The following is a 144,179-nucleotide window of genomic DNA, read 5'->3' as shown; positions in this document are numbered from 1 at the left end:
CTCCTTCTGACCCTTCCTTTAGCTACATATTGTTTATAAACAAGCCACAGTATTCTTCACCGTCACTAAGGCTTCTGGTATGTCACCATTCCAAAAATCTCGAGGACCAAGGTAAGGACTCCACACACCACCTTTGCCTCCAATGACCCACCCCTGACTAAACTCTAAGTCTTTCTTTACATAACCTCAATCCATCCCTTATAATCCATAGCGCCAACCCTACCTAGGAAAATAGTTCCCCATTTTCCTCCCTACAGAATAATCCAATCCTATCATAGAAAACATCTGTTGACTACTGTGTGCCAGAACTGTTTTTTTGCTATCCTTATTGGGTTTGTAAATGTCACTTTGTAAGGTAGGTATTAATATTCTAACCTCTATTTTATTAATGAGAGATTTGAGACTCAGAGGGATCAAATAAATTGCCCAAAGTCTTACAACTAATAAGTGGAAAGACCAAGGTGTGAACCCAGGCTGCCCTTCTCTGAAGCCCGCGTTCTTGGCCCACTGTGATGCAGTGAACTGTTTCCCTAGATGGAGAGCACTCCATTCTCCCCGGGAGGCTAAGGCCTTGAGCATCCTCTTCTCAGCATAAGTTGTCTCTGGTACTAACCTGCTCTGACTACTTTCATCCCTCCTTCACCTGGAATGAAACCACATCAGGTTTTGAATCTCCAGGATAAAAATCGGACCTAAATTTCAAGCATCCTCAGAACTTGAGACATTGGCCAAATGAATCTGTGAGATCTCCAGTCTCCCCTTCCTAAGCCTCCCGCCTACCCTCCATGGGACCACTTTACAGCTCCCTCCTCCTGCTCACTTCGGGAGTCCCTGTTCTCTACCCTCCTTCCCTTCCACATCAAAAGTGGCTTCAGCGGAAAATCTGCAAATGATTAATAGTACCTCCGCATACTTGAGGATTTGGGGACCATTTGCATTTTAAGCCTTATCACTATTCAAGGGAGAAAAGTCTCAGGGAGCTGAGGTCTAACGAATAAATGGTTGTTGATTAGGACCAAGCTGTAAAGGGAAGGAGGAGAAGGAAGGAATTTAGGGCAGAAGGACCTATTCTTGTATATTGCAATATGCATATCATAATAAATGTTTGCTGAGGAAGAAAAATGGAAAGGAAAGAGGCACGTTTAAGGGATTTCCCTGCAAAACTCCTGGCCTCCTTTCCTGCCTTTCATTCAATTCTAAGAAAAGAAAAGACAGTTGGATTTTAAAAACCAAAATGTGTGTCTTCTCTCCTCTCCTGACCATATGAGTTGATTTTTCCTTTAATTAGATAATCTAAAACTAAATATAAAATTCTACCAGTTACCATTTAAACAAAAGAAAAGCTGTGACTTCCAACCAAAAGGTGCTTGTTCTAAGAGAATAAGGTGGGGGTGTTTTCTTTACCCTCCCACTGGCACCTTTGGCCCCAAAACAATTTCTCCTTGTGGAATTGCTGCATAGTGATTGGGCTCCGGCCTCTGACCTCTGGAGCCCTATCGGGCATGGGAACCAGAATCTCGAGCTTTGCTGGGAAGGTCACATGTTGGTCTAGTACATAACCTGGCAGCTCTACCCATTGTTTCTGTGCAGCTCAGTTTTCTTGCCTTACCTTTCAACCCCTTGACTTGTCTGAGTTATGGGAAGTTATAGCTGCTGTTCTAAGAGCAAACAAGCAAGAAGACAGTAGCAAAATCAGCTTCCGGGTGAATTTCAGGCAGCTCAAGGAGTCCAGAATTGGCTGTTGGCTTTGCACCTCTTAATAGAAGAGTATTCGAGGTATGCTTCTTTTCCTTGCCCTTGATCTGTATTGTAAACTCTTTCCCCTGGCTACTAATTGTTGAGAGATCAGCAGGTTATGAACACTATTACATGCCTATCATCAAGGATGCAAAAGTGAGGGAGACACATGGTCTCACTGGTGTGATAGCCATGTGCCTGTAATCCTAGCTACTTGGAAGGATGAGGCAGAAGGATTGCGTGAGCTTGGGCATTCAAGACCAAACTGGGCAACATAATGAGACCCCATCTAGAAAAAAATAGAAATAGTGCCAGCTGGGTGCAGTGGCTCATGCCTACAATCCCAACACTTTGAGAGGCTGAGTTGGGAGGATTGCTTGGAGTTCGAGACCAGTCTGGGCAACATAGTGAGACCCTGTCTTAAAAGAAGTTCGAGACCAGCCTGGGCAACATAGTGAGACCCTGTTTTAAAAGATTTCTTTTTAAATTAGCTGGATGCGGTGCATGCCTGTAGTTCCAGTTACTCAAATGGTAGAGAGAACGATTGCTTAAGCCCAGGAGGTCGAGGCTGCAGTGAGTTGTACTCAGCCCGGGCCACAAAGTGAGGCCCTGTCTCAAAAAAAGAATAGTGTAGACAAGACCAGACCAGAATGGAATGTAGAAGCCTGAGGAAGAGGAACCTGAGATGCACTGGGAAACTGTGATCATATGTACAGGCCAAGAATAAGAGCTGGAGCAAATAGTTCTTTATCATCTACTGAGACATCCCATGATCTTGAGGTGGGAACCAAAACCACTTGACCGATAAGGAACTACTTAAAAGAACAAAGAGCAAGAGGGGGGTGTTAGCATGGGCGTTCAGAAGGGACATTTTGAGCTTTTACATAGGCAAGTGTGGGATAAGAGTATGGTAAGTGTTTAAATGAAGTTTTTGTTTTTTTTTCTTTTTGAGACAGACTCCTGCTCTGTCACCCAGGCTGGAGTGCAGTGGCATGACCTAGGCTCACTGCAGTCTTCACCTGCCAGGTTCAAGCAATTCTCCTGCCTCAGCCTCCCAAGTAGCTGGGACTACAGGTGCGTGCCACCACGCCTGGCTAATTTTTTGTATTTTTAGCAGAGATGGAGTTTCACCATGTTAGGATAGAGGATGGCCTCAATCACCTGACCTTGTGATCCGCCTGCCTTGGCCTCCCAAAGTGCTGCAATTACAGGCCTGAGCCACCATGCCCAGCCTAAACAAAGTTTTTTAACCAGGATAGCATCTTGCCAGAAAAATAAAAGAAAGTTTCTCATCCACAAAATGTTTGGGCAGTGACCTGAATTAGAATTAGCTTATTCTAAGAACAGCCAGCTTGAATTTTTAAAAGGTAATCCCTGGCTATTCAGTGAAGGGTTGAGCATCTAGTTATTAGTTTACATGTTTGTCTCCCACATTAGGCAAAAGTTCAAGGGCAGGAACTCTGTGTCTTCTTTCTTTGAGATGGGGTCTCACTATGTTGCACAGGCTGGTCTTGAACTCCTGAGCTCAACCAATCCTCCTGCCTCAGCCTCCCACGCAGCTGAGATTACAGGCACATGCTATTACGCCCAGTAGGACCATGTGTCTTTTCCATTTTTTTCGGCCTTGATGATCGGCATATAATAGTGTTTATAACCCAGTGAGATCTCAACAGTTAATAGTCAGGGGAAAGAGTTACAATAGGCCCAGAGCAGTAGCTCCTGCCTGTAATCTCAGCACTTTGGGAGGCCAAGGTGGAAGGATCGCTTGAGCCCAGGAATTCACAATCAGGCTGGGCAACATGGCGAAACTCCATCTCTACTAAAAATTAAAGAAAAAATAGCTGGGCATGGTGGCACATGCTGGTAGTCCCAGCTACTCAGCAGGCTGAGGTGGGAGGATTGCTTGAGCCTGGGATGTCGGGGCTACAGTGAGCTGTGATTGCACCACAGCACTCCGACCTCAGCAACAGAGTGAGCCCCTGTGTCACAAAAAAAAATGATTTGAGTAAAAATTAAGGGCAAAGAAAATAAGCTGGATAGCCAGAGCCATTTCGGCTTCACCTACTTCTGCACAAGCTTAAGACGAGGGCAGACCAATGGCCTAAAGTTGCCCTAACGAAAACCTCTCTTTTCCTCAGCCTCCACTGCTCTCACTTTGCATTTCACCCATCTCATTATTGTCTAAGCAGTACAGCTTTTGCATCATAAAGCAAAATCCTTAAGTGAGCTGTAATTCTGACACAGGTTGTTCACTCAGTCTCAGTTGGGGAAAAAAACCAACTATATGGTATGTGAATCTTCCTCCAAGACACCCATACAGCATCACCAGCAAGCCCGTGTCACTGATTCAGGGGCCATTCAGGAAATACGGTCTTACCGGCTTTAAAATCATGAGATCTCTAAGTCTGAAGAGGAGACTTTATTTCTGGTACAGGTTTGCAGCCTGCAGGTGGCCAACCTAACGAGCTGGAAAGTGTAGCCTTTGGCAGAGACTGTTAGCAGGCACTTAAAGGGAGGAGGCGTTGGAACAGAAATTTATGCTGAAGGGTAAACTTGCCTAAGTATACATATTCAACAGGTTATAGGATGAACTATAATTATTTATGAAGGGGGCCCTACTGCATGCGTACTGAACAAACATGCATTTTACATGCGTCCCGTGTTCATTTTTGGGGTAGATACTTACCATTTAAATGCATTGCAATTAGACCCTATGTGTCAAAAGGTGAAGTAGGGACACGATGTCACTCAAGCGCAAAGGCTCTGTAAACGCTAGAACCAGTCCATGGTGAGTGGGCACTTATCAGGAGAAAGTTACTCAAGTTAACCTCTTGTCTAATCAAAGCTGTAATTTTTTTCTTGTGGAACAGGGCGAGTCTATTAGCATCTGGCAGTGGACAAGCTACGATTGTTTCAGCATCGCTTATCTCAAGGCCAGTGCTTGATTACTAGAGAAGAAGAAAACCCTCGTGGCAGTTGGGACATAGTTTATTCTTTAAATGTAGGGGTGCGTGACTTCACCCTTGCCTGGCATGGCCTTAGATCCTGTTTATAATGTGGTATCCTTTTTTTTTTTTTTTGAGACAGAGTCTTACTCTGTCGCCCAGACTGGAGTGCAGTGGCGTGATCTTGGCTCACTGTAACCTCCAACTCCTGGGTTCAAGCAATTCTCTTGCCTCAGCCTCCTGAGTAGCTGGGATTACAGGCAAGTGACACCACACCCAGCTAATTTCTGTATTTTTAGTAGAGACGGGGTTTCACCATGCTGGCCAGGATGGTCTGGATCTCTTGACCTTGTGATCTGACCGCCTCGGCCTCCCATAGTGCTGAGCATAAGCCGCTATGCCCGGCCTTTTTTTTTTTTTTTTTTTTTTTTTTTTTTTTTGAGACAGTCTTGCTCTGTCTCCCAGGCTGCAGTGCAGCGGCACAATCTCAGTTCATTGTAACTTCTGCCTCCTGGATTCAAGCAGTTCTCCTGCCTCAGCCTCCTGGGTAGCTAGGATTACAGGTACATGCCACCATGCCTGGCTAATTTTGCGTTTTTAGTAGAGACTGGGTTTCACCATGTTGGCCAGGCTGGTCTCAAACTCCTGACCTCAGGTCATCCACCCGCCTCAGCCTCCCAAAGTACTGGGCTTACAGGTGTAAGCCATTGCACCTGGCCCATTACTTGGTATCTTATTACCACAAAGGATCTGTGTTTCATCAGTCGTATGGTCTCTATTTTAACATTAGTGCTGGTCAGTTGTGTCTAAACTGCAAAAGGGAGGGCATATAAGAGGCATGCCTGACTTTCCATCCCATCCTGGCTGGGAACTCATTTTTTAAGGTTTCTCTGGGGTCCCCTTGGCCAAGAGGGAATCCATTAAGATGATTGAGGGGCTTATGACTTTTTTATTTGGTTCTCAGTCTTAAGGGCCATGATGACCAGTTCAGGAGTATAGAAGGGAGAATTGGGGCTTTCACATAATTGGCTTGAAGAAGCAACTCCCAAGCTGGTTTCAAGATGGCTGGCAGGGCTAGTGTTGTCACAAAAAAGGGATTCTCTTTGTACAGACCTAGGTGAGCTCAAATTCTCCACAGCTCCTCCCATCACACAGATGCCTCAAAAAGAGCTAATAAAAGGAGAATAACCTGCTGGCACCCAAAATACAGACAGGTCCCCATTCCCAGGAAACTCTCCCCCTGCCTCTGTCGCGCATGCAACCCTGGGGCTAATAGCCCTGAGTTGTTTTCTGATAGGCAACTCACAAGAAACATGAGAGGAAAGGCAACTAGGAACAAGGACACTAAACTGCTGGGTTCGCCTTCCCGTGCTCTGCATTCTGCAGTCTCACTCCTTGCCTCCAAGATGAGCTTCTCCAGCTGGGGCTGAGAAGTGAGGCCTGTTGACAGGAGCGTGATGAGCTTTCCTAGCCCAGGCCTGCTAGTCTAGCTGTACGGGATCCTCTCTGTTATCATGCCATTTTGGACAAATGCAATTCACCTATCTCTCTTGATTTATAGGAGGCTCAATTTGAAAGAATGAGGACTCTGATGGAGCCAAGTCCAGAGGACGGAGTTTCGCTCTTATTACCGAGGCTGGAGTGCAATGGCGCGATCTCGGCTCACCGCAACCTGCGCCTCCTGGGTTCAGGCAATTCTCCTGCCTCAGCCTCCTGAGTAGCTGGGATTACAGGCACGCGCCACTATGCGCAGCTAATTTTTTGTATTTTTAATAGAGACGGGGTTTCACCACGTTGACCAGGATGGTCTTGATCTCTTGACCTCGTGATCCACCCACCTCTGCCTCCCAAAGTGCTGGGATTACAGGCGTGAGCCACCGCGCCCAGCCTAAAAGTAGTTTTTTTGAGATGGAATCTCCCTCTATTGCCTAGGCTGGAGTGCAATGGCGCAATCTTGGCTCACTGGAACCTATACTTCCCAGGTTCAAGTGATTCTCCCACCTCAGCCTCCCGAGTAGCTGGGATTATAGGCTACCACGCACCACCATGCCTGGCTAATTTTTGTATTTTTAGTAGAGATGAGGTTTCACCATGTTGACCAGGCTGTTCTCAAACTCCTGACCTCAGGTGATCTGCTTGCCTCAGCCTCCCAAAATGCTGGGATTACAGGCATGAGCCACCATGCCTGGCACCATGCCTGGCCATAGTTTTTATATTTTTAGTAGATACAGGGTTTCGCCAAGCTGGCCAGGCTGGTCTCAAACTCCTGACCTCGGGTGATCCACCTGCCTCAGCCTCCCAAAGTGCTGGGATTACAGGCATGAACCATCACACCCAGCCAACAAAACATTGTTCTTGCCAAACTTTACAGACCTTTGGAGCTTGAAAGAAGCTCATCTAATTGCACCCCCTTTAAAGAGACTAAGGCCCATGGTGACAGGGCTGGGACTCAAACCCATTTCTTTGGGACTCCAAGTTCAGTACTTCTTAATGGTCCTGGTTCTTCCATGCCCTTCTAGGTTGGCAACTTGTTCCTGCATTGGCAACTCAATCCTGAGACCCCTAAATTGGCACCCCAAAACTAAGAAGGGAAAGAAGCTGTGACTTCGGGAACCACTGTCAGGTCACTAAACTGAAAGAGAGCTGCAGCCACAGTCAGAATCCCTCATGCTTCTTCTTTGAGAGCTTGGCTTCCGAGCTTCCTGACTCCAGTAGCCATGGCTGTGACCCCACAGAGTCCTCTGAACCTCAGTTCTCCATGGAAAGGGCGTTGACCTTTGAGCGTGTTTTGAAATAATTGGGTGGCAGGAAGAAGGATAGTGTACCGACTTTTGTCTAGAATTGAAATTGATGTCACTGCTAGCAGGCCAAATCAGTAATTGAGCAAATTCTGTCGGTTCTAACTTCAAAATATAGCTGGAATCTGACTACTTCTACCACTCCTACTGTCACCCCTCTCCAAGACATAACTCTGACTCCCCTAACATTACCCTCGAACTGGACTCAGGACTTCTGCCCTTGATCCCTGCACTCTGTTCCAGCGTGACCCTGTTAAACCTGATTCAGATCAAGTCACTCCTCTGCTTAAAACCCTCCAACAGCTTCCCCCTGATTCACAGTAAAAGCTAAAGTCATTTACTATGAACTACACCAGGCATCCCCAGACTTTTTACACAGGGGGCCAGTTCACTGTCCCTCAGACCGTTGGAGGGCCGCCACATACTGTGCTCCTCTCACTGATCACCAATGAAAGAGGTGCCCCTTCCTGAAGTGCGGCGGGGGGCCGGATAAATGGCCTCAGGGGGCCGCATGCGACCCGCAGGCCGTAGTTTGGGGACGCTTGAACTACAGGGTTCAGCATAATTGGGTCCTATGATACTCTGACTTTATCACCTGTTCTCTCCATCTGCTTCAGCGATAACTGACCTCTCTGTGATTCCTTAATGGCACCAAGCAGGTTTCCACCTCAGGGCCTTTGCACTGGTGTTCCCTTTATCTGAAATTATCTTCCCCCACCTCAGCCTCCACTCCCCAGACAACATGGCTAGCTCCATCACTTCTTTCAAGGTCTTTAATCAAAAGACAACTTCTTGGTAAGGCTCTCCCTGGCTATCCCATTTAAAATGTTAATATTCGCTTACCTGGCTGACAAGTCGCATACCTCTTCCCACTTTATGCCTTCTCCTTAGCACTTGCCAGTAATGTGTATTTTACTTGTTTATCCTTATTTACTGTCTTTCTCTCCTACTAGAATGCAAATATGCTGTATCTCCAGCAACTAGCAGGTTGACACATAGTAGGTATTCGATTAATATCTGTTAAATGAAAGGGTGGTTTGGATACCCAAGACATGGTAGCACTTACCTGTCCTCCAGCTGGGAATTAGCAGTCAGGCCTCCTGAAGGAACAACATTTGCATGTCCACACCCCTAATGGTTTACAACCCTGTCTCCCGCAGTGGACAAATGAATGGAGATGCATTCCCCATACTCACGTCACTCAAGCCTGTGCCTTCTGCACTACCCTTCCCCTCCCAAGCCCACACTACCTCAGGGATCTTCCTACCAACTCCTGTGAGCTTTATCTTGAATAAAGAGAATTGTTCAACTGGCAGCTCTTACTATGTATCAGCCACTATGCTAAGCATTTTACATAGAATATTTATTCAATTCTTATGAGAGATGTAATATTATCCCCATTTTTCACATGAGAAAATTGAGGCTCAGAGACTGCACTGAACACCTAATTGGGTGATCTCTCTTCTCTGAGAACTTTTCAGCCCCACAGAGGCGGGCCTTTGCTGGGCTGTTGGGACCCAGCAGCACCGCACCCTAGTCCTCAGGCCAGCCCTGACTGATTGGGCCGATGGAGAAACCTGATTCTAGTGGGGCCAGTCAGTTTATTTTGCCTGGAAATGTAGATTTGGATATAGAGACATTTGTTCCCCCATTAGGTTCTTCATAAAGGTGGGACTGGAACAAGGTGTCTGGTCATAGGCACCCTGAGGCCAATCAAGAAAGAAAAAGTCTGGGCGAGGAGGCTGCTGTAATCCCAGCACTTTGGGAGGCAAAGCTGGAAGGATTGTAAGAGTTAAAGAAAGAGGAAAGAAAAACGAGGTGCGGCTGGCAGCTAAAGACAGGTTTTCTTTTTCTTTTTTCTTTTTTTTTTTTTTTTTGAGACGGAGTTTCACTCTTGTTACCCAGGCTGGAGTGCAATGGCACGATCTTGGCTCACTGCAACTTCCGCCTCCTGGGTTCAAGCAATTCTCCTGCCTCAGCCTCCTGAGTAGCTGGGACTACAGGCACGCACCACCATGCCCAGCTAATTTTTTGTATTTTTAGTAGAGACGGGGTTTCACCATGTTGACCAGGATGGTCTCAATCTCTTGACCTCGTGATCCACCCACCTCGGCCTCCCAAAGTGCTGGGATTACAGGCTTGAGCCACCGCGCCCAGCCTTTTTTTTTTTTTTTTTTTTTTTTTTAACTTGTGTCTGACTCTTAATTCCTTCAGCAAGACAGGTTTTCTTTAGTTAAAACCTGGGAGGCACTCCTGGCTGATTTTGGTCAAGAGTGCTTTCTCTTACAGACTAAGAGTATATATTGGTTTTAGGGTGAGGGGGCTTATCACAAGCTTGGAATGTTTATGTGTGTGGAGAAGTTTATGGCAGGGTTGGAATCTCTCTGGGAGGAGGGAAGCTTATCTAAGGGCAGACATCTTTCCGGCACAGAGTGGGGTTATCTCGGGGCTAGCATCTTCCCGGCAGGAAGGAGCTTATTTAGGGGCTAGCATTTCTCTGGTTGGGGAGGAGTTTGGAATGTTGCTGGTTGGAGACATTATTTGTGGTTGATGATCATGCTAACCTTAGCCATTACGCTGACGCCCTTTGGATTTAGGGGTTTTTTAATTAAGGTGAACTTTAGAATGAGGGGCTTGTCCAAGACGGCGATGCTCCTGCTCTGTCAAGGATCACCTGAGGTCAGGAGTTCGAAACCAGCCTGGACAACATGGTGAAACCCTGTCTCTACTAAAAATACAAAAAATTAGCTGGGGGTTGGTGGTGGGTGCCTGTAATCCCAACTACTCGGGAGAGCTGGGGCAGGAAAATTGAACCCAGGAGGCAGAGGTTGCAGTGAGTAGAGATCGTGCCATTGTACTCTGGCCTGGGGGACAAGAGTGAAGCTTCATCTCAAAGATAAAATGAAGAAGAGAAAGAATCAGATTTGCTGAGAAAAGCAGAAACAAGAAAACTCTGCAATCCAATAGCAGATGAATGAGGGGAAAAGTGCCCACGCCTCTGTTCATAGCAGCTCATCTACCCTGATCTTTCTCCCTAAGGCCTGGCTGAATGTCCAGTTCCCAAGTGTTTTAAGACACTCCCCCCCCCCACCCCCGCTTATTCTTCCAGTTAAATGCCTTGTTTTGATTAAGATAAATCAAATGTCTTTTAATTGTAACCAAAAGAGCTTGATTCAGAGAAGTTAAAAGACTTACCTAACTCCACATAACTTGAGAAGGATGAAGCTGGGACTTGAACACCTCACATTCCTGTAACTGCCAAACCGCTCAGACTTTGTCTTCTTCCTAGAGGTTGGCAGGGCAGAGGTGGAGCTTCCCCACCGGATCACATGGTCCCATTTTATGTTTTTATTGAGTCTTGGTTCTTTTGTGGAGTAGGTGGAGCCAGCCCCTTCTCTCCACAGAGACACAGCCAGGCAGATGAGTAAGGTGAGCAAGGAATAGGCCAGGAAGGAGTGTAGGGACAGCTTAGCCTTTGGAGTGAGGACTTCATTCATGAGGCTTCCAGGCCCAAACGAGTTCCCTCATCAAGGAAACTGTGTACTCCTCCTGCAGGCTTGCTCCAAAGATGTAATCAAGCCAGGTGAAGACCAAGGAAAAGTGGGTTGAAGATCTCTCTGGGCAATCCATTAGAAACAGCTGACCCCTTGGCACCACTTGAAGTCTGCAGCTCCTGAAGGTCTGTTTATTGACTCCGTTTATTTCTCTACTTTGTCAAGTACTGTCTGCAAGCTCCAGCTTCCCTCATAAGTGCTCAGCTTCTATTCTGCCTCGCAGACTTCACCAATTTGATTAGCATACTCTGCGCTCCGTCTTTCGAGTCGTTAATGAAAATACTGATGACTAGTGGGAGTTATTCAGGTCCCTGGGAGGCCTCTCTTCCACCCCATCATCTTCTTGCCTGATGAGTAACGTGGAAGGGTGAATCCTCTTTTCAGATGTCCTTTGCCTACTGTGCAAGAGCTTTTGTCTGCTCTTTTCATTCATTAATTTATTCAAGCACTCATTTATTCATTTGCTGGGGCTAGAGGCTTAGCACAATCCCTGCCACATGGAAAATGCTAAACAAATGCAAGCTCTTCATGTGACGAGGTACTGTGGAGAAACAAAGATGCACAGGATAGACCCCAGCCCTGAGCAGTATGAATGGGAATACGAATTACAGCTGCCAATTTTGAAATGCTTGCCAGACACTGAGCTACCTACTGTTTAGACAATATCCAGTCCAGGCCAGGTTATTATCCACCCTAGGAAGGCAGTTGTTGGTAATGATTAAAAGGGAGGATTCTGGCCAGGCAAGATGGCTCACACCTGTAATCTCAGCACTTTGGGAGGTCAAGGAGGGCGAATCACTTGAGGTCAGGAGTTTGAGAACAGCCTGGCCAAATGGTGAAACCCCATCACTACAAAAAACGAAAATTAGCCAGGCGTGGTGGCAAACACCTGTAAGCAATCCCAGCTACTCAGGAGGCTGAGGCACCAGCATAGCTTGAACCTGGGAGGCAGAGGTTGCGGTGAGTCAAGACAGTGCCACTCCAGCCTGGGCGACAGAGTGAGACTCCGTCTCAAAAAAATTTTTTTAATTAAAAAAAAAGTGAGCATTCTAAAGTCAAAATTCTTTTTCTAACTCTTCCACTGACTGACTTATTTGCCTTAAATTCTCCTCCCTAAAGTAAGGGTACTATTACTTATTTCAGAGGGTTACTGTGAGGATTTAAATTATTAAATAATACAGAATCGGTACTTGGAGCACTGCCTAGTATATAATATGCACAGAACAAATGTTGGCAATTATTATTATTTGATGTAATACAATTACCCCTTGTGAGGTAAGTGTTATTATCGGTGTTTTACCAACAACAAAGCTGAAGCTTAGGAGGCCTGAATAATTTGCGTAAACTCCTACAACCAAATAATGGAACTTGGGTCCAAACCCAAATCTTTTTGATTTCAAATTCCATTTGCTTTATTACTGGAAGCTAGAAAGGGAGAAAACATGCATACATATATCACTATTTTTACAAGACAGAAAAGCAAATGAGATGGTAGAGCAGGGACTATTTTCATGGCACACAGTAGATTCTCAATGAACCCAACAAATGATGATGATGGTGATGATGATGAAATTATGAGTGCCATGCTGAAATTTTTAAAAATTGTTTTAAGATGTCACAGGACACAGAGAAAGCATTTCTGAAGAGAGGAATAGTTGGAGACTTTTATGGAAAAGGTGGCATTTGGAAAGACCTTAAAGGACGGAAGGCAGCAAACCACACTGCCATGTGTGTACCTATGCAACAATCTTGCATGTTCATCACATGTACCCCCAAACCTAAAATGCAATAAAAAAAAAAAAAGGTTGACCATGAGTTGGACACAGGAGAAAAAAGAAAAAGGCACCCAGGTAGAGGAAACTGCAGGAGCAAAGGCTGACAGGCACGAATGCTTAGGGTGTGTGTGAAAAGAAATAGCAAGACATTCCATTTGGAAAGTATGTATTGTATGAAAGAAAATAGCTGGAACTGAGCTGGAAAGGAAGTTGACACACCCATATTGACACCTGAGGCCTTGCCCAAAAGACTGGTCAAAGCAGAGAGATTTCTCACACTTCAGAGTCTTCTAAAATTCACATTGGAGAAAGAACCATATGAGGGATATGGAGATGAGGAATGGGATTTCTTCAACATTCAAGCAAGAGTAAGTACCAGAATGCTTATACAATAAAGCTTGACTTTGAGGTGAGGGCTAGGCAGGGCTGCCATTCAGCCAACACATATGTATCAATACAGGTTGTTGAAAATATTAAAGTGCTTTTCTTCCAGGCTGGTAAACGGCACTGCCCTGAACCACCCAAGGCCCCTTCCCCCAGACTCCAGGACCTCCTTGACATTCTCTCATAAAAGGATTGATTTCTGGCAGTATTTTAATAATCACCCCTGGAGCTAGGGGACTTGGCTTGAGGATATTTTTGCATAGCATTTCACTTAACGTTGAAAAACACAACAGTTGTGTCAACAAATGGGTTGCAGAGTATAAAAGCAAACAGACCAACCAGTACACTCTGGCCCAGATATTCCTCAAGCTAGATCTTGTGGGGAACTGTGTCTTTTCCTGCTGAGTCACTACTGCTGCAACCCTGCCCTGCCATTTGACTGTATCATTTGGAATTATGGTTCCTCCTGAGCCCATGGGGACTGCAAAGGTCTATATCAGGACATTGCACATTGCCACTGTGCTAGGCACACACACCTGACTGATGGCTTTGTGGGCTCCTGCTTTTCCTGTTTCTCCCAGCATCAGATACATCCCTGGGATCCTTCCATTAGCTTGGCAATGCTGTGAAAGTTACCAGAAAAAGAATCCTAAAGAATTGGTTCTCGGCAGCTTTGGCTCAGGCGTTTGTCATCCTAATGACCTGGTGGGGAGGTAGCTATGCTGATGCATCATCTCCAAGGGGGGATCCTGCCCTCAGAAGCTTAAGGTGAGACCAAGGAGTTGGTGGGTGGCAAGCTTAGGGCCTGCTCTTCTCTCTGCTATGAATTTTCTCTTTCTTCTTGGCCTCTCTTAGCCCTGCATTTCAATTTGATTGCTCTCAGTCCCCATGGTCACCTTCCCCTGCCCACAGCTCTTCACCAAAGAGAGCCAAGAACAGGGAGGAAGGGATCCCGAGGCAGAGTCCCTCTTGAGGCCAGTCTCCCCAGGCAAATCTGCACCCTGTGCACCTCCTCCTAGGACTGCAGATGTGAGTGATACCCCGGGATGAGCAGTGTCCCCAAAGTCTTGAGTGGGCAAACCCTGTGTGCACTCTGCCACTCCTCTCTTGGGGAGATAGCCCCACCATTGAGCCAGGGAGCACCAGAAGGGGTCCTGGATCTCTAACATCTGTTGTCCTGCTGCATAATGATGCTGTTTCTTTCATAAAAGTCAGCGTTAGCCTGGGCAACATGGAGAAACTCCATCTCTAAAAAAAAAAAAACACACACACACACACACACACAAATTAGCTGAGCATGGTGGTCACATGCCTGTTAGTGCCAGCTACTCAGGAGGCTGAGCTGCAAGGATCGCTTGAGCCAGGAGGCAGAGACTGCAGTGAGCCATGATCGTGCCACTGCACTCCAGCCTAGGAGACAGAGTGAGACCCTGTCTTTAAAAAAAAAAAAAAAGCTTTCCATCTCTCCCTCTCTCTCTTTTAGAGAAAGCAGAGAAGATACATAGAAGATTGTAAGTCATACACCTTCGGGTGTGACTGTAGGGGAAACAGAGGCTTTGCCAAAGAACCTTTCCCAGGAAGGGAACAAAAAGCCTATGAATTGCATTGAGGCCCTAACAAGGGCACAGTCTATAGAGGCAGTGACAACAAAATGGTTTTTATTAGCAATCAGCCCTCCACATGCTGCGGTCCCTCCTACCAGTCGGCCAGCAGGTTCCTAGGGAAGCGACGCGTCTTCCGTTTTGGCCATGCATGCGCCCCTCCTGCAGCAGTGGCAATTTCTGTTCTCCCACATCGTTGGCCTGAGGCTCACCCTGCAGCCCAGTGCCAGCAGCAATGACACCAGCCCTGCCTGTGCAGAACCCACTTTCCATCCCCTGTCTCAGCTGTTCTGTCCTGCTCCACAGTGACTCCCAAAGCCTCAAGCCTACTGTGCTGATTTGAGCATTTGGCTCAGCCTTTTCTGGTCATCACCAAAGTTCACCTGGCTGAGCTGATGGCAGCAGGCACTGATCTGGCCACTCCCACAGCCTGGTCACCCCACGGCGGCCCTTGATCGAGCTTGTCATGGCACGGAAGGGGACCTCTCCTACCCACCCAACTCCTTATTGAGGTACAGCACATTCATTTATATTCATACGGTAGTAATACCTAATTTTTGTACAACTCAAGTGCCAGGCACTGTCCAAAGTATTTGCATGCATTACTCATTTAATCCTCACAAGCTCGTGAGATATATACTGTTAGCCACAATTTACAGATTAAGGAAACTTGCCCATGGAGACGTTTGTTAACATACCCAAATTGCAGGTAAGGAACAGGGCCCAGATTTCAACACAAGCTACTAAGTTCCCAAGTGCATGGGTGTTCTAAAACATCATGCCATGAGGCTGCTGAAGACAGACGTGACTGGTGTCCAAATCCTTCCTAGGAAAAGGTGGTGATGCAATGGGTGGAGAAGCCTGGAGGAGGCGGATCTTGGAAAAAGGGTGAGCAAAGGGTACAGCAAGAGGGGACACTGGGAGCCAGAAGCCAAAGGGGATCTTGGGCTTCCCTCCATTCGCCAAGGCCTGGCTCTCATTGAAGACAGTGTGGGATGAGAGAGAGAACAGAGTACTAAAGAACAGAATGAGAGCAGGTGAGCAGTGGGCCCAGAGGAGAGGAATGCACACAGGGAGAAAGAAGAGATGAAATCTCACAAGCCAATGGGAGTAGCTGGGAACCCAGCATTAGCTTGGAGGTGCTCACCCTCCCTCTGGATGGTTAACTTAGTGCTGACGCTGACTATCACAGACTTTAGCTGTCAGCCCTGAAAGCAATCAGCTCATTATATAGCCTCTTTATTGACTACATTTTTCTGAAGGCATGAGATGCCACTGGCCTTTCAACAGGGCTACCCAGGACCTGGGGAAGGGAAGGGTAGGGAAGCAGAGGTAGAGGCCAAACGCGAGTGCTTCTGCCAGCAGGGCTCGGAGCATGCCTGGCAACCCCAGTTCCCAGCCCTGGAGCAGGCACCCGGCTACCAGGACACACATAGACCAGGGACAAGGAAAGGGAAGGGCCAGCCCCAAGGCCCTCGGGACACCTTGTCAGCAGGCCAGTGTCCTTTGGAAAACAGTCCAAAGGAAACAACAAAAGTGAGACAAAGGATTTCCTTCCTCTTCCCTCATGTCAGAAATTCCCCGAGATTCTTTCATGAGCCACTTGTCTGTTTCTGTAACAATCCTACACACCGGCCAAAGTTTTTAAAGCGGAAAGTTTTAAAGGAAATGGAAAAAGAAGGAAGATAGAAAAGATGTGTCAGAGTCTGTTGCTGTCGCTGTGGGAGCTTACTCTTTCTGGTCACAGGGCACAAAGCTGAGGAAACAAAGATTTTTCCATGTTGCATTTGATGGGGGTGGGACCCATGGCCTAGAACTGGGGGTCAGCGGAAAACAGAGCAGCCCACTAGAGAAAGGGGTGAGCAAGAAGGAAGGTAGAAGCAGATGCCAATGGGGCAGGGGCTATAGGGAAAAGACGGGGAGGAGGGAGGGTTGGGGGGAAAAGGAGGAAGAAGAGGAGGAGGAGGAGGAAGAGGAGGAGGAGGAGGAAGAGGAAGAGCGTAAGAGAGGAAGAGGAGGAGGAAGGTGAGGAGGAGGAGGAGGGAAGGAAGAGAGTGTGCCCGTGGAGAGCGGAGTCACCACTGCCTTGCCTGCCTTCACTTCTCCCTGCCTCTCGCGTCCGCTGCCTGCTCTCAGTCAAGTTCTTGCCATTGGCACTTAACTTCTCTTCCCTTTATGGATCCCAGTCATCCACCCCTCCAGGTCCTTCCTGCCTCTCACCTGGACCAGCCTGTGACTTCCAATAATCGTCTTCTTAGCTTCAGTTTCGCCCATCTGCAGCTCATCCTTCTCACCCCTCCAGGTTTAGCTTCCTAAAATAACTTTTCATGACATAGTTCTATTATTCTTTTCATGACATTATTCTGTATCATTTTTTCATAGCTCCCTCTTTAACTTCCATCTCCCACTTTGGTGTCATGGAAGGAGCATGAGCTTTTCGTAGACGGGTTGTCAAGTGTTCCTCAGCCTCAGCACGGTGGATATTTGGGGCCAGATAATTCCTTATTGTGGGGCCTGTCCTGTGCACGCATATTTAGATGTTCAGCAGCATTCTGCTACTCTTGAGGGCATCCCTCCCCACCCCTACTTGTGACAAACCAAAAATTTCTCAAGAGTGCCACATGTCTCCTGGGAGTGAAATTGCCTCTGGTTAAGAACCACTGACCTAGACTCAAGCCCTGACTCTGTCACCGACTAACAGAGCTCCTTGGGGTAAATGGCATAACTTCTCTGAAGTCTAGTTTCCTCAACATGAACACAGAGCTAATAATGCCTACCTTACAGAACCATTATGAGAATTAGAGAAAATAATCCTAATACATAACACAGACCTAACACAATACCGAGCACATGACAACAGCACGATAGGACGGGGCCCACGTGTACAGCACAAACCAAAGATTCTACCGTGGTTTAGCATATCCTAGATATTTTAGAATAGCTGTTTGCTTGTTATTATAAGCAACAAAATAATAGTGGATTAAACAAGGTAGGGGTTTCTCTCTTAAGTAATAGTCCACATAAAATCAGTCCATGGCTGGGAGAGTGCCCATGTGGTGTCTTGTGTACAGGCTCTTTCCAGCTTTATGTTCTGTATCTTCAACACAAGGTTTCCATCCTATGGTCTAAGATGTTCCAGCTCCCAACACCACAGGCCTGCACTTCTGGGCAGCAAGAAGGAAAGAGGGTGGAGGGGGAGAAGGGATCTCTCTCCTTGCAAGGGTACCATTGCGGGTGCTGTACACAGCACTTCCGCTCACGTTCTGTCGGCCAGGGCCTAGTCACACGGTCACACCAACTACAAAGGAGACTGGGAATATACATACGTGTATATGTAAAATAAATATATATAAAGTAAATAAATATATATGTATATATTTTTTATTTTTTAAGAAACAGAGTCTTGATCTGTCACCCAGGCTGGAGTGCAGGGGTACTATCATTCCGCCTCAAATGATCTTCCTATTTCAGCCTCCCAAGTAGCTGGGACTACAGGTGTGCACAACCACCACCACACCTGGCTAATTTTTTCTTTTCTTTCTTTCTTTTTTTTTTTTTTTTTTGTAGAGACAGGATCTCATTGTGTTGCCCAGACTGGTCTCAAACTCCTGGGTTCAAGCAATCCACCTGCCTCAGCCTCCCAGAGTGTTGGAATTACACGTGTGAGCCATTGCGCCTGGCCCAGAAGTATCTTTAGTTACGTGGCAAAGTGCCCAGCTGAACCTTCTGTTATCACAGATCAGAGAACAAACATTGGTAAATGTTAGGTACTGAATGTTTGTATCCCGACTAAAATTCATATGTTGCTGGCATTTGAAGATAGGGCCTTTGGGAATTAATTCTTGTCCCATGAGGTCATAAGGGTGAAACCCTTCTCTGATAGGATTAGTGTCCTTATAAGAAGAGACATCTGCTGGACGCAGTGGCTCATGCCTATAATCCCAGCACTTTCGGAGGCCAAGGCGGGTAAACCGCTTGAGCTCATGAGTTCCAGACCAGCCTGGGCAACATGGTAAAACCCCATCTCTACAAAAAATACAGAAATTCATCGGGCATGGTGGTGCATGCATGTAGTCCCAGCTACTTGGGAGGCTGAGGTCGGAGGATCGCTTGAGCCCAGGAAGCAGAGGTTGCAATGAGCTGAGATTATGCCACTGCACTCCAGCCTCGGTGACAGAGCCACACCTTGTCTCAAAAAATAAAAATAAAAAAAGAAGAGACATCACTCACTCTCCATCTACTATGTGAGGACACAGAGAGCAGGCGGGGGTCTACAAGGCAGGAAGAGAGCCTTCCTCAGAAACTGACCCTGCTACTCCTTGATCTGGGACTTCCAGTCTCCAGAACTGAGAAGAAAATACACTTCTGGTGTTTCAGCCCCCAGTTGGTGGTGGTGTGTTACAGTAGACAGAGAAAGGCTCTACCTCCAAACAGTCACATTCTGCTGTGCAGGAGGTTCTGACTTCAACCTATACATTTGTTGGGGGAACACAATTTAACCCCTAATAAGCATACTGTAGATGCCCAGGAAATGCTTCTTCTATATCTGAGTAAAAGACTCCGAAAGAGAAAGGCTAATCATACTGTTAACTAACTCCTGTGCACAGGGCCACTCAGAAACGTTTTGACATGTTACTCCTCCTCTTGCTTCCTCTTAGAACTCAATATTCGCTTTGGCGGTTATGACTCCATTCTCTCTAAGTTCTTTTCCTTCTTCTCAGGCCACTCCTGCATCCCCTTAGTGAGTTCCTCTACCTCTGGCCATTCTTTAAAAGTCAGCATTCTAGAGTGTTCTATTCTCCTCACTCTAAGCTCTTTCCGCAGTGACCTCATGAACTCCATTGCTTGCAATCATCATTTGCATCTGATGGTTCTGAAATCTATAGCTTCCACCTAGACCCCTTCTGAACACCTTGTCCAAAGCACTAACAGAGCCAGCCATGGTGGTGTGCGCCTGTAATCCTGGCTTCTCAGGAGGCTGAGCAGGGAGAATTGATTGAGGTCAGGAGGTCAAAGTTGCACTGCACTATGACCATGCCTGTGAATAGCCACTGCACTCCAGAACAGGCAGTATAGCAAGACCCCATCTCAGAAAAGAAAAAACACTAACAGGTCCATTTGGTTATCCTACTAGTACCATCAATTCAATATGCTCTAAACTGGATCATTTTTCAGTCCCCTCCATCTTCTCCATCATGATTCATTCTCCACACACACACACACACACACACACACACACACACAATTGTTCCTTCTCTTAAGCTCCTTATATCAATGAACCACATCACCATCTTCCCAGAACTAACGTCTTCCTAATTCCTACATTCAATCCCTAAACCCATCCAGTTTGACTTCTTAATACCTCTTTCCATCCCCTCGTCTGCCAGTTTACCTGGGGCTGCTGTCATCTCTCATTTTGATCACAAAAACAATATCCCTTCTAATCCACCTGCCTTTTTTTTTTTTTTTTTTTTTTGAGACAGAGTTTCACTCTTGTACCCAGGCTGGAGTGCAATGGCGCGATCTCGGCTCACCGCAACCTCCGCCTCCTGGGTTCAGGCAATTCTCCTGCCTCAGCCTCCTGAGTAGCTGGGATTACAGGCACGCGCCACCTTGCCCAGCTAATTTTCTGTATTTTTAGTAGAGACGGGGTTTCACCATGTTGACCAGGATGGTCTTGATCTCTTGACCTCATGATCCACCTGCCTCGGCCTCCCAAAGTGCTGGGATTACAGGCTTGAGCCACTGCGCCCGGCCACCTGCCTTTAACCAACCCTTTTCCCTTCAATCAAAGTGATTTTCTAAAACATAAATGCAATGCTATCGCTACTCTGATGGAAATCTTTTAAAAACTTACTGCTAACCTTAGAAACATTTTCAAATTCCTAAGTCTGGCAAAATAATTCTTCATGCCCTGGGTCCTTCTTCTCTACACCACTTTATCTCCTGCCCACCCACCCCCTACAACACCGTACGCTCTTTATTCTGTTCCACCGCTTACAGTTTCCCGAAGAGTTCTATACTCTTTCAACCTCCAGCTTTTACACGTTTTCCACCATGTCTGGACTCCTCCCAGCTAATTTCTGTTGCTATTGCAAATCTCAGTTTAGACATTGCCTCCTTAAAGAAGACTAATCAGCCTTTGAGAACCAATTCCTCTGCATCCTCTTCCCTGGAACCGACTGTCTCCCTCACCTTCAGGCACATTAACCCCTCCCTGACAGCTCATTTTCTAACACCTGCGCTCCTCTCATACTTTGTTCATATCTTTAATAAAGGATTTATCACACTGTAATTCAGCTCTGCACTGCTGCTCCCCTAACTGTATGGAGGCTCCTTGGGGACAGAGACCGTGTCTGGTTTCTGTGCTAGAAATCATCCATTTTTTTCTTCCATATCCCCTCCCTACCCTTCTCTGTCCTCCTGTGAGCCCCAAGAGGCTGATCTGTAATGACCACATAAATGGAATTCAGCCACTGGAGAGAAGAGAGTGAAGTCAAGGTCAAGGTCATCATTACCAGCTAGATGAGCCCTTCGACCAAACATAGCTTCTGCCCGGTGGCCCTCTCCACCTGGCTCATTGCTTCTGGATTCTGGGAATTTTCTCACCCTTCATCCCTTCAGCCTAGGCTTGATAATATCTTCCTGATGTTACTGGCTCCAGGAGACGGCACTACCCCTTGTTTTTCGGCACTCTGCACTCGGCCGTCCCCTTTAAAAATAGTCCCTTTATTAAATTCTCCTCAAAAGTTTGCCAGGACCCAATTAATTTCCTCTTTTAGTTTCTGGCAAAGATTCTAGCATATAAATGTTGAATGAATGGATGAATGAATAAATGAATTGAGGAAAATAACCCAAGCCATTGGCTAGCTTGGCTTATTCATCCTTCATTTCACAGGGAGGGAAAAATGATTTCTCAACTTAGAACCTGAAACTCAGCCTGGTACGGTGGCTCATGCCTGTAGTCCCACCATGTTGGTAGCCTGAGGTGGGAGCTTCAGTTGATCCCAGAAGTTTGAGACCAGCCTGAGCAGCGTGACAAAACCACTTCTCTACCAAAAAATACTAAAATTAGCTGGCAGTGGTGGCACATGCCTGTAGTCCCAGCTACTCAGGAGGCTGAAGTGGGGAGATCAACTGAGCCTGGGAGGTTGAGACTGCAGTGAGCAATGATTATGCCACTGCACTCTAGCCCAGGTGACAGAGTGAGACCCTGTCTCAAACAAATAACAACAAAAGAACTTGAAATTCAAGTGAGACAGTTTTAGAGTCAGCAAAGAAGGGGATCCTTGGGACCCTTTTGGCAGAAGGCAGGTCTGGGTAATGGGAAAGAGCCTGCCGGGCAGATGGCTTTTGCTATAGCAGTCCCTGAGGTTTCTGGGTGCTGGGCTCCCCAAAGAGAACTGTATTTCCTGCAGTGACTCTGTGCTACGTTGCATGGGAGTGGCTCTGGTGTGTTCCTTTTCTTTCTCTTGGTCTTTCCCCTAGAGAAGGGATTAGAAAATCACTAGATGGTTACCTCCTCCAACCTCCCACTCAAATCCAGCAACCTGAAATTCAAGCTCAAGAGGTGTGGGAGGGGAAAGCCCAGCAATCATCAAAGTAGGAGGGACTACATTCAGGAGCAGATCTGGGCCAAGGCCACAGCCGAGGGGTGGGGGGTGCAAGATCCTCTGAGATGAGTCATATACTACACACCCCTGTGGAGTTCTCCAATAGTCCCAGCGCTGTTAAAACTGGGAGGGACCTCAGTGCTCATTACACCGTCAGAACCTGGCCTGCAGAGTGGAAGCAATTGGCCCAAGATCACACAGCAAGTTGGGGGCAAGGGAGGTATCAGAACCTAGATCACCCAGGTCATAAACTTGCCATCTCATTGCCACACCACATCACACCACACTGCCTCCTGAGACCAGCAGATGCTTTCAAGATGTAAGATTTCAGTAGAAGGAACAGGATCCCAAAAGAAGAGGCCAGACAGGCACTGCAAGTCTGCTGTGCTATGTGCCTTGGAGAAGAGAATTAGCACTGGTCAAGCTATGGCCACACACAAGGCCCCACCCATGTGCTGTCGGGGTCAAGAGCACTGTTTCCACAACACATACTGAGGCCTGTCGGGGGCAGTGGGGGAGGGAGAGCATCAGGATAAAGAGCGAATGCATGCAGGGCTTAGTACCTAGGTGATGGGTTGATAGATGCAGCAAACCTTCCTGGCACATGTTTACCTGTGTAACAAACCTGCACATCTTGCACATGTACCCTAAAATTTAAAATAATAAAGAAAAGAAAAAAAAAGGCTACTGGTTCTGAGCTCAGACAAATATGGATCTGAATTTTGCATGACCCTGAATAGGTGACTCAACTTTTCGAAGTCTGTTTCCTCACCTGTAAGATGAATATTAAAAGAATACTCACCTCACAGGATTTTTGTGGGGACTTAATAAGGTGATCCGTGTGAAGCACTTAGCACATTTAAAAGCTGGCACCGAATAAGCACTCAATATATGTTGGCAATTATTTTTCCCTACAGCAATTGTTGGACTTAATTTTCATGATGCCATCCTTTTAAGAGAGACAGGACATGAGCTCAGTGAGGTAAGTTACTTGCTCAGATTTAGGTATTCATTTATATCTGTTAAGCTCCTTCCAAGGGGCCAGATTCCGTTCTGGACTCTGGGGATATGGCAATGAATCAAGGCAACAAAAATCCCTGCCCTCATGGAGCTTTCATTATAGTTGGGGCAGACAGACAATCAACAAAAAGTAAAAGTGAATTACATGAAATGCCCGAGGGAGATAAGTGTCATCGAGAGATATAAAGCAAGGGAGACGATGGAGAGACGGAGGGCAGGGTTGCAGTGTTAGGGAGAGTGGTCATGGAAAGCCTCCACATGATAATGATATAGGAGCTAAAAAGAGATTATTCAGGCAGTTAGTGAGGGTAAGAGAGTCCTTGGTAAGGATTCCCTTTTAACAAAAAGCAGCCCCCAAATCATTTCTTTTCTAACAAAGGGCCGCCTGTAACATCGATCTGCAGACATAAATAAGCAAGTTGGAAGCCTGCATAGATAAATGCCAGCAGCTGTGCTGATAGGAAAACGCTACCTGGGGGCCAGGTGTATCAACATGGAGATCCCCTCTTTCTTTCTTTATTTTTTTGAGACAGAGTCTTACTCTGTCACCCAGACTGGAGTGAGTGCAGTGGCACGATCTCAGCTCACTGCAACCTCCACCTCCCAGGTTCAAGTGATTCTCCTGCCTCAGCCTCCTGAGTAGCTGGGATTACAGGCACGCACCACCACGCACAGCTAATTTTTGTATTTTTAGTAGAGATGGGGTTTCACCATGTTGGCCAGGCTGGTCTCGAACGAACTCCTGACCTCAGGTGATCCACCCACCTCAGCCTCCCAAAGTGCTGGGATTACAGGCATGAGCCACCGCGCTCGGCCTCCTCTTTCATTTTTTTTTTTTTTTTTTTTTTTTTTTTTTTTGTCACCACATGTGTAGTAGAAAGGCAGGCAACCCAGGCTAGCCAGGTAGAGATCTCATCTGCATAATAAAAGATTAGGGTAGGATGTCCAGCTTCTTCGTGGGCTATGCAAATAGTGCACCTGCTCCTACCGATCGCGCAGGCCCTATGTAAATCAGACACTGCCTCCTCAAGCTCACCTAGAAAACTCCGTGCATTGCACCACAGAAACAGAAAACCCACTCAGGGGCCCCTTTCTCTCTGCAGCAGAGAGATCTATTCTCTTTCTTTCGCCTATTAAACCTCTGCTCTTAAACTCACTTCTTGTGCATCTGCATCCTTGATTTCCTTGGTGTGAGACAACAAATCTCGAGTATTACCCCAGACAAATGTCATCACTCCAGTGGCATTAAGCAAGGGTCTGAAGAAGGGAAGAGGGTTGGCTTGTGGCTCCCAAAGGGAAGAGCATTCCAGACAAAAGGAAGGATGAGGGCAAAGGCCTCGAGGCAAGCACCAAGTATTGGAAGGAGAGCCTGGAGGCTCCGAAAGAGGAGTGCGGGGAGGAGCCCTGAGGGCCCAAGTGAGAAAACCTTCTTATTTATGGTGCTGGGAGCTGAGATTTCAACTCAGAACTGGTTCCCAAGCCCTTGCTCAGCCCCATTGTGGGCTCCCTAGGTGATAGGCTGGTGTAATGGAGTTGACTCTGTCCTGTCTAGAGAGGGTTTTGGGGAGTCCAACATTGATACCAGGGAGGGGGTGAAGAATTCCATTTCCAAATAAGTACAATGTCTCTATCTTTGGAACCAAAAATCAAAATATAAATTTCAGTAAGTACATAAACTTATAAGAGCGTAGGACAGAACATTTGAAAGGAGGGCATCCATGATATCCAGGACCTTGAATGAGCACAGAAACTTTTCCATCCCAAAGATCCTCAGGCACTTTACCTCTATCCACCTCCAATAAGAAGCACCTCCTTCATTGGCCTGGGAAGGCGCAAGCTGGGATTCTTTAAAGCCCTCTACCTGCCAGGCAGCAGCGAAGTCCAAGTGGGCAGAATGCAGGGGTGGGAATTAGGTGGCCAGGGGCCCCAGAGATCCAGTCCTGACTCCTGTATACTCTTGGAAACTTCTGTGTGCCTTCCTTTCCCTCCTCCAGCAAGAACCCCTCCATCTGCCCAGCCACCTCCCAGGATATTCCTAGGAAAGATCAAAGAGGACCTCTTGAAAGGGCTGGCTCTCGCTCCAAATAATTGGTAGGTAAACGCACGGTGTCTTCAGGATGTAATGGGCCAGTGCAGGCAGAGCTGAACAGAGGAAATCGCTTACTTCAAGGAGGGGCAGGAACTCCTCCAGACCATTACAGTCCACTAAGTAAGCTGCCTTTGCCAAGGTGAAATGGCTCCCTGGTGACTGGAAGAGTGAGCTGTCTCCTACCATTTTACACTGCATTTTGGTTACTGAGCTGTGATGCTCTCCTACTCTCTCCGTGAAACCTTGGCAGCAGGGTTGCCATCACACTTCCGGCAGAAAGCCTGGGAAACCAAGCCACTGATTTCAAAGAGGTTGCAAATTCATGTGGAAGGAGGTAGGGGAGCGAGGGTGAGGGAGAGGCTGCTCTGGAGCTCAGTGAGGGACCTCAGGGTTATATCAGAAGGGACTCTGTGCTGGGTTCCAGGTCTGGCTATTTCTTTTTCTTTTTCTTTTCTTTTCTTTCTTTCTTTCTTTTTTTTTTTTTTTTTTTTTTTTTTTGAGACACAGTTTTGTACTTGTCACCCAGGCTGGAATGCAATGGTGCAGTGGGTGGCGTAATCTCGGCTCACTGCAACCTCTGCCTCCCAGGTTCAAGCAATTCTTCTGCCTCAGCCTCCCAAGTAGCTGGGATTACAGGTATGCGTCACTGTGCCCAGCTAATTTTGTATTTTTAGTAGAGACCGGATTTCACCATGTTGACCAGGCTGGTTTTGAACTCCTGACCTCAGGTGATCCACCTGCCTCGACCTCCCAACATGCTGGGATTGCATGGTGGCATGAGCCACCGCACCTGGCTCCTGGTTATGTCTTGATGCCACGTGTCAGCTGAGTGGCTTTGAGGAAGTCAGTTCATGACTCCAGGCCTCAGATTTCTCATATAGAAAATGAGAAGATAATTGCTCAATTCACACTCAGCTCTAAAATCCTGTGATTTTATGTGGAAAAAGAGATTGCACGGAGCATCTGCAGTGACTGGGAGGGCTCATGACTGAGCTGAGACGATCTACCTTTGTTTCAGATCCAGAAACCCCTTCACCTGAACCTCATTGCCACAAGCCAGACTGAGACCTAGACAGGGATTTTCACACAAACAACAAAAAAAGCACACTGAAGGAAGCTAATTATTTTTACCAGGAGCTTGGAAGCCCAGAGGAAAAACATACAAGTAGGGCTAGGGACCCCCACACACTCAGCTTCTGAATTTTAATATCAGAAGATCATTATCATAAGCTACATCAACAACTTGGGATCCCAACTGGTGCCAACTAAGCCTTCTTGCTTAATTACATGCTTAGAGCACTACAATTTAAAATCCTGGCAACCATGTTCTATGCAATTAAAAACAAACTCACAAACAGGCCTTACTTGCGCCTCTAATATGTTGTGAAGAGTTGGTCCCTGCTGCTCATCCACTTTCCTGGGAACACTGCTTTTCACCAAACAGCCTCAGTCCCCAGTTTTTAAATGCCTGTCAGTTACTCTCTGGCTTCTGTCAGCAGGCTCATGGCCAGGTGTTATGCAAACCAACAGCTTTGCCTATTCCGACTCTGCGCTTCCAGAAAACTATGCCTCCATTAATCCCTACTGAGGAACCCAAGATTCCTCAACTGCACTGGAGATGCCGAGTGGATTTGGCATCATCAGTGGCTTCGAAAGCCAAAAGTGAAGCATCGGGATCTAGTCATGATTCGCCTTCATTCATTAATCAGTTCTGCTTTCTCTACCTGTCCAGGTTTATGAGCAGAAACCATTGCTTAAGAGACACTCACCAAAGGGCCGGGCGCGGTGGCTCAAGCCTGTAATCCCAGCACTTTGGGAGGCCGAGGCAGGTGGATCACGAGGTCAAGAGATCGAGACCATCCTGGTCAACAAGGTGAAACCCCGTCTCTACTAAAAATACAAAAAATGAGCTGGGCATGGTGGCGCGTGCCTGTAATCCCAGCTACTCAGGAGGCTGAGGCAGGAGAATTGCCTGAACCCAGGAGGCGGAGGTTGCGGTGAGCCGAGATCGCGCCATTGCACTCCAGCCTGGGTAACAAGAGCGAAACTCCGTCTCAAAAAAAAACAAAAAAAAGAGAGACTCACCATCAACCAGAATCATGGGGGACACAGCACATGAACTCAGAGCACTCACTTCTACACACCCTCTCAAACCAAACATTAATCCCAGCTACGTGCGGTAATGAGAGCTACTAGCAAGCGGATGTGGGGATTCAGGCTTGAAGTCTAACCCTGAGCAAATGTTCCAAGGAGCAAGGAGAACGCTGTGGTGGTGTGCCTAGGGATGGAATGTCCACATCAAATCCACTGGCAAGACCTGGATGTTCTTGGAAAATTTTGAACATTAATCTTCTCATCTCCAGTATCAACACCCAACTGAGGCCACCATCATTTCTTAGATTTGGGTGGACAATCGCAACAGCCAACTATGACTGCTTTGACTTTCTCTGTAACTCCGGCTAATCCATCCTCCACTCTGCAGCCCGAATAATCACTTCAAAATTCACAGTAGATAATGACACCGCAGTGGAAAACGTTGATTGCTTTCTACTTAGCATAAAGCCCATATTCTTCACTGTGGCCTACAAGACCCTTAGTGCAATCCTCTCTTGATGGGCTCCTCATTTTTTAAGTCTCAGGTTAAATTAGTGGTTCTCAAAAGGGAGGAATTTTGCCCTTTAAGAGACATTTGGCAATGTTAGGAGATATTTTTGGTTGTCATAAATGGAAGTCAGGGCGTGCCACTGGCATCCAGCAGTCAGAGGCCAGGGACGCTGTTGAACATTCTGCAATGCACAGAATAGTCCCCCACAGCAAAGAATTGTCCAACCCAAAATGTCAGTAGTGCCAAAGTTGAGAAATCCTGGAGTGACTTTATCTGACCATTTTTATCTCAAATTGATTCCCATCCCCTACAATCTTCATACCTCTAACCACAATTTGCAATTATCTTCTTATTGTTATTTACATACTTGTAAGCGCCACATACCGGGCTAGAGACAAAGCATGTCTCGTTCAACTTTGTTGTCTCAACACATACCACTTAGTAGACACTCAATAAATATTCGTGGGAAGAAGAAGGGCAGGAAAGGGGAAGGGCACGGAGAAAGGCAGTCAGGGTTAAGCAGCACCCCCACCCTTCTGAGCCACTTTCAGGATCATGCTGACTTTCATCTTCACGTGGAAAACCTGCCATTTGACTTGGCCAGTTGCACTGATAGTTTCACTGGAGAATGAGCCGAGTAGACTAGGAAACACTTTAAAAATCAGTTGTGAGGAAGGGTGGGGGGTAGGGGCATTGGCAAAAAAATATTTACATTTCTTCAGTATTGACTTTGCTTTTGTCAGTACAAGTCCTCTTGAGGGTAGGAACCACGTCTATTTCAGTCCCCGCTGTAGCCCCAGCACCTTGCACAGTGCATAGCACAGAGATAGCAGGTTCCCCAAAAGTGTTTGTGAATGTTTGAGAACTCCTCCAACCTGCAGGGGAGGGAGGGCTGATACCCCATCGCACCCACTTCTTTGGCAGCTCATGAATCCACTTATGAAGTCTGCCTTCAGGTCAGACTCTTGCTTTTCTTCTTATTAGTGGCCCTTAAAAGAGCATTGCCAATAAAAACTTCAGCTCTGGAAAAGAATTCTATCCTTTGTCAGCTATTTCCGACAGCCCTTGAAAGAAAAATACATTTGGCTCCAAGTTTTCCCATGCCTGTTTATAATTCCTCACACAAAGCTCAGCTGTTTACACAATTTTGTCACCTAGAGACCCAGCTAACTCCATCTCAAAGGTAGCGTCTCCCATCCCCACCTCATTAGCCTCCACTCCAACTTTCTCCCCCCCACTTAGGTCTTCCAAGGACCCATGAGGATAAGCTGCAGGCTGTGAGGTCTCTACAGTGCACTCCTTCCTGGAATGACTCTGCCTAAGTTTCACTCTTAAGCTTCAGAGACTCATGTTATCTTATTAGCAACACAAAATGGAAAAGACTGAACTCTTTCAGTTTAATCTGCTGAGTTTCCGAGGCTTCAGGGAACTCCTCCAAAAAATGTACTTAGTTTTTGTTAAAGGAAGTTTAAAAAAAAAAAAAAAAAAAAAAAAAACCCCAACGTATTATTTGGCATGAATCTACTCATCTAATTTAGATTGTAGAAACCTATTGATTAGGTTCCCAGGCCTGTCACTTTTCCCCTATAGAGACGACAAATATCACTGCCATTAGGAAATTTTACATCATAAAACTCACTACTACCATCCCACGGTTATATTTTCCCTCTCTCCCTCTCTTTTCTCCTCTTTCTCTTAAACGCACACAAAATTTGTTCTTTATTCTCATCAGCACCATCTGGTGGTGTTTCAAGTATTCCAGTACCCTCTAAAAAACTATTAAAAAAAAAAAAAAAAAGATTGAAGACCCCAAAGAGCACCTGAGTTTGTGTCATATCTATCACAGTTATCCTATTCAAAAATGAAACTGGCCAGGCACGATGGCTCATGCCTGTAATCTCATTACTTTGAGAGGCCAAGGTGGGTGGATCACTTGGGGTCAGGAGTTTGAGACCAGCCTGGCCAACATGGTGAAACCCCCATCGCTACTAAAAATACAAAAATTAGCAGGGTGCAGTGGCAGGCACCTGTAATCCTAGCTACTCAGGAGACTGAGGCAGGAGAATCGCTGGAACCCAAGAGGCAGAAGTTGCAGTGAGCTGATATCACACCACCGCACTCCAGTCTGGAAGACTCCATCTCACAAAAAAAGAAAAAAAGAAAAAATGAAACCAATAAATTTTGGAAAACATTTATTAATCCATTGTAAAATATAATAAGCCCATTAAATGTTTGATATAGATAACAAATTTTAATGAAAAAAATCAGTATCATTTTACATTTTTGCACTTCTCTTTAACATCTGACTTAAGACACCTAAATTTTCATATCTGCTTCTGTATTCAATCTGTTCCAATATCTTGTTTTAGTTGAAACATATGAAGAAAGTCTGGCCTCCCACAGATATGTAGTTGGAAAAAAATACCAGTATTTTAATAGCCTTTTAAAATCATTGTGGGTATTCTTCTTTGATACTGTTCAAAAACTCTACATGTTATGGTGTCTTAAAAGTTAGTTGATGGCCGGGAATGGTGGCTCACGCCTGTAATCCCAGCACTTTGGGAGGCCGAGGCAGGCAGATCACAAGGTCAGGAGATGGAGACCATCCTGGCCAACATGGTGAAACGCCGTCTCTACTAAAAATACAAAAATTAGCTGGGTGTGGAGTCCCAGCTACTCAGGAGGGTGAGGCAGGAGAACTGCTTGAATCTGGAGGTGGAGGTTGCAGTGAGCCGAGACCACACCACTGCATTCCAGCCTGGGCAACAGAGCAAGACTCTGTCTCAGGGGTGGTGAGGGGGAGGGAAAGTTAGTTGGAATGGGGAATCTGAAACCACATCCATGAACTTTTGGTACCGTTCTGTTAAAACCTGCTGTTCTATCTTGGACTTTGAATGCATTTTTGAATGCATGATTTTGTAACCTCATTCACTGCCATTTGGGAAATATTTGTTCCTTGAGTAATTCAGATCTTCAGTGTTGACGTATTTCATTATATGCCGTCAAAAAATCACATTTACTGATACTGTTACCCATTTCCTTTAAAAAAAAATCTTTAGTTTTGAAGAAACTGCCAAGGCAAGATGTGGTGAGGGCTCATGCCTGTAATCCCAGCAGGGGAGGCTGAAGCGGGTGGATTGCTTCAGCCCAGGAGTTTGAGAACAGTTTAGCAAGGTCCCATTGAAAGAAAAGAAAAAAGAACAGATGAGCCTGGCATGGTGGCTTGTGCCTGTAGTCCCTGTAGTCCCAGCTACTTCAGAGGCTCAGGCAGAATGATTGCTTCGGCCCAGGAGATCAAGGCTACAGTGAGCCATGATCATGCCTGGGTGACAGGGTAAAACACTCCAGCCTGAGTGACAGGGTAAAACTCTGACAGGAAGGAAGGAAGGAGGGGAGGAAAAAGAGAGGAAGGGAAGGAAAGGGAAGGTGAGGGGAGGGGCTGCCAAGTTCATGAATTACACAAATTTTTCCAAAATTCTAATTTTCAGTTGAAAGCTTGAATTTCATCGTTGGCAACAAATACAGTTGTTTTCAGTGAAGTGACAGGCTAACTTTGTTCATTTGTGAGAAAATATCTGGGAAATAATCCTGAATAATCATAGTTTGCTCGACAAGTGTTCTTTCAGGTAAAAATAGTGTTTCATTTAAAAAAGAAGAAAAAAGGCAGCTAGTTCAGCTCACATCTCAATCACATATGTGCTTTCCCTCCAGGCAACCTTGGACTTCAATGCACAGCAAAAGTACTTGATGTGACTTCACATTAATGTTAAAAAGATATACTGAAGCAAGGGTCAAGATTTAATTAACACAGTAATGTTACTAAGTAATTACTGCTCTAACAAGGATGTTCTTCAGTGAAACTGGCATTTCCATTACTTCGAGTGCCTGGTGATGGAGAATATAAGGAGTGCTGTCCCATTTGGTGACTCTGCCCATGCCAAGATGCGAGGAGTTAGACCTGCTGTGCTTTGGGGTACAAACATCAACACGGCCAAAAGATAAACAACAGTTTAGTGTTATTGTGAAAGTAGTTCGACCTCACATATCCCCAGGGATCGGTGGGCCAAACATTGAAAACTGTTGCATTTACTGGGACAAACCTCCCAAGGTGGGTTGTAGGAGGAAGGAGGGAAGGGCTGTTATATTCTGATTTTAATATCATTTGTTCAGAAATAAGAGCAAGGAAAAGATCCCCTGTGCCTGAAATCTATCTCCTAAACCTCTCACCCCATGTGTTATTATCCATTCCCTTTTCTGATTCCCCAAAGAATGTGTCCTGAGAGACATTTTTTTTTCCTCACCCCAGGGCAAACTAAATAGCACAGGCAGAACCACCCACTTCATCTCCTGCCTGTGTAAAAATTAATCTTTTTTTCTCTACCAGTTATTTCCTAACACTAGTGCTTATGATAAAGAAAAGGCTTCAAGAACAAAGTTCTCTGTGAGATAAGGAATGCAAGATAAGTGAGGCTGGCAGAGGATAAAATCCCCTTCACATGCTGCCCCCAACACCCGGCTTCCCCATCACCACCGCCTCCCGGGACTATTACTCATCTTCCAGGTCCCAACTTAGACAGTACTTCTCACCTCTTCTCTGCCTATGTGTGCCTGTCTCTCTCCTTCTCACCATACAGGAAATATAGACATGGATAAAGACAGAGACAGACATAGATAGATATTGAAATAGAGATTATCATAGTGCTTTAATTGTTGGCTTAACCCGATTTTCCCGACTAGATGGCAAATTCCAAAAAAGTGGCAGTTATTTTCTGTTTCATTCACCCTCAGGGGTTTTAAAACCCAGAGACGAGGTGTTTGAGCATGAGTTAGGTATTTGCTTTTAGATGGAAAATGCCTTTCCACACAGTGCCATCCCCCACTGTGTCTTACCGTCTTAAGAGTGCCTCACTCGTTGACCTGTCTGGTCCTACACAGAACCGGAATTTGCCAGTCACAATGCGACTGGGACCAGAGTAGGCCCTCGATAACCATCTGTCAGAGGATCAGAGGGATGAGTCTTTTCTTTTCAGGTTGGGTAAAGCACAGACTAGGTGGGAATCGGTGCTACTTTATCCGGCCACTCCTCACTAGCCCTCCATCTGCAGGACGCCCCTCCATCTGCAGGTGTCTCATGGTGCTTGGTATGCTTCTCCACTGCATCCTAGCATGTCCAGTCTCACCAGGGAGACTGTCATCTTCTAGAGGACAAAATCTGCCTCTATTCTTCCTTCCCATCTTGCCTTGTCTCCTTCTATTTTTTTTTTTTTTTCTTTTTTTTGAGATGGAGTCTCACTCTGTCACCCAGGCTATAATGCACTGGTGCCATTTCAGCTCACTGCAACCTCTGCCTCCCAGGTTCAAGCAATTCTTCTGTCTCAGCCTCCCAAGTAGCTGGGACTACAGGCACGTGCCACCACACCTGGCTTATATATATATATATATATATATATATATATATTTGGTATTTTTAGTAGAGATGGAGTTTCACCATGTTGGCCAGGCTGGTCTCGAACTCCTGACCTCAGGTGATCCACCCACCTTGGCCTTCCAAAGTGCTGGGATTACACGGATGAACCACCACACCCAGCCTGACCACTTAATTTGTTGACCACCTAAAGGTTGCAATCTTCTTAGACACCTGGGTAGATAGCCAGAAAGACAGTTCATAAAGAAGATAATACACTCTCAAGCAGGAGGCCTCCATTCCTGGAAAATCAAGTGTTTCAGGAAGCAGAGAAGTGTCGAGTCTTAGGGGTGGAGAAGGACTGGAGGCAGGGAAATTGTGATGGGCGTTTGGGAAAGTAGACTGGGGCCAGATCGGGTGGGGTCCTTAAGGCCGTGCTCAAGAATGTTGGATCCTGTCCTGCAGACATTTCATGTGGCATGATCCAACCTGTGTTCCGTGAGCACATTTCCTAGGGCTGATCTTTCTCAAGCCTCCCCATTGCCCTTCCATCACAAAGAAGCATCCAGTGTCTCCCACTGAGACCCCACACCGGGCTCTCCTGGTTGGATGGCAGCAGTGTGATCAGTGACTGAGAGGAGCAGGGGGCAGGGTGACGGACCCCACCTTCACCTCCACCCCACCCCCTTATGGCAAAACATGTTCTCCAGCTTGAGCTAGTTGGACTAGATAGGGTGGGGATCGAGGGCTCAGAGGATTAGGACATCAGCCCCAGCCTTGAATGAAGCACATTCCACAGGCGAGTAAACAGGGTGTGGTGGACCTGGGCCCAGCACAGCTCCTTCCACAGAGGGGTGTGCACTTGTGGTGCGGGAACATGCCGCTTGCCTGTGCAGGGACCTGACATCCCTAACTACCTGTGCCTCTAGGAGACTCCCACAACCCCTCCTTCTTAGAACGTGCTGTGTTCATGTGCCCTCACTGGATTCCGCTAGCAGTCTGCAGGTGCTCGCCATTCCAGCACCATCTCGAGATCCACTGGAGGAAAGGGGTGAAGGAAGGAGTGAGGGGGCCAGGAAGTTGGCCCCAGTTTTACCTTCCATAAGCAGGGCTTCCGGAATCACCTTGTCATACTGCTCAGGGCAGGGGACAGCCTTGAAGCCAGTGGCCTGGGCCTCTGGAACATCTACAAAGGAACGTGGTTAGGATGGGAAAGCATCCTCAAATTGCTTCATTTCTCATTAGTTTGCTGAATGGAAAAGTAACCTATGTTCATTTTCTTAAAGTTTAATAAATTCTAAAAGAACATTTTAAAATCATCTATATCTCCCCACAAAGATAACCGACTTTCTTCCAGTCTTTTTCCTGTGCCTATCAGATGTGTATTTTCTTAAATATAGATTTTCTGTATATAATGGGGATCAAATTGCTTTTGAAATGTTTTGTATCCTACCATTTAGCTTATCATGAGCATTTTCACATTTTCTTAATTATTCATGAGTAATCTAACTTCATGAATAACCTATTCATGAATAATCTAATGGCCACATAATATTTCACATGGTCCATAAAACCAGAGCTAGGAACCCAGGGTAAGGTATCACAAGGTTCACTTTTTAAAAAATGCAGAGACAGAATTGTGCTGCCTGAGAGGAGAGGGAGCATCTCACCATTTCCTGCCTTGGTGCCTTTAATTCTTTAGGACTCAGCTCAGGTTCTGTTTCCTCCATGAAGTGAAGCCCCAGCTCAGGCTAAACCCAGTCCACAGTGCTCCTTCAGCACCCCATCGTGACACCGACTCCCTTATTTTAAAGATTTCTTCATATTTCGGTCTCTCCCACCAGACCATATTGTCTTTGAGAACCTGCCTAAAGAAGCTGCCAATCTCTAATGTCCAGCTGGTACCTGGCACAGAAAGGTACTCAAAAAATGTCTTAAAAAGAAGCAGTTTGCCGGGCGCGGTGGCTCAAGCCTGTAATTCCAGCACTTTGGGAGGCCGAGGTGGGTGGATCACGAGGTCGAGAGATCGAGACCATCCTGGTCAACATGGTGAAACCCCGTCTCTACTAAAAATACAAAAAAATTAGCTGGGCATGGTGGCACGTGCCTGTAATCCCAGCTACTCAGGAGGCTGCGGCAGGAGAATTGCCTGAACCCAGGAGGCGGAGGTTGCGGTGAGCCAAGATCGCGCCATTGTACTCCAGCCTGGGTAACAAGAGCGAAACTCCGTCTCAAAAAAAAAAAAAGAAGCCGTTTAAGTACCCCCTGTTGTCAGGCAGTTAGACGGTTTTGTAATTTGTAAAGAGAGGCTTCTTGCTCTCACTGTCTCAGATTCTATGTTGCTGGGTAAGGAAGAGGGTGGAAGAAGACCCAGATTCTTATTTGGGTCATTTGTAGTCTCTTGAGTGCTCCTGTAAATAACATTGGGATGACTTATAAATCTTTGTCTGCATCCAACTCCATCTTAACATACAAATGCAGATGCCAGAATCAGACAAATCTCAGCTCCACTGTTAGCCAATTATGCGGTCTTGCGCGTGTGGTCTTGGGCAACCCTCTAGCCCTTTCTTCAATGTAAAATGGAGATAATAACAGACCTACTCTTAAGGATGTTGTAATATTGTAAATGAGATAACATAGGTTGTAGTGCAACAGTTGGCACATTGAAAGATTTTATTACTATTGAGTAGTAATGGGATTACTAGGCCTGTGTTACAGTTCTTAATACCATATGGCCAAGCTGCTTTCCAGAAACATGTAGCAATTTGTATACATGTTAACAGTATATGCTGCCTGGCTGGGTGACATGGCTCATGTCTGCAATCCCAGCACTTTGGGAGACTAAGGTGGGGAGATCACCTGAGGTCAGGAGTTTGAGACCAGCCTGGCCAACATGGTGAAACCCCATCTCTGCTAAAAATACAAAGTAGCTGGGCATGGTGGCATGTGCCTGTAATTCCAGCTACTGGGGAGGCTGAGGCATGAGAATCACTTGAACCCAGGAGGTGGAGCTTGTAGTGAGCCAAGATCCTGCCATTCCAACACAGCCTGGGCAAGAGAGACTCTGCCTCAACTCAACAAAACAAAACAAAACAAAACAAAAAAAACAGTATATGGCACCTTTCCATACGGCACCAGTGAGGAGATTGGTCAATTTTTCATCTTTGGTCAATTTTCAGTTGGCTTATCTGGATCCTGGTCAAACTAACCCAAAGGCTCAGCAGAATCTCAGCCTTGCTCTCACAATCCAAGCATCCAACACAGAACCTCACCTCAGAGTCACCCTTCCCCAGGTGTCAGAGCAAAGAGCAAAGAGGTCAGAGAGAAATGAAACGTTATAGCATTCACGCATGAGGGTGTCTGAATATTTAAGTTCAGAAGTCATTTTTTCCACCTGTAGCTGAGTGATGAACTAGAGGATTCACACAGTGAAGAATGGCCTCAAGCAAGATTGATCCTGTCTGCTTTATCCTCATCCCCACCTAACACAAAATCATGGAAAGTGAGGGCACAAAGGCTGCTTTGTTATCAGCTTGCTCCAGAAGAGGCCCAGAGAGGTTAAGTGGCTTGCCAAGGTCACACAGCCGACAAGTGCCATCAAGAGCATCAGAGCCACAAGGAATCTGTGACTCATAGCCAGTAAATCTTATTCACATGTCTACAACTCCATGTGTTTGTCTTCTTAGCTCCATTCACAACTTCACCAGGAATGTCAGCATGGTTAGTGGTAGGGAGTAGGAGACAGCACACACTCACAAGTGGCTCTGAAAGCCAAAATCCACGAGCTGTGTGAAAGTCAACCATGAGCAGAGACAGCACTGTTCGGCACTGTCACTCACATAGGCCCCCGTGGTCCTGCTGGAGGCTCTTAGACCCTCAGAAAGGCTTCTCACTCACCTCCTCTTTTCTGTAGCATTTCTGTCTTTCTCCAGTTATTTTTCTCCTACATATGAAAACTCCCTGGAGGCCGGGCGCGGTGGCTCAAGCCTGTAATCCCAGCACTTTGGGAGGCCGAGGCGGGTGGATCACGAGGTCAAGAGATCAAGACCATCCTGGTCAACATGGTGAAACCCCCTCTCTCCTAAAAATACAAAAAATTAGCTGGGCATGGTGGCGCGTGCCTGTAATCCCAGCTACTCAGGAGGCTGAGGCAGGAGAATTGCCTGAACCCAGGAGGCGGAGGTTGCGGTGAGCTGAGATCGCGCCATTGCACTCCAGCCTGGGTAACAAGAGTGAAAGTCCATCTCAAAAAAATAAAATAAAAAAAAATAAAATAAAGAAAACTCCCTGGAAACAGTCCTGTTACTTGAGCATTCAGTTTAATTAAAAAGAAAAAAAGCGGCTGGTTGTGGTGGCACGTGCCTGTAGTCCCAGCTACTCGGGAGGCTGAGGTGGAAGGATCGCTTGAGCGCAGGAGTTCTGGGCTGTAGTGCGCTATGCTGATTGGGTGTCCGCACCAAGTTCAGTATCAATATGGTGACTTCCCAGGAGCAGGGGACCACCAGGTTGCCTAAGGAGGGGTGAACCGGCCCAGGTCAGAAACGGAGCAAGTCAAAAAACTCCCATGCTGACCACCAGTGGGATCATACCAATGAATAACCACTGCACTCCAGCCTGGGCAATATCACAAGACCCTGTCTCTGAAAAAAAGAAAAGAAAAAAGCAGCCAGGCATGGTGGTTCATGCCTGTAATCCCAATACTTTGGGAAGCCAAGGCAGGTGGATCATCTGAGGTCAGGAGTTCAAGACAAGCCTGGCCAACATGATGGAAACTTGTCTCTACTAAAAAAAAAACAAAAAATTAGTCAGGTGTGGTGACAAGTGCCTGTAATCCCAGCTACTTGGGAGGCTGAGGCAGGAGAATTACTGGAACCCGGGAGGCAGAGGTTGCAGCGAGTTAAGACCATACCACCACACTCCAGCCTGGGCAATGAGTGAAAGAAAAGAAAGAGGGAGGGAGGGAGGGAGAAAAGGAAGGAAGGAAGAAAAGAAGGGAGGGAGGGAGGGAGGGAGGGAAGGAAAAAGAAAGAAAGAGAGAGAGAGAGAGAGAGAGAAAAGGATGAGTTTATGAAGAACCACAGCAAACCAGAAGTAATCGTTGTAACAGTTTTATTCAAGTCTCTGTGTGCTCTGGCGTTGGGACCAGGCTGAGATCGGCATTACACTGTAATACAATAAGAGGTTTAGCCACGGAACCAAGCCTGCTTGGCATCCCTAGTTAACAATTTACAGTACCTTGAAAGAAAAAAAAAAAAAAAGCCAAAAGAAAGAATCTGATAAGTTTCCTTCAGGACTTTTTCGTCTTTAAATATTGTTGACAACGTACAATAACTTAAATCCCAAAGCAAAATGGGAATTCAAGGACACGGGGCAGGACACGTGGGCAAGACACTGGACCAGAGGAGGTCTAGGAATAAAAACTAGCAGCTAATTACAGAGGAACCAAACAAACACATAGGTGAACTTCCACTTCACCGAGACTTAAAAGCCCTAAGGGGGAGGAAAATCCCAAAGAAAGCTTTTCTGTGAACTAAGTAAAACCCATCTCCAACTCCTTTCCTTAATCCTCTAAAAGATCGCCTTAGACTATAAGATATCTGGGGGTCGGGGTAGGGGAGTGGTTGTGAGTCAATGTGCAGGATGAGTAGTGAGGGAAATCAGACAAAAAAGTGAACAAGTTCATCACCTCCCTTCTTTGCTACAACTGGGTATCAAGGGCATGTGGCTCAATGTGCCAGAAAGGCAAAAGCCTGACTTCAAGTGCCCAGGAAGGAGACACAAGCTACAGTAAGGCTTCCAAGCTCAAGAGACGGGGGAAAAGTGAGAAGCTGGAATGAAGAGCCGCAGTGGGGCACCTGCAGGCTGGAAACAGAGGAGAGAGGCTCATCGCCTTCAGTGGTGTTTGGAGAAGAGCTACAGAATTGGTCTGTCCAACTCCTGTGTGCTTCGAACCCCTGGAGTCACTGGAGAGGCAACAGGGAGAGGAAGGCAGCCAGCAGCAGCGAGGATGCCAGCTGAGACCTGCACTCCAGCCTGGGTGCAAGTCCAGTCACAGGCAGACGACAGGCGAGCCAAGGACACAATTCCTCCTTGGGCAAAGGGTAATCTCAAAACCTAGGTGGACCTGAGCTAGGCCAACTTTATCTCCGAGTGCCTTAGCAGTGGCTTAGAAATGTGCTCAGAGGAAAAAGAGAGATGACTTTGGAACCAAGCAGATCAGCAACTTGCTTCCTCGCTATGTGACCCTGGGCAAATTATACAACTATCAGAGCCTCAGTTTCCACATCCTTAGATGGGGGTAATACCCACCTCCCAGAATTATTGTAAGGAATCAAAAATTATATATATATATATATGAATTGCTAGAATAACACTCCCCACATGGAAAAAATTTAATGATTTCTTATCATTTATTACTAGTCTCCATACCTAGGCTGGGATACATCTATGGCTCACTCTGATGGTGATGATGAAAAGAGCCACAGCCAGCATGGCTTCTGAACTGGAGGTAGAGAGAAATGATGAGGATGAAATAAAGATGACAGAGGATGATAAGGGTGGCGGAAATGATACTAGCAGAGGATGTAATGAGCCAAATTCTGAAGACTCACTGTGCAGGCACAGAGCTAGGGAAAGTGGCTCCTGGCATGCCAGGGAGTGAAAAAGCCTCCATTCGCTTCAGTCTCTTCTGAAATCTGGAAGAGAGAATGAATGAAGTTTATTCACTTCTCCTAGAATTCAAAGATGTTCCAAAGAGGTTTAAGATGAGAATCTAAAGGAGCCTCTCTGCCATAATCACTTCCCATCTCCCCAGAGCGCACACACACCCACAAGTGTCCTCAGGGCTGCAGAGAGCTGGAAAGGCAGGCAGAGAACACCAAGGAAATGTCACACCCAGGTGTAGATCCAAAGTTAAAAACTCCCAGATGTTTCACTGCGGTAAATCTATACTCCTATTTAAACCCAAGTACTCCCAGAGAGCTGCTGCCTCACTCAGGACTTGAGGGGAAGGGTAAGAAAAAAACATGAAACCTATTTCACAGTGGTGCTTAAGTCCCTCTCACAGGTCCAGGTGAGGGGCAGGCAGAGCTGGGTCTAGAGTAGAGTGAGGCCCTCGTCTTGGTGCAAAATTTAAAGGGGCATCAAAAAAAGAAAAAGAACTTCAGTAATCAAGATAAATCATATTGCAATGCAACGTTTTTTAAAAATCAGAATTATTGAACATTTCCATGATGAATGCAGTATCAAAATTTTCAGTCAGGCTTTGTCTGGATAGGTGTCCAGGTGTGAAGGATCTCAGGAACGGGCGGCATACTACTTCAGAAACCTAGCCTTGGACTTTGTGAGTGCAGGGCAAGGAACACCATGTCCCTGGGGCCTTCGCTCCCCAGGGCTCCGCTTGTGACTACTCTGACCTCTGGGTTCAGAATGCCCAGACACCTACCCCACATGTCCCACTAGCAGAGACCTGTTTGTATACACCTGGAATTGTATTCTGAGACACCTATCTCGATAGACACCTATCATGTCCACACCTGCCAATCAGCCTAGTAAAACTAGTTGGTGAGTGCTTTCAAGGAGGGCAGGTCAGACCAGACAAGTAGGAAGATGGGTCAGGGAAAGGCAGGTCTGTTTCAAGGGTTAACAAAGATGTGTGGAAAAGCTCAGCTCCCATAACCAAGCTGGCCCCCAGGGCTCTTCTCTCTTTCCAGCTCAAGGCCCAAAGCAGGCTCCCGGAAGGGGTTGGGGAACCACAGGCAGTTAAGAATCAGGAAGGACCAGTCCTACTGGCTCCTGATTATGGAGTGAACCCAACATGCTGACGTGCAAATCCAGGGCTCCCTGAACAGCCTAGGGGGGCCACAGTACTTCCAGGGCCCAAGAAGGGAAAAGGATGAGGAAGGGTGTGGACATGGCCATCAATATCTCATCAGGACAAAATAAGAAACAGCAGTCTGAGAGGAAGTCCATGAGAGACTCACCTGGCCTGCATAGCCAACTGGAAGTCCCGGGCTGGGTCATGCTCATTAGGCACCTAAACCCTGTTACTTAGCCTTAATCAGCAGGATTTCCACTTCCTCCTCCTGCCATCCAGGTAGCAATACCAGGGAAAAGCCCAGGACTGAGGTCCTCCCCAGAAATAGCAATGAGTTTTCCTTTCATATGTGAATTTTCATTAATATGAATTCCTAGTCTAGGAATATGCTGATCTGAAAGAAGAGATGCATTTGGTAATGTGTTTCTAACAATAGCATACCTTGACAAAGACAAGTCATTCTCAGACCTAAAGCTAAAGAGAGAGGCAGGTACATTAGGTTGATCCATATGAAACAGCTGATATTCGATGGTTTTTAACATAAAACTGTACATATATTTCATACACACGCACACTTCTCTGCACAAGGGAAGCCATCTAGCAAGGCTGCAGTTTCTGTGCAGGTCTCGGGGTTCCAGGACCATATATTTTAAAGTTACAAGGGCTTCGGGAGGGAAAGTGGATATTATCGTCCCCAGGTCACAGAAGGCTTTTAAAGTCCAGAGAGGGGAAAAGATGTGCAAATTCACACACCCAGGAAGCAGGCAGCTTTGATCACCAGGTTCCTACCAGCACGGTTTCCAAGCCAAGGTGTGCCTTCACAGCCACCCAATCTTCAGTGCCCTCTGCTCTTTGCTTTGTTAAAAGTGAGCTGGATGAGTTGGGATCATTAGGGAGGTGTCTCCTTCACACAGGGGAAGGAGAAGGCAGGGAGGACTCCAATGTGGAGACCACAGAGGCAAAAAAGTTCCTGAAAAGTCAGGTCCAGATGTCCTAGGGGTATCTCATTGTGTCTCTGAGCAACAGTAGCCTGAGGGAAAGGGGGCTTAGTGACCATGACATATGTCCCAAGGGCAAGGGGACCCTTTTCCAAAGATTCTTCCAGGAATTGGGATGATTCCAGGCTCTAAACAAATCAGACTGATGACCCCAAGAAATCAGAGACAGCCAACTGTCACTCTGACATTGCTACCAACCTTCCTCTCCCATTTCCTTCTCTGTAAGACACAAATGGTGAGGATGACATTGGCAGATGTGTCTGACAAGTTAAGTGGGAGAATTAGGAAGGAATGCTTGTCAACACCAGGTGCTACATAAATGCAGCAGAAGGGTATGGGCCTGATGGGCCCCCATTAGTCATGCTCGGCCACCTCCAAATCACTCCTCTTCCAGAAACCAGAGGACAAAAGGCAAGTTCCCTCCAGGCAAAGGTCTCAACTTCAGCAACTCACCCTGTAGAGATCAAGGAAGCTCCCTCTGGGAGCTGGCAAGGAGCTGCGGTGCTTCACTGACCTCTGACGCATATACACAACACCCTTGAGAGGGAAGCATGTGATGACTGCTTTTAAAGGAAGGAAATCTGAGAGGGGCAAAAGAGACAAGCCTATGGCCACACAGCAAAAGCAGAATGGGGAATGCAGCCAGCCTGTTCAGTTCTCAGAGCCTGGTGGCCTCACTCAGCAATGAGTCCATGCCACTTTTTAATTTCTCTTCACTTGAATTTTCATCTTTAAGCAGTTCTGCTTCTCTACTAGCAAGTGTAGCAAATGTACAAGGAAAATGATGTCATTTTGCAAAGGTCAGGAGGAAAAGTTAGCACTATTCTGAGTTGTCCCAAATGTAAGATACCACTGTTGCTATTACTGTTACCAGAAGACCCTAGGGATGCCACAGGATGCCAAGTGAAGGGTATCCACCGAAGCCTCTTGGAAATAACATCCAGATAACTGAGGTATCTACTCAACCTCCTGGCAGCAGTCTGGATCCCCAACGGGGTCCCCAGGGGATAATCCGAATCAGCGGTAGAAGCTGAAGGATCCAAGGAGCAGGGGCAGAGAGCAGTATCTGTTCCTATCACCATCTTCCATGTAGTGAGCACCTGCCAAGAGCAGAAGGAATATGTCTTTGTGCAAAAGGAAGGCAGGGGAAAGCAGGGCCAGCTACTTCCACTCAAGTGGCTTCATCCACAGCTCCAGGGCCTGCTCCTGACCAGGACCACAGAGCACGGGAACCCTAGTGAACAGAAAGCCACTGAGACCTGCTGCTATAAAGATCCTTAGCCCATCTCCAGCCTTGCCACAGAGAGAGGGCGGCAGTCAGGGGCACATCAGAGACCAGGTGTGTAGGAGTTACGAGATGGTAACTGTTCCCTCTTCGTGGATGCTCACAGCAGCATCATTAGATAACCCTGCTTTTGCTTCTTTCAGGTACAATGATTTCCTTAGCAAAGGCCCAGCCTTCCTTTGTCTTTCCCCACAGTGGACAAGTAAGGATGGCATTCAACCTCTCACTCAATGGCGGGTGGTCATCATTCAATCCACACTGCATCTTTCCAGGAAAGATGGCTGCAACCTAACACAATGGCAAAAGTTAAAAGTGAGCAAAGGAAAAATCTCTGCCTCATACCATAAAGCATTGTGCACAGCCAGCATGGTTTGGAGGGCTGCAAGAGGGCTATTTAGTGGAGCCAAGTATAGACAGATGTGTTTGTGGCTTAGACTGGGGTTATGGAGGGCCCAGGGGACGGAGGGCACAGAACAGACTTTTTATGTACTTCTCCCCATCAAGACTTAAGAAGGATCACTAGGTTGGCTAGAACTTCTGGTAAAATTCGCATTTTTTCCCTTCTAGCCCAGGAGTAGGAGAATGGGAGCAAAACACAATCCTTTACATCTTGGCTTCACTGAACAAAGAGGACACAGAAGAGAAGCAGTAACAAAACCTTGGCCAACAAAACCAGAGCGCCTCCCCGTCCAAGACTTGGTGGGCCCCTTGAACCAAAGTGCTAATGGGCTCATAAAGCAAGGAACAATTTGAAAACCAAGGTCACCCCTTTCGTCATCCCCAAGGCAGGACATCTCTGCTAGTTATGGAGAAAGCACAGCAACCAATTCATCACCGTTGCCAGCTGCACATCCAGGCAGCAAATGCAAGGAACCTGCTGAGTGATCTCCAACGTTGCCAGAGAAATACTCCAAGACAAAAGACAGTGGAGCAGCATTCAGAGAGTCTCAAGGGAAGAGGGGAATGACCTTGAGACTCTACTCCCAATCAAGTCGTCATTTCCACATAAAGACAACTGTTCACACATGACACAAGAGGCCTCAGAGTAGTGGCATGGCGAGGACATCCATGAGAAAGCTTTAGAGGAAGCTCAACTTTCAAGTTAAGGAAACAACTTCCAGAAAGGTCAGGGTTGTCTTCTGCTATCCTTCCTACCCAGCTCATGTCCAGAGCCCAGCACAGGCCTTGGTCAGTTTCCAGTATGAGGGACCTAGAGGTGATCATACATCAGTGGCTCCCTGGGTACCCTATAAATAGCACTTTGCCACATGCACTTACAGAAGGTACTCCTGCTGGCTCCATTTCACTTCAAGGGCATCACAACATGGATGGACCAATTGAGAGTGAATCTCCAACTCTCAGTGCCCAGGACCCACCTTCATATGTTATTCTGGGGCACTGCGGTGATATCTACTAACCAAACACATGACCGAAAGCCCACAAACTCCAGGGATTAGAGTGAAGACCAAAGGAAGGGAATAACACATAAAGTTTAGACAACAAAAGGAACAGGACTTTAGAACTGGCACCAGTGAGTGAGTCCCCCAAGAAACTATTCCTGGGATGAGCATATGATTGCATTTGAACCTGGTCTGACCAGGTCCTAACCCCGAGCAGGTAAATGGGTACCTTCAACAGCTGCTGGTTTGCCCTTTGAGTGTTTCCAAAAAGAATAAGGACAAACTCCATTAACCTCTTCACTGCAACTTCATTTTTCCCAACACCCCCATCCCCCTGTTCTCACTGGGGCAGTTCCCCTTTCCACCTGTGGGCTAACATAAATAGGTGGGCACCTGAAGTGCAGACAGGTAGTGCCAGGTCTATCAAGCCCTACGACCCCACACTGGGCCACCTCGCTTTCAGTCTTCCTGCTAGCATGAAAGGGCTTAGGACACAGAAAAGCTCCCATCTCGAACCAAGCCAGATTCCAATAGCTGGGTGTTGGGGGAGAGCAGAGGAGCAAAATCAATCACAGAACATTCAATACTGGTGTTTGGGAAGCCGAACTCAGGGCTAACAAAGGAACCCCAGGACAGCTCTGCACACACCCAACTGGCTGAGGAGAGGGAGCAGCAGACAGATTTGGCTGAGTGACTCTGCAGGGTCACTCTAAAGGCAAGGAAGACTGTGGAGGGTGGGGGACATGCAAGCACCCCTCCCTCCCCTACACAGCCAGAACTGATGGCCACGGCCCCTCCAGTGGACATGGGTAGAAAGACCCTGCAGGGCAGGAGACCCTCTGAAGTGGCCCTGTCCCTTCCATCTTCAAAGTGCATTACCAGTGCAAGAAGTAGGGCTGGATCTCAGGGGGTCCAACACTGAGAAAGGGCTATGCCCGCCAGCTCCCCCGGTCTCCTCCGGCTGTCCCCCTTGCCCACCCTGATCCTTTTCATGCTAAGACCAGAACTCCTGCTGGATCTCGTAAGGGGCAGGCCTGTGTGTGTTCAGTTCTGCTCTGCACAGCGGCACAGTGCTGTCCTGACTCTGCCCCTCTGCATCCAGGTCCAGGAGCGTCCGCTCGGCAGGGGGCAGTGGCCCCGCCTGGAACGGGAGCAGGGCTGGAAGTCCAGGCCGCTCCTCCACAGTGCTGCTACTGCTAGCAAAGCAGGAGTCCAGGTTGCTGGGCGTCTCTGTGCTGGAGCTGTTGGCTGGGGAGGTGCTGCGGGCGTGGCTGGGGGACACAAACCACCAAGGGTCCAGCCGTTGCCGGTTGGCAGAAGGACGCGGCCGAGGCAGAAACTCCAGAGTCTTGGGTCTCTCCAAGGTAGAGTCCTGCTGAGTGTTCCAGCGCCTTGGGGTTGGGGGGAAGACCACATTGGGGTCAGGGAGACGGGGGAATTCACCTGGGTCTCGGCTGGGACTGGGGGTTTTCAACATTCCTGGTCAAAAAAAGACAAAGGGAGAGGCATCAGAAGATGCACCATATTTCCAGGCTAGATATCCACTACTCCCCGACAGCACTACCAAATCCCTATGCGCTCAGGAGAACATGAATCAGCACACATTTGTGAAGCATCTACTATGTGCCATGCAGTGGGCTGTGAGGTACTGGGGACACAATAGTGTCACGTGTCACAATAGAAGGCCATGATCCCTGTATCTGGTAAGAATAATAGGATATATGGGGGTCTTATCTGTAATGAAATAACTTAAGGCAGATGTTGGCAAATGACACACAAGCTGGACACCTGTGTTTATAAATGAAGTTTTAGATGGGGTATAGTGGTGCTTGCCTCTAATCCTAGCACTTTGGGAGGCCAAGGCAGGAGGATCATTTAAGCCCAGGAATTTGAGACCAGCCCGGGCAACATGGTGAAACCCCATCTCTACAAACATTTTTTGCAAAATTAGCTGGGCATGGTGGTGTATGCCTGTAGTCCCAGCTACTTGGGAGGCTGAAGCAAGAGGATACTTGAGCCCAGGAAGTCAAGGCCACAGTGAGCTCTGATCATGCCACTGCACTCTAGCCTGCGTGACAGAGTGAGACTTTGTTTGAAAAAAAATGAAAACAATAAAACTGTATTGAAACACAGCCGCATCCAGTGTCTGCTTTCCCACTAGAGCAGCGTAGTTGAGTAGTTACGACAGAACCTGTATGGCCTCCAAAGCCTAAAATATTTACTGTCTGGTCCTTCACCAAAAAAGCTTGCTGCCCCCTGACTTAAGGGCTCATCTCTTTGTTTACTGTTCATTCCTGGTATAAACATGTGACGGGAACAGAGCTAGGTATCAGAAGTCCAAAGGTGAGTCATGTAGGGTTTCTGTTCCCAAAGAGGTCACATAACTGAGAAGAACCAAAGAACAGGAGGGCAGGTCATGCCAATGGTTAAATACAATTGTTGACACTTAAATTTCATTGAAAGGGTATTATTATCCCCTCTTTCCCTACTGGATTAGAGGCTGTTTCCAAGACAGACTTAGGTCGCCCAGGGAGCAAGGAATGGTGACAAGAAAGACCAGGGATGAGTGTGTGTGCCCAGGTGTCAGGTCTAAGGTGGAGAGGACAGGCATATGCACAGGAATAGCAATTTACCTGGACACATCACACCTGAAGAGGCAGGTATGAGTCAGGGGTGAGTGCTGAAAGGTGTGAGGAATAGGTGGAAGCCTGCCTTCTGAGTGTGTGAACTAATGCTATAATGAGAGGCAAAATCCCAGCTATGTGGCAGAACATACCCTTCCCACCTACAGTGCAAGATTCCTTCCTGGTAAATGCATCCTCCTCCTCAGGGAAAAACTAGACTCCTGCCCTTCCTGTGCCCTGAAAACACTACCCTACCCTAAGACTCAGGGCCTGGACATTCCAAAGGAGTCCCAGGTCTTCTGGTTCTTCCTAGAACCTGCCTGTCTTCTCTCAATCCTCAGGGAAGACCCCCTGAGGCACAGGTCAGAGAGAAGACAGCCAGCCCTGGCCACCTCCCTGATCCCGAAACCGCATTTCTTGATTGGCTGAGTAAGAGGAGGAAAGATGTTCACTCAAATCCAGAGGTGGAAAGAGAAAATGAGGCCTTCAAATGGAGAGCTACAAAGAAAGGAAAGAGAAAAGAGGAAGAAGTCTCACCTGCTCCAGGACTGGGGCTCAACCCATTGCTGGAGGGGCTCCTGCTGGCGAGGAGGGCCGCTGGCTTAAGGGCCCCATCAGAAGGAGTCCGCCGGTGACTGCTGGGCTGCGAGGGGGCGGTGAGGGTGACATGGGTGGGAGTCAGAGACTGGTTAGGATCTCGTTTGAAGCGCTCCACTCGGACATTGACCAGGGGGTTGTGGGTACACGGGGTCAGGGGAGGGGCCTCGACTGGGCTGACTGGCATCTCATATACGACGATTTCATCGCTGTCGGAGCGCAGCAGGGAGCGTGTGGAGTTGCACTCGGAGATGGAGGAGAGGGAGAGCAGCGTCAGGGAGGCAGAGGGGTCTCCTAGCAACAGCATGGGCTCTTCCTTCTTGAAGAGTTTTCGGGATGGGGGGCTGGTGCTCCGACGAGGACGGCTGGACCTCTGAAAAAGACCCTCCCGTCTTTTCTTCTCCTCCCGGGCTGGTGGCTCAGGCTCCTCCACGGGAAGCAGCTGGCACTTGCCAGCTTCCAGCAAGTCAAACCCTAGGCCTGTGGCTGCCAGAACGGCCCCACAGCCGAGCAGAGCCACCTCGCAGCGGCGGTGGTGAGCACCGCCCCGCTTGAGGCTGTTGGTTGGTGTCAGCTGAGGGGTACTGGTGGCCGAGTTGACTGGGGTGGGCTCCTCGTGGATTCCATCACTGGAGGGGCCATCCCCATCCTCTCCACGAGGGAATGGGATACAGAGGTAGGACTGGTTGGGCGAATGCTGTAGACGACTCTCTCCACTCCCTGGGCCTTCACTGTCCTCATCCTCTGTGAAGATGACAGGAGTGGGAGAGAAACAGGAAATGCAAATGAAGTGGCAGGTACAAGAATCTGGTCCTTTCCCCTAACCCAGGCCTCCTGTCTCACTGTCAGGGACACAAAGGTCCAGCGGTGTGATAAGCAGGACATGGAACTGAACACTGAACCAAGAGGGCTTTATCCGCCCCCCAACATAGGGAAACCACTCTCCATTCCAGAGCCCATTTCCTTATGAGCAGAAAAGAAGATCCGCTAATTGGCCGCTTCTTTCATAAGGGACCTGTGACGGTTACTTGGGTATCCACTTGACTGGACTGAGAGATGCCTACAAGGCTGGTGGAGCACTGCTGCTGGGTGTGTCTGTGAGGCTGTTGCCAGGGGAGACTGAGAAGGGAGTTGGGGGGCAGGGAGAGGAAGACCCACCTTCAGTGTTGGTGAGCACCACCCAAGTGGCTGTCAGCAAGGCGAGAACAAAACAGGCAGAAAAACGGGGATGCTGAGCTTGCTTAGCTTCCTCTCTCTACCTTCTGGAGAGGGGCACTTTTTCTCCTCCTGCCCTTGGACATCAGAGTCTAGGTTCTTCAGCCTTTGGACTCTCAGACTTGTACCAGAGGCCTTTTGGGGGCTCTCAGGCCTCAGACTGGGGGGGTTTCCCTGCTGGTTTCCCTGGTGTTAAGGCTTTTGAACTGGGACTGAGCCACTCTACTGCCTTCCCTGGGAGCCACACTACAGTCTTTTCTCATTCTCCAGCTTGCAGAGGGCCTGTCATGGGACTGGCCTTTGTAATTGTGTGAGCCAGTTCTCCCTAATAAACTTCCTTTTGATTCCTATTGGGTCTCTCCCTCTGGAGATCCCTAATACCAGGCCCTTAACACAAAGTGCCGTATGAGCTTCTAGAACACTGAATATTCTAGAACAAAAACATTCCCAAAGTTTTCATACCTTAAAATTAAAAGGGCCTCTGGATTTCTAGAACAATGGCCTTGCAAGTTGTCTTAGGACCAGTCTCCTGCAAAGGATTAGAATCCCTAGTACAGGACAACCAATCTACTCTATTGAGCGATGTACTATGACCTTGGAAATCTACAAAGACAGCACTGTCTGAGAGACAGCGTGGAGAAGCACCTCCCCATTTAGTCATCACAGGGCAACAGGGGAAGAGCTTCCTGGGAGGAAGGCTGCAGTGTCCTTACTGCCATCCCCCACTTTGTGGACTTGCCACACCAGGGAACTAAACCCAGATATGGTAAATGGCTGACATAAGGCCTCACCCTTCTTCATTGCTCTAAGAAGACTACTACCAGTCCCTTGGGATAGAACTCCAAGGGCAGGCTCCATGACAGCAGGAGGAGGAAATGATAATTTGGGGAGACTCAATGAAATGGGAGAAGAGCAAACTAAGAAGAGATAGGGTTGGGGGCAGAGATTGAGTAGAAGGAGAGACAGCCTCCATGAAGCAGTGCTACGGGTCCTTAAATGGTCCTAGAAGCTTGGGTAAGAACGCCCTGAGGGAGCAGGGAGAGAGCCAAGACAAGAGCCATGCTTACCCATCTCCATAAGGCTGGTGAACCCTGGCAGGGCCGGGCTACTCCTCGGGCCCTTCACCAGGTTGGGGGCACTGGACGACCACTGCTTATATCCATCTACCAGGGACTTGAGGCTGAATCAGAGGACAAGAGGAAACTGTTAGAACTGGTTACCTTCCTTACTCGGCCCTCGGCTCCATGGGTCTATGGAGACATCGCTCCCTACCTGCTTCATTCTACCAAAGAGCCTTGGAGTACATACAGGCAATGACTCTTACCAAGCCCACCTGCTTCACAAACAGAAATGTACATGCTCCAGGGAAGAAAGGGCAGTGACATGACCCACCCCCCTCACATGCTGCTATGGAACTGTAGAAAGAACTAGTGGGCAGGCTGGCAAACAGACAGAAAGAATAAGGATGGTCCTGTTGGCAGGGGTCTTGCCTCAGTCCATCTTAAGGGAGAGGCACTCAAAGCAGACACTGAACACAACACATCGTGGCATAACAGTTACTGTGATGCAAAGACCTGCGAAGCCAGGCAAGCGCCGGGCAGCCAAGCTAGCAGAGGTGGACCAGGCTATTCCACGCACAGCGTTTCTCAGACTCTCCTTCCAAGCTTTATGGCATGCTTAGGCAACTTTCAAAGCCATCCCCTTTTCAAAATGAAAAAGCAACCAACAAAGCCACGCCAACCCAGTGCACTGTGGGACAGACCTATGTGGGTAGTGCACAGTGCTGAAGCAGAGCCCTCGGTTTGTCTGGGGATGGAGAGACAGAGGACAGGAGCTGGCTTTCAAATCCCTGTAATCAGCTCATATGGAAAGCCGGTAACTCTCCGAGGATACAGCCCGGGCACCCTGCCAACCCCCTTGTAGGAGGCGGGAACCAGAGGCCTAGAAGCACTGGTCTTTTCCCTAGAGAACAGTAAAAGGGAGGACTGAGGAATCCATGGGCTATGGTTGCCCTGGAAATATCGGGCTTATGACCAGAGTGGCTTTCTTTTTTTAAGGCTAGAAAGAATCATTCAACTAAGGCCCACTTTCCCCAAAGTCCCAGCCATCTTGAGAGAGACAGAAGGACCAATGTTTTCCCTGACCTCGGAATTGTTTCGAGTGCTATCTGAAATACCAGCAAATTAAAGTACGTCCCAACCACCACTGGTTTCAAACAAAATATAGAGCAAGAGACAAGCATGCTGTCAAACCCACAGCCTGGGGCGTCCAACTGAGACTCTTGTAACATCACTTCCAGCTCTGGATCCAGGAAAATCCAGACGAGTAAAGTCAAAACCAGTGCTGAAGACCAAAGGATAAATAGCCACATATTGCCTCTCGAAAACCAAGAGTGCCAGGAGTATCCTAATTGGAGTGGTCAGTGGAGTGAAGGATAAGGTAAAATTAGATCAACACAGGAATTTTCCCAAGGTGCACAATGGTACTGCTTACACAACAAAAACAAAAACAAAAAAAGTCAGTTCAGCCCTGGCAATAATGAGGCTTGATTCTATGGGGAATGCCGTGAGAACAAGGAAATGGAGGGGAGATTGTTACCAGGACAGTTGGTGGAAGGGTGAAGATGAGACTCACCCCAAGTGGAAATGTGGAGATTCTGATGGGGTACTTAAACCATTAGCTTTCTCACGTCTCTGAGGGGATCTTCAACGAATAAAGAGAATCAGTAGCAGGCAATGGAGGGCGCATCCAGCTCAGCCTCTCCCATACCACAACACCCAAGGCTGCACTCACACTGTATCACCAGCTACCTTCCCACTGCCCAGCTGCAAAGCCCACACCATGAAAGGATCTTAACAAGATGGTCCTGTTTAAGCCACGACAGGCCCAGGACAAAGATCCCTGGGCAGCTGCAGCATAGTTGCAGGGGGCCTGTGAATCCATAGATACCCAAGCGGTCTATAGACAGGTATGTATGTTTTGGACAAATATGTATTATTTTTTAAAAGAATGAGGATGCAAAACTCACTTAACATTACTGAATTCAAAATGGCTTTTGGTCATCACATATTTTCTTTAGTCAAAAGGTACTAAAACTAGAAATATTATCATATAGAAGTTCTCAAAATTTCATTAAAGAGGCCTTCACTCAAGTCTGGGTAGAATATACTTTTATTTCTTCAATGGGAACTGAGAATCATGAAAAATGTCAGTCATGTATTTGTTAATTCCTTCAGAAGTGTGTGAGGAAGAAAAATATTCTAAAGTTAATATTTTGCAATGTGAAATAAAGTTAATTTACCACCAAGGCAAAAAAAAAAAAAAATCTTTAAATAAAGCAGAACCATAGGAATTGCTAAAATCCATAGCCAGCCCGGTGAACTCTATCTGGAATCACATTAATGTCAAGAAATATCAAGGACTCAGGGTGACAGAGTTTCTCAGATCCAGCTCAACCTCACTCCAGCCTAGGGCTCAAAGGGACAAGCTAGAGAGCTCTCACTTAAAACTTAGTGGAAGAATCTGCCATCCCCCAAGGATTCCATTGCTGGAGTCTTACACAGCTGAGGTAGTTTGCCCTACATATCTAAACTTTCTCCTCAAAGGTATCTAGTGATTTCCAAAGCCTAGCTTCAGAGAGTCAATCCTTTATGAATCAAACTGTTATTTTTACCTTCAGCTCAGATCTGACATGGGAAAGTAACAGATTTTGGACATGAAATCTTCGTATTTAAAGGACTACCAAGGCCATTTGCCTTGGTTCAGGGCACTTGTAAGGCTAATATTCAACCTGAGAAGCTCTTTAGAAAGTCACTAAAAAATGTAGGAGACTACTTGGCTATCCTTACACGTATTTAATAGAAACATCAAGAAACACTGTGCTAGCTTCTCACACCAAGAATATGAAGTATAAATGGTTTCATCCATTCTTTGGGTATGATGTAAAATTGCATGAGAAGCAGTAAGTGTCATTACAGCTAATATTTACATATGCTCACTGTGGGCCAGCTCATCCTCTCTGCACTCACAAAGATGAACTTATTTAATCCTTGCCTCAACTCCATGAGACAGGTAATAATGTTATCCCATTTATAAATGAGAAAACATAAGGTCACACGGCTAGGTGTGGTGGAGCCAGGGTTTATGCCCAGGTAGTCTGGTGCCAGAGTCAAAGATATTCACTACTACACTATGAATGCATGGCCTATGAAGAACTGAGGCTCTGGGGAGAATCTGACCCCTAGGCCTCAAGCCCACAAGTGAGAACACAGGCACATTCAAAGTTCTCAACACCCTTGTGCCCTGCCCAGAGGAGGCCGTCATATATGGCAGTGTGGCAATGGGGTAAGGCCAGGAAGAAATTCTAGTGGGCCTGGAGTTATACACAACTGCATACTAGGGCTACCTGCCCCTGCTTCAGGAAAAGCCTCTAGGCAAGAGAGCCCTGTTAACTTCTGCTCTTTCTTCTGCATGAATGCTTTAAGAAAGAAGAGCCAAGTATAAGCAGAACACCCTGGCAAAACTTTTTACATCTGGTTCATGCTTGGGCTACTCGCTGCTCTGAGTAGAACACCTTAGGAGGCTGGCAAACTACAGGTGGTGGATCAAACCCTGCCAGCCACTTGCTTTCCTAAGGTTTTACTGGAACATAGCCATGCTCGTTCATTTACATGTCGCCCATGTCTATGGTGGCTTCTGTGCTGCAACAGTGGAGCTGAACAGTTGGGACAGGGCCATAGGAATCACAAGCCTAAAATAGGTGTTACCTGGTTCTTTACGGAAAAAGTCTTCCATGCCTATCCTAGGAGGTTCTGGGAACAAGGGGGCTGAAAAACTGTTGTAAAGATTAAGAAGCTTGTAATTTCTCAGGAAGTGTTCAAACACATGACAGAGAAAAAAAGATATTTCATATCATATGTTTAAATGGCGCATCCATCTTCAAGTGAGAAAGAATTTCATGTCATCGGGCACTTACCCTTCATCTCCTGAGGCAAGCTCCTTCTGACCAAGCGTCCCTGGGCCCCACGTCCGCCCCTTCTTCTTTGGAGCCCTCTTCTCCTCCTCCTCCCCTTCCTCCTTTGGGATGACTGAGCTCCTGCCCCAGGTTTTGCTGCTTTCACCTGGTGTCACTGTGAAAAATAAGGGTTGGATAGGATCTAGAAAAAGGACAGCCAGGGCTCCCCCAAACTAGCCTCTACACCACCAGACACACATACACATTTGGAGCTGCAGGGAAGTCAGACCTTATCAAAAACTCTGTGCCCAAGTGGAAACTTCCAGGAAAGTAATGGAGTTCTCAGCCATCAATCATTTTGCTCTCTCAAAGTATTAAACATGGAAACACTTCTGCAGTTTTCACAAATCCAAAGAAAAGCTAGAGCTTAGGCCAGCCAGACACCAGAGTTCCAAACAGATCTGACTTAAGGAACCTGTTTTGTTGGGTGGGATTGGATAGTGGGCAAACAAGGAGGCAGGTGGAGGGGGGAAAGAAGACAAGGGATAAGGAAGGTGTGGAAATGCAGAAATTCTTGGAAAGAAAGGGCAGAGAAGGAAGAAAATGAGGAGTTCAAGGTTATGGAAAAGGAAGTCAGGAGCAGGAGAGGGGAAGGAACAGGACTAGAGTAAGAGAGATAAGAGAGGAGGATTATTTTTCTGACATTAATACCTGGGAGCAAGGGTTGAGACCCAAATGCCCCAGGGACTGTGCTTATGTCATCAACGAGCAAAGTGATAGTCACCAAAACACAAAGAGTTGAAGGGGCTGAGGCAAAATATGGAGTATATGGAAGCTGCCATATAGCCAACTGCAGCCACATGAAAAAAGAAACCCACTGATTTGATTTCATCTTTAAAGGAAAAGTAGAAATCTCGGATTTTTAAATAAAATCTCTCTGACCTTAAATCAGGGAAACGAATTCAGTCACATATAGGTGTATATTCACACATACACACATTTATATGAATGTCTGAGTATATTTTTTTAAGCAAATACTGCAGCAAAGATAAAACTGGTCCAGATCTGGCCTATTACAAAGTCTTTGGCAAGTTTCCTTAGGGTCTATACTTTGGGAAAAAAACCCTTCATTGGGAAGCATGGACAAAAGTAAAACAATGATGCCCCAAATATGGCAAAGAGTGTGCTGGGTTCTCAGGCCAGGTAGCAACCTGTACCTACATCACAAACCAGTTTCTAAATTGCTTTGAGAACCACTGAAGATCCCATTAGTACCCACAAATCCCTTTGCTGACATGTGACTAAAAGGTAGAGGAGGCAGTAGTAAAGTTAATGGAGGGAGACGAGGGGGAGGGCTAAGGGTTTGCGTACATATGTGCATGTATATACACATTGTCGAGGAGAGGTGGCAGAAGTTATGGATGGAGCAAGCCTGGACCAGTCGGTGGCTGGACAGAGCAGGGGACAGGTGCCCCTGGTGTGTTCTGGCCCCAGCTAATTTGGGAAACAGTCTCACACTGGATGGCTCGCAGACGAGGAATGATGGTGGGACTTGCAGGAGGACTGGAGCAGCTGTTGATAAGACTCTTCCTTTTATCCATGGTTGGGGAGGCCTGCACTGTGAACTTGTGCTGGAAATCTGCTTGGGGAAAGACAAACACGTGTATGCATTAAAATTTCCCATAAGCAAATTCACATAAGAAATCTGACATTCCTCAGCATTCTTGAGGGACAGGCCCCAGTTTCCTGAAAAGCTCTTCGTTCACCTGGGAAATGCTCTCTTTTAGAATCATCTCTTTTTCCCAAGGGACATGGGGAGAGGAATGTATGAAAAGATGGAAAATTCTCTGTGCAAGTGAACTTCATTAGTGAGCTTCAGAAAGCTGTCTATATAATGAATATAGACAGAGCAATTATGTACTAAGAATAGCTTTTTAGCTCATGAGATATTGTTGATTATTCTAGGAAACTTAACTTAAAATGATTGGTTTTACATAATCTGTTATCAAATAGATTTGGTCCTCTTTACTCAGGAACCGAAGCAGGGAGACCGATTCTCCTCACTAAGTGCAGACAGAGCAGCGCATCAACAACTAGCTGCTGTGGGAACCCAGGGCAGTGAGGGAGCTGGAACAAATGGCTCCAATTCTGACACATTCCAAAGAAAGTTATGGTACAGCATAAAGAATGTAAAACTTAACAGCTCTGAATTTCTGAGTTGCAGTCTCCTATCGAAGAGGTATATTAAACAGCTGTCTGCTTGCACCTATGTCCCCCATTAGACTGTGATCTCCCTGCAAGTGGGAACTACAGCTTTTCTATCTGCATCCCAGCATGCAACAATATGCTGGCACATGCTAGATGCTCAAGGGGCGCTTAAGGACTCCATGCTGCCCGAAAAGAAAAAATAAATGTGCAGCAAGGAAACCAGCAAACATGGCTCATGAACATATTCACTCAACTGCATGGAATGAGTTCCCTTATGTGTACTTAAGCCACCATTCTAGTGCTTAACATCATCTGCTCCTGCCCCTATTAGACCATTCTTTCTTTGTTCCTTACACTTCTAATAAGCCTGCTTTCTAGGGCCTTATAGACTTAGAATACAATGAATATTTTTATCCACATCAACACACATTTTAGCATTCAGCTCCCTCCATGGATACATTACACACCACAGATTATAATTCCTAGTTTCATATTTCTTTATATCTTCCCCAAGGCTGTAGTACAATAAATGTACCTTTATTCAACTGATGTGTGTGTCTGAAAGGCCACATGTAAATCTTATCATATAAATTCTTATACTAAGCCTCTTGGTTTAATCTTATCATGTAAATTCTTATTACATTCAACCTAATCTCAGTTAGAGAACTTATTTAAAAAACCTCGACCAGGTGCGGTGGCTCACACTTGTAATCTCAGCACTTTGGGAAGCCAAGGTGGGTGGATCACTTGAGGTCAGGAGTTTGAGACCAGTCTGGCCAACAAGATGAAACCCTGTCTCTACTAAAAATACAAAAATCAGCCAGGCGTGGTGGCACACACGTGCAATCTCAGCTACTCAGGAGCCTGGGGCAGGAGAAGCGCTTGAACCCAGGAGGTGGAGGTTGTAGTGAGCCAAGATATTGCCATTGTACTCCAGCCTGGGCAACAAGAGCAAAACTCCATCTCAAAAAAAAAAAAAAAAAAAGAAATCTAGAGAAAAGTTATTTTGCAGAGCCAACACTTCTTGTGTCTCACACATGCACACCCTGGAATGCTTCCCCTCAACTTCATGCTTCCTTCTCCAGGTTTGCCTAAGGTGAGATGTGCCCCTGTCAGCCACCAGGCATCTAGCAGCCTGGACTTTGCCAGGCTGTCCTCACTTTATATTCTGTGTTCACTCACAATGCGACAACTTCCCTGGACTGGGGTAGATTTTCAGCACACCAGTCATTCCACTGGACAGAATGGCCCATTTCAAATAAGCTAGATTTTGAGCCCCAGGGTGTCATGTTTCCAAGCTCAGTTGCGGACTCCCCCAAACCCTCTGCACACCAGCTCCCTGCCCTCCTCCCACTTCCCAGCCAGTCCCTGGTCACTGACCGGAAGGGAGGCTGATGCGGTTGCCATCCTTGAGCTTCAGCCGGCTCTTCCGGAACTTGCCCTTGCGTTTCTTCACCCGGGGCTTCTCCTGGCACAGCTGGTGGATAATGATGTTGAGTTCCCGTTCCAGGATGTCAATCTCCCGCTCGGCCAGCTCCTGCTCCCGACGCCGCAGCAGTTCCTCCTGGTTCTTCTGCTGCAGTGCAGCCCGGGTCAGCTCCTCCTCCCAGGTGCGAAGTTCCTGCAGGATGGGCAGAATCATCAGAGAAAAGACTGGGGTGTTCAGTGCAGAGGGGCGCTGGGTTGAGGCCTGAGAGCTCCCAGAGGGCTCATGGCAACCTGGAGAGCTCTCCTATGATGCTCAGTAGAGAGAGAGAGAGAGAGAGAGAGAGAGAGAGAGAGAAAGAGAGAGAGAGAGATAGGGCTCGATAGCTGGTAAATGTATAGCAGATCACCTTGAATGGTAGGGAAATGAAGGCTCAGAACAGCCAGACTGAGTGGACAGCCAGAGAAGCTAAAGCCATAGGCCAAGCCCTAGAGATGGGGGCTGACAGTTTCTAGTTAATCCTTCCTCCTTCATTAAAATTGCCTGTGATTACATACACAGAGAGAGGCTTGAATAGAAAATATAATCATGTATTTATTTACAGACTTGGTTCCATTTTATTTATTTATTTAGAGACAGCGCCACATTCCATCACCCAGGCTGGAGCACAGTGGCGCGATCTCAGCCCACTACAACCTCCACATCCCTGGTTCAAATGGTTTTCATGCCTCAGCCACCCAAGTAGCTGGGATTACAGGCGTGTGCCGCCAAACCTAGCTAATTTTTTGTATTTTTAGTAGAGGTTAGGTTTTACTATGTTGACCAGGCTGGTCTCGAACTCCCAGCCACCTGCCTCAGCCTCTCAAAGTGCTCGGATTACAGGCATGAGCCACTGTGCCCAGCCTAGATTTTTCTATTATATAAAAGATGTTTTTTTAAACCAGAGCCAATTTAATCTAGCTTAAAATGTAGCCTACTATACACAAATCATCCTCCAGGCAATACCTAACAATCAAATAAAAATGTATTTCCAGGGTGGCTGCTCAAAAGGTATGTGAGACATGTCATCTAAATCTTTACATTCACTTGGGGAATGAATCCACTGAGGTATGTGGTTTCAACTTGCACCGTATCTTTTTTTTTTTTTTTTGAGACGGAGTTTCGCTCTTGTTACCCAGGCTGGAGTGCAATGGCATGATCTCGGCTCACTGCAACCTCCGCCTCCTGGGTTCAGGCAATTCTCCTGCCTCGGCCTCCTGAGTAGCTGGGATTACAGGCACGCGCCACCATGCCCAGCTAATTTTTTGTATTTTTTAGTAGAGACGGGGTTTCACCATGTTGACCAGGATGGTCTCGATCTCTTGACCTCGTGATCCACCCACCTCAGCCTCCCAAAGTGCTGGGATTACAGGCTTGAGCCACCGCGCCCGGCCAAACTTGCACTGTATCTTCAAGGGCAATGATTTGCTCTGGAAGAATCATGAAAGCATAGCAAGGGAAAAAGAGAACATTTCCTGAGGTCTTTTTCAGGCACTTGCTCTAGAACCAAATTCGGCTGCTGCTCTATCACACTCCCCTGAAATGAACCATTAATGAGCACAGGAGATGTCATCCCAGAGCAGCCCGGCCCCCTGCAAAACCTGAGGGGCAGTCAGTCACACTGCTAGGGGGAGAGTTGAAGCCAGAAAGCTAGAGGGTGGAACTGGGACAAAGTCCCATTTGGAATTGCCTCTTGTGACCCAAGAACAGTACCTTTGTCCTGCTCTGAGAATGGCAGTAGGAGCCACATCAGATGGCAGAACCTCTTCCCTACCTCCCCTTTATCCTTCTGCATGAGTTCATAAGTGAGCCCAGCACTAAATTCCTGGAAAGAAGGGAGTGGGTATAGAACAAGGAAACAGGAAAGAAAACAAAGCATGTCTAGAAAAGTTTTAAATCTAGAATTTAAACTGTTCATACTGGTTACCCTGGGCCTAGGAGTAAAGTAGGGTGCTGGGTAGAAATTGAGAGAGCCGTGTCTAAAAAAGCAGGCTATTTCTTCGATAAAGGAGTCACAGCAACACTTCAGTGGTTGAAACCTAATTTCTCAATGAAGTACTCATTAGAAGTAACCATTTCCAGATTAAAACAAAATAGTGTAGAAAAGGCACCTAGAGCTAGAAAACAAGCATGTGAACCCATATTGGAGAAGCCGAGCAGCAGGTGAACACTGAAAGAGAGGAAAGAGATCAAGAAATGAATAAAATATTCTGATGCTATGAACTCCCCATTCAGCTTGTCTTCCATCCCCAGGAGAATGTCAAAATAGCCATAAAAGTGATAGACAGAAAGAAGGCCAGGCGTGGTGTCTCATGCCTGTAATCTCAGCACTTTGGGAGACTGAGGCGGGCGGATCACCTGAGGTCGGAAATTTGAGACCATCCTGGCCAACAAGTGAAACCCCGTCTCTACTGAAAATACAAAAATTAGCTGGGCGTGGTGGCAGGTGCCTGTTAAGTCCTGCTCCTTGGGAGGCTGAGGCAGGAGAATCACTTGAACCCAGAAGGCGGAGGCTGCAGTAAACCAAGATCATGCCACTGTACTCCAGCCTGGATAACAGAGCAAGACTCTGTCTCAAAAAAAAAAAAAAAAAAAAAGTGATAGAAAATAAATGAGAAAAGAATTAGCACATTGAAGAAGAGTGTCTGGCACATGGTAGGTGCCCAGTGGCTGAATAACTATCTAGTCAATAAATGAATGAATAGAACTAATAATAGGAGATAGAGTGCAATTTTATGAGTGCAATCCTTCTTTATGGGAACACAGATTTATCGTTAAGTTCCTGAGAGTTGAACCTGAACTTCTGAACTACTTCTTCCTTGATGAAATGAACCTCACACTAATGGTGCGTCCTCCAAATCCTTTGTTTCCCTGTCCCATGACTTTGTTTTCATTACCAAGAGAACAAAAATTAATGGAAGATGTAGAACAAATATTCCTCTTTAGTTTATTTTGCTGTTATGTGTAAAAGTTTATAAGTCAAAGCTAATTTCAAGTTTCCGAAGTCATCATCTCCTGCATGCTCTTATCTAAGGGATGTTTAGCTCTAAGTCTCTCTCTTTAATGGAATGCAAATCCTAGATGACACCAATGCATTCTCACAATAATACTCAGAAGCAGTAGGTTGACCCAACCTGAGGAATTAGCTGAAGCACAGGGTAAATCAGGATATTTGTGGAGTATATGTCTATGACACCATTCACCTGGAGGTCACTCAAACATGGTGTGTCTTCTACTTGTGCAACGCCTATTTGTGTTGCACAGTTTGCAAATCACATCTTCCACATACAGAATGAGTTAAGAAAAATCTCTCCAGAGAGAAAGCTCATTATACATCTTATTCTCACTTACCAAACAATAAGCCTTATAATAGAAACATCCTAGCATAGTGGCTAAGAGCAAGGACTCTGGAACAAACTGCCTGTTCAGGTCCCAGCTTCACCATCATTACAGTGTGGCCTTGGGCAAGTTAATATAGGCATCACATGTAATATGGAGTTAATAGCACTGACATCATTGAAACAGGCAACTATTATCTTATTAAATAATTCATATAAATTATAAGAAAGCATGGCACACAGCACATGCTGTACAAATGTTAGCTTTTATAAGAATGAGTTTGACTCCTGGTAACTACTGACAAAATCCAACCTCCATTTTTCTTACTGCCTGGTACCCTTATAATTTCATCAATTAAAAGAAAGATAACCAAGAGTCAGTGACTCAGCAATCAAAACAAAACTAAACTAAACTAAACAAAAAACGGCCAGCAATTCCGGGGATTCTTCTAGCTGGAATAGTATTTAGTGAGAGGAACAGTCTTTTGTAATCATTCTGCTCAACAGTCAGTGCAGGTCCACACACCAGGGTCCCTAAAGAGTCATTTTAAGTTCGCTCCATTCTTTGAGAGAATGCTCATTGACTTGGCAAACAGTAACGTGTTCAGAATTGCCATATTCCATAAAAAGAGTTTAATCTCTCAAGCCTGTAATCCCAGCACTTTGGGAGGCTGAGGCAGGTGGATCACGAGGTTGAGAGATCGAGACCATCCTGGTCAACATGGTGAAACCCCGTCTCTACTAAAAATACAAAAAGTTAGCTGGGCATGGTGGTGTGTGCCTGTAATCCCAGCTACTCAGGAGGCTGAGGCAGGAGAATTGCCTGAACCCAGGAGGCGGAGGTTGCAGTGAGCCGAGATCGCGCCATTGCACTCCAGCCTGGGTAACAAGAGCGAAACTCCGTCTCAAAAAAAAAAAAAAAAAAGAATTTAATCTCTTCAAATCAGCTCCAGAAATTATGTGCAAGTCATTTGTGTAAGGGAACAAAAATGATACTTGATATGGTTTGGCTGTATTCTCACCTAAATCTCATCTTGAATTGTAGTTCCCATAATCTCCATGTGTCCTGGGAGGGACCAGGTAGAGATAATTGAATCACAGGGGGTGGTTTCCCCATCCTGTTCTTGTGATAGTGAATCAGTTCTCACGAGATCTGATGGTTGTATAAGGGGCTTCTCCCTTCACTGGGCACTTATTTTTTCTTCTTCCTGCTGTCATGTGAAGAAGGACCTGTTTGCTACCATGACTGTAAGTTGCTGAGGACTCTCCAGCCCTGTGGAACTGTGAGTCAATTAAACCACCTTCCTTTATAAATTAACCAGTCTTGGGTATGTCTTTATTAGCAGTGTGAGAATGGACTGATAAAATATTACAAAGAATATAGGTTTTTGGAATCAGAAGACCCACATGCAAGATTCTGCTTCTCCACTTACTAACTGTTACTTCAGGCAAGTTGCCAACCCCCAGCTCTGAGATAGAAACAATAATAACACCTGCCCTACACACTGACGGCAGGAGCCATAGGACTTCTGGATAAAACCAATAAAAAAGGTCTCATCAAACCTTTCAAGTGGAAAAGTGGGAAACCATAAAGCCATAAACAATTTTAGCTATCATTATTATCATACGGCTATTAACACCCCAAATTCCCATAGTGCAGAGTGAGAAAAGAAAAAAGAAATCAACCAAATCTATAAAGACTTCCCTCTTGCCCCTAGCTACATCCCTTAGATTTAGTCCTGCCCCTATATAAGCAATATAGCTGCCTGTGACTGGCTTCACCTGTGTGTATACTGACTGCTGGGGAGGGTACACACTGAGGCAACAGAAAGGGGCCATTTAGGGAATGGCCACCGAAAGAAAAAGGCAGATCTCTGGTAGGGTAGGAGTCTCTGAACTCCCTGGTTGGTTTCGGCTTGAAATACTTTTCATAAAAACATGAAAAATGCCACACAATTTCAGACCCATGGTATTTTTAGCCCATATTCTATTTCTGATTCTGATGTCAAAAAGACACTGGAAGGATGTTCTGATAACTATCCTTAAGGTTGAAGTGTCCCTGTATCAAGTTAACCTTCCTCTAGAAGTCCATTACAGAATCACGAAATATTTCCAGAACCTCTCACATTTCCAGCTGGCAGGCTGAGACATCCCACTGTTAATTGTTTTTCTCTGGTTTGGACAATTAAGTAGACACCAAGCAGGAAGGTGGGCATGGTAGAATCAGGGTGGTCAGTCAGACCCAGTCCAGAGGCCCCAGTGGATGAGGTCTACTAATTCAATGCATATCTTTTTTCTTTTCTTTTTTTACCTTTTCTTTGGCCCTGAGTTGGTCAAACATCTCCTGAATCTCATGTTTCCAGTCATCCTGCAGGCAGTGGAAGGAGTCCTTGGGCATTTCAAAGAAACCAGACTCCTCTATGGTAGTTAGCTGGTCCAGGATATTCGTGAAAGATGGTCGTGAGTGGGGATCAGGGTTCCAGCAGTCTGAATAGAACATGCGGATACACAGAGAGCATGAGTGGATAGAGGCAAACAGATAAGACTTAGGCTATGCAACAATCTTGCATGTTTTTCACATGTACCCAAAAACATAAAATGCGATTTAAAAAAAAAAAAAAGACTTAGGCTATTACATGGCTTCACTTTCCAGAAAACTACCTCTTACTTCTTCCAGAAACAGATATCAGAACTTAGATAACCTCAAATAAGCCTCAGGAAGTAAACCAAGCTTTACAGGAAGTAAACCAAGCTGCCCACCATTACAACCATAAAGAGTGAAATGGAAATAAGATGCAGCAGTTGGGTACTCATTCCTTTCTGGCTGTTAATTAAGAATAAGAAAAGTGAGCCCAAAGAGTTTTCTTGCACAAAGCACTACCATAACACAATTTACCATGCTACTACCTGATTCAAGAACGAACAATGGGGAACTGTGTCTTGGGCCTCAGTTTCCCATAAATAAACGAGATAGCCCTTCCCCACCCACAATGGGGTGATGAGGAGGAGAGGATGAAAAGCATTCTAGTGGGAGTCAGGGAAAGTGAATTCTACCTAATCGCAGCTCAGCCACTCCCTAATGGGGTGGCCACCCACCCACTCAACTTCGCTTAGCTTTAGTTTCCTTACTTACAGAATTATGGGGTTTGACTAGATTACCTTTAGAGTTCCTTCTCCTCAGATGTTCTTCACTTCTCTTATGGCACTCAGAGGTCCCAACATAAAAGTTGCTATATTTTCTGATTTTGCATTAGATAATAATATGCTGAAGTAGTGCATAGTAGGCTTTTGTTACTAAATTAACTTCTACAGTCCCTGGAGATGTGACCTGCTTGCAGCAGGGTGTGGACGTCATCTTGAAGAAGACAGTTGCCCATAGGATTCCTCCTTAGGTGACTAAAACTTTATCTCCTCTTTCAACAACCGATCTCAGAGAATTGGCCAGACTCTACCCAGTGCTTATAAGCAAGCAAAGTGTCTCCAGTTTGATTCAGACCAGGGGTTACTTACCTTCCATGAGTTTGGCAAAAGGTTCTGGGCATGTAGAAGGAATAGGAAGGGCGAGTTTGTTCATGGCCACTCCATAGGCAACTGCTAAGCCATCAATGCCTCGAAAGGGTACCTCACCAGTCAGCAACTCCCAAAGCAGCACCCCATAGCTAAGGAGAGTAAGAAGACAGAAGCCATGTAATAAACCTCAGGTACAACTTAACTCCAATAGCTCGTGAGGCTTTTCTGAGCAGCCCACATTCTCCCCAACATATAGCAAGACTAATGAAATAGAAATACTAATGTGTAAAGGGAAGCCATAAAGCCTACTAGCTAAAAGCAAAATCTCTGGAGTGAAGCACACTAGGTTTTCGAGTTTTCTTCCATACTTCCTTATCTATATGACCTTGGGCAAGGTATACCTCTCTAAGCCTCTAATTCCTCATCTGTAAAGCACAAATAACACTAACAGTCTGGCTAGGCTACAGTTTAATTAAATGAGCTACTATAATGTCTTAGTAAGTGCCCAATGGCCATAGCTCTTTTGTTATCCTTATTGTTTTTTTGTTTTTTTTTTTTTTTGAAATGGACTTTTGCTCTGTTACTCAGACTGGAGTGCAGTGGCGCAATCTTGGCTCACTGCAACCTCTGTCTCCCGGGTTTAAAAGATTCTGCTGCCTCCACCTCCCGAGTAGCTGGGATTACAGGAGTGCGCCACCACATCTGGCAAATTTTTGTATTGTTAGTAGAGATGGGTTTTCACCACATTGGCCAGGCTGGTCTCTCAAACTCCTGATCTCAAGTGATCCTCCTGCCTTGGCCTCTCAAAGTGCTGGGCTTATAGGCATGAGCCACCACACCTGGCCTGTTGTCACTATTATTAATGAAATAAACTGGGAGAAAAGGCAGCCTCCCAAGTAAAACTTTTTTTGTTCTAAGAAAACTTCAGCTTTTGTCACAGATACATTTTTTCCCCCCAAAGTGCTAGGATTAACAGATATATATATATTGTTTTAGCTTTATAAAAAGCAGAGAGCTAACCACTGACAGCAGATTTTGTTCTATAAAAGATTTCTTTAAATGCCCACTAAGTTGAATAGATTTCTGCCCCCGGATCAGTGTGAGTGGGTCCTTAACCAAGATCTTTGTCTAATTCAAAAGGAAAAGTTTCACAAGGGTAGACCACATTGGTAGAACAGAGCAGCACATCAGCTGTGAGAACTTCAGTGTGCCCTCCCTATCTTTCAAGTTCACACAAAGAATTTCTTTTCTCGTCTCCCATGAGTCAGTGAATGTGGAGTACAAAGCTTAATGAAAGAATTAGTCTGAATTCACAATCAGAACCAGACACAATCACACAGCACTTGGCCCTTCCAGGAATAAGTCAAGACAAGAAACCATAAGGCTATGAATAGTTAGAAGAATGGCTCTCCTTATGTTTTCAACACCAAACTCAACAATAGTTTTGCAACCAGCAACAAAGGACATTAATTTAAAAAATAATAATAGGCTGAGCATAGTGACTTACATCTGTAATCCCAGCACTTTGAAAGGCCGAGGCAGGCGGATCACTTGAGGTCAGGAGTTCAAGACCAGCCTGGCCAACATGGCGGAACTCCATCTCTACTAAAAATACAAAAATTAGCCAGATGTGGTGGTGCATGTCTGTAATCCCAGCTACTTGGGAAACTGAGGCAGGATGATTGCTTGAATCCAGGAGTCAAAGGTTGCAGTGAACCAAGATTGCGCCACTGGACTCCAGCCTGGGCAACGGAGTAAGACTCTGTCTCAAAATAACTAATAATAATAATAATAATAAACCCAGTAGCTATTTATTATGAAACCTTGCATGTGAAGAATGCTAAGGTACTTTACAAACATCAGTGTGTATCTCTACAACAATTATGATAGGTATTATCAACATTTTGCACATGAGGAAAGCAAGTTTTAGACGTGTTTAGTAGCATATTACTAAAGGCATACACAGAGTACATCACGGTGGGCCTGCCAGACCAATTCCCAAATTCTTCTCCCTAGAATGCCTTCTACCATTTCTCTGCTTGGTAAACTGTAATCATCTTTCAAGATCTAACTTAAATGTCCCACCATTTATTCATTCATCAGATCATGGCTTTACCCCAGTGAGGCTTTCAAGTACTATCATTTTCTTTATGTATCTTGCCAGGAAAAAACAAAAAGCCTGGTAGCCAGTTGGTCTTGACTTGTCTGGACAAGGAGATGGATTTTAGTTTGGAGGCTGATGGGAATAGTGTTGGATACTTTAGGATGCCTTCCCAACATCCCCAGATGTTACTCAGCTGTTTGGGCTGCCATATATTGTAGTTGTTTGTCTGCCAGCCTATGGGCTCCTAAAGAGCAGGGAGAGTTGTTTTTAATATTGGCATTCTCAGGGCCTAGCCCAAGCTCTGGTACACAGGAAGCACCCACAGATATGGGAGTGGGTGGGTGCATGGGTACGGGAGTGAGTGCTTGGTCAGACAGTCCTGCAGGCTAGAGTAAAACCTAAACACCATCAAAACACTGCACTATTTCACTTCCTGACAAACCTTTCATGTGACTTATCCAGGTAGTGGTCATGCTGGGGAGCCTCTACCAAGTGACCTGCAGGAACTCTCAGCCCTGCTGACCAGATTCCTAGGTCAGAGCCACTGTCATCCTCCATCGCTTGCTCTTGGAATTAATGCCCACGTCCATCCTGGAGAATAAAAACCAAAGGTCCCACAGAGCCCTTTTCTCCTAGCCAGGCAAAGACGGTTGGTATCTAGACCCTAACTACCTGGAAAGATCATAGAGTGCTTCAAAGACCCAAATATGTCTTGTTTGTGTCCCTGCAACCTTTCTGTGATAGTTTTCACACTGAGCTCTAAGCGTCCTGTGAAGGTGTCTCAGACCACCTGGAAGCAGTTGGGGGTGGGGCGGAGAGGGGACTGGGACTGGCCCCGTTAGCTCCAGCCAGGGCAGCTCTACTCTTACCTAGCCTGTTTCTTTGTTCATCTGCATTCTATCCCATTTCAGGGGTTCTACAGCTAAAAGGAATGTGAGAACATAGGCAGAATGCTACCAGAGAAAGATCTAAACAGACTTGAGTCAAATGCCTGGATTCTCTTAACAGCTACATGCCCTTAGGGAAGCAAGTTCACCTCTCCAAACCTCAGTTTCCCCATCCCGACAACAAAGACAGCAATACTGACCTTGCAGAACTGTTAAAGGAATCACTAACACCAACAACTACCACTTGTCCAGAAATTACCATCTATGGCTATCTATGGCTAGCAGCCCTGTGGCTTCTTGGACAGGGCCTGAAATGAGAATGTGTCTGAGGAGGCTTATGTCAAGCTACAATGTTGGTGACAGCTGAGGTACACTGGCATTCAGAGAAGAAGGCTTTCTGAGGCTGACTAAACTGGTTTTCCTCTGTCAATGTCCCTCTTTATTTCTACAGTGGAAGGTGGGTGATACAAATGAAGACTTGATATTCTGTTGGCAGGAAAAAAGACTGCAGAAATTAAAGAGAAATACAAGTTTACAAGGATCTAAGCTCCAGGGAGAGGTGGGCAGTAGGGATTTACCTGAGGTTTAGCCAACTTAGTTCCCCTCCAAAGATTAAAAGGTCAATAAGTCCTTTGACGACCATCTGCGAGCAGCCTGGAAGAACCTGCTCAGCTAAGTCATCACTGCCTCTGAGTCCCTGCTCAGCTAAGTCATCACTGCCTCTGAGTCCCTGCTCAGCTAAGCCACTGCCTCTGAGTCCCGGCTCAGCTAAGTCACTGTCTCTGAGTCCACGCTCAGCTAAGTCACTGTCTCTGAGTCCCCGCTCAGCTAAGTCATCACTGCCTCTGAGTCCCCACTCAGCTAAGTCACTGCCTCTGAGTTCCTTCCCACAACACAGACCCACCAGCTCCCACAATGCAGCCAGTAATTTCCTAAAAGTCCTCACTGCCTAACTCAACCTTCAGAGGATTTACTCTTGAGTCAATAATTAACCACCTCCCAAGGCTTGGTAATCCCTTTAACCATTTCCTACAGTCAGAGGTAGAGGCGGGGTGTTTGATTTTTTTTTTTTTCAAAGCGAGGAAAAGTAGACAGCCACCTTTCTTGACAAAAGGCACAACAACTTCACACTTGTGCTGGGCCAGAGCTCTATTTCATAGTAACCTGTACCATCTCTAGACTGTCAGCTCAGCTCAGGGTCCATGCTCTGAAAGGAGGGGACCAGTCTCCCTTGAATGTGGTGGGCTTAGGAATGTCTTGCACTTGGTAATTATCTGTGACCCCACATTCCACATTCTAGGAACCACACTGTTTAATAGTCTTTGGCAAAGATAATTGAACTAATATATGTGAAAGCACTTTGTAAACTGAAAGTAGCATATAATTCTTCTTTTTGTTATCAACTGAACCCTCATTCAAAATAATGATATATTTATTAACATTTATGTAATACATATAGATAGACTTACTGACATAACAACGTATCTATTGGCCGGGCGTGGTGGCTCAAGCCTGTAATCCCAGCACTTTGGGAGGCCGAGGCGGGCGGATCACAAGGTCAAGAGATCGAGACCATCCTGGTCAACATGGTGAAACCCCGTCTCTACTAAAAATACAAAAAATTAGCTGGGCATGGTGGCGTGTGCCTGTAATCCCAGCTACTCAGAGGAGGTTGAGACAGGAGAATTGCCCGAACCCAGGAGGCAGAGGTTGTGGTGAGCCGAGATCACGCCATTGCACTCCAGCCTGGGTAACAAGAGCGAAACTCGGTCTCCAAAAAAAAAAAAAAAAAAAAAAAAAACAACGTATCTATTAATGTGGTAATATGTTCATGCTCTATTACATTCAAAAAGCAACCTACAAAACAGAAAGATCCCACTAGGGATAAGCAGACGAGCATATGAATAGGAGTAAACACACCAAAATATCAATACGCATTATCTCTATAAGTGAGTTCATGGTGATTTTCTTTTCCTGTCTTTTCTTTCTTGTTTATCCATATTTTCAATTTTTTTTCTATAGAAAACATTTTACTACTGTAATTTTTTAAACTTAAAATGATTAAGAAAATGCCTCCACCTCATCCCACATCCAACAGGCAAGAAGGCCTTGTGGGACAATGCCCTCTGACTGAAACCACTGCTGTACCCACACAGCACAAAGAAAGGTAAAGATTTCAGCAATAGCCTTCTTGAGGCAGGCCCCAATCCAAGCAGATTGGGAAACTTACAGAGTTGAGGATACAGCCCTTTATCATCTCACCCTCCATCACAGCATTTGCAGGAGAACTTTAGAAGCACACTCAAAAAGCAGGAAGAAAACCAGTTGGTCCTGGGCACCTGGAACAGCAGAGGTGCAGAGGCCCCCAGCCCTGGATGAGTTCCAGGAGGGGCGAGGTATGGGGCACTCAGACTCAGCCAGTACCTGGCACAGGGCAAGCATTCCACAAATGCTTCTTGAATGAGTCAGTGAGTTACAAGTCAGTTTGGGAAACAGCTTTGTACCAAGTTCCTAGGCATGCCCTGCCCCTCCCTGGGACACACTGCTGGGCCCTAGGCATGGTGGGCTGATCATTCAGAAAGAGGCTGCCTTAAGTGCAGGAACAAGAACATACAGATGGTGGCATAACTACAAGCACAGATTTTCACTACACACATATCTAGTTCTAATCATAGCTTTATGTCTGCCACCTGGGTGAACTTAGGCACATGACTGAAACTGTCTGAGCCCAGTTACCTCATCTATAAAATGGAAATAATAATCCCTACTTTTGGAGATTCTTGTGAAGAATATAAAATATTTATAACATTACCACAGAACCCAGCCCTTAAGCATTTGTAGGTGGTAACAACAGTTACCAGTGTACAAGCATTGCTTTATGTACAGCAGTGGGCACACGTCTTCCTCTGCTAAAGGTGAGAAACCTTTAGAGCTACTTAGACGGATAGGTTTGAGGAAGGAGGAATGAAAGGCCCATTTAGTGGATTATAAATTGTGCCTTGAAGGAAATCCTGCAGCATAGAAGCTAAGACAGCTAGGGAGGAGGGTGAATTGTGTTCAATTCATCAGCCAAACTGGGTCAGGAGGCCTAAGTCCTGGGAACAAATTTAGACTAGAGAAACTAGAGACCTGCTGGCAGACCATGTGGCAATACCCAAGACACATCGTCCAAAGTGCTTTTGATTTGAGGTTTACCTCCAAGCAATTTCCTCTAGAGAGAAGAATAATTTTATCAGATGCCTCTCACCAGAGGCTCTTCAAGTTTACTTTTAGGATCATGGTTATAGGGCAAGACCTAGAGGTTAGTCTTACAATAAGGATACTTAGGGTAAAAGCTGAAAGGTCTTGCCCTTATTCTTTTGGTGGAGAAAAAAGTTCTGTAATGGCCTTGTCCTTCCGAACCTACCATTTCTGTCATCCTAAGAAGACTCCATGTGAGGCATTTGTGCTTTCCCTTCCCACTGGGAACATGCCTGGATATGTGAAACAACTCTGTCCAAATCATCGTCAGCAGAAACCTCTGAAGTGTGTGATAATAAAACCTGGGCAATTTCAGGGTTAGGCTGGAAGAAGAAACCTAGCAGGAATATTGGAGGTAGATAACAATCATGTTGCTGAGAAGTCATGGTTTTCCATTAAGAAAGGCAAGAGAAAGCTGAGTGTGACAAGTGGCTGCTTGTCCCCTCAAGGCCACTCTTCCTGCTTTTCCATAGTAAGAGGGGCAGACAGTTGTCCAGCCAGAACATACATTTGTCTGCCTCGCTTGGAGCCAGGTGTGCCAACATAACCAACTGCAGGCAAATGGGGTGTGCAGAGTTGTGTACAACTTCTGGATGGTCTCCAAATTAAAGATAAATTGTGCTTGACATGAATAAGCACTCCTTCCTCTTTTATGAAAACTGTAATATACAGGTAACAGTCAAAGACTAGCCCCTTTAACCATTCGGTCAAGGTCAGTGCACTGGGGGAATATAAAAGAACCTAGGTTCCTAAAAGATCTCATGGGGCACAGTTGCCCTGCCAGCCTGGACTATCTAGACTAGTTCTTGAAAGAGAATATGCTTCTATCTCATTTAAGTCTCCATATCTGCAGGCCTCTTTGTAATAGCAGCTTAGCTTAATTAATGTATTAGTTAATCTCATTAGCATATGATCAAGCAATGAAAGTGTTAAACTGAAACATGAAATTGCTGATTTTATACATCAAAAACAGCTGAGTATCAGTATACAACTCAACTTAATGAGATCAGGTCAGATAGTACAAGGAAAGTTAAACTCATTTCTTCTCATTAGCTACTTCACCCTGTAATGAATGCATGGTAAAATAAGATTCAATATACAGATACTACAAAATATCATTGAAAAATGTTAAGGGAGTTCTAAATAAATGGAAAGATTTCCCATGATCACGGACTGGACGACTTACTAAGATGTCTATAAGGTCATACACAGTGACTCACACCTCTGATACCAGCACTTTGGGAGATCAAGGCAGGTGAATAGCTTGAGCCCAGGAGTTCGAGACTAGCCTGGACAACATGGCGAAACCCTGTCTCTCCAAAAAATAGAAAAAGTGGAGCATGTCTGCAGCTCCAGCTACTTAGGAGGCTGAGGCAGGAGGATTAACTGAGCCCAGGAGGTCAAGGCTGTGGTGAGCCATAATCACACCACTGCATTCCAGCTCAAGCAAGAGTAAGACTCTGTCTGGGGTGGGGGAAAAAGATGTCAATGGTCCACAAAGCTACAGATTTCATGCAATTCCCATCAAAATCCCAGCCATCTATTTTGTAGAAATTAACAAAATTATCCCAAGATTTATTAAATGAAAAGGACTCAGAATAGCCAAAACAATCTTCAAAAGAACAAAGTTAGAATCACATCTCCTAATTTCAAAACTTACCACAAAGTCATGCCCATTAAGAAAGGGTGGTATTGGCATAAGGACAGACATAGATTAATGGAGTAGAACCGAGCATCTAGAAATAAACCTTCATATTTCTGGTAAATTGACATTTGATAAAAGTGACCAGACAAATATTTTGATGGGAAAAAATAGTCTTTTCAATAAATGGGGCCAAAATAACTGAATAGCCACATGAAAAATAATGAAGTTGGACCCCAACTTCACACCACATATAAAAATTAAGTCAAAATGGATCAGAGACATAAATGTAAAAGCTAAGATTATAAAACTCTTAGAAAAAAATATAGATGTGTAAGTCTTCATGACCTTGGATTAGGCAATGTTTTTTTAGATATGACACAGATGACAAAGTAAACTAGACATCATCAAAATTAAAAACACTGTTTCAAAGACTAGCCCTAAGAAAGTGGAAAAACAGCCGGGCGCGGTGGCTCAAGCCTGTAATCCCAGCACTTTGGGAGGCCGAGGCGGGTGGATCACGAGGTCGAGAGATCGAGACCATCCTGGTCAACATGGTGAAACCCCGTCTCTACTAAAAATACAAAAAATTAGCTGGGCATGGTGGCACATGCCTGTAATCCCAGCTACTCAGGAGGCTGAGGCAGGAGAATTGCTTGAACCCAGGAGGCGGAGGTTGCGGTGAGCCGAGATCGCGCCATTGCACTCCAGCCTGGGTAACAAGAGCGAAACTCCGTCTCAAAAAAAAAAAAAGAAAGAAAGTGGAAAAACAAGCTACAGAATGGAAAAAAATATTTGCAAATCATTTTCTGACAAGAGAATAGAAAGAACTCTTTCAGTTCAACAATAAAAAGACAAATACATCTGAGTCACAGCACCCCCCAAAAAAAATTTTTTTTAAAAAGACAAATATTCTAATTTTCAAATTGGCAAAGGATTTGAACAGACATTTCTTCAGGTTCAAAGATATAATTAGCCAATAAGTACATGAAAAGATACTCAACATCATTAGTCATTTAGTGAAATGCAAATAGAAATCACAGTAAAATACTATTTCCCATCCACAAGGATGGATATAGTAACTTTTCTTAAAAACACAGATAATAACAAGTATTGGAAAGATGTAGTGAAACTGGAACATTCATACATTGGTAATGGAAATATAATAAAATGGTATAGTTATGATGAAAAAGTTTGGTGGTTCCTCAAAAAGTTAAACACAGAACTGCTACATGATTCAGCAATTTCACTCCTAGATATAGATCCAAGAAAAATGAAAAAATATGCTTACACAAAAGCTTGTGTTGTACACAAGTGTCCACAGTAGCATTATTCATAACAGCCAAAAAGCAAAACCCCCCAAATGCCCATCAACTGACGAATGGATAAACAAATATGGTCTATCCATACAATGGAATATTATTAAGCCTTTTTTAATTTTTTATTAAAGCAATTAATTCAAGATTTTCAGCCTTAAAAAAGAAATTAAATTCTGATATAAGATACAACATGGATGAACCTCGAAAACATTATGCTAAATGAAAAAAGCCTAGTCACAAAAGACCACACATGGTATGTTTCCATTTCTGTGAAAAGTCCAGAATAGACAAATTCATACAGATAGAAAGTAAATTATTGTTTGCTAGGGAGTAAGAAGGATTAGGAAATGACTGATAATAGATATGGGGCTTCTTTTTTCGGTAATAAAAAATGTTCTAGTTGAAGGAAGAAGGATTAGGAAATGACTGATAACAGATATAGGGCTTCTTTTTTGGGTAATAAAAAATGTTCTGGAAATTGGCCAGGCACGGTGGCTCACGCCTATAATCCCAGCTCTTTGGGAGGCTAAGGTAGGCAGATCGCTTGAAGTCAGGAATTCGAGACCAGCCTGGCCAACAGAGCGAACTCCCATCTCTACTAAAAATGTAAAAATTAGCCAGGCATGGTGGATTCACCTATAATCCCAGCTACTTGGGAGGCTGAGGCAGAAGAATTGCTGGAACCTGGGAGGCAGAGGTGGCAGTGAGCTGAGATTGTGCCACTGCACTCCAGCCTGGGAGATAGAGGGAGACTCCAACTCAAAAAAAAAAAGTTCTGGAAACAGAAAGTGGTTGTAATGAGCTGAATGGTGACCCTAAAAGCTATGTCCATGTCCTAATACCCAGAATCCTTATTTGAATCATTATCTCCACTAGAGTCTCTGGAGGGTGTGGCCCGGCCCATATCACTTTCAGGCTTCTGGCCTCCAAACTACAAAAGCACGTACTTTGTTGCTTTAAGCCACTAGGTTCAGTAATTTGCTATAGCAGCCCTAGGAAACTAATAACAATGGTGACCCATACACACCTTTTAAATATACTAAAAAACCACTGACTTACATGCTTATTTACTTCTTGAGACAGGGTCTCACTGTCACCAAGGCTGAAGTGCAATGGTGCAATCACAGTTCACTGCAGCCTCAACCTCCCAGGCTCAGGTAATCCTCCCATCTCAGCCTCCTGAGTAGCTGGGACTACAGGTACATGCCACCATACCTGGCTGATTTTTAAATTTTTTTGTAGAGATGGGGGTCTCACTACGTCGCCCAGGTTGGTCCAAACTCCTGGGCCCAAGAGATCTTCCCATCGTAACCTCCCAAAGTCCTGAGATCACAGATATAAGCCACTGTATATGGCCAACTTATACACTCTAAAGTATACAAAGGATGAGCTTTACGGTATGTGAATAATAGCTCAGAGTGAATAGCTCAATAAATATTTTTAAATTATTTAAAATACACATGCATGAACGCACGCACACACACAGAAGCTCACCTCACAACACATCAGGACAATAACTCCATGGACTGATATACAATGATAAGCTCTAATCCTTTCTTTTGTGTATACCAAGGTGATGCTACTGTCCCACAGCCGTGACGACATATACTGGGTAGCTGCACATCCTTCATCAGCTGTGGAAAATTTTTAGATCTATTTCCTTGCAACCTTTTGGCCTCATATTTACTAGGAGGATGGCTAGTCATTTCTAGTCTGTGGCTCTGCAGTTCTGGGTACATACTTGGGAACTGTTTTTTCTCATTTCTGGGTCAACGTCAACAGATAGAGCCTTGACTGAAAGATTAACTAGATACCTGGAAAAGATAATTTTAGGCCATCAAGAAAAAGAGATTGCACAAAGAATAGTCATTGGCTCAGGCTTAGAGTAAGGACATTGGGTCAAGCAATCCCCTTCCTAAGTTCAGCATTAACAGTCACGAAAGCGTAGCACTGTTGCTGAGCAAGCCAGGCTGATCCTCACAAAGATCTCCAGAAGGGACTGAGTATCCTTCCCATCTTACAGGGCAGAGATGGGAATACAGGTTGTCCCTGGAATCTACTGGCCTTTCCTAGGGAGCAGTCACCAGCACAAAGCGGCCTGCGTATAACACTTGAGGGATTTTTTTTGGTAGATGAAAGCATTAGAAACTGTCCCCTGGCAACATGGGAATTAGCATAGATGACTCTGGGGGGACATCACTGAGACCTATTTTAGGTGCCGGGGTTTCTATGTAACCTCAATTCTCCAAGTCTTGAAATGTGTGTGCCACCAAGATGGAACTGGGAAATGCTGTCCCTGCCCCTGTGGACCTTACCTCCACACGTCACTGCCTTTGGAAAACATGGAGGCCCGGATGACTTCAGGTGCCATCCAAGCGTACGTCCCTGCTGCACTCATCTTGGTGGTTCGGTGCCATTCCCGAGCCAGGCCAAAATCAGTGATCTTCAGAATCTTGTTGCTCAGGTCTCCATTCTCCACCTTCTGGAGGATCAATACTGGGCAAGGAAAGGAATATAGAAGAAACCAGAGTCTGCATTAATCCCAGGGAAACCACAGAACAGAACTCTCCGCCATCCTCCTGGCCTCCCCTGTGGGCTCCAGCATTTAACTGCCATGGATTGATGGTCAGAGCCATCATTTCTTAAACACCTACAGTGCATCCATTTTTGTACCACCCATTTTATAGCCAGTATCTCTATTCCTCATAACAACTTACAAGGAAGGTTCTATTGCCATCTCTGCTTTACTGATGAAGAAACTAAGATACACACAGCACTGCTAAAAAAAATTTCCAGCTGGGCATGGCGGCTCACACCTGTAATCCCAGCATTTTGGGAGGCTGAGGCGGGTGGATCACCTGAGATTAGGAGTTCAACACCTGCCTGGCATTGGTGAAACCCCATCTCTACTAAAATACAAAAAATTTAGCTGGGAATGGTGGTGCATAACAGTGACTGTGAACAATTGTGTCCTGAAATACTGGTATCTACCAAGCACCTGTTACTACTAATCATTAAAGCAGCAAAGCTTGTGAAAGCCTTATTTTTTGTAGACCTTTTTAAAAGCTGAAATCCAAATAACACAAAATTCACCATTTCAAAGTGAAGAATTTAGTGGTATTGAGTACATTCACAATGTTGTACAACCACCCATCTGTCTAGTTCCAAAACATTTTCATCACCCCAAAAGGAAACCCTGTACCCATTAAGCAGTTATTCCCCATTTCCCCTCCTCCCAACCCCTAGCAACCTCCAATCTCCTTTGTCTTTATGGATTTACCTATTCTGAATACTTCATATAAATGCAATCACACAATGTGTGACACATCTGCTTATTTCACGGAACATGTTTTCAAGGGTCATTCACATTACAGCTTATATCAGTACTTCATTCCTCTTTATGGGTGAATAATATTCCATTGTATGTACATACCACAGTTTGTTTATCCTTTTGTCCACTGATAGACACATGGGTTGTTTCCACTTTCTGGCTACTGTGACTAGTGTGTATGAACATGTGTATACCTATATATGTATACTTGTTGTCATTTGAGGGGTATGTACCTAGGAGGAGATTTGCTGGATCACATGGAAATTTGTGCTTATCTTTTTAAGGAACCACAGAATTGTTCTCACAACAGCTGAACCATTTTACATTTCCACAAGCAGACTACGGGGGTTCCAATTTCTCCACATCCTCACCAACACTTGTTATTTTTCTTATTATTGATATTCTTTTTTTTTGAGACGGAGTTTCACTCTTGTTACCCAGGCTGGAGTGCAATGGCGCGATCTCGGCTCACCGCAACCTCCGCCTCCTGGGTTCAGACAATTCTTCTGCCTCAGCCTCCTGAGTAGCTGGGATTACAGGCACGTACCACCATGCCCAGCTAATTTTTTGCATTTTTAGTAGAGACGGGGTTTCACCATGTTAACCAGGATGGTCTCAATCTCTCGACCTCATGATCCACCCGCCTCTGCCTCTCAAAGTGCTGGGATTACAGGCGTGAGCCACCGCGCCCGGCCTTTTGTTTTGTTTTGTTTTGTTTTTTTTTAGACAGAGTTTCGCTCGTTACCCAGGCTGGAGTGCAATGGCGCGATCTCGCCTCACTGCAACCTCCGCCTCCTGGGTTCAGGCAATTCTGCCTCAGCCTCCTGAGTAGCTGGGATCACAGGCACGCGCCACCATGCCCAGCTAATTTTTTGTATTTTTAGTAGAGACGGGGTTTCACCATGTTGACCAGGTTGGTCTCAATCTCTTGACCTCGTGATCCACCCACCTCGGCCTCCCAAAGTGCTGGGATTACAGGCTTGAGCCACCGCGCCCGGCCTTATTATTGATATTCTTACTGCCATCCTAGTGCATGCGATATGGTAACTCAATATGGTTTGGATTTGCATTTCCCTAAAGACCAATGATGCTGAACATCTTCTCATGAGCTTGTTGTCCATTTGTTTTATCTTCTTTGGAGAAATGTCTATTCAGTCCTTTGCCCATTTTTAAAGTGGATGGTTTGTCTTTTTATTTATTTTTTAAAATTTTTATTAATTCATTATTTTTTGAGAGAGTCTCACTCTGTCGCCCAGGATGAAGTGCAATGGCGCAATCTCGATTCACTGCAACCTCCACCTCCTGGGTTCAAGCGATTCTCCTGCCTCAGCCTCCCGAGTAGCTGGGATTACAGGTGCGCACCACCACACCTGGCTAATTTTTGTATTTTTAGTAGAGACGGGGTTTCACCATCTTGGTCAGGCTGGTCTCAAACTCTTGACCTTGTGATCCACCCACCTCGGCTTCCCAAAGTGCTGGGATTACAGGCATGAGCCACCTTGCCTGGCTTGTCTTTTTATTATTGAATTATATGAGCTCTTCATATATTCTGACCCTTTTCAGATACATGACTTGCAACTATTTCTCCCATTCTGTTGGCTGTCTTTTCACTTACTTGATACTTTTGATGCACCCAAGTTTTTAATTTAGATGAAGTCCACTTTATTTTTTTATTTATTGCTCATACTTTTGGTGTAATATCTAAGAATCCATTAATAAATTCAAGATCATGAAGATTTAATTCTATTTTTACTTCCAAAACTTTTATGGTTTCAGCTCTTATATTTAAGTCATGGATCCATCTTTACTTTCTGCATATAATACGAGATAGGGGCCCCACTCCATTATTTTACATGTGGCTATGCAGTTGTCCCAGCACCATTTGTTTAAAGAGGAAAGCTTTAAAACACAGAGTGGGGAGCAGTTATCTCCCAATATGCCTTCCTGAGTGGAAGAGAAAGCTTATAGTCAAAGCAGTTTACGTATTTGTACCACTGCAGGGAGCCCGCTATAAACTTCTACCACTGACAAACAGCTGAGACAATAACAAACTGTCATGCTTTCACATCTTGAAAAGCTTAAGAATGCTTTACCAAATTCTGGTGAAGTCCATGAGAGTGGATTGTGTAAACCTCACCTCTTCTGTCGGGCAATGGCAAAAATAGCTATGCACCGCATAATGACGTTTTAGTCAATGACAGGCCACACCCATGACGGCAGTACCATAAGACATAATAGGGCTAAAAACTCCCTATCACCTAGTGATGATGGCAGCTGTCATGATGTCATAGCACCATGTATTCTCATGTGTCTGTGGTGATGCTGCTGTAAACAAACTTACTGTGTGGCCAGTTGTATAACAGCATAGCACATGCAGTTATGTATCATACATAATGATAATGCTAATAAACAACTATATTCATCGTTTATGTATTTCCTTTTTTTTTTTTTTTTTTTTTTGAGACAAGGTCTCACTCTGTCACTCAGGCTGGCAGGCAACGGTACAGTCATAGCTCACTGCAGCCTCAATCTCCTGGGCTCAGGTGATTCTCCCACCTCAGCCTCCTGAGTAGCTTGTGTGTGCCACCATGCCTGGCTAATTATTTTAGTTTTTGTAGAGAATGGGAGTCTCAGTTCATGGTCCAGGCCTGTCTCAAGCTCCTGGGTTCAAGCGACTCTCCCACCTCAGCCTCCCAAATGGCTGGGATTACTAGCAGCAGCCACTGTGTCTGGCCAGCATACTATACTTTTTATCATTATTTTAGAGTGCACTCCTTCTACTTATGTTAAAAAAAAAAAAAAAAGTTAACTGTAAAACAGCATCAGGCAGGTTCTTCCGGAAGTACTTCAGAAGAAGGCATTGTTATTATAGAAGATAACAGCTCTAAGTGTGTTTTGCCCCTTCCAGTGGAACAAGATGTGGAGGTGAAAGACCATGATATTGATGATCTTGACCCTGTGTAGAACAAGGCTAAAGTGTGTGTTTGCATCTTAGTTTTTAACAAAAAAGTTTAAAATGTAAAAACAACAACAAAAATGTATGTTAAAAAAAATTAAAGTAGGCCGAGGGCAGTGGCTCATGTTTGTAATCCCGGCAATTTGGGAGGCCAAAGTGGGAGGATTGCTTGAGCGCAGGAGCTAGAGACCAGCCTGGGAAACATAAGGAAATCCTGTCTCCACAAAGATATTGAAAAATTAGCCAGGTGTGGTGGTGTATGCCTATAGTCCAGCTACTCAGGAGGCTGAGGTGGAAGGATCACTTGAGCCTGAGAAGTTAAAGCTGCAGTGAGCCGTAGTCATACCACTGTACTTCAATCTGGGTGGCAGAGTGAGAACTCTCTCTCAAAAAAAAAAGTAATATATGAAAAAAGTTCATAGAATAAAGATAAAAGAAAATGTTTTTGTACAGCTCTACAGTGTGTTTATGTTAAGCTCTATTATTACAAAAGAGTTAAGAAGTAAACAATTTTTGTTTATAAAGTAAAAAAGTTACAGCAAACTAAGATTAATTTATTATCGAAGAAAGAAAATTTGGGCTGGGCACAGTAGATCGCACAGTAGCTCAGGCCTGTAATCCACTTTGGGAGGCCAAGGCAGGAGGATCACTTGAGATCAGCAGTTCAAGACCAGCCTGGCCAACATAGCAAAAACTCATCTCTATAAAAACTACAAAAAATTAGCTGGGTGTGGTGGCACGTGCCTGTAATCTAGCTATTCAGTAGGCTGAGGCAGAAGAATCATCTGAACCTGGGAGGCAGAGGTTGCAGTGAGCCACAATTATGCCTTACGCTGGGTGACAGAGTAAGACTGTCTAAAAAAATGCGTTTTCATTATAAATTTAGTGTAGCCTAAGTGTACAATGTTTATAAAGTCTAAAGGACACATAAAGACCTATGTCCTAAGTCTTCACATTCACTCACTACTCAACTCAACCAGAGCAAAGTCCAATCCTATAAGCTCCATTCATAGTGAGTATTCTATAAAAGTAAATCATGTTTTATTCTTATATTTTTACCGTATGTTTTCTATGTATAGATACATTTAGATACACAAATTCTTACCACTGCATTACAATTTTCTACAATATTCAGTACAGTAACACTGAAAACAACAGACTACACCAGGATGTCCAATCTTTTGGCTTCCCTGGGCCATATTGGAAGAAATGTCTTGAGCCACACATAAAATACACTAATAACAGCTGAGGAGGTAAAAAAAAAAAAAAAAAAAAGCAAAAAAGCTGTTCTGGGCCACATGCAGGACAAGCTTGGGCTACACCATATAGCCCAGGTGTGCAGTATAAGAACACTCTGATGTTCGCACAATAATCAAACTGCCTAATGATGAATTTCTCAGAACGTATCCCTGCTGTTAAGTGATGTGTAACTGAGAAGAACAAGTCTAGGCCTAAGTCAACAGGGGCCTGACCAGGCAGGGGAATAGAGAGAAAAAGATACATTAGAACTAAAGACCTAGTGATTAACCAGATGTAGGGGCTTGATGGAGAAGGAAGACATCTCTAGCCTTTCAGGTTTGGGTGACAAGCAGAAGACCAGTGGTGCCCCTGATTGGAAAGTGGAGAGAAAAAGCCCATTTGAGGAAGCCAAGTTTAGTTTTGGACATAATGTATCCAGGATGGTAGCAACAAGAGTCAGTATAGAACAGGAAAAGTGAGCAGACCATTTAAATCCTAGGCCTGACACTCTCATTGTGACCCCGGACAAATCTCTTAAACTCTGAACCTCAATTCCTGCTTCTTACAAAATGGGGATAAAGATTAAAGGCGATACAGAAATGAAGCAACTAGTAGAATACCTGGCACTCAGAACACTATAGCTATTATTATAATTAGGTATCCTGTACATAAACAGAAACCACAGAGTTCAGTGCTCAAGGGACTGACACGAAGGCCTGGCAGTCCCTGACACACAATAACCATGCAATATGTTTTTGCTGTATAAATAAATGGAATGCTTGATTAATAATGACACTACTCATTATGGATCACTTACTATGTAGTGGCACGATGCTGTTTATGTCCATCGCCTTTGTTAATCCTTAAATCAAACCTAAGTAGCAGGTGTAATTATTTTTCCCCATTTTATGCACTCCAAATCAGACACAGAAAGGTTAAGTCAGTTGTCCAGTCAGTGAGGGATGGGAATGGGAATCAAATCCAGATCTGTCTGATTTCAGAGTGACATTGTTCACCTCTGTGCCATGCTGTACAGAGGCCAAAAAGAACTCCTATGTGTCTTTAAGCCCTGCCTCCATTTCTGCCTAACCCCTAAAGCTGTCATTGATCAACTAGTCTACCCTGCACTTCTTCTTCCTGAATTCTTCCTTCAGCATCCAAATACCACACCATCTAACAATATATGCACTTCCAATCATTCCCAACTGCTGCATATATATCGGTCTCATCATTTCCACAAGGATATGATAGAGTATGACTCCTAGAAAGTGAAACCTCATTCTTTTTCTTCTGGAACCTATGCCATGTCCCTTCCAGGAACCAAACTTAGGACAAAGCTCTCTGAAACAACTCATCCTGGCTGGGCGGTGGCTCATGCCTACAATCCCAGCACTTTGGGAGATTGAGGTGGGTGGATCACCTGAGGTCAGGAGTTCGAGACCAGCCTGGCCAACACAGTGAAACCCCATCTCTACTAAAAATAAAAAAATTAGCCTGGTGTGGTGGCACACACCTGTAGTTCTAGCTAGCGGCTTGGAAGGCTGGGGCAGAAGAATCACTTGAACCCATGAGGTGGAGGCTGCAGTGAGCCAAGATCACACCACTGCACTCCAGCCTGTTTCTTGCTGGTCACATATTTGACTAATGGGATATCTGTGCATCTTCTAAAACTATCTAATTCCCCATCTTATTGTTGCCAGGTATTGGGGCGGGGTGGGGGGAGGGGAATTGAGAGGAGACTAGAGAAAGAGTAATACCTCAGCCAGGGGTTCGCCAGTGACTAACACACCCAGTTGGTGCCAGGTAGGGTGGGGAACACACAGAGAAAGATAACCTGAAGACTCTTGGCTTATCTCAGTGGACTTTTCCCTTCTATAAGGAAAGATAACATGACAAAAGTGCGTATCAAGTCAAGTAGAGTCTCACTCTATTGCCCAGCATGGAGTGCAGTGGCACAATCATAGCTCACTGTAACCTTAAACTACTGGGCTCAAGCATTCTTCCACCTCGGCATTCCAAGTAGCCAGGACTATAGGTGCGCACCACCATGCCCACCTAATTTTTTATTTTTTGTAGAGATGGGTTGGTCTTGAGCTCCTGGCCTAAAGCGATCCTCCTGCCTCAGCTTCCCAAACACTGGAATTACAGAAGTTAGCCACTGTGCCTGGTACAAAGACATCATTCTTGATTATTTCCCAATTAGCACACCACCTATATATACTACTTAATATAATTATTTTTAAAAAACTTTATGGGCATAAAAAAAAATAGAATAAGACCTAGTATTTGATAGCACAATTGGGTAGTTATAGTCAAAATGATTTAATTGTACATTTAAAAATAACTAAAAGTATAATCAAACTGCTGTAACACAAAGGACAAAAATGCTTGAGCAGATGGATACCCCATTTTCCATGATGTGATTATCACATGCCTGTATCAAAATATCTCAGGTACCCCATAAATATATATATCTACAATGTACCCACAAAATTAGAAATGTTCTTAAAAATTTAATTACTTAAAGAAGAAATTTTATATCACTATTGTAAATTGGAAAGCCAAAAATTCTCCTAACACTGAGTAACCTGTACAAACAAATAAAATGAAACAAAAATAAACGGTGTATTAGCAGACCCGCATATGGTCAAAGGGCTGAGCCTAAGGCCTGCCTTCTCTGCTTGAGAAGAAAGACTGGAAGTGTTAGACAGGAATTACAGACCAAGAGCTCCAAAATGAATGTTGACCCTCCATGTATACAAAGAAGTTAAATGACTTTCTTTGGGATTCAATGTTGCTTAACGCAGGCCACTTAAAATGGTCTCAAGGCCATCCTATTAGGAGGTCAGCTGGAGAAATGGGAGTGTCTTGCAGGTCACCACAATGGGAGCATCTGGTGGTACAGGTCAGAGTGATTGGGACTCTTCTGTATTTGTATTTTCTTATTTTCTCTTTCTTTCTTGATTGGGACTCTTCTGCATTCTGTTTGCTTCCTTCTTTCCTTCCTTCTTCCTTCCTTTCTTCCTCATCTTATTGTTACCAGGTATTGGGGCAGCGGATAGAGGGGAACTGAGAGGAGATTCCTCCCTTCCTCCCTCCCTCCCTCCCTCCCTCTCTTCTTTCTTCCCTTCCTTCCTTCCTCCCTCCTTTCTGCTTGCTTTCTTTTCTTTCCTGCCTTCCTTTTTTTCCCTTCCTTCCTCCCTCCCTTCCTCCCTCCCTCTCTCTCTCTCTCTTTCTTTTTCTTCCATCTCAATCTGTCACCCAGGCTGGAGTACAATGGCATGATCCTGGTACTTTGCAACCTCAACTTTCTGGGTTCAAGCAATCCTCCTGCAATCCCTGCTGTAGCTGGGATTACAGGTGTGCACCAGGACGCCAAGCTAATTTTTTTTGTATGTGTGTATTTTTAGTAGAGATGGGATTTCACCATGTTGGCCAGGCTGGTCTGTAACTCCTGACCTCGAGCGATCCGCCCACCTCAACCTCCCAAAGTGTTGGGATTATAGGCGTGAGCCACCATGCCTGGCTCATATTTTCTGTTTCTAAATTCAGTTGGGCCTGCCTTTAGCACTGAGGGTTGGGCAAGGAAAACACTTCTGCTAATATAAAATGAGTCTATCCATTCAGCAGGGCAAGGAGGGGCAACAGGAGCTTCGTCAGCACATGAGCAAGACAGTCAGGAGCAGATACAATCTGCCCCAGGCTTCCCCAGGTAATCAGTCCTCCAGTTAAATCAATGGCACAATGATTGCAGGTAAGTTGGTGATGACAGCCTGAGTCACACTGCTCAGATCTAAGCTGCCCATCCTCTATGTCTGGTACACAGTCCTCAGGGGTTCTCTTCGTCTCCCGCCTGTGTTAATCCCCATGTCCTGTAGCCCACTCCCCTCTTTACTGAGTCCTTCCCCTGCTATAGTGGTGTGCATTCTCCACCAGTTCCTTAGAAAGAATGTGTAGAAGGTACGTTTTGTTTTATTTTTTTTCTGTACTTGGTGTCTCCAGTCCAGTAACTCTTGTTTTATCCCTTCCAGAAGAAAAGGGAGTTAAGTGGCTGCATAAAGTAGAGGAGATTCTGTGGTATAAAAGGATTGCTTTTTTTTTTTTGCTTTCCCTACTGTCTGCTTAGAATTATCTTTCTCATATGTTATAAGTTAATTATCACTTCTCCATCAGTTTTCCAGCCTCCAACACTTCATAGCTATCTATCATCTCTTCTCCCATCCACCTTGTGGGTTTGCTGTGGTTTTCACTGGGTTTCAGGAGGGAGTAAAGGCAGCTGTAGCATTTGACATGTTCAATCTGCTACCCTAGCATAGAACCTTGCCTTCAGTTTTGTCTCCTTGAGGTAGGGAGAAGGAAACTAGTATAGTCTCCATTCAAAGGAAACTTTCAAAGGCTTCCAGCTTTCCACCACTTAGTTCTTCCATCTCTCCTGATATGCAAAATCCATTCTGGGAGGGTGTGATAGAGGAAGGCATACATGTACTCTTGCTTATTCCTGCCAAAGCCCAGGGCTTAAATTCCAGATCTATGTCACGGCATCCTGTCTCACCTTAGTAAGAACAATCTCAGAGCTACACCAAGGCAGAAAGAAAAAGGCAACAGATGGAGACTCAGGGTGTCTGGGTTCTGGCCCCAGCACTGTGTAACCTTCACCAGGCCTCCATTTCCCTACACCTCTGACATTCTTAGAGTCTGTAGCTTCCTGAAAGCTGTGTCAGTCCTTCCCTGGGGCCAGCCAAGCTCCACCACGCATCTGAGCTGAAGAACAGCTAAATCTAGGGGCAAAGGAATTCGGTGAGGTGATTCTACCCCAAAAAAGCCCTATTCATTAGACACAGCCAGCCATTAGGGCGCCTGAGTGGCACTTGAGACATTTGCTTCCTACAGTACGTTGCCTCCACTGGAGGAAGGAAGAGGATCTCAGACCCAACACAGAGCAGGCTCCCTGTTGTGCTGATGCAGCAAGAGCTGCATGGGAGAGCCTGACTCGTGGACCACTGCCAGGCGGCCAGAGCATCCCCCAGCTTCTCCTGGCCACTGGTGCTCTGCCTGCTTTGTCTCTCCAGGCAAGGCCAAGAGAGACCAGACTTGCTTACCAAGGCAGATGATTCACCACCTAGACTCCCCGACTCGACCTCAGCAGAGCTGTGGTGCTGCCTAGAGATAGAAGGGAGATGCCAGCAGCCACGGTGGCCCCAGCAGCTTCCGCATCGTCAGCAGACCTGCACCGGGTTCCACTGGCACAACCAGCAAAGCCGCACTTCCCGACAAGCACTCAGGCAGGACGGCCAAAAGTCCCTGCCACAGTAACTATGGAAAGGTGGAAAGAACTGGGTCCTTGTGGAATTTAGAAGTCACTCCCTTTTGGTATTGAAGAGGAAACCAGAGCAAATGAATGGGTACAAAACGCTCCTGATAGAGAGAGCGAGCATTCGATACAGTGACCTTTTCCTGAACTAGAGTAAAACTGAACTACAGTGGCCTTCCTTTCTATGCCTGTAATCTGAAGAGGAATAGCGAGTGCTCAATAAACATTCATCTGGGATTAATAAATGAATGCCAGTCATCCCAAAAGGTGTCTGCTTACATCAGCTTAAGTACTGATCCCCAGCTACCTCTTCCAGGGCTGGCTATATTGGAGTCCCCTGAGAAGCTACACTAATGATTTCCAACCTTTCAAAATATGTCTTTTCAGCTGGAAAAAAAAAAAAGCCATTATGATGCTACTTGCACTTTTAGTGTGTTGATTAAGAAGAAAATAATAACCACAGCTAATGTTTATGGAGCCCTTAGTACATGCCAGGTGCTAGGCTAAGTGATTTATACCTGTAATCTTATTTAATCTTCTCATCAATACTGGAAAACAGGTACTATAAGTATGCCCACTTTCAGATGTGGAGACTGAAATTCAAACAGCCTGGTCCACAAGTGGTAAGAGGCAGAGCCAGGACATTTCATTCAGCCCAGGCCGGAATGAAATCAGTCAGGACTGCAGACTATCATGCCATATTAAACACTAAGAAAATGCTAAACACCCTAAGAAAATGCTCTTAAGTGAATTCATATGTTATCAATACAACAGCACCCACGCACATTTGGAAAACAGAAATATTTACACTTTATAAAAACACTGTTAGTTTCAAAGACATCTTTCAGTAACCCCCTGCCAAGGGAATCATTGACCTTAATGCTGCAACTATAAGGACATTATGCAGAAAGCAGCAGGTCAACTGCCCCCATGGAAGGAATTACCTGTCTGCTTCCATCTCACATCCAAGCAAGCGTCTCAAGGTCTCCAACTCTGAAGGAGTGTATGGGAGAGAAATCTCCAAGTAAGGGTTAAAGCAGAAGGACAGAGTCAGCAGCAGAAAGAGAAAACAAATTGAAAACACAGCAGAAAGGGATTGCTACATTAGCAATCCTGGCAGCATATCAGAGAAGGACTAACAAGGGATTAACGATAGGAAAAGAGCCTGAAATCTGTGACCCAGACTGTTAGTCGCCCTTCAGTGGTTAATCTCCCCTCCTCTCACAGTAATAGAGCCTACAATTGCAAGGTGGGCCCTATTCACCACATTTTCCAGGTTCCTTGTTCCAAGATGTAGCCAGGTAACTAAGAAGAGTCATTGTGGCTGTTTTCTATAACTGGACCTTTGGACTTTGCTCTTCTTCCCTTTCTACACTGTGCTATCTGGAAAATGAACGCAATAGCTGAAGGTCTAGCTACCATCTTGGACCATGAGGACATGATCATGCCCCAGAAGCTGGCAGAGCTGTGAACGAGAAGGACGTAAGACTCAAGGAATAGAGGTGTCCTGCCAATCACAGGCTGTCTCCTGCCAAACTTTTACATACAAGAGAGACACTTATTTCAGCTACTGTTGCTTTAGGTGTCTATTTCTCTTAGCTAACCTACCTGAACTAAAACAAAGTTCAATTCCTACAATAAATATCTTGCTCATTACCACAGCAAAACAGACACAGACATATGAAAACTGCAAATCTGAACCAAAATCAAGACCCCAGTTAACAGAGTCTCAGTGTGCCATACAAAAGACTGGATAGCCTCTCCAGGCTGCCGTAAAATTAATCAACCTGAAACCTCTATTCTATACTAAGTATTGACTTAAACCTTCCAAAAATAATATAGTAACTCACATGTAGTGAAAGCCCATATGTATCAGGCACTGTGCTAATAGGTACCGGGTGTTCAAATACTGTATAAATTAAGCCAGTATCTCCCCTCAAGATCACCAGCTAGGAGAAAGAGTCAGTGAGTGACAAAGGATAAAGCAGGAGACCTTTGTTATTTATTACAAGCCTTGTAATATATTTTGGCTTTTTAAACTACATTATATACACATTACTTCAAAAATTTTATATCAGGCCAGGCATGGAGGCTCATACCTATAATCTCAGCACCTTGGGAGGCTGAGGTGGATCACCTGAGGTTAAGAGGTCGAGACCAGCCTGGCCAACATGGTGAAGCCCCGTCTCTACTAAAAATGCAAAAATTAGCCAGGTGTGATAGCAAGCACCTGTAATTCCAGCTACTAGGGAGGCTGAGGCAGGAGAATCACTTGAACCCAGGAGGCAGAGGTTGCCTCTGCAGTGAGTCAAGATTGCACAACTGCACTCCAGCCTGGGCGACAGAGAGAGACTCCATCCCCAAAACAAACAACAACAATAAAATTTATGTCAAAAAGATAGGCTGGGCGTCGTGGCTCACGCCTGTAATCCCAGCACTTTGGGAGGCTGAGGCTGGCAAATCACGAGGTCAAGAGCAAGACCATCCTGGCCAACGTGGTGAAACACTGTCTACTAAAAGTACAAAAATTAACTGGGTGTGGTGGTGCATGTGTAGTCCCAGCCACTTGGGAGGTTGAGGCTGGAGAATTGCTCGAATTCGGGAGGCGGAGGCTACGGTGAGCCAAGATTGCACCACTGCACTCCAGCCTGGCAACAGAGTAAGACTCCATCCCCAAACAAACGAAAAAGATATAGTAGGCAGCTTAATATATGTAACTATATCATTATAAAACATTAGTATACAAGATGATAAGCGATATGTTTTTCTTTCATCATTGTCAAAATCATCTGGGATACACTTGTATTTTTGTTACTTTCATAAATTATTTAATAATAATAATAGCAGTTACTATTTCTTACATACCTACTAAATCCCAGGTGTAATACTAGACACATCCACATTACCTTATGCAGTTTTCACGGCAATCCCACAGGTTAGGTAGCATCCTCATTTTATAGCTGAGGAAGCTAGGATTCAAAGGGCAAGTAACTTTTCCACATCTAGGAAGTGAAGAGTCAAAATCTGAATCCTGCTCTGCTTCTAGGCCTATGCTCCTTCCACTATACCCTGCTGCCCCCTCCAATCGGGAGTCAAATGTTGAGATGATACATCTCCACAATGCCAGTCTCTCATAGGCCACAGTGTGTGACCCACATCTTAATTTTTGTTTGACTGGGGACCGTTTCATGTTATAAATTCATTGGGCAGAACCTCCCTGAATCCCACATCCTGAAGGGACCAATGCCTGTTACTATACTGAACACAGAGCCCAGCACTGGGAGTGGGTTTCTACGCAGCACTGTCAAGCTGATGGCTGCTTCTCACTGGCAAGGACAAGGAGGGAAACCCATGGTTAGAACAGAAGAGAACTGGCAGACAAGCCACCAAAGCTAGCAGTCAAACCTAATTCTACCTCTAAATCCACTGCCCTTTCCATTAGAACACAGAAGGTCTTGGACTAAAACCAAGCCACCTGAGTCTTATTTCATTTCCTTCTAGGGAAGGAAACCAGGCTTTTATATTTAAATGAGAGTGCTTGAGAAGTTAAGACTAAATAATTGGGGCCAGGCAGGGTGGGTCATACCTGTAATCCGAGCACTTTGGTAGGCCAAGGCGGGTGAATCACCTGAGGTCAGGAGTTCGAGACCAGCCTGACCAAAATGGTGAACCACCACCCACAAATCTCTACTAAAAATACAAAAATTATCTGAGCGTAATGACGGGTGCCTGTAATCCCAGCTACTCGGGAGGCTGAGGCAGAAGAATCACTTGAACCTGGGAGGCAGAGGTTGCAGTGAGCCAAGATGGCGCCATTGCACTCCAGCATTGGCAACAGAGAGAAACTCCGTCTCAAAAAAAAAAAAAAACAATGCATACATACTTAAAAACAAAAATATTTGGGAAGCTCATAGACACTAAGGATCAAACTCTAATAGCTTGGCAAGGTATGGTGGCAAAGCTTGCTGGCAGGCTGTATCTCTCCAGGCACAATTTAGGACAAATACGTGTTAAAAACACCATGTCTGCCGGGCGCAGTGGCTCAAGCCTGTAATCCCAGCACTTTGGGAGGCCGAGGCAGGTGGATCACGAGGTCGAGAGATCGAGACCATCCTGGTCAACATGGTGAAACCCCGTCTCTACTAAAAATACAAAAAACTAGCTGGGCGTGGTGGTGCGTGCCTGTAATTCCAGCTACTTAGGAGGCTGAGGCAGGAGAATTGCCTGAGCCCGGGAGGCGGAGGTTGCGGTGAGCTGAGATCGCGCCATTGCACTCCAGCCCGGGTAACGAGAGCGAAACTCAGTCTCAAAAAAAAAAAACAAAACAAAACAAAACAAAACAAAAAAAAAACACCATGTCTGAGATAGTATATTAGCTTGTGGCTTGAGGGGAGGGTGCCGACGAACAGGAGAAGAAGTTCTCCTACACTAGGTCTGTAACCATTTCAGAAGTTTGGAGTTTTACTTTGAGTAACATAGGCTGGACCTTGCAAACTCAGTAACACCCCTCATCCTCTACATCAGGCGTCCCCAAACTACGGCCCGCGGGCAGCATGCAGCCCCCTGAGGCCATTTATCCGGCCCCCCAAGGCCATTTATCCGGCCCCCCACCGCACTTCAGGAAGGGGCACCTCTTTCATTGGTGGTCAGTGAGAGGAGCACAGTATGTGGGGGCCCTCCAACGGTCTGAGGGTCAGTGAACTGGCCCCCTGTGTAAAAAGTTTGGGGACGCCTGCTCTACATGGTATATCCAGATTAACTGTAAGGAAGGTCAGTGGGAGAGCTGAGAACTAAAAAACTTAAATGTCGCAAGTGTGAGAAAAAAATTAATAAAGCAGAGGAATCCCTATGGTCTTAAAGCTCTGCTCTGTTAGAAGTTCAACCTCAAAATAGATTTATCTTTGGTGCTAGCAGTAGCAGGTAGGTCCCATATAGCTATTCACTCAGGCACCAAATAAAGCATTCTCAACCTAGAACCTCCACTTTGATTTTAAAAAAATCTCTCCCATCTAGGCTATAAAAACTATGAAACACCCTGAACTAAAATATCTGTCACTTTCTTTTTTTTTTTTTTTTAATTGTACTTTAGGTTCTGGGATACATGTGCAAATCATGCAGGATTTTTACACGGGTACTTACATGGCAAGGTGGCTTGCTGCCTTCATCCCTCCATCACCTACCTATATCTGGTATTTCTCCCTCATTATCCCTCCCCACATCAGCTGTCCCTCCTCTAGCCGCCCCCACACTGACCACAGCATGTGATGCTCCCCTCCCTGTGTCCACGTGTTCTAATTGTTCACTTTCTACCCATCTCTAGGGTCCTGTTGCTTCACCCAATGCCCACCTCAAAGGGGTAGCCATTTCTCAGGGGAATCTCCAGTTCCTGCCCCTATCCATATCAAATCACTATCTACTTACCTTTTTTCTTTTCTAAAATGTATGCCCCATCCAATGACCCATCCCCAGAGCAGCAGAAAGCACTCTTACATAGTGGTAAGAAAGGCTGAGATTTATATATCAGAAAGGCAAAGAACAAGTGTCCACTCCAAAACCTCTGGACCCGAGCTCCACTGTTCACCAGCAACCATAGTCAGCCACAGGAGACACATTACTCACTGCTCATTCATTCCAGGATGGACTCTCCTGACAGCCTCAAAAACAGAGGGAATGGTCATTTTACAAATTTGCAGGGTCTCCTTGCTCCATCACAGCCCAGGGTTCATAAAATCTTCCCTATCAGAAAGTCTGGTGCTACTAAAAGTGGTCAAGGGATACTGGATGGAGTCCTGAAGCATAAGGACCACTGGTCACCAGAGGGTCATATGCCCTGGCAAGTCAACTCTTGAGACACTAGACCTTGGCTGTGAAGAGATATATGAGGCCCCACCCTGACTAATGAGTGTCCACCCAATTCTCTGGGAAACAGGCACCAGCACCATGGGTAGAAAAGGCTAAAGCCTCTAAAAAAATATAACCAACATCCAAGACCAGAATTCTAAGAGAGAAAGAGTGGCCCATGAGTCCTAGCAAATCTCTCTGGCATCACATCACTTATTTGCTCTGGCTAAGTCCCTGTCTGTCACCAATCTTACAGGAATATACTAGCATTTAGTGAGTTCAGGGGGGCTTAGTGGCCCCATTCCTCCTACCTCTGGGCTAACATTCACCCACCCACTCATCCCTTCCAACAGGAACCAAAGCTTTCCATTCTTCTCCAACCACAAACACCTAGAAACAGGGTTCCTTCATTTTCAGTTGTAGCCACCAACTCACATATTACTGACTGCTACTAACTAGACCAGATGCAGTTCCATAGTTCTGGCATGCTGAGAACAGCCACTCTTTGCTAAGGCGGCTCAGTCTTGCATTCATCTGGGACATCTCTGGCAAGCCCCCAGATTTCGCTGTGATGCACTTTACAATGACAGCCAAGGGCGTGCAGCAAGGAACTCAGGGAATGGCACAAGCTAAGAATGACGCCAGAGGAGAAAGAACGCATAGATGAGCTTCCTGGGGTTGGCTAGTGTCTTAATCCTTCAGGCAGGCACCCAGGCCTTATGCAAAGTTTTCAGACAGGCTGGTTAGTTAATAGGATTGGAATACTGGGATGACAGTTTAAACCTGGAGGGTGTCCAGGGTTCCAGACCACTCCCAAACAACTCTGGCTGGCCATATTGTGAATATGTGTCCTGGGGAACAAGGGAAAAAATCAGAAGTGTTCATGTGGTCCAGCACTTGAGAAACAACCCAAAGCACCAACCTTCTTCATCATGTGCCCACATCCGTACCTGCCGCATGACTTAACAGCATAGGTGTGGGCTTCTGCTGCCTTTTGGGGCTGGAGGATAGAAGGAGACGTGATAGAAAACTAATATATTTATGGCCGCCAGCAGGCACAGCACAATGCATCAGCCTTGAAAAATGACTCCTTTAACCAGCCCCTGCTTTCTCTGGGAACTTCACTTTCATCTATTTCTTGAAGGCCATATCCACTTCCCACATCTCCCATGCTTCTGAATGAAAGGTTCTCGTGATTAAAACAGAAGAATAAGCCATCTCCCTGACCAAACCTCCCGCCATGTGTCTGCAGGATACCTAGCTCTCTCTAAAATCCTAAAATATAACTGCTTCAAAAGGCATCTACTTGGACACCTATAGCCCTTGCCATCTTGTGCAAATTAAGCCCAGAAAACCAGCTGGGACTCCATACCTCACCTCATCCAGGCACAGATATCACCAGCAGCAAACAGAAAGTCAGAGGTGGAGCTTTTGTGCAGCCACTTTCCTTACTAAAGAGCATCTCCTCAAACACCTGCCTGACCTGAATTTTCCCATCGTACCAGCTCAAATTGACTGAGAAGAGCTGCCAGATCTCCGTCATGCCTCTGAAGCACCCAGCTACATACCAGATAAAAATAAACAAAAGGAAGCCTATCAGATGCTTGATGGTTTTGTCAACAGAAAGCAGTTCTTTCTTGGCATGTGGCCATGGGGTACAGCTGCCACATAGGCTCTCCAGGACCTTGTATCTCCATGCTCTGCTACCAGAGTTCCCTCAGCAGGCATGGAAGTTGCATTTTCAAAGTAGTCCATCATCTCCTATCCTCTGCTCTTTCCCCCAGTGTGATCTTGACACTTCCCACTGACAGGTGGGTCCATGTCCTCTCCACTTGAATCTAAGTGGTCTTGAGACTCGCTTTAACTAACAGAATGCAAAAAAAAAAAAAAAAAGCTTGACTTCTAAGCTAGATCAGAAAAGATGCTACAGCTTCCACCATGTTCACTGTAACACTTGGAACACTTGGGCTTACAGCCTTTAGACAACACATAAGGCCAAGAGAGCTAAGATAGCCATGCCCATGGAGAGATTGCACGTGGGCACCCCCATCAGCAGTCCTGGCCTCTGCGTCCTCCAAGCTCAGGCAGAGCATGTGGGTGATCAACCTTCAGATGGTTCCTGTCTTCATCTGCAGCCTCCCCCGAGCCTTTGAGTCTTCCCAGATGAGGCCCCAGACATTGACAAGCCATCCCTAATGAGCTCTTGCCAAATTCCTGCCCCAAAGACTCCATGAGATTAATAAAATGGTTCTTGTTTGGGGTGGTCTGTTCTAAAGAAACAGTAATGGAAACAGTAGGTGACACACACTGAGTCTAGCCTCATATCTGCTGCTGCTCTTGAATTGTTTAAAAAGGAAAAGCTATCTTTTACTGAGCATTTACTTTGTGCCAGGAATTATGCTAATTTAATCCTCATTACAATGCTATGAGTAAATACTAGAATTTTCCCCATTTTACAGAGGAGGAAATGGGCTCAGGGTCAAGGACTCTGCCCAAAGCCAGGTCTGCCTGATTCAGAGCCCACAACTGCACCAGCCTAGGCTCTCTGGAAAGAGGAGCTTAGAAAGAAGAACTGTTTCATCAGGCGCAGTGGCTCATGCCTGTAATCCCAGCACTTTGGGAGGCCAAGGTGGGTGGATCACAAGGTCAAGAAATCAAAACCATCCTGGCCAACATGATGAAACCCCTGAATGATGAAACCCCAACATAATGAAACCTCTGAAACTAAAAAATATAAAAATTAACTGGGCATGGTGGCATGCACCTGTGATCCCAGCTACTTGGGAGGCTAAAACAGGAGAATCGCTTGAAACTGGGAGGTAGAGGTTGCAGTGAGCCGAGATCCTGCCACTGCATTCCAGCCTGGGCAACAGAGCAAGACTCTGTCTCAAAAAAAAAAAAAAAAGAAAAGAAAAGAAAAAGATAAACAAAGAGGAGCTGTTTCTACATGGAAGATTCAACTTCTTGGGAGCACGGCTTTCCTATTCAACATTCCAGGTCTAAAAATTACCTAAAGAACCTAGGTGATAGGACACAGCATCAGTGAACACTTGGTTCTGTCTGAGCTGGGGCAGGCTGCCTTCCCTGGGAGGTCACAGCTATGGCCTACCTGCCCTATTACCAACTCTTGAATCCTACCTGTTCTTTAAGGCCTAATCCTTCCATCAAGGCCTCCCAGGGAATTCTGCCTTCTCCAGACTCCATCTCATGTATCTTAACATGCTGTCCCCTACTGTATCACACTGTTCTGGTTGTTTGGGATGTGTTTACATAGTACGACTCCTAAGGATGCAAACAATGCAGTGGAAGTGACCTCTATGTTATGTATGTAATAGATTTGTCATATTTCCTATAGCATCTATACAATAGCAGGCACCGTCATTTTCTTATGAGGCCATTTTGGGTAATAAAATTACCCAAATTGGTTGAGAATCATAATCTACACACAAAGAAAACATTCCAGGCTCTGTGACCTGCACTTCACCCCAGGCATCACAGAGGAGAAAGGATTTGAGGGCAGAGGAGGAAGCAGTACAACCCACCACAGATGCCACCTTCATCCCATCACCTTGCAGGCAAGGAAGTCCCAACCACAAAGGCATAAAACACTGGGAGTTGCCATTGTGAACCACAAGTCCTTTACAGCCCTGGAAAGCTATGAAACACCAATTAAAGTTTCCTATGAATCACATCTCAACCTCTCCATGTAAGAGCAGGGAGGAACCAACCTCAAGTACCTCCTCAGGCCAAGACTAGCTTTGCTCTGACTCACTGTCCTTCAGTATATGCTTTTCTAATTCCTTCCTCCCACCTCCATGTCCACTGGATGGGGAAAAGGAGACTTCCCAGCATCTTCTTAGTCTACCTCCAAAAATTACTCTATAAATCCTATTCCCCATGAGACAGAGTTGAGGATCTCACCATGGTAGGGAAAACTCAAAACTATACAAATTCTCAAGATGTTACACCTCAGTTTCTAGGTGAAAGCCAGTTCCTTTCCTTCCTTCCCTGCTTCCCAGAAGGTGGGCATAACAGGCATACCCAGAAACTGCTGGGAAAATGCTCAAATGCCTTACTCCCTGCCTTCAGTAAAATCTCATGTGAGGATAAAGGTCTTAGAATATCTTCTCTTCCAGCCAGGTACAGTGGCTCACGCCTGTAATCCCAGCATTTTGGGAGGCTGAGGTGGGTGAATCACATGAGGTCAGGAGTTCGAGACCAGCCTGGCCAACATGGTGAAACCCCATCTCTACTAAAATATTACAAAAATTAGCCGCACATGGTGGCATGTGCCTGTAATCCCAGCTACTCGGGAGGCTGAGGCAGGAGGATCACTTAAACCCAGGAGGCAGAGGTTGCAGTGAGCCAAGATAGCATCACTGCACTCCAGCCTGGGTGACAGCAAAACTCTGTCTCAAAAAAAGAAAACAAAGAGTATCTTCTTTTTCCTGAGTGGGGTCATTCTTACGCTTACTGGAAGGTCCTTATCCAGTCTCTCCACCAATATACTACACATCAAATCAAGCACCAAAATGCTTGTAAGAAACCTAAAATTGGTCAGATTCATGGTCCTTGCAACCTAGTTATGCTTATAAAGCCACGGACTCACATGTTGGAATACCAAGAGAGTGCTGTGTCCAAACAAGGGTAAGGTGGGAAGAAAGACAGCAGCCTTAAGTAAATTCAAATTAGTCTGACTCCTACTTTTCTCGAGCATCCAAAGGATTCATATGATCCACAGCAACCCTTCCTCAAATACCCCTTTTAAATTCCATCCACTGTCCTTACACAAAGAAACTCCCTCATTTCCTGCTCAAAATTCCTCCCAAAAGAGAGCACTTGAAGGATGCTACTCTTTGTCCCTTCCCCTTTCCTCCCACCACAAAGTTCAAAAGTTCCAGGAACAGCAAAGTCAAAATTCTGTTTGTGAGGTGGAAGAAGGAAACAGCTGGAGGCTTCGCTCATTGACAGTCTAGGTATTATTCCACCAGCAATCAATCCAAATTGGAGCATCAAGGAATGAACAGTGAAGTCAAATTTGTCATTCATAATGAAGTGTTAAGTGAGCACCACAAAGCATGCCCAGCACTCCTCCATGAGGAACAAAACAGTCCTGTTGTTCAGGCATGGTCCATTTGGCCATAAACTCAGGGGCAAAGCAACACCCCAGAAGGGCCCGCTCACCTCCCAGACTACACAGAGCTGAAAGACGTGGCATCTGAATAATCACACAGGGCTCTGCAAACCCTTTTTGAATGTTTATATTACTTTTCTGGTTAACATTTTTTTAATTCCATAAATAATCACCTCTGAATGTATCTGACATCTGTACATACTTCTTTTGTTTCAACAAAAACAAAACCACGGCCAGGCGCAGTGGCTCATGGCTGTAATCCCAGCACTTTGGGAGGCCAAGGCGGGTGGATCACCTGAGGTCAGGAGTTCAAGACCAGTGTGAGCAACATGGTGAAATCCCATTTCTCCTAAAAACACAAAATTAGCCGGGCATGGTGGCACGTGCCTGTAATCCCAGCTACTTGGGAGGCTGAGGCAGGAGAATCGCTTGAACCTGGGAGGCAGAGGTTGCAGTGAGCTGAGATCGTGCCATTGCATTCCATCCTGGGAAACAAGAGCAAAACTCCATCTCAAAAAAATAAAATAAAAAACAAAATCACAACACAAACACATGTAAGAAAAACAGCCCAATAAAGTGGAAGCTTCTGCAATGGCCCAACTTCTGGGCAGCCGTATGCAATCACAATTTTGGTTCAGGACAAACACTAACAAGAAGCAAAGCTGAGGCTGGGCACAGTGGCTCATGCCTGCAATCCCAGCACTTTGGGAGGCCGAGGTGGGCAAATCACTTGAGGTCAGGAGGTCAAGACCAGCCTGGCCAACATGTTGAAACCCTGTCTCTACTGAAATACAAAAATTAGCCCGGCGTGGTGGCAGGTGCCTGTAATCCCAACTACTCAGGAGGCTGAGGCAAGGGAATCGCTTGAACCCAGGAGGCAGAGGCCACAGCACTCCAGCCTGGGTGATAGACTGAGACCCTATCTCAAAAAAAAAAAAAATTGAAGCAAAGCTGAAGCTACAGAAAGATGGCGAAGGTTCAAATTGTGCTTTTAGAGGTGGGGGGAGGCTGGGGAAAAGGGAAATAAGAAACAAGCTCTCAGGTCTTATGCATTTTAGGACCATCAGGTCTGGAAATGCCAGAGGCCCTGGGTTGGAGAAGTGAAGGATCTCCTACCTGTAGTTCCAAAGTGGGATGATCTACACCACAAAGGCCCCAAGACCAGGTTTATTGTCCAGGTCTATCCCCGCTGCACCCAGACTCTGGTGAGTCCCAGGGTCTGTCCTGCAGAACAAGGTGCTAGATGAGGATCTCCTATTGCAGCCTGTTCCCAAGGAGCAGAGCAGAAAGAAAATCACGCAAGCACTCAAGAGTCCAGGCCCTATCATTCTCTAACTATGTGTTCTTGGGCAAGGCATTAAACCTCCCTGAGCCTAAGCTTCTTCTGTAATAAAATGGGGATACTTCCACCCCTTCCTGGAGTACCTCAGGTAGCTACTGTTTCAAATAAAATTCTGAAGGACCAAATACAAAGCATGATTACAGTAGTCTCTCCTTATCTTCAGGGGACACATTCCAGGATCCCCAGTGCATGCCCCGATCCATGGATGGAACCCTGTATACACTATGTTTTTTCTTATACATTCATACCTATAATAAAGTTTAATTTATAAGTTAGGCACAGTAAGAGATTAATAATAATAATAAAATAGAACGATTAAACTGTAAGAAAAGTTTTACTAATGTGGTTTTTCTGTCTCTCTGGAAAGATCTTGTTGTACTATATTCACCCTTTTTGTGAAGTTATGAGAAAATGCCTAGGTGAGGAGATGAAGTGAGGTAGATGGCACAGCCATTGTAACAGTGACCCAGTGTTTGGTACTCCCAACCTTCGGATGTATAGTCAGAGGACCATCTGCTTCGGATAGCCCTGGATCATCGCACTGTGACAATGTCAATGGTTGGATGTCAGAACAGACCATGTGGGTGACTAATGGGCAGGTAGTATACCCAGCATGGACAGCTGGACAGGGTGTGATTCACATCCCAGGCAGGATGGAGTGGGAAGGCATGAGACTTCATCACGCTACTCAGAATGGTATGCAATTTAAATCTTATGAATCATTATTTCTAGAAGGTTCCATGTAATGTTTTTGGACCACAGTTGACCATGGGTAACTAAAACCAGGGAGAGTGAAATGGCAGATAAAAGGGGACTACCATACTCTTCTACTACCTCTAGGACTATTTGGAGGGTGAAGGACATGAGGGCCATGTATTACTGTCACCATGAATAATAAGGCAAGAAGAGTATCAGATAATGTCAGGTTACACTAATAATCTTAAATCATCTGAAGCTTATGTGGGAAAAGTTTAAGACCTCAGTTGATTTTCCATTGCCATCCATGAGATGTGATGGGGCATCTCTCCTTGTCACTAGCTGCTGTGCATTTGGGTAAAGCAGGCCAATTTTATTTTAATTTAACCCAAATATTTAGTAAGGGTAGGTCTCCTAAGACAGGGGAGAAGGGAAAAACAACTCTCTATCACACAACTGTGCCAACAGCAGGGAGATTATTAACAGTCCACCCTGGGATTCCTGTCTATCTCTAAGCAGGGATTCCTCTCTGCAAGCACAGGGAGCCAGGAGTCCACTGCTTAAGAAATAGAAAATGATTTTATTATTCTTTTCTTCCTAAAAAATTGCACCACCTAGAAGAATACTGAACACTGTTATCCTTTTATATAACATACTAAAGAAAATGATCGAGTTCATGTTAGTAACCAGGAAAAAGTCCAGATGGCATGTACACCATGACTTCACCCCACAGTAACCAGTGACTTCACCCCAAACTTTGACCTTGGGACCTTATAAGCAAGTTGTCCCCCTGGTTCCTCAAATGAGGTACAGATCATCTTTCCACTATTGTCCAAAACACCTTTGGTCCTAGCTGGAAAGCCTGGCAGAGTAACAGAGTTCCATTGTGGGGCTAAAAGAAAGAACACTGTCATGAGTATCAGGATGACCTTAGGCAAGTCACTCAACTTCTCTGGGTCACAAACTGTAAGGTTCCTGTAAGCTCTAATCACATCAATAAGCAAAAAAGAAAGTAAAGAATGACCAGCACCCAAAAACTATCACTATCTTCCCTAACCACAGTCCTTTCCTCCTTCCTCTTCTTTATTGTTTTTATTTTTAGTTTTTGGTTTTGCTTGGTACTTACTGATTATGGCATCCTCCTTCCTCTTGGACCCTGAAGGGTAACAAAATGCAGAAACAAAAAAAAAAATTTTAAGTGTCCAGATGGCATGTACACCATGACTAAAATGGCAGGAGGAGATGAGGTATATAGATAAGAATAGGAAACCCAAATATAAAGATGAAAACAGTTGTATCTGCACGCTGGAATCTAGAATAACACTTTTCTTTTTCTAAATGATACTTTTTCCTGTTACATTGCCTCATCAGCCACATCAGCTTGCAGTCACAACGATTTGCAGAGAAAGGTCTTATAATTATAGGTCTTATAGTTAAGACCTGCTTAATGGGCCTAGTACAATGGGCCCCACTGCTACAATAAGCCCCACTCCCAAATCTGCTCCAAGGGGTGGAGGGACAGTCAGAACCTTCACAGCTGGTCCATTCCAGAGACACACATTGGGCTTCTGACTTTACAAGCTACTCCAAAGAACAGCTTCCTCTAGGGACCCAAGCTCCTGAAAAGTTTATGAAATAGATATATAAAAGCAAAGACTTGAAGAAAACAAACAAAGCTCATTCAGTAAAAAGGCTTGAGTCCATCCAGAAAGGAACTAGGGACAAAAAAACAAAACAAAACAGGATTTTTTGGTTGGCCACCTTGGAATTGTCACCAAACACCTGGGCTGCTATATGCAAAGTCCTGTAGCAGGCATCATGTGAGGGGAGAGGGAGACAGAGGGAGCAAGAGAAGATAAAGGGAAGAAAAACAGCAACACCTCTGCTGTCAAGAGGTCTATTGAGATTTCCATGTTTTCACAGAAAAAAAGTTATCGGAGACCAAAAAAAACTTAATTGCATTTGCCTCTAAGAAGTAAACTTAGGGTGTAGGGTGGGAAGAAGAGAAATTTTTCTTTTTTCTCTCTCTCTTTTTCTGGAGACAGACTTTTCTTTGTATTTCAGTTTTGTCCTATTTTTACCCATGTGTATGCAATACATTTTGAATTTTTTAAATTCTACAGTATAACTGGAAAGAATATGACTAAAGCAATGGAAATGCAAGCACAAGACAAAAGATACCATCCAAAAATATAATCACAAATTGTGATCTAAATACTAAGGGAATAGGTGTGGCAGACGGAATTATAATGAAAATGGGCAATATACTGTGTGTTTATTATGTGCCAGGCACTCCTAAGAACTTGACGCAATGATCTTATTTAATCCTGACTTCTACCCTACAAGATCAGATCGGTGGTAATATAATCATTTCCACTTCACATCTGCAAAAACTAAGCCACAGAGGGTATGTCATTTGCTTCATGGTCCTTAGCTAGCAAGTCACAGAGCCAGGTAGGACTCAAATCCAGTCTCAGCCACGGCTCACATGGACTCATCTCCAAAAGAGAGGGTTCACATCCTAAATGAGGGCTCCAAAGGAGAAGAGGTGTGGTGTTGTTTGGAGAATGTCTATGCAGGAAGGAGGTATGTAGGGGAAAGACACACTGCTAGAATCTGTGATTATCATAACTACAAACATTTCTTGAGGACCTACTAACTGCTGGAAACAACCAGATTTAGAGAGTAGCTGTAGGAAACAAAGCTCTTATACAGAGATGAAAAGGGGCCAAACATGCTCTGTTTACCTTCCAAAACAAGACCACAAAACTCAAGGTAAAATCCCTTCAACGCATCCTGAATACTCCAGTCTTAAATGACACTGTGTAACGAGAAAGCTAAGTTGACACAGGGAGGCCAGGGGAGGATGTGAAAAAAGCAGACTAATGCAGCAGAGAAGGGAGGGAAAGAAATATATTGCCTTCCTCCTGGGACAAAAGCATTTTAATTATCAGCTCAGAGTCCAGCAGACCCATAAAACTGGCCAGCTGTCCCATTCAATCAAGCCAAAGCCTGGAACAGACAGGACGAGACAGCATTTTTCAGAGGACCTAGCACTTTGAGTTAAGGTTGAGTCCAGCGCGTGCAAGACGCATGGGCCTTTTCCACAAGAGGCTTTTGCACAGTTAGAAGGGGCTGGTGGGGCTCAATTCCAGGGGCTTCCACAGAAATAAATCTGCCTGTTCCAGTGGGAACAGTAAAACTATGCCTGGCTGGCTTATGAGAGGGCTTCTCAGAGCTGCCTAAAACCCTCACGCACCACTTTGAAAAGGGAAATTCAGCCATATCTTGTGTGCAACTAAAACAAGAAGGAATGGAAAGAAGTTTCTCCTACTCCTTAGAAAGGAAGAACAGCACAGTGCCATTTACTGAATGCAGCGCCTGTGTGATACTGACATACAATAGCTCACATCATCTTAAAACAGTATTGCTCATTTCTGCGCTGTTCATATTTTACAGATGAGATTTCCTGCAACTCCAAGAGGTTAGCCATGTGCCCAATGTCAAGTGCTCAAGAAGTAGCTTAAATCCAAGTCTACCTAACTCCAACGCCAGTGTTTCTTCCATTAGACCACAGTGGTTCCCAAAACCAATCTTAGGAGAAAAATGCTTTCTTCTCAGATCAAAACCTTAGAGTTTCCTATAAAGAGCAAAAACCCTAGTGAAGTTAGGAGGGAAAGGGACATGCAATCCACAGCTTATAATATGTCTAATTTATATGTCTCACTCTTACAGTATAGTGGATTGCACACAGCACGTGTCATCCTGTGATTCTGCTGGTCAGTGGGGATATATAAGACACACAAAGTTGCCTAAGTGACCTTGAGCCCCATCTGGAAAAGCCCTATGTTGCTCCAAAAAAGTGAGCAGGAAGCAAGTGTAAATCAAAGCAGCAGCAAAGCTCTGAGACACCAGGATGCCCCTTGCTTAGCTCCAAGGACAGATTGGCATGCAACTAACTGTGTCCTGCTTCTAGGAGGAAGGCTGTTCTTGGATTATTGTGAATCCCCACGATGGTTCATGTGACCAGAGCATCTTCTCTCAGCAAGGCCATCTGTCATGCCCTGAGCAGCAATGGGGGAAGGGGAGCACTTGTGGGCCCCTGTCAACTGTGTTCTCTGCTAAACCACTCGGCAAAGATTCCCTTTCAGGAGATACAGCCCTTGCCAGAACAAGCACTGAAGGGGAAAACTGAGCACATTGCTGCCTGACACACAGAGGGAGACAAACCATGCAGTCACTAACACTCCCAAACACACAGACATTCATGCTTTAGGTCCTGGGCGGGACCTCAGAGACCACTTATCCAAACCTCTCATTTTCCAGATGAAGAATCTGAGGTCCAGAGAGATCACAGATGTGCCCAAGGCCACCCGGCCAGTCAGTGTCAAGGACAGCTCCGAGGCCCATGTTCCTTCTACTGCACCAAAACACCTCTTAAACAGATGCCCAGTTTAAGTTCTCCGTAATGATACTGATTCATAACCTTCTTTGAGTCTTACATTAAAAACAGCCATGACCTTTTCCCTCCAAAATGAATCTAACCACATTTTGCAGAGATTCCAGGTGGTTCCCTGGCCCTATGTTAATCTTTACATTATAAGAGGAACAAAGTGCAATTCCCCAAGAGGCTGTCAGGGGTACTGAAGGGGACTCCACAGTAAAGACCTGGGATGGAAGCTACATTTCTCCTGACTCAACCAGACCACTGACATCACTGCTTTGCATCCTATCCATAAGTGATCCTGAGCTACCTCATCGAAATGAGGTGAAGAACCAGGTTAAGGAATGGAAAATTCTCTAAGAGATGCAGAGGAAAGGAGAGATAGGCAGGCTCTTCTCTTATCTCCTTAGAGATCCTGAAGGACAATCTTGAACCTGAGCAATGACAGTACCACAGACCATCTGCAAACTGTGGTCAATACTTAGCTCTCACCAGGTTTGCTTGGGGAGAGACGGGGGAAAGGGAAGATAACAGTAATTTATTATTTACTTTCAAGGCAATTGTGGCTCAAATTAGAAAAAACAGATCAAAGAGGCAGAGACGAAATATTCATCCGGAAATCAGAGCCCATAGGCCTTTCAAAGCCTTTCTTGCCCTGCATTCAACCACTCACCAACGCCGCGCTTTCAACAATCAAAAGCTCACAGTCCAGAAACCCCAACCCCACAGCACAAGCTTCTGCTCCAACTCCAGCACAGCAGTGTGAGAGCCTCAAAGTTACCCAGTGTCCTGAGCTACTTCTCGCCCCACTGAAGAAGCTGCAGAGAACCTCCATGGTGATGAAAGAAGCAGCAGAGTTAGGCAGGACTCTAGAGCAGCCGCTGTGAAACAAAGGTACGTGGCCCACAAAGGGATCTATTTTCCTTAAAATCCTTCTCCAACAACCATAAGAAAGGACAAAGGCAAGAGAATCCAAACGTGCAATTTGCCTCCTGGGAGGTCACACTATACTGGGCACTCGGGCCTGCTGTCCTCACTACCTGGAACCTCCTTGTCCCAGCTTCCCTTTCTACTTTGTCTCCAGTCTTCCCTCTCTCAGATCACATGGGAAACAAAACTTCCATAGGGAATTCTCCAGCACTCCTCTCCAGGCATGTCCTGTTACCAGCCATGCTCATGGTACTCACCAGTCTTGACTTTACATTTTGTGTAACTTTTCTTTGATCAAGGTCCTTCTCCCTGACCCCACAGGGAGCTCCTGGAGGGAAAGGCCCTTGTCTGTTTCTGTTTGCTGCTGTATTTTTAATAATCAGGCACTCCGATTGGCCCAGAAAAGAAAACCAACTTTGTGCAGCAGATGGCCACAAAGGCACAGGATAAAAGGGAAAGGCAGGGTTCCTAAACCACGTTAAAGAACCAAGAGATGGTGAGGCATGGCGGCTGATGCCTGTAATTCTAGCACTTTGGGAGGCCAAGGTGGGCGCATCATGAGGTCAGAAGATCGAGTCCATCCTGGCCAACACGGTGAAACCCCTTCTCTATTAAAAATACAAAAATTAGTTGGGCATGGTGGCGCATGCCTGTAATCCCAGCTACTTGGGAGACTGAGGCAGGAAAATCGCTTGAACAAGGGAAAGTTAGAGGTTTCAGTGAGCTGAGATCGTACCATTGCACTTCAGCATGGCAACAGACCGAGACTCCAATTCAAAAAAAAAAAAAAAACAAAAAAACTGAGACCTGCAACAGGACTTGCAAGTCAGATCTCCAGACTTACTGGTTTCTTCTGCTGAGTCCTGTTCACCTAAGCAGGTTATAGGCTTCATTTCAGCTTTATTCACTTAGGTATTTATTTTGGCTTGCAGAACGTGTCTCTGCATTCATGGGAAATGCTACCCATCCACTGAAGAGGATGCTTTGAGACCTGCCAGGTAGCTGCTAGCTAATCTCTGGCATAGCCTCCTGCAACCAAAAGATAAATCCAGTTATTTGAGCATTTGTACACTTTTGCCTGGGAAAATCCTCAAAACCCATCCATTATCTTCCAACTCTCTCTAAGAAGGAACGTGTAGCAAAAACCACCATAGGACCTGACTGAGGGGAGAAAAAAACAGGGAAATACAGAAGCACCTGAGCCAGGTACTTCCAGAAGTATTTCATTTGGAGAGGCCTCCAAGAAGCATACAAAAAGTCATTTACTTACCTCTCAAAAAGGACCAAGACTTGAGTTCTCCAGCTGATACTTCACTGCCTCCCAGGTCCACTCTGGGAATGTCTGATTGCCTATTTCATTCTCCTGAAGGAAAAAACTGCTTTTACAGCTACTCCTCATCCTTTTTTCAAGGCAAGTCTAATGCCACATCATCCTTGCCCAGGGTTCCCATGCCTTAGCTGCTTCCTCCATCAGGCAGAATGGGCTCTACCATGTGCATAGGACAACAACACTAAAGACTGGGATCCAGTGGGTCACAGGATGCCACAGGTCTGGCAGCCATGAGAAATCCTGCACAGGAAAACCAGTCAGGGGCTTTGGCCAGTGTGTGGTCCAGGTATACTCCAGGGCTTAGAATGTAGAGCCTGCTGGGCCAGGCGTGGTGGCTTATGCCTGCAATCACAGCACTTTGGGAGGCTGAGGCGGGCAGATCACAAGGTCAGGAGTTCAAGACCAGCCTGGCCAATATGGCGAAACGCCATCTTTACTAAAAATACAAAAGTTGGCCATGCATGGTGGCACGTGCCTGTAAAATCCCAGATACTCGGGAGGCTGAGGCAGGAGAATCGCTTGAACCTGGGAGGCAGAGGTTGCAGTGAGCCGAGATTGCACCACTGTGCTCCAGAGCGAGACTCTGACCTGAGACCAAGGGCAAGACAAAAGCTCTGCCATCCTCACACTGGTGAAAGCATGTCTTCAGCTTCCTGATCTTGTGCACTCCAAGAGAATGCTGGAGATGAGGACAAGGTGCAAGTGAGCAAAATTGGGAGGGGGAGATGCTACATGGGCTTCCAGTTCTAAGAGGAGCAGCCAATCCAACAACTTAACAAAACTAGAGCCGGGCGCGGTGGCTCAAGCCTGTTATCCCAGCACTTTGGGAGGCCGAGGAGGGTGGATCACGAGGTCGAGAGATCGAGACCATCCTGGTCAACATGGTGAAACCCCGTCTCTACTAAAAATACAAAAAATTAGCTGGGCAGGCATGGTGGTACGTGCCTGTAATCCCAGCTACTCAGGAGGCTGAGGCAGGAGAATTGCTTGAACCCAGGAGGCGGAGGTTGCGGTGAGCCGAGATCACGCCATTGCACTCCAGCCTGGGTAACAAGAGTGAAACTCCGTCTCAAAAAAAAAACAAAAAAACAAAAAAAAAGAACTAGTACAGGCACTATGAGGAGCATGACAGGCAATCCCCAACCTGGGAACAAAGGGAACACTGAGGTTGGACAGAACAGCCTGGGAGTAGACCCGGCAGCACTCAGCAGTGGTCTACTCCAGCCGCTCCTAGCAGCCGGCAATAGCTGCAGTGGAAACACGGGCCACTGAGTTAACAGGGCTGGTGATCAAGAAAAGTGTGAAGAGGGGAGGAGGCAGAGGCGTTTGAGATTAATAAGGAATGCACTGTCACAATACCACACTCCAGCATCCAAAACAGGTGGCTGGGCTCAGACAATTAGGATGGATCAAGGGCCTGAGGATTCTGAGGATGAAAAGCAAATTCCACATGGCCAAACATGGTGGCTCATGCCTGTAATGCCAATTCTGGGATACCAAGGCAGATGAATTGCCTGAGACCAGGAGTTCAAGACCAGCGGGGCATCATGGTGAGATCCTGTCTCTACCAAATAAAAAATAAAATAAATAAATAAATTATTCCACACAAGTGAGGTCTGAATGACATCACAGATAAGAGAAAGGGAATGTTTACATTTTGGGATCCCATACGTAAACCACTTCATGTGACATTTTATTCATTCATTTATTCATTCATTCCTTTTATCTATACATTTATTGAGGACCCTGCTATGCACCTGGAACTATGCTGGGTGCTAAAGATACAAAACCTATTTGGAGATGTAAGGGATGCTTCTGAAACTGCAGCCAACAAAAAGAGGCCAGAGGATGTAACTTGGCAGGTTGGCCTGCAGGCCAGCGCGGGGTTTGTTTTGTTATGGCCTGTGAATGCCTACCAGTGCTTTAGATTGACTCACCCTGGCTGAAAGGCATTTGAACTTGCAGCCATTAGACTAGTGGTTCCAGCCTTCTGTTACTCCACTATGCTTCTACGAACTACCAGGTGATACACATTTAGCAAATGATAACTTAGCGCTGACCACAGCAAGGATATGTGATGGGCTACCAGAAGAAGCCAGGTTTGAGTTGAGCACAGAAAACTGTGGAGGTATTGGATAGGCAGAGAGATGAGGTGAGGGCACCCCTGCCAGCAAGGGGGAAAGGGGAGACCAGTTTGGCTAAAGGAGAAAGTGCCTCTAGAAGAAGGGAAGGCAGCAAAGACCTCATGAGAATTTAAGCTGATGTCTGAAAAGAGGAAGGCAGGTGTGCCTAGTCCCAAACCAAACACAGTTCACTACGCACTTCTGCTCTTTCAGCTATAAAATTCAGAGTAAGTTGCTTGAAACCAAAAAAAGGTACAGGCAGGGGATAAATCAAACATGAATGCAATGTGGATGCTATGGCCCTGTGAGCAGAATGACGTTATTTCCAATTATATGAAACTAAAGCCCTGAAGGGCCACACAGAACAACATGAAACACCCCAGCTGTCCAACAGGAATGTGCAGGCAATAGCGTAGTGACTGGGGGCAAAGGCTGCCAGTGCACTAACAAGGTGGAGGAGAAACACATGCTACAAGCAAGATTTTTGTTAGGATATTATCTAGGGGTAAAAACAAACACACAAAAATGCGCAGAAAAACTGGAAAAACACACAGTTTTTACCTGTGTTTTTCTGTTTTCTTTCTTTCTTTCTTTTTCTTTTTTGAAATAGAGTCTCACTCTGTCGCTCAGGTTGGAGTGCAGTATTACAATCACAGCTCACTGCAGCCTCGACCTTCCAGGCTCAAGTGATCCTCCCACTTTAGCCTCCCAGGTGGTTGGGTCCACAGGCATGTGCCACCATACCCAGCAAGATTTTACTGTATTTTTTGCAGAGATGAGATTTTGCCGTGTTGCCTAGGCTGGTCTCAAACTCCTAGGCTCAAGAGATCCGCCCACCTCGGCCTCCCAAAGTACAGTGATTACAGGCTTAAACTACTGTGCCCAGCCCTTTTCTGTATTTTCTAAGAGAAGAAAAGTGATTTAACAATAATAAAAGTAATGACACTTTGGATGTTTTTATATTCTCCAAAGATTTTTCATATTATTTAAATATTTACATTTTCACTGATTTAACCTTTTTTTTTGAGACAGTCTGGCTCTGTCACCCAGGCTGGAGTGCAGTGGTGCAATCTCAGCTCACTGCAACCTCTGCCTCCTGGGTTCAAGTGATTCTCTTGCCTCAGCCTCCCAAGTAGCTGGGATTACAGGCACCTGCCACCACATCCAGCTAATTTTTGTATTTTAGTAGAGATAGGGTTTCACCATGTTGGCCAGGCTGGTCTTGAACTCCTGATCTCGAGTGATCCCCAGGCCTCACCCTCCCAAAGTACTACGATTACAGGGATGAGCCACTGCGGCAGGCTACTTATTTAACTTTTAATGGACACTATTAAACTGCTCTTCTGCCAAATGCCGTTACACCAAGTCACCCTACTACACAAAATCCTGAAGTTCATCTACCTGACCACAAAAGGGCAACCCTTCCATTTAAGACCATCTTTCAATGCATTTGCTGACAATCATGTAACTGGTTTTCCCCAATTTGATGGAGCACAGACATAAATCCATTTTTATAGCCAGAGGCTTTTTGCAAGTAGAATTAGGGTGTGATGCTTAAGTTGATGATGTGATGTGGTAAAGTAGAATAAACCAGCAGTTAAGCCAGGGGTCTGAGCCACGTGTCCCAGGCCTGGCTAAACTTGTTTGGCTGTGTGATGCTAAACATCTGAGGTAATAGTTCATACCGATACATGTCCAGCATTAAGATTCCATGGTAAGACTGCTAGCTGCCAATTCCTTAGCAGCAATGCTCTTCCTTGGTAACATTAGACCCTGATTCTCAGCTGGGCTCACTGACACCCAGCATAAAAGCCTCCATCTTCCTGTCCACTCTGCAGCTAGCGATGGCCAGGCGACCATACTCTGGCCAATTAACGCAAGCACATACACCATGTTGGACTTCTGGGAAACTGTGGGAGCCAACTCAGCCACATGGGACACCTTTTTGGTGCTTCTGCTTCCCCTCCTCCTTCAGGCCCATGACTTGGACCTCTTAACTGGCACTCCAGCAGCCGTCTGGACCACAGGGTGACAATGAAGATGGAAGCCATGTACTGGGATGAGGGAGTAAAAAATAGGAGCCTGGGTCCCAGACACCAATATGGAGCTGCCCTAGAATCCTCCAGACTTCTTTCCAAAGACAAGTAAATGTAGACCTAGTTTAGCCACTGTTATTCTGTTTGGCTTTTCAGGTTACGTACAATCAACCTAAACTCAATGTAGATTCTGTATCAACATAGGCTACTATATGCTATACTTGTTTCATTGCCAGTAAATTGCAAACGACTTTTTAAAGTAGGTGATCAGGATAACAAAACATTTTAATAAGTCCCTTTACTGAGCCTTTCTAACAGCTAGGAGTTTATCATCAACTGCTTTTTCTTTCCCACAAAGACAGCTTCCATGCATACATACTCTTTTCTCTAATGGTCAAAGTCAACTAACACATATAATTCCTAGTATTCTGCCCTCGCATGACAATGACCAAAATCCAATTCTCTGGAATCCTTAACAAAGCAAGGAAAACAAGCCAGTGCTCCCATCTACAAAATACAAAGCAAGTCATGGCTCCCAAGTTGGAGACAATGGGCAAGGAAGTGGCATAACACTTCTAAGATAATTTTCAGCCTGGGTCACAAAGTGAGACCCCTCCATTTCAATTAAAAAAAAAAAAAAAAAAGGGCCGGGTCTGGTGGCTCACGCCTGTAATCCCAGCACTTTGCCGAGGCGGGTGGATCACGAGGTCAAGAGATCGAGACCATCCTGGTCAACATGGTGAAACCGGCCGGGCGCGGTGGCTCACGCCTATAATCCCAGCACTTTGGGAGGCCGAGGCGGGTGGATCACGAGGTCAAGAGATCGAGACCATCCTGGTCAACATGGTGAAACCCCGTCTCTACTAAAACTACAAAAAATTAGCTGGGCATGGTGGTGCGTGCCTGTGATCCCAGCTACTCAGGAGGCTGAGGCAGGAGAATTGCCTGAACCCGGGAGGCGGAGGTTGTGGTGAGCCGAGATCGCGCCATTGCACTCCAGCCTGGGTAACAAGAGCGAAACTCCATCTCAAAAAAAAAAAAAAAAAAAAAAAAAAAAAACATGGTGAAACCCCGTCTCTACTAAAAATACAAAAAATTAGCTGGGCATGGTGGCGCATGCCTGTAATCCCAGCGACTCAGGAGGCTGAGGCAGGAGAACTGCCTGAACCCAGGAGGCGGAGGTTGCAGTGAGGTGAGATCGCGCCATTGCACTCCAGCCTGGGTAACAGGAGTGAAACTCCGTCTCAAAAAAAAAAAAAAAAAAAAACAGGGCTGGGCATGGTAGCTCACACCTGTAATCCCAGCACTTTGGGAGCCCAAGGCAGGCAGATCACCTAAAGTCAGGAGTTTGAGACCAGCCTAGCCAACATGGCAAAAACTTGTCTCTACTAAAAATACAAAAATTTTCCAGGTATGGTGGCTGGCTCTTGTAATCCCAGCTACCTGGGAGCTGAGGCAGGAGGAACACTTGAACCTGGGAGGCGGAGGTTGTAGTCAGCCAAGATCACACCATTGCACTCCAGCCTGGGGGACAGAGCGAGACTCCATCTCAAAAAAAAAAAAAAAAAATTAGTAGGGCATGGTGGCACACACCTGTAACCCAACTACTCAGGAGGCTGAGGTGTGAAGATCACTTGAGCCCAAGGGCCAAGGCTGCAGTGAGCTCTGATCATGCCACTGCACTCCAGCCTGGGTGACAGAGTGAGACCTTGTCTCGAAATAAATTAATTAAATTAAAATTAAAGACAATCATTTTCAAGGCATGTACACATTGCAATGGAATAAGAACAGTTGTGGCCAGGCACGATGGCTCACACATGTAATCTCAGCACTTTGGGAGGCTGAGGCAGGCAGATCGTGAGGTCAAGAGATTGAGACCATCCTGGCCAACATGGTGAAACCCCGTCTCCACTAAAAGTACAGCTACTCCGGAAGCTGAGGCAGGAGAATTGCTTGAACCCTGAAGGCAGTGGTTGCAGTGAGCCAAGGTTGCGCCACTGTACTCCAGCCTGGGCAACAGAGTGACACTCCATCTCAAAAACAAACAAACAAACAGAAAACGGTGGTATTATCAAGGCTCATATTAGATACATACAATCCTTGGCAAATATCCACCCACAGAAAAATGTCAAAGTGCTACCCCAACACACATGTAAGATTTAACAATTAGCATCAACATCAGCACCAACCATGCAGCCCACTGGACCATAAACATTACTCAGCATCAACTGTATTGAGAAGGTCCTTTAAAATACTGCCGAATGTGTAAGTATTATACAACTCCTGCAATCCTGATGGCTCCCCCTTGACAATGCTAAAATCCACATAAGGACGAAGAATAGACTAGAGTTTTGTCTCCTGAATAACAGTTTTGTCTCTTGCCCTCTCCTACAAGCAGCAGAACCTTGATAGGGTAACTTGTCCTTCATAAGAGCCTCCATTCCTAAATACAAATCTCCTAAGAGGTAAAAATGTATATGTAAAGTATAGCTTTAAATTATACCAAAATTCAAAACTTCATCAAGCAAACTATTAATTTTTACAACTCTGTTATCCTAGCCCGACTTTCTAAATGGGCTCAATTATATAATATTACAGTACATTGCCTAGTTCTCTCAACATGATAAAGATATTAGGAAAAGTAAAATAAAGAAAATTCAGCTTCTCCATTACATTTTCCGGCAATACATCTGCCTCTTCTTATCCCATCACTTAAAGCAATCTCTAGGTAGAAATTACTCTGAAAAGAGGTCACCAAAAGCTTTCATTTATTTAAAGAATAGAATTTGGGAGGGGAGATGAAAATAATCATAGGATAAAGAGACAGGAAAGCGGCAAAGAGAAAAAGAGAAACCAGATTTTTAATGTAACTTAAATACTTCACATGCATCATATCTAAAATACATACCTAATGTTTCTTACTCACACGAGAAGAAATTTTTCTATTATTAAGGGGGAAAAGAATACAGGTAGAAAAGATAAGTGTATATTTGTATATGTATAACCCAGTTACGCTTTAAAAATGTCAGGAAGGATATGCCAAATGCAATAGTTGTTCTCTCTAAAGGAAAACATTATAGGTTAACTTCGTCTTCTTTTTATCTGCACTTTCTAATTTTCTACAAGAAACACTTACTACTTACATAATTTTTTTTAAGAGATGAGGTCCCCCTTTGTTGCCCAGGCTGTCTCAGACTTCTGGGCTCAAGCAATCCTCTTGCCTCAGCTTCCCAAAGTGCTGGCATTACAGGCGGGAGGCACTGTGCCCTTCCAGCACTTACATAATTTAAAAATGTAGTTTTAAAAGTAAACAGATTCACAATAGCATCAACAGAAAAATAACCACATCTGGAACAGCTTGAAACAAAACAAAGTCTGAAGGATTTCCAGGCTCAAAGCTGAAGGATGCGGGGAGAGTGAAGTCTCTGGGGGCCCATGCTACCCCCACCCAAAGTCCTTCAACTCAAATGCTCTCCTCTCTGGGACAGGATGCTCCAAGTGATTTTAAGTACATACCATTATGCAACTGTGTCCTCTTTACCACCCAGTTTAGGCAAGAGAGAGCACAAACTACCACAGAAAAGAAGCGTATTCAGCCCTGCTGATTCAGCCGCCATGAAGGACTGGAGCTTCTACCAACTCACCATTTAATATTTAACACTTGCTTAAAATCTGGTTTATGGATTCTGGATGTTTAATAAACAGTTGCTTCTCAGTTCCCTGCTAATAAACACTAGGTAATTATGACATTTAATTAATACCACCCTTGGGCTACAGGAGGTCAGTAACATTACTAGCAAGCCATGGTCTCAAAATGGACATTACCACCCGAGTCAGCTCACAGTTTAAACAATATGATTCCCTTCTTATAGTCCCTTCTCTGATGAGTACCTCAAGTTGAGGTGTTTAGGTAAACATTCAAACAAATAATAAAGGTTTGCTCTACCTCTTGTTCTACAAAGAGGAAAACCCCTTTTGTGATGACATTCATACTTCCCACAAGTGAAAAAATAAATCTATGTGTTTTTTGCACAGCCTATCAGAATAACACATTCTGATATGTGGAAGAATAGCAGGCAAGGTCATTCTTGACTGCTAAAAAAAACCTCAAAATTATCCCAAACTCCTCAGGCACCTCATTCCTCTGTTCCTAAACCAATCTTTCTTGGCACTCATTTCACCCCCTACATCTCAATTCAAGGATGGAATGTGTTTAAGCAAGGAGTTTCACTGCCTACTAAGGTGCCATTAGGAATCCACATTTTTTTTTTTTTTTTGAGACGGAGTTTCGCACTTGTTGCCCAGGCTGGAGAGCAATGGCCCAATCTTAGTTCACCGCAACCTCCTCCTCCTGGGTTTAAGTGATTCTCCTGTCTCAGTCTCCTGAGTAGCTGGGATTACAGGCATCCGCCACCAAGCCCGGCTAATTTTGTATTTTTTCTAGAGACAAGGTTTCTCCATGTTGGTCAGGCTGGTCTCAAACTCCTGACCTCAGGTGATCTGCCCACCTCAGCCTCCCAAAGCGCTAGGATTACAGGTGTGAGCCACCGTACCCGGCCAGGAACCCACTCCTACTGACGTCATGTATCTGCAACTGGTCTGAGACCCTCCAGCCCCATCTCTTCATACTCACTGTTGCTGGACTTAAGGTCGCGGTGGATGATAGGAACAATTGCCTCATCATGTAAGTAGTTCATCCCTCTGGCAATCTGCACAGCCCAGTTCACCAGGATGTCTGGGGGAATCCTTTTCCCAGATAACACTCTATTCAAAGGTCCTCCACGAGCAAACTCCATAACCAAGCAGAGGTTGGGTTCCTTCAGACATACCCCTCTTAGGGCAATGATGTTGGGGTGCTTCAGCATGGCAAAAAGCTTGGCCTCTTGGCGAACATTCTCTATGGTCTGGCTGATGTCCTCATCAGGGTCGTGACGAGCTGCTTTCACAGCAACCTCATCCCCTATCCAGAAAGCACGATAGACCTTCCCAAAGCCCCCGATGCCAATAATCTCTTCCAAGGTTAGCTCCGCAAAATCAATCTCTAACACTGAGAAAGGGAAGGAAAAAAGAAGCAAGTCAAAAACATCCTGAAAACACAGTATTGAACCATTCATTTACCTGGATGGGTAAACAGGGCAGATTGTCTATTTACTGGGCCTTTCTGTCTCCCCATTATAAAGTAAATTTCATAAGGGCAGGAACTGCAATTAACTTATTTTCCTTTGCATTTTCCTTAGTGACAGTCATCACACAGTAGGTGGTCTATAAATATTCATGAAAAAAAAAAATCCCACCTAGAAAATTATGCGGAATCCTGTACCAAAACCAACTATTGTAACTAAAGGGAACGTAGGGGAGATCCTTTTTACTTTACTTTTTAAAAAATACATTTAAATATAGAGATGGAGTTTGCCATGTTGCCCAGACTGGTCTCGAACTCCTGAGCTCAGCAATCCTTCTGTCTCAGCCTCCCAAAGTGCTGGGATTACAGGAGTGAGCTGTTGCACCCAGCCGAGATCCTTTCTTTGAGACTTATTCAGCTTTACTGTGTGCTCAGTGGTGAGAAGCACCCAACTCAGTACCAAGGCAGACACCTAACAACCAAACCATAGGATGAGAAGAGCTTCTGCAGAAGTATGATTAGAGGCTTAGGAAAATCACTAACTCCCACAGCAGCACAGAGCACTGAGCGGGTGAGTGGGGAAAGGATTCTCAGGGAAGGTAACATTTGAAATGGGCCCTAAAGAATGAGTAGGAGAGATCTCAGGCAATGAAGGAACTCAGGGTAGGGAAGGACAATCAGGCAGAGGGAAGGATGGGAGCCAAGAACGTGGAACAGGGAATACAAGGTATATTATTAGGAACTCCAGGGAGTCTGCTGGGGCTGGGTCATGTGCATCAGGATTGGAGACGAGGCTCAAAACCTTGTTGAGGGTAACCAGGCCAGAAAATGGGTTAAAAGCCATTCTGAGGGGCTTGAAGTTCACATTGTAAACAAGAGGAGTCATGTATCTTTCAGAAAAGAATGTTGTCAGACCTGTAATTTAGAAAGGAAACCAACTCTGGCAGCTGCTGGAAACTAACCTGGAAGACAGAGACCCAATAGCAAAAGGACACTTTAAGGAGGTCTTGCAGCTCAGAGGTCTAAACCTCAGCAGCAGTGAATATGGGGGTACGCAGTCAATTTGGGAGACTTTCAGAACTTGGTTCTACCAGGACCTGGTGACTGAAACACACGGGAAAGGAGCCTCATCAGAGAGATCTTACTCCAGCAGTCATATGTGCCTCAGTCCAAGCCCTGATGGTCTCTGTATCCCACCCAAACAATCATTCTCCTTCCCAAATACAGAGTTTGAACATAAGGTACTTGACTGTATATTTCTTTCTGTGTGGAAAGGCTTTCATGGGTAGATAATAATACCTGCCAGTGATTATAAATCAAGTGACTTATGGTATTAAGTGCTATACGAGCAAAGTGTGTTTTGTTTCTGGTATGAAACCTGTTCTCTATCTTATTTTCTTTTTTGTCTTTACCTGGCTGATTCATACTTATACCTCAGGTCTTAAATATCAGTTTCACAGTAGAACTTCTCCATCCCTCAGACCAAACGAGGTCAGGCCCCTATCAAACACTTCCATGGCAGTTTGCATTCCACAAGAGTCATCAAGGTTACAATTACTTACTTGCTCAATGCCTGTTGTCCAGGCCAGAATGTGAGACCCACAAGGGCAGAGATTCTGTCTGCCTCATTTACCACTGCACTTGCTATGCCAAACATTTTGTAGGTGACCAACAGATCATTGAAATAAAATGGAAAAAAAACTACCTGATATATTTGCCCCCTCTGATTCTTACGTTGAAATGTAATCCCCAGTGCTGGAAGTGGGGCCTGGTGGGAGGTGTTTGGGTCATGAGGGCTGATCCCCCATGAATGGCTTGGCACCCTCCTCACAGTAATGAGTGAATTCTTGCTCAAATTCATACAAGATCTGGTGTTTTAAAAGAGTGTGGCACCCCCCACCCCCGCTTTTTTTCCTCTTGCTTCTGGCTCCCACCATGTGACATGCCTGTTCCGACTTCACCATCCACCGTGAATAAAAGCTCCCTGAGGCCTCACCAGAGCCAAGCAGATACTGACACCAAACTTCCTGTACAGCCTGCAGAACCATGAGCCAATTGAGCTTTTTTTCTTTATAAATTACCCAGCCTCAGGTATTCCTTTATAGCAGTGCAAGAATGGACTAACACACTACCTCAGTAGGAAATAAACCTAACTCAGATCTAGGAAAAAAAAACTGAACTGGACCTGGACCTTCTGAAACAAATACAGAGAATAATCACACTTTACTAAAAAACTAAGAAAACAAAGATATATTTCTGAACTTCTGGCAAGACCAAAAGAGAAACTGCCCACTGCTGACTATTCCCTTCCTTACTCAGCCAGCCCATGTCGCCTCCATTCTCCACTCAGACGCTGGTGGTACTAAAAAAATCTATTCTTGCTTAATTATAATACCTCTATCCCATCTGGGGCTAATATTCATTTGTATTTTGTAACGCAACTGGCAGTCTGCACAAAGAAAACTCTTCGGAGGACAAGTGAAACGTATGGTCTCTAGCTATACAAAAAATATAGCCCATCCTGACCCCAAAATTCCAACTGTTCAAAAGGTTATCACCTTAGCCAGCAGTCTTCCTGAAGAATGAATGTCACTGGAGAATATTGTAGACTAGCAATCAGCATCCATTCCAAAATCCTTCTAGCATAAATTTCAGTACTACGGTTTTAGCTAAGAAGCTAAAAACTACATTTCCCAGACTCCTTTACAGCTAAAGTTCTAAATGCAAATTAAGTTCTCCTAATTAGATGTACAAGATTTGAAAGGCAGAAGTGAGATGAAAACCATCTTCTTGCTGCTTCTCCCTGCTAATGCAGCTGTAGAGAAGGTGGGATTTTCTGCCACAGAGTATTGGTGTCCAATCACTAAGTCTGTAGATGTGGAGAGGAATGTTTCATAGTCAAATGGTTGCCTAATCTCTGGGCTGCAGATACAGCAGGGTGTTTTTGAAGCCAACAGCTTCAGTGGTAGCTCCTGATTCTGTATCTTCCCAATTAGCAAAGTAGCAGCTGAGCTAGTGGGCCAGCTCTGCTATGTTCTGGGAGTTGTTCACATAGGTCCGGCTGAGAGCCTCGTCTCCCAGCCCTTACAACAATTCTGCAAGCACTGAATTTCCTATGCTAAATCTCTTTCTTGCTTAAAATAGCTTGAGCATTTCTGAGCCCCAAAATGAATCCTGACTGATTACTAATTTGTGCCTGATGTCATCTACATGAATGAGAAAAATATGCCTATGTTATAAAGAAAGATTAGAAACCCTTTTGGAGAAATACATGTTAAGAGTCTTCTTGGACATGGAGGGAAGGAACATTCATGTTTTTCTAGCAGCTTTTACATACATGAAAAGATGTGTGATTCTTTAACAAATTTGTATCCTCGAGTATCTGAATTCTCAAAGGAAATATACTATTGTACTTTCTCTTGTACCCTCCCTTCTTTCCTCCAGTCTTAAGCATAGTTGTAAACACACAGTAGGTGTTAAACATTTATTTAAATGCAGGAGGGATTGAAAAAATAAATGCAGGGAGATTTAAAGGATATGATTCAGTACTAGGGTGCTGAAAGGACAGCTCCTCTAAAAACCTCTGCAGGGAAGGGAAAGCAATAACCTCTCTTTGGGTAGAACATTAAAAATCTCAGGTTCTTGCTATTTAGTTAAGAAAATATTATGGCCAGACTACAAGAAAAGTATAGACCACAGCCTTCAAACAGACAAAAGGCAGGACCCAGGAAGGGAGGGAGGAGGGACCATTTTTCCTTCCCTGCTCAGTCCCTTGGGATAGGAACTAAGGAACTAGAGCTTCAGTTGCAGCAGAGTCTGTGGGGCTCTCCCTCCCTTCCCTACTCGAGTCAAGACCTGGTTTTAAGTAAGAATCAGGTCAAGCTGCATTCAGCACATTTTTCAGTTTCTGTGGAAGAATATTTCCAGGAATAAATCCTTATTCCTTCCTTTTTTTTTTTTTTTTTTTTTTTTTTTTTTTTTTTTTTTGAGACAGATTCTCTCTCTGTTGCCCAGGCTGGAGTGCAGCGGCACAATCTTGGCTCACTGCAACCTCCTGGGTTCAAGTGATTCTCCTGCCTCAGCCCCCTGAATAGCTGGGATTACAGGCATGCACCACCATGCCCAGCTAGTTTCTGTATTTTTAGTAGAGACAGGATTTCACCATGTTAGTCAGGCTGATCTCAAACTCCTGACCTTGTCATCTGCCCACCTCAGCCTCCCAAAGTGCTGGGATTACAGGTGTGAGCCACCGCACCCAGCCTATTCCTTCCATTTTTAATGTCAAGGTGTTATTCCCTCTCAATCATATGCTTGGAAACTGAATGTTTAGGCACATTTTGGTGGGTTTTGAGTAAGTGAATGGTAAACACTTCACTCAAAAATCTTAAGTACATCTGAAAATATGTCCTCCTACTTCTAGTGGATGTAGATAATAAAAAGTTAAAACTAATAGCCTTAATGTATACCCTGTGTGAAAACAGAAACAACTCTCTCATAAGAGAAACTTTTATATAATACCTAAGATTATATCTCCCAAGATAATGAGCTTGGAACTGTACAGTTTTCATCTTTCACTATGATAAAGAAGATGGGTGAGCTCCTGGGTTATTTATAGTTGTCATTCATAGACAGTTAAACTCTAACAGGTACCTACAATGGGGGAGATTAAGGAGATTAAAGCACTATATGAATGTAAAATGATTTATAATATCATTTTTATATCTTTTCTTTGTCGTGATATTTGGTAATTTCCCCTTCTGTTTTGAATAGTTTGAGTCCAGGCATAGTGGCTTACACCTGTAATCCCAATACTTTGGAAGGCTGAGGTGGGAGGACTGACTGAAGCCAGGAGCTCAAAACCAGACTGGGCAACAAAGGAAGACCTCATCTATGAAAAATAAATAAATAAAAATATTGGCTGGGCCTCTGGTCTCAGCTTCTTTGGGAGGCTGATGTGGGAGGATCTTTTGAGCCCAGGAGTTCGAGGTTGCAGTAAGTTATGATCACGCAGCTGCACTTCAGCCTGGGTGACAGAGTGAGACCCTGTCTCTAAAAATTTTTTTTTTTTTTTTTTTTTTGAGACAGAGTTTCACTCTTGTTACCCAGGCTGGAGTGCAATGGTGCGATCTCGGCTCACCGCAACCTCCGCCTCCTGGGTTCAGGCAATTCTCCTGCCTCAGCCTCCTGAGTAGCTGGGATTACAGGCACGCGCCACCATGCCCAGCTAATTTTTTGTATTTTTAGTAGAGACGGGGTTTCACCATGTTGACCAGGATGGTCTCAATCTTGACCTCGTGATCCACCCGCCTTGGCCTCCCAAAGTGCTGGGATTACAGGCTTGAGCCACCGCACCCGGCCTAAAAATTTTTTTTAAAAAAGGTTTTAAATGAAGTTTGAAGGTAAATTCTCACTTTATGGAAGCAATAATATGAAACTAAAGCTGAACACTATTACTTGACTTAATGTCTTCTACTCATGGTCCAGAATGTAACGTCACAACACATGCTCAGAGGGGAAGTTCAAAAGAGCAACTCTGGGGATGAGATGTCAGCGGCTCAATTTCATTCCAAGTCTTTGGAGACAAGGTTTGTCAATCATCTTCGCTTTCTGAGTGACACAAACTGACCTGGTAGAGCACACAGATGAAAGAGATGCACCAATCAGTTAACAGCCACGTTCATCTTCTGATGAACCAAGGCACTGCACTGAAGTTTTATATTTACATCATTAATCTCCCTCACCTATCTTATAAGCACCTCCTCATCTTATCACTTCTTTATGTCCTGGTGTTTAACATAGTATACAGTATCTATCATTCACTAGGTACTCAATAATTAGTTTTTGACTGAAATCAAATTTTCTGAATTATCAGAAATTAATTCCAGTCAAAATCAGAACTCCTAGAGAGGCCAAATAAAAGAACGTACCAGGTCTTTCAAAGGCCATATTCTTCAAGTCAATTCTTACCATTAGAACAAGTTATTTCCTACTTTCTCAACATTTGGGTTCCAGATTTAGGAATCCGCTCTATCCAAGGTAACCTGTATGACAATGAAGATAAGCCCTGGCCACCTAATGAAGAAGTATCACACTGTTGCTATGTGTGGCTCTGTGGACAGTTTTTCAGCCTAAGTCACACTCACTCCTGACTGCTCTGGCACCCAGAGCACAAGATATTAAAGAAACTGAGTTCCTGATCATGAACCTCACCTAGCTCTTCTACTCTGACATTAGCTGCCCCAGAAAACAAAATCACAAAACTTCACCCACAGAATCAAAATCTGACTTATGTTTAAAATGACACTATGTTTTCTAATATGCCAGACTATTCATATTTCTTCCAATATATAACCAAGTTCATTTTCAACACTATTTCAAAACACTATGCCAGGATGCTTAGCCTTCGGCCTACCAAACTAGTGCCAAAAAGATGTAGTACCTGGAAACAGCTTAAAGTAATTTGCTACCTCTAGACATTTTAAAGATCAAAATGAAGAAATATTAAGTTTTAAACTGAATGAGAGGGAGAGGGGGAACCTAAAGATTTGAACAACAATTTGATAGTCAAAACACCAACAGAAAAAGAACAGCTGAAAAACAAGTGAAGAGGCTATGATTTTGATATTACATGCTAGTTTTTTTTTTTTTTTTTTAAATATTAAGATAGGCCAGACACTTTGGCTCATGCCTATAATCCAACACTTTAGGAGGCCGAGGTATGTGGATCACTTGAGGTCAGGAGTTCACGACCAGCCTAGCCAATATGGTGAACCCCATCTCTACTAAAAATACAAAAATTAGCTGGACGTGGTAGCAGCCGCCTGTAATCGCAGCTACTCAGGAGGCCGAGGCAGGAGAATTGCTTGAACCCGGGAGGCAGGGGTTGCAGTGAGCTGAGATTATGCCACTGCACTCCAGCCTGGGTGACAGAGCGAGACTCCATCTCAAAAAAAAGAAAAACACACACATCTTAAGATAAAGTAACACAACTGTTGAGGTAAAAAATAGGGCCAGAAACATAATTGTTACAAAGGAAATCTTAAAACTAAATATTTAAAGTTGGTCCTTGCTAATGACATTTTAAAAAATCAATTAAGGCCGGCCGCGGTGGCTCACGTCTGTAATCCCAGCACTTTGGGAGGCCGAGGCGGGTGGATCACGAGGTCAAGAGATCGAGACCATGGTGAAACCCCATCTCTTACTAAAAATACAAAAATTAGCTGGGCAAGGTGGCGCGTGCCTGTAATCCCAGCTACTCAGGAGGCTGAGGCAGAAGAATTGCCTGAACCCAGGAGGCGGAGGTTGCAGTGAGCCGAGATGGCGCCATTGCACTCCAGCCTGGGTAACAAGAGAGAAACTCCGTCTCAAAAAAAAAAAAAAAATCAATTAAGATGAAAGTATACAAAATAAGGAATAAACAGTAATTAATATATATTAACAATACCTTTTTAATAGATAAGAGATTATGGAAATTCTCAAATACAAAGTAGTGTAAACTGCACTAAAAAGATATTTACATGTTTTTTTCTGAAACAACCTAGTATGATTAAGGGATTCTAATGGCAATTTAACTCCCTTGTAAAAACACAGACTTCATTACAGGGTATGAAATACGGGGCTCCTGGAAAATTGAGGGAAACCAGGACACTGGGAGAAAGGCCCTGGGAGAGACCCCTGAGCATGGTCCCCCTGAGATTTGACCAATTCCAAATATGGGCAAGGATCTAGGGTGAGAAGAAAGGAGAAAATGTATTTCCCGAACAGCCTCACTGTCAAGGGACTGGGATTCTGCCACTGTACCTTGCAATCCTGATCTCCCATGGGGGAACTACATACTTTTCCCTCTCTGCTCATCATTTGTCCCACCCCCACTCCACACACACACATTCCTCAGCACATTAAATCAGTGAGACTCCTAAAGGTACAACTTCTGAGATACAAGGATTAGGATCCAAGAAATCAACCCGACATTTTACAGGCACTTGGGCCCTGAGTTCACACAGGCTTCCGGGACTGGTGAGCCGGCCCAGCCCTGCGGGAGACACCCCCATCTCTTTGAAAGCAAATGCCTTTAAGGGGCGGGGACAGGCATTAGAAGAGGTGGTGGCAAGGTCCCAAATTTGGCGACCAAGGCTAGGACACTAACCACTAGCTTGCCATAAACACTTCCAGATTGGGAATGGTGGGGAGAAGGGAAGGTAACAGAGGAAGGGACTGGGAAACAGACAGATTCTCAGGCTGGGACTTCAGAAAGTGGAAATCGAGAGCCACTGCTGCGGTGCCAAATGAAGGTGAAGAAGCCCAAGTGCCTGAGGAGTGGGCAGGCCCTGCGGCGTCTCGAGTGCGCCAAGCGAAGCCCGGGGGCTGCCCGAGCGCGCGCGCCACCCACACCCGGGTCAATCGTGCCTCCACCCACCCCCATTCCTCGCGGAGGGCTCCTCCCTGCCCTAACAGCGCCCCCCCACCCCGCCCCCGGCCTCCGTCTTTCCCCCTCCCCGCCCGGCTCCCGGGCCCCGCCTTCGCCTTACATTGAATGGGCGGGTAGCAACTGGGGTCCTCGCCGCCGGGCTGGCAGCGGCTGGAGAAGGCGCTGCGCGGGGTCACGTAGTTGCTGGGAAAGATGCCCACCCGCTGGTTCAGCTGCCCGGTCCACCATCCCTCGTCGCCGGACACCTGCGAGTCCTTGGACAGCACCTCCACCACGTCGCCCAGCCGCAGAGTCAGCTCGTCCTCGCCCGCCGCCTCGTACTCGAACACGGCCGTCCAGTAGGGCAGCGGCGCGTCGCAGCCCATCTCCCCGGGGCCCGCCGCTGCCGCCGCCGCCTCCTCCTCCTCCTCCTCCTCCTCCTCGGCCCCGGCCCCGGCCCCATCCTCCCCCGGCGGGGCGGCAGCGGCGGCGCTCGTCAGGCAGCCGAGAAGCGCTCTGGAGGGCTCCATGGAGCGGCCGATCCATAGGGTGCGGGGCCGCCGCCGCCCGCAGGAGCCGCCGCCGCCTATTGTTCATGCGCCTCCGCAGAGCTGGGAGGAACCCCCCCGACGGCGGCCGCAGGTAGGGCCCGGGCTGGCGGGGCTGGGACACTCGGCTCGCCGGGGCTGTGGCTGCCGTTCGAGGAGAGCGCCGAGCGCGAGCGCCCCGCGCAGCCCAGGGGCGCGGCGGGCCGAGTCCCCGCCTGCCCGCTCGCCCCCCGGGGGCGGCCTCGCCACCTCCGCCGCCGGTACCTGCTCGCGCAGCCGGTGCCCGCCGCCGCCCGCCGGCCGCCGCTCTCTGCTCCGCGCCGCGCCCCGCCCCCCGCGCCGCCGGCTCGCCGGGACCACCTGACGTGGGCCTGGCTCCGCCCAAGCCCTGCGGACCCGAGGGGGGCCCGCCCCACGCCTGCCCCGCCCCGCACCCACCGCCTTCCTATTGGCTGCGGCAGCCCGGTCCGCGGTTCCTCCGCAGTGGTTGGGGCAGCCTCGCAGGTCCCTCTCACTCCCTGCGCCGCCGCCGCACCGTGCCCGCCCCCTTTGCGGGCTCTCTCATTCTCAAACCCAGGTCGACCCACTCCTCCTGCCCACTGGCCCGGCGCAGCTCCCACCGTTGGCCCGCGGCACCTGTCCGTTTCCTGGGAGAGTTCAGCACCTCCCGGCAGGAAGAGGCTCCGGCCTCACTGGGTGCGTGAGGAGGGAAGGGTGGACCCTAAAAGGTAATACTGAGCCTTCATTCAGACTAAAAAGGCTGGAGGGGAGGCCGCTGCCTTTGTTTGCAATGGCTGGGTAGGGGCTGCACTGGGCAGCACCGGTATTCTCCATCCTAAAGGGGCTTCTGAAAGTAGGCACAGGGGAAGCGAGCTGGGCTGCACACCCAGCAGAGCTCTTTCTTCCCCAGATCCCTTTTACAGTTGGATTCTCCCCTCTCGTGGATCTGGCTCTGCCCTAGTCCAACCTAGAGGGCCACTCTCACCTGCAACCTTTCATCTCCTATTGAAGCCTTTTAGGCCCATTGGGATGTTCATTAGAACTCTGAACACTACAGTTCTTCCCCTTTTTTTTTTTTTCCTTTTTTTTTAATGAGTCTGAAAGTTCTTCCCTTTATGAAGACTGCACCACAGCTCGCCCTCTCCTGGATTCCTATAGGAAGAGATCCAGTGCCACTCTTTTTTTAGAATTCAGAAAGGCAAGAGACCACTGGGTTTCAAACTGAGGCTGGGAACGCTGCCATGAATTGTGCTTGGTCTGTCTGAAGAGAGCCAACTTTTCGGCAATCCTTAGGCTTCTTTTTTATTTATTTATTTATTTTTAAAGATGAGGTTTCACCATGTTGGCCAGGCTGGTCTTGAACTCCTGACCTCAGGTGATCCACCCACCTCGGCCTCCCAAAGTGCTAGGAATACAGGCGTGAGCCACCACACCCGGCTCCTTAGGCTTCTTTTACCTGGTGGAATTACATCTTGCATCGTGGTGAAATCTATAGCGGTCAGATTAAGAAGAACCAAAGCTGAATAAATGCAGAAGCCCATGATGAATTCATGAGTGAGAACGACTTTCCTATGTGCTTGTGCTATACCCCATGTTTTGAACATTAAGAAAGAGACAGGAGGTCCATAATGTTTCTTCTTGCTTTAATCCTATCATACCAACGTTGACTTCCAGTAAGAAAGCTTCTCTGATACTGCTTTCTTTATTTTTTTCTTTTTAAGACAGGGTCTCACTTTGTTGCCCAGGCTGGAGTGCAGTGGCACAATCTCAGCTCACTGCAGTCTCATCATCCCAGGCTCAAGTGATCCTCCCACCTCACCCTCTCTCGTAGCTGGGAATACAGGCATGTGCCACCACACCTGGCTAATTTTATTTTTTTGTAGAGACAGGGTCTCACTGTTGCCCAGGCTTGTCTTGAACTCTGGGCTAAAGTGATCCACCCGCCTCAGCTTCCCAAAGTGCTAGGATTGCAGGCCTGGGCCACTTCACCTAGCCCTCTGAAATTTCTAAATAAGCCAGTGCTGAAAGATCTACCAAACTTTGTTACCTTTTCTCCTTCAGTTGTAGGAATAGACATGATTTATTTAGCAAGAGTGAGTGCTTTTGTTGAATTTTAGTTTGGAGTTTATTACTACACAAACTAAAGACAGTGGGGCAGTTTGGAAAGGTAACTAGGCAGCTGCGTGGCTTTAGGCAGGTGCCCTAACACTGTTCTCTTAAAGTGAGGGGTGTGAACTGGAAGATATCCTATGTCCTCATAGTTCAGACATTCTGTAGTTTGCTCATCAATATGACTACACTGTATAGTCAGAGCACACATTTGAGGTCTTCAACAAGAGAGATGAGGCTTGTTCTAAAAAGCATCCAGAGTAGGTCTTGAGAAACGATTTCTATTTAAGGCCCTAAAACAATGCTCAGGTTCTTATTAAATATAGGATCCATGACCTGGAAAAGATATAGGTAAGTCTGAATAAATTCTCTAGGATTTGTTTTAGATAAAACCATTCCACCCTCAAGCAGAAGAGAGCAAGCAAGTAGGGGTAGAGGTATTTTATGGTTTTTTTTTAAAGGTCATAAGAAAAAAATTGTCTTGATAAAATTTTAACTTGGGGCTGGGTATGGTGGCTTGTGCCTGAAATTTCAGCAGTTTGGGAGGCTGAGGCAGGAGGATCACTTGAGCCCAGGAAGGAGACCAGCCTGAGCAACATGGCAAGACCCCCATCTCTATGAAAAATTTTAAAATTCGCCAGTCTTGGTGACGTAAGCCTATAGTCCCAGCTGCTCAATAGGCTGAGGAAGGAAGACTGCTTGAGCCTAGGAGGGCAAGGCTGTAGTGAACAGTGTTCAATGCACCTTACTCCAATCTGAGTGACAAAGCAAGACCCTATCTCAAAAAAAATGTTTTTTTAACTTGGGGGAAAAAGAGTTTTACAAACTGACTGTAGACACACAGCAAAACAGAAACAGGAAAAAAAGTACTAAACAGAGAAAAATGTCAGTGGTGGGTCTCTAAGTAGTGGGATTATGAGTAATTGGGTAACTTTATTGTCATTTTGCTTCTCCATTATTTTGTATGTTCTACTATTTAGTTTCTAGAATTCCTTCCCTCTCCCTGGGAAGAGGGGAAGAGAGGAGAAAAATCACTGATCCTTCTCAGTAGGAAAACTCTAATTCCCTGCACAACTTAAATCTTTAATACCATAGCATGTGTTTAGAATCTCATAAAGTCATTCATCAAACATTTCAACAAGTCATTCAGTTAATATTTGTTGAATGGATAACTGCTAGGAATTCAAATGAGGGTAGATCTTTCAGACTAAACTTGTCTGGCAGGGCTGCATGGAAGAAGCAGAACTAGAACTGATCCTGCAGGGACACGAGGTGGAGCAGGGATGAGTGTGTTCAGGAAAGGAGGATGGGAATGGGCACAGCCACAGAGGTAGGAGAGCATGGAAAGGGCGGCCATTTGGATGGAATAAAAGGATGAAAAAGAACTCTGAAAAGATAGGTTGAGACCAGATTGTAGAAGACCCTGTAATTACTTGATTCACACTAGTAATTATGTAATTGATTATTTGTAATTATTTAATGTCTAGTGCATTCACCATAAGGGCAGGAACCAGTCTGCCTGGTTCTCCACAGCTCTCCCAGCACCTAGAGAGCGCTTAGTACATAATTGACTCTCAGTACTTATTTGCAACTGGATGACTGACTTGAATCCTTGGCTAAGAAGCCTTTGTTTTGTTCAGCATATAAAAGGTTATCACTGAAAGGTTTTGAGTAGGGCTGAGAAGTGATCAAATATTGCCTTCCCTGAGGACTAGAATGGATGAGGAGACATAGATGCTTAAGTTGGGCATTGAAAGATGTATAAACCTTGATTAATAGAGAATAGAAGATGTGGAAATAGACATTAATGGAATGGGCTGGGCATGGTGGCTCACGCCTGTAATCCCAGCACTTTGGGAGGCCGAGGCAGGCAGATCACCTGAGGTCAGGAGTTCGAGACCAGCCTGATCAACATGGAGAAACCCCATCTCTACTAAAAATACAAAATTAGCTGGGTGTAGTGGCGCATGCCTGTAATTCCAGCTACTCAGGAGGCTGAGGCAGGAGAATCGCTTGAACCCAGGAGGTGGAGGCTGTGGTGAGCCGAGATCATGCCATTGTACTCCAGCCTGGGCAATAAAAGCAAAACTTTGTCTCAAAAAAAACAAAAACAAAAGAAGAAAGAAAAGAAATTAATGTAATGAGTAGCAATAATAGAAATTCCAGCCAGAGAAGAGGAGAGAATGCAAAAAAGGGAGTGATGGGATATAAAAGTGATGAAATAAAAGAAGGGCTGATTGTAAAAGACTTTGAAAGTCAAGTGGAATTACAAAGATGTTACCACTATGAAGATTTTGAGGAAGGGTTTGGCAGATGTCACCCCAAAAATGAAACACTTTCTCTACCACACTGAAAAGTACAGTGTAAGGTAGGGAAAAAACAGCAATCCATGATGCAAGTTGGCATTAGACTTAAGTCAACAGATTATGGTTTATCCTGGCTTTGTCCTCTAAAAATGCTGTGACTTTGGGCAAGGCACCTGTTTGAAGCTCAGTTTCCTCATTTTTAAGTAGGCGTAATAATAAAACCTGGTTTTAATGGATGTTTATAGGATTAAATGAGACAGGACATGCAGAAGCTCTTAGCATGCTGCTCACACCCAGCAAAGAGTCAACATATTTTTTTCCTTCTTTCACCTGCCCATTACCCCCTAGAAATACCCTTTAATTACACCCAGGCCTCTTGACTGGAAGTTGAACCCAGGGTTTTCCCCAAAGGAAAGAGAGAGAAGGAAGGAAAAAGGAACAGAGGCCTCCCAGAGGTGGTAGGCCTCCCAAAGTGGGTAGATCACTTTTGCTGAGGAGTTCAAGACCAGCCTGGGCAACATGGTGAAACCCCATCTCTACAAAATAGAAAAATTAGCCAGGCATGGTGGTGCCTGTGGTCCTAGCTTTTGGGAGGCTGAGATGGGAGGATCACTTGAGCAGAGATGTTGAGGCTATAAGCCGAGATTGCTCCTCTGCATTCCAGCTTGGGTGACAAAGCAAGACCCTCTCTCTCTCAAAAAAAAAAAGAAGAAGAAAAAAAAAGAGAAACAGGAAGGAAAAGGAAGCCCGGAGGGGAGGGAAGAGGCGGGGAGGGGCAGGGAGGGGAGGGGAGGGGAGGGGAGGGGAGGGAAGAGGTGGGGAGGGGAGGGGAGGGAAGAGGCGGGGAGGGGCAGGGAGGGGAGGGGAGGGGAGGGGAGGGGAGGGGAGGGGAAGAGTGGGGGAGGGGAGGGAAAGGTGTCATAGACTAAAGAAGAGTTTTGGGTCTGGGCTTCTGACTGAATTTAAATCTATGCTTACTGTGTGCCATTAGGCAAGTTTACCCCGCTGTGCCCTAGATCCCTTACCTGGAAATTAGGAATAATTGTACCTATCTTATATATGTTATGTGCTTAACATACAATCTAGCATACAGTTACTGTTATTATTTGAGCCTAGACTATGACTTAGTTAATGAATGTCACCCTTTCCTTGATTCTTTTGGGAAATATTTAAAATTAGTACTTTGATGCTAAAAAAAAAAAAAAAAAAAAAAAAAAAAAAAAAAAAAATCCCTCAAGCAGACTTTTACCTTTTTTTTTTTTTTCTTTAAGAAACAAGTTCTCACTGTGTCACCTGGGCTGGAGAGCAGTGGCACAATCATAGCTCACTGATCACATAGCAGCCTCAAACTCCTGAACTCAGTGGATCCTCCTGCGTCAGCATCCTGAGTAGCTGGGACTACAGGTGCATGCCACCACGCCTGGCTAATTGTATTAATTTTTGATAGATAGAAGGACTCACTGTGTTGCCCAGGCTGGCTTCGAACTCCTGGCTTCAAGTGATCCTCATGCCTTCATCTCCTCAAATGCTGGGATTACAGGTATGAGCCATCATGCCTGGCCCCTTTGACCTTTCTACAAGAGCCACCCCACCACTTTCATCTCTGATGTTATACCATTTCAGGAAAGAAGCCCTAGTTCCTGATTCATAATCTCCATTTGCATTAAATATGATTTTAAGCAAATGGTGTGGGCAGGTGTGTGGAGGGGCTGATGGAACAGACCTTTGGAATCAGACCCAGGTTTGAGTTCTTGATCAACTTGTCATGACTATGGAAGGCCTTTCACCTCTCTGAGCCTCTGTTTCATTATTGGTAACACAAGATTGTATAAAATGGAGTTGCTATGAGGGTGAAATGAAGTAAGAGGTCCTCCTGGCACTGCCTAATACATAATCATGAGTGCTTAATAAACTGTAAATGTTATTACAATTGATTGTATTTTAATTCCTCTATGAGGAATTATGAGTTAATGCAGCTTGAACCACCAAAAAGATAAGAAATCTTTCTTCTTCTCTTCTTCTATCTCCTAGGAATACCTCAGTTCAGAAAAGCAATAAACTATAGGGGACTGTTTAGAATGTCGCATCTCTGGAGAGCAAGTTGCATTTTAACAATGATCAGAGCCTTTAATTAAGGAGTGAAGGTCAAATCATTTCTGCTTCATCCAGCCTGGTTGCAGAGTGAGCCCATGGGACAACCCTCTGAAATTATACTGCTTACAACCATGCTGAATCTGCAAGGACTTCATTTAAAGCCTTTCCGTCAAGGAGCTCAAACAGATCCAATCACAAGAAGAGAGATTTCAGGAAAGAGAAAATTACTCCTGTAATTGGGGTTTTTGAAGAACATGAAATGACTGGGAAAATAATCATGTGAAGTAGGGAAAAAAAGAAATCTGTTGTAATTTTAAAATAATTTTTAAATAAATTTGAAAAATTAAGAGAAAACTATAATATATTCCTAATATGAAAAAAATGCATGAATATTATTGAAATAAATTTATCAAAAGGTGAACAGCAATTATCACCAATCTAGATTTTGAGATTAGGAGTGATCTTTTTTTCTTTGTCCTGTACTATGTAGCATTTTCTACCATTAACATATTCCCATTTTCTAATTAGAAAAGTATGTTAGGCAGAGAAGAACAAATATCACATAAACTCCCTATGGAATAGATCTTGTGGAATCTAAAAAAATTGAACTCATAGAAAAAGAGAGGAAAATGGTGGTTACCAGTTGGAAAAAAGGAATACTTTCAAGAGATCTGTTATGAATGGTGAATGAAGAGATCTATTGTGAATGGTGATCCATGGGGAATATAGTTAATAACAATATATTTTATACTTCAAAATTGTGTTCTCACCACACAAAAAAAATAAGTATGTGAGGCTAAGCATATGGTAATTAGCTTGATTTAACCACTCCACAATGTATACATATGTTAAAACATCATGTTGTATACTATATTTATATATATACCCTTTGTCAATTTTAAACAGGTTATTTTTAAAAAGTATGTTGATGATAATCATGAAAAATTTTAATGATGTGGAAATGTGAACAGTATAATGATAAATGAAAGAGTAGTGAAAAAAATTATTATAAAATGATTACACATATGTTGGGGGGATAATACAAAAATCTTAACAGTTATTTCTGTCTAAGTGGTGGAGCATGGGTAATTTTTAGTGCCTTTTGTATCAGGCTGTTCTTGCATGGCTATAAAGAAATACTTGGCCGGGCGTGGTGGCTCACACCTGTAATCCCAGCACTTTGGGAGGCAAAGGTGGGTGGATCACTGGAGGTCAGGAGTTCGAGACCAGCCTGGCCAACATGGTGAAACCCCATCTCTACTGAAAATACAAAAATTAGTCAGGCATGGTGGTGCCTGCCTGTAGTCCCAGCTATTGGGAGGCTGAGACAGGAGAATCATTTGAACCTAGGAGGCGGAAGTTGCAGTGAGCTGAGATCACGCCACTGCACTCCAGCCTGGGTAACAGACCAAGACTCTGTCTCAAAAAAAAAACCCGAGACAGGGTAATTTACAAAGGTACGAGGTTTAATTGGCTCACGATTCTATAGACTTTACAGGAAGCATAGCAGCATCTGATTCTAGGGAGGCCTCAGGAAGCTTTCAGTCAAGGCAGAAGGCAATGGGGAGCAGGCACATCATATGGTGAAAGCAGGAGCAAGGGAGTGGTGGGGGAGGTGCCACATACTTTTACTTTTAAACAATCAGATCTCTCCAGAACTCACATATCCAAGGGGATGGTGCTAAACTATTCATGAAAAATCTGACCCCATGATCCAATTGTCTCCCACCAGGCCCCACCTCCTGCATTGGGGATTACAATTCAACAGGAGACAGGGGTGGGGACAGATGGCCAAACATGTCACTTTCATTTTACTTTATTTTTCCTACAGCAAAAATAACCATGTGATATTTGTATAATTATAATAAAGACCTACCAAATCACTTTTATCTTTTTAAATACGAAATTCAAACTAGAAGCATTATTGTTAGTTGGAGAGATAGTGGAGGAAGGAAAACGGAACCTGAGGATGACACTTTGACAATGACTCCTGTTAAGGGCTTATTTAGGTTCACAGTCTTTTTATTTACTAGAGGCTTTAACGGCTTGTTCCAAGCAAACAAAAGGTCTTGGAACCCAAACAGTCCCTTTATTTCCCACCTCGCCTACTTCATGGAGGTAAATTCTTGGTTATGTGCAGACAGATATGTGAACTAAGTTAGCATGGCCGTGGCACCCCTCACCTGACATAGACTTAGGTTTCTTCAGCTTTTAAAACATTTTGGTCTTTATTTTATTTATTTACTTATTTTTTCAGATGGAGTCTCACACTATAACCCAGGCTGGAGTGCAGTGATCTTGGCTTACTGCAACCTCTGCCTACCAGGTTCAAGCGATTCTCCTGCCTCAACCTCCCAGGTACCTGAGATTACAGGCACCCACTACCACGCCCAGCTAATTTTTGTATTTTTAGTAGAGACGGGGTTTCACCATGTTGGCAGGCTGGTCTCGAACTCCTGATCTCAGGCGATCCACTTGCCTTGGCCTCCCAAAGTGCTGGGATTACAGGCATGAGCCACTGCTCCTGGCAAATGTTGGTCTTTACATCATATTGGCAAGACTGAGTTCAAACTTAAGCTGTTTTGGTTTTGAGATTTGTGCCTTCTTATCTAAAACAGTATCAATTTAAATATTTTTGTTATTTAAACCAATAAGATCTGAGGAATGGGCAACCGTCACAGCAGTCAGGGCTGTTTCATAATGGACTTGGCATAGCAGTGCCCTCTCAGACAAAGGCAGACCATTGCGCCACCATGTGGTACTGAGGGGTGTGGTGCCTTTTTCCTTTTTTAATGACACTTTTTCTAGTTTATTTCGAGAGCTAGAATAACCTTCGTGGTCGCTGGGTGGAGCCCTTTCAATTTGTTTGGCAACTAAGACTCAGGCTAAGTGATGTTACTGGGGCTGGAACCCAAATCTTCAGACCCTTTCTGCTCCCAGCTTTTCAGGTTAACTCAGAGATGTCTGCACATAGCTGGAGGGAAACTGAGAACTGTCTTGTGCAACACTCGATTTCACATTCAAAGAAACTGAAGCATAGAGAGGATAAGTGACTTGCTAAAAGGTCCGCACTAATTTGCGGTCCCTCGTTTTTATTCTACTCATTCGTTTCCTCACCAAATGTTTATACACGCGTCTACTACGTGTCAGGTGTCAGGCACTGTTCAAGGCACTAGAGATAAAATAGTGAACAAAGCAAACAAAAATCCCTTCCTGCAAAAATACCTTTATCTCCTCCCTTCATAAAGCTCATGTTCTAATATGGGAAACAAACAAGGTGAGCAACTAAAATACATATCAGATTAGATAGGGGTAAATGCAAAGAAGAGGGAAAAAAAGGAAGGGGGATGTGAAATGTTAGGAGGGGCTACTTTTTGGAGGGGCCAGAGAAAGTCCCCTTGACAAAGGGACTGGCGACTTTTTTTTTTTTTCAGACGGAGTCTCATTCTGTGGCCCAGGCTGGAGTGCAGTGCCACAATCTCAGCTCACTACAACCTCAGCCTCCCTGGTTCAAATGATTTTCCTTCCTCAGCCTCCCAGGTAGCTGGGACTACAGGTGCATGCCACCATGCCCAGCTAATTTTTGCATTTTTAGTACAGATGGGTTTTCACCATGTTGGACAGGCTGGTCTCAAACTCCTGACCTCAGGTGATCCGCCTGCCTTGGCCTCTCAAAGTGCTGGGGTTACAGGTGTGAGTCATGGCACCCGGCCAACAAGGTGACTTTTGAGTAAAGACTCCTGGAAAAATGTCGGAAACCAGCCATACAGATATAAGGGAAGAGCATTCCCCTGTATCTGTATGCAGGCAAACTGCATGGTAGTGCAAAGGTCCTGAGACAGGAAAATGCCTGTGTATTCAAGAAAAGGTAACAAACTCAAGCTACCTCTTGTAGCCCTTACTACTCAAGGGTAATAAGAGCCTGGTGCACTGAAGATTTCAGTGAGCAGAGGAGTGGTGTGGTCTGCCTTTTCAACAGGATCACTCTGGCTACTGGGTTCACAACAGGCTTCAGAAAACCAAGTGCCAGGACTGTGAGAAGAAGAGACTGTTCAATAAGCTTGTCAAGGGACAACAGCAAATTAGATAAGGGAAGTGACAACAGGTACGGTGAAAAGTGGTCAGAATTTAGAAATCTATTTTGAGAGTAGACAAACCAGGTTTGCTGATGAATCGTAAAGTGGATAAAAGAAAGAGAGGGGTCAAGGATGACTTCAAGGATTTTGGTTTGAGCAACTGCCGTTAGTGGAGAATGTGGGAGAAGCTGGTTTGGGGCAAATCACAGCAGTTTAATGTTAGACATGATGAGTTGGAGATCACTGTTCTATACCCAAGTAGAGATGTCAAGTGGGCATGATTACATAGGTCTAGAATTCATTCTTTTTTTTTTTTTTTTTTTTTTTTTTGAGACGGAGTTTCGCTCTTGTTACCCAGGCCGGAGTGCAATGGCGCGATCTCGGCTCACCGCAACCTCTGCCTCCTGGGCTCAGGCAAGTCTCCTGCCTCAGCCTCCTGAGTAGCTGGGATTACAGGCATGCACCACCATGCCCAGCTAACTTTTTGTATTTTTAGTAGAGACGGGGTTTCACTATGTTGACCAGGATGGTCTCGATCTCTTGACCTCGTGATCCACCCGCCTCAGCCTCCCAAAGTGCTGGGATTACAGGCGTGAGCCACCGCGCCCGGCACCTAGAATTCATTCAACAACTGTTAAATGACAATAGTTTAATCCCTGAAAACCTTAACTCCATAAAATGACTAAGAGCGCAATAATGATTAGAAAATATTCAGACTCAAATGATAAAATATTTTCTAACGTGGTTTTCCAGATTTCTACTCGAGAAGACCTTTTAAATGGCTCTGCCTTACCTAGTTGAAGGCTGTGAATCTTTTGCTCATAGACATGAGACATGAGTCTCCTGACACTGGTAAGACCTTTAAGACAGTCGCTTGTTCTCTAGGTTACTGGATGAGACCCTTGTGAAGTCAGTGGGAGCCCCAGAGAGCAACCTGTTGGGCTGGTGGAACATCAGGGAAACTTATGCTTTGTGTTTAATGAAAAGTAGGGGAGATTCCAATCTGAAGACTTCCCATCCTTGGGTTTTGTTGATGCCCAGGTCAGGCAGCTTCATGATCTATCTCTTCATTATTTTATACTCCACCCTCTGCCCCTGCTCTGTACATGATGGAATTGCCGTTCTTTGGATGGGCACACTCCTTCTTTGGGATGTGGGCGAGGGATGGCTGAGTGACTGAGAGAGCTTACAGAGTACTAGGCAGTCGGTTCGGTTCGGATAGACATTCTCTCCGTTAGTATACGAAGACAAAGCCGCCAACCTACCAACTGTAGCACTCACTGTAATCACAGCCAATAGTATTTTAGAGTTCAGAAAACACTTTTACAGACAGGTGCCGCTGTACTAACTAAGAGTATGTACAGACTCTGAGTCCAGGCATAGTGATTTACGCCCATAATCCCAATGCTTCGGGAGGCCAAAGCAGGGGGATCACTTGAGGCCAGGAGTTCAAGACTAGCCTGGGCCACAAAGTGAGTCCCTGTCCCTACAAAAAAATTAAAAACTTTGCCAGATATAGTGGTGCACACCTGTGGTCCCAGCTATTAGGAGTTCAGCGTTACAGTGAGCTATGGCACCACTGCGCTACTGCACTTCAGCCGGGGAGTGGGAGTAAGACCTTGTCTCTCTTAAAAGAATTACAGACTCTAACCAGTTTGCCTGCATTGAATCTCAGTTCTGTCCGATTCTGCCATGACTCACTGTGTAATTTACTTAGCCTTTCTGTTAAGTCTTAGTTTCTTCAAGTGCAAAATAGGAATTTTTAAAAAATCATAACTACCTCCTAAAGTAGCTTAGAGATTAACTGAGATAATACAGAGGCAGCCCTAGGAACTGTGCCTAGAACATATTGAGCCCTCGATAAAGACAGAAGGGATTGTACTACCTGGTCGGGACCTGTTTAGCCCATTTTACTAATAAGGAAACAGAAGTTCAGGGAGGTTATTCAGTGTGGCTAAGACAGTGCTAAGGAACAGAAGCCCGAGATCCAATCAGGGATTCCTGCTTCTGACTCCAAAGCTTTTCCCACTCAGAATCCACTTCCTCGGGGAGTGTGGGTTTTACGGTAAACAAGCCAAACTTTCGCACCGGGTCTTCTGGTGTCTATGTGCTTTGCTTCTGTGAAAGGACAGCTGGGGTTGGTGGGAATAACAGCAAAAAGAACTGACATTCTTAGGTCCTTCCGTCAGTGTGCCGGGCCTGTGCCAAGGACTTCATCTGCCCTTCCCATTCAATCTTCACCAAACACCTATGCGCTAGGTACTTTGAATTAGCACTTCGTATAAAGAGCGGGGCGCAGAGCCACTAAGCAAGCAGGGGTGGCGTGTGTTGGAGTCAGAATCTATTCTCGGCTCTCTGACTTACCCACGGGAGGACCTCCCTCCCCAACCCCCACCCCGCCGGGAGCAGCCTATCTTGGTGCAAAATGCACCGAGCTACCGAGGCTGCCTTCCAGGACTCCGCGCGGAGGCTTAGGCTGCCTCGACCCCCTTTCTGGTAACTCCCAGCTGAGACTCCGAGCCGCCTCCGCCCCTTGCCCCAGCCCCTCCCCTTCTGCCCCTCTTCGCGGGGACGGGGCGGGCTCTCCGTCCGGGCCCGGGCCCCAGGATCCCCGGCGCTGTGCTCTCCCCGCAGGGAGGTCGGGCCCGCGACGCGCTAGGTCCGCAGCGGGTGTGGAAGGGCCCGGGGCTCGGCTCCCACGCTCGGGCCGGGGCTGCGGTCACTGGCGGCTTCGGGGCCGTGGCGTCCCGCGCTCAGCGTCCGCGCCTCTGGAAGGCGTTGAGTCGTTTCTTTCCGGTACTGGAGGGACAGTGTCCCCAAGCGGACGGACGCGGGGCTGGCGGAGCTCAGGGCTCCGAGGGGGCAACCAGCGCGCGCGCCTCTCCTCTCTCTCTCCCCCCCGCCACCCCTCGCCCTCCCCTCTGTCTCTCCCTCTCTCCCTTCGCTCTCTTCCCCCATTCTCTCGCTTTTCCCCCTTTCTGTCTCTCTCTCCGTTCTTTCCTTTCTCCCCGCCTCCCCTCGCAGCCTCTCGCCCTCTCTCCCCTCACCCCTCGCTCTCTCTCGCTTTCCCCCTCTCCCCCCTCCCCCGCACCGTGCCCTCCTCTTCCATCTCTCCCCACCTCTTTCTCGCTCGCCCCCCCTCCTTCCCCCTCCCTTTCTCCTTCCTTCTTCCCAACCTCTCTTCCCCGTCTCTCCCTCCCCGCCTCCTTCCCTGCTTCCTTCTTCCCCCTTCCTTTCTTCCTTCCCTCCTTCCTTCCTCTCCCTTCCCTCCTCCGCTCCCTCCTTCCCTCCTCGCCCCCTCCTCTTAAAGGGAAGGATCCCCTCGGTTTCGCGGCGCTCTCCCCGGGAGCAGAGGCTCAGGCCTGTGCAGGAAACCTTGCCTCTAGGCAGGGAGGCTGCGCCCCTGGATGGGCTGGGCTGAGGGAGCGCGCTTTGCACACTACAGATGTCTTTGTGGGAAGCTTGGGAGTGGCTAGGTATGAGTGTGCCGCCCTTAATTTAGGCCACCCGTTGTAAATGTGTGTTCTAGTGCCTGTTAACGACCCTCCCTCGACTCACTCGCCTCCTGCCACTCCAGCTGCTCCAACCGGGACCTCTTCCCTTCCCTCGGGCCTGCAGCTCTTCCTGTACGGGCGAAGCGATCTGGGTAGCTCAGGAGCTGCCTGTGGGTCTGCATTTGGCCTGTTTCTCTCTCTTCCCCTCGGTCCCACACTCGCCGCTCACCCCTCTCTCCCTGCTCTCTGCGGCTGTGACATTAGATCACTAATAAGCGTAGGTGAGAAGGAGAGGGAAGAGGAAAAGAAAACAGCCATTGATTCTGATAAACCCTCAACATGTGACACCTGGGTTCCTTCCCATCATTTGCTGTGAAATAGTAATCCTAGTTCTCAGGGGTCCCAAAGCCTTTGGTTTGGATTAGGGGAGAATCGCCGCAGATGCCGAATCCACTAACAGTCCAGGAGCTTATCTTCTTGGAAGCCTTCAGCCTCCCACGCCCACCTCTGCCCCATTCTGTTTGCTTCCTCCCTGTCTCAGCTTCTGCGTCTCTCCTTTTTATAACCTGCTGCTAAGAAAAGTCTGAAAACTTGAATTATAAATAAATAATATCTCCAGTATTGCCTGAAATAGAGATTTGATACTCAAAAGCGAGGAAAGAGAAGAAGCATCTTGAATTCCTGGAGAAGCAGTCATGGGTGCCGCATCCCCAGGGACCGGCTGCAGCTTCTCTCGGCCACAGTTGCCTCATCTATAACACGGGGACACCAATCTATACCAACCATGGTGCAGAGGATTGCATCAGATCATTCTAAGGTCTCAAGTTAAGAAATATCAATTAAATGCCCATCAGGTACAGAGCCCAGAGCTAGGTAATAGAGATCTAAATGGAAAGGTAAAAAGGATATAGTTTATGCTCTCAATAAATACAAAAAGAAGAGATAGGAATTTTTTCTTTTTCTTTTTCTTTTTTTTTTTTTTTTTTTTTTTTTTTTTTTTTTTTTTTGAGACTGAGTCTTGCTCTGTCGCCAGGCTGGAGTACAATGGCTCACTGCAATCTCCACCTCCAGGATTCAAGTGATTCTCCTGCCTCAGCCTCCCAAGTAGCTAGGACTACAGGTGCGTGCCACCATGCCCAGCTAATTTTTGTACTTTTAGTAGAGACGGGGTTTCACCATGTTGACCAGGATGGTCTTGATCTCTTGACTTTGTGATCCACCCGCCTCGGCCTCCCAGAGTGCTGGGATTACAGGCACGAGCTACCATGCCTGGCTAAAACAGGAATTTTTAAAAACAGACCCACAGCAAAGTGAAATAAAGTAGATGTGAAGTAAGAATATTAATACTTGTTTTGCCTACCTTATAAGGTTGTGCCAAGAATGAAATGAGGTCATGGATATCAAGTACTCTTAAAGCACTATGCAAATGTAAACAAGTAGTAAGATATTATTTGGCTTTGTGGGAGACACCAATTGGGCTGTCTGCCTGAATCTCCTTCCCCCCCCCCCCCCCCAAGAACTGCTCCTATAGCCAAATCTACATAACAGCGGTGTGCCTCTCCTCAGGTGCCATTTTGGTTGATTGAGCCAGGTGTAGACCCCTGGCCCATGCTGAGCCACTTAGATTCACTGGTCTGAATTAGGAATGGGAATGAAGCAGCTCAATCTTAGTCAGGAGTAGAGGAGATACAAATCCTGGATGCTTAGAAAGCTATTTTCTAAGTGGACTGAAAATTTGAAACTACCAAATTGAGCTGGGCGTGATGGCTTATACCTGTAATCCCAGCACTTTGAGAGGCCGAGGCGGGTGGATCACATGAGGTCAGGAGTTCGAGACCAGCCTGGCCAACATAGTGAAACCTCATCACTACCAAACACACAAAAAATCAGCCGGGCGTGGTAGCGGGTGCCTGTAATCCCAGCTACTCAGGAGGCCGAGGCCGTAGAATCTCTCGAATCTGGGAGGTGGAGGTTGCAGTGAGCTGGGATGGCGGCATTGCACTCCAGCCTGGGCAGAGCAAAACTCCATCTCAAAAAAAAAAAAAAACTGCATCCAGAGAAAGCATGTAGACGTTCAAAGAATGAAAACAAGAGGCTTCCCTTCATTCAAGCCTTGGTTCCCATCTGTCCCTGCCTACTGTAAACAATATCTCACCAAGGGCCAGCTTTTGCTAAAGATAGCTCTGGTGGGCTTCAATTACCATTAAACAGTTTCTAAACTAATTCTGCTCAGGCTAATGTAGAGCATAAGTCCTCCCTTGGCCCATGTAACAGCTGTGTCATTCATTTACTCATTCCATCAGTCAATGAGTATCATTGAATGCCAGCTGTTTACAAGCTTGTAAGAAGAGGAAGAAAAAATGTTGGCTGCAATCTTTAAAATATAAACCAGCCACTGGATGTCAGCCTTCTGGCCAACTGGCTCCCAATGCTCCCAGTTGTGCTCTGAGAGCAATTTTGGGGGCATCTGACATAGCTCTCTCCCTGAGAAGTTCTAGAGCCTGACACCATGGTGTTTTCCCATCAGCCCTCCTCCTCTGGTTACAGCCACTAAACCCCACTCACACCCACTTCCATGTTCTTCTGGTGAGACTTTAATCAAATGACCCCTCCCCTGACCATAGACAGGATGGACTTAGGTCCTAAACTGGGCAACAGATTCACTTTCTGGGGACTTTGAACTTTGAGCTCAGACGCAAATTCAGAGGGCAGTTGGAGCCAGGCCATCCACGGCAGCACCACTCAGAAAAGCTTCAGCCCTGCTGAGATCACGGTGCCTGGTCCCTGGATTCAGTTGTTCAGTTGTTCCTTTAAATCTGTAGCCACCCCAGATTTTCATCACTTACAAAATAAATACCTTTTGAACCAAATTAGCCAATCAAGTATTTGTAACCAAAGAGTCTCTGCTTTTTCAGATAAAAGCTCTCTGCTTTTTCAGATAAAAGCTCATGGATGAATGAAGAAAAAGAAGAAAAAGTAGAAAAGGAAAGTTGTATTGTGTACCCTGCCCAAGCCTACAGCCCAGCCTAGCTCCTATTTTAAGACCCTTTAATGAATCTATATTTACCATCAGGTTTTTATTTATGGAAATCTACACAAGGCATTTGGATGAAGGCTGAGGCTTATTTCAGGAAAGCAAGTTTGTTGTTTCAACAAAACCTCTGTTAGCTACCTCCACACCTGTTCTCTCTTCTGCCAAGCTACCTATTGCTCATTTCCAAAGCAAAAAAAAATAAAATCAGGACTCAGATTCCAAAGCAGGACAAAAGTGGTGATTAAAAAGAAAACAACAACAACAACAACAAAAAAGAAAAACAAAACAAAACAAAAAGTGGTGATTAAAAAGACAGGGTAGAGTCAGGTGGCTCATGCCTATAATCCCAGCACTTGGGGAGACCAAAGTAGGATTCCTTGAAGAAAGGAGTTCGAGACCAGCCTGGCAACATAGTAAGACCCTGTCCCTATTTTTGAAAAATAAAAATAAAGAAATAGGCCTATATTTTTTGTTATTAATTTTTCTTTCTTTTTTTTTTATTGCATTTTAGGTTTGGGGGTACATATGAAGAACATGCAAGATTGTTGCATAGGTACACACATGGCAGTGTGATTTGCTAATTTTTCTTTTTTTTAGACAGAGTCTCAATCTGTCACCCAGGCCGGAGTGCCGTGGCACCATCGTGGCTCACTGCAACCTCCGCCTCCCAGGTTCAAGTGATTCTCCTGCCTCAGCCTTCTGAGTAGCTGGGATTACCTTATACGTTTTCCTAATGAGCATTATGTATTTCTATTCAACACAGGTCCCTCATGAAAATGTCTCCCTAATATTATGGAAGTTTTCTCCCAAAGTAACATTCATAGAATCATAAATAATAGGCCAGTAATACAGCTAACTAATAGCAGATCTAGGACCAGAACTCAGGTCTTAGTACCACTAAATCAAAGTTCTTTCCACTGTTCCATGCCTCCTTTCACAATAGAATTTGCTTAAATACTATTTCAAAATGTCTTCATTATAATAATTTTATTTATCTGTGTATATCAGTGTTTCTTTGAACAATAAATATTTGACAAAGAATCTGGATACAGAAATTTTAAGTATTCATTTCCACTGCTAGTCAAGACCTACAAATTATGCAGATTATATGTCACTAGGGATAGAAAATCCAAATAACACTATTTAATGCACATCCAAATATTAACTAAATATTATTCATCAGAACAAAATGAGTCAGGGAATGAGAGATAGAGAAAGAGGTTGTCTCTCCCCCACTGTTACATTACCCCAGAGTTTTAGCCCCTGGGCATTGTAATGGTCTTACCACACCTATACAGGCCTCAGCTTCTAATGTTTCATCAGGCTGGGCACAGTGGCTTACACCTGTAATCCCAGCACTTTGGGAGGCCGAGGCGGGCTGATCACCTGAGGCCAGGAGTTCAGGACCAGCCCGGCCAACATGGCAAAACCCTGTCTCTACTAAAAATACAAAAATTAGCCAGGAGTGGTAGTGCACAACTATACACCCAGCTACTCGGGAGGCTGGGGCATGAGAATTGCTTGAACCCACGAGGCAGAGGCGGTTGCAGTGAGTGGAGATCTTGTCACTACACTCCAGCCTGAGTGGCAGAATGAGACCCTGTCTCTTTTATTTATTTATTTATTTTTATTTTTTATTTATTTATTTATTTTTTGAGACGGAGTTTCGCTCTTGTTACCCAGGCTGGAGTGCAATGGCGCGATCTCGGCTCACCGCAACCTCCGCCTCCTGGGTTCAAGCAATTCTTCTGCCTCAGCTTTTGTATTTTTAGTAGAGACGGGGTTTCACCATGATGACCAGGATGGTCTCGATCTCTCGACCTCGTGATCCACCCACCTCGGCCTCCCAAAGTGCTGGGATTACAGGCTTGAGCCACCGCGCCCGGCCTATTTTTTTTTTTTTAAAGACAGGGTTTCACCATGTTGGTCAGGCTGGTCTTGAACTTCCCACCTCAGGTGATCCACCCACCTTGGCCTCCAAAGTGCTTGGATTACAGGCATGAGCTACCATTTTCAGCCTTTTTTCTTTTTTTTCTTTTCTTTTTTTTTTTTCTTTTTAGACCCTATCTCAAAATTTTTTTAAAAAAGTTTAATCAGTGTGTTACACTCATATACACAAGTAGTGTTTTCAAAGCTCATTCAAAAAGTG

At 45.5% G+C, this 144,179-nt stretch overlaps 1 protein-coding gene and 1 long non-coding RNA gene across 3 annotated transcripts; one reads left to right on the top strand and one right to left on the bottom strand.

Moving 5' to 3' along the window:
• Nucleotides 1–38,617: 38,617 nt before the first annotated feature.
• On the bottom strand, nucleotides 38,618–125,276 carry MAP3K9 (mitogen-activated protein kinase kinase kinase 9). Of its 2 annotated transcripts, XM_039469166.2 has the most exons (12): nucleotides 124,491–125,276; nucleotides 115,474–115,887; nucleotides 76,443–76,623; nucleotides 64,936–65,084; nucleotides 63,737–63,912; nucleotides 58,003–58,243; nucleotides 55,931–56,053; nucleotides 54,436–54,589; nucleotides 52,095–52,163; nucleotides 50,528–50,640; nucleotides 48,186–48,989; nucleotides 38,618–46,503 (listed from the first exon to the last, which is right to left on the bottom strand). In XM_039469166.2, the coding sequence occupies exons 1-12, from the start codon at nucleotides 124,897–124,899 to the stop codon at nucleotides 46,019–46,021; spliced, it is 3,318 nt and encodes a 1,105-aa protein (XP_039325100.1). In that variant the 5' UTR covers nucleotides 124,900–125,276; the 3' UTR covers nucleotides 38,618–46,018. The 2 variants fall into 2 exon arrangements, with proteins under 2 accessions (XP_039325100.1, XP_039325101.1); XM_039469167.2 differs by lacking the exon at nucleotides 52,095–52,163.
• Nucleotides 125,277–125,296: 20 nt separating this feature from the next.
• LOC141583510 (uncharacterized) lies at nucleotides 125,297–132,486 on the top strand. The gene is made up of 2 exons (XR_012516143.1): nucleotides 125,297–125,645; nucleotides 131,364–132,486. It is a non-coding gene; the product is annotated as an uncharacterized LOC141583510 (long non-coding RNA).
• The last annotated feature ends 11,693 nt before the right edge of the window (nucleotides 132,487–144,179 follow it).

Source organism: Saimiri boliviensis, chromosome 2, assembly GCF_048565385.1.
Source record: "Saimiri boliviensis isolate mSaiBol1 chromosome 2, mSaiBol1.pri, whole genome shotgun sequence".
NCBI classification, from domain to species: domain Eukaryota; kingdom Metazoa; phylum Chordata; class Mammalia; order Primates; family Cebidae; genus Saimiri; species Saimiri boliviensis.
This window is presented reverse-complemented; position numbering and strand designations above follow the sequence as displayed.

What these genes read in the sequence shown, in the direction of transcription:
- MAP3K9 (XM_039469166.2), bottom strand. Translation starts at nt 124,899, where the DNA reads ATGGAGCCCTCCAGAGCGCTTCTCGGCTGCCTGACGAGCGCCGCCGCT. An exon ending in TCGTCTGCGAGCCATCCAGT is followed by an intron (nt 54,590 to 55,930) that starts GTGAGACTGTTT and finishes TATTTTTCACAG; the next exon opens with TGACACCAGGTGAAAGCAGC. An exon ending in CTTGCCTCAGGAGATGAAGG is followed by an intron (nt 52,164 to 54,435) that starts GTAAGTGCCCGA and finishes TATTCGTTGAAG; the next exon opens with ATCCCCTCAGAGACGTGAGA.